The sequence below is a fragment of the Eucalyptus grandis genome, chromosome 2 (assembly GCF_016545825.1).
Source record: "Eucalyptus grandis isolate ANBG69807.140 chromosome 2, ASM1654582v1, whole genome shotgun sequence".
Taxonomy (NCBI): Eukaryota; Viridiplantae; Streptophyta; class Magnoliopsida; order Myrtales; family Myrtaceae; genus Eucalyptus; species Eucalyptus grandis.
The window spans coordinates 55,656,674-55,794,711 of NC_052613.1; the positions used below are offsets into that span (position 1 = coordinate 55,656,674).

Genomic DNA, 138,038 nt, shown 5'->3' on the forward strand with positions numbered 1-138,038 from the left:
TAATGATAGAAAAGAAAAAAATTACCTCCCTAGATTCTATTTTTGATGCGGATCACATTCCGTGAGTCAAACTTAATATTTGATATTGAAAATGAAGTCAAGAAAATTTAAGTCAATTTTAACTTGAACGATGAAAGTTGTCAATTTCGATTCGCAAGATTGACGGAACATGACAATTGTAACATAAGTTGCAAGAATGAGATAGTTACGGAAGAAAATTTTGAGATTTATATGAAAAATATTGAAATTATGAGTGATCAAATCACCTTTCAATTGATATGTGAATTACAGTTATTTAAATGAGTAGAAGATAGTGCAAACGAGTTTATACGATGGGTTACATGCATATGATTTGTCCGTGATTTTATAATCTATCTTTTGGTTTCTTTTCAAGGGCTGGATGATTGATGTAAAAAATATAAAGAAAAAGGCTTAGTTGAGATTTTCAGTTGTCTGGGAATTTGGAAAACAGGATGTATTGTGGTCCATTCTTCCATTGATTGTTTTAATTATATCACGCGATGTATCCCTAACAAAGAGAAACGTACGGCCTCGTAGTCAATCGGATTGGATTGGGGGATTTTCAACAAGTAACGCCCAAACTTTTGCTGGAGATGAAATTTTGCCCCAACTTTCAATTATAAATTTAGACCCATGCACAATTTCGACATAAATTTTCGTGCGTCACATAAAAAAAACAGGAAAACATTCTCATCGAAATTTCTATATATGGCGTATAAGGTGACAAACAAATGTTGACATGTCAAGGCGAGTGTCACATCAACACATATGACTTCTATAAATAATAAATCTCTCCATTTAATGAAAACTACATCATCTCCAATGATATCGATGATAATTTGGACCCGCATTATTCGAACTAAGCAAGAAGAATGATGTCATTCCTAAACCAATTAATGAGATTTCAAAAGTGTGCGTTGGCCTCTCTCTTAGCCTAATTTGAGATCCTAATATTTTGATTCATAAACAATATCGCTTTCATTACATGTGGATGATGACGCTACTTTAATTGTTTATGGTACCTATCGCATGCGCCGGCACCCATCATCTTCCATGTCAACATCCATTGACATTTCAAGTGTCATGTACTTTTGACTAAACATTATTTCAAAAAAGGATTGAAATGTTCTCATTTTTTTAAATAATTGCTCGAAGTGAAATTTACTTCAAATAAAAATCTATAGTAGTCATATTATTCTTAAAAAAGTATCAAACCTTGCTAGTTGAAGGTCACTTCAATCTTTTACTTTGTATATTTTTTTCCTTTTTTTTCCCTATTCCCTCCGTAGGCCACGACGAAGGTCACTAGACTTAAGCAAGGCAACCCTCGCCTAATGCCAAATCAAGCGAGAGTGATCACCTAGTCCAGGGGAGATAACCCTCCCCCGACGTTGGGAGAGGAAAGATGAAAAAATAAAACATGAAAAGAAAAGAAAATGAAACAAAAAAAAAAATTTAACCAAAATAGTCTTTCTCTAATGAACGAAATAGTCATTGGCTTGGTTGCCTATAAGTCCTAATATGGCCACTTTAGGCTTTTATTTGAAATAATACTAACTTTAAATTTTTATTTGAGAAAATAACGACATTTCATATCATTTTTTGAAATCTCCACAAATTATATATATGATAAAAGTTGGCTTTTCTCAGGCCAAGATCAAAAGTTGAGGCTAAAACTATATTTGGATTGAAATTTCGGGTCATCTCACACGTGACGCTTGAAAGTCTATACCAAAATTCATCCTCATAATGAATATCAGTACTTCTTTAGTGTTTTTTCCAGTCGAGAAACAAAAGTTGATGCCGAAATTATATTCCCATTGAAAGCGTGCGACTTTTCGCTCGACACTGGAAGCTTCGGGCCATAAATTATTCCTCAGACGAAGCGCGAGTGCTCGTAGTGCCCCCCTTCCTAATTTTCAAATCCATCGGATGGGCAACACTCAAGAAATGGAGAAGAGAGCCATCCATTCGAATGATGACCTCCTACACAAAAGCACCTGCTTTATCTGAGTGGTCGTGGTCCGACCTCACATCGAACATATTGTCATCCTTGATTTTGTTTGTCGACATCATGCGACTCGCGAGTGCAACCAGGCCCAAGTGGCGGCTGACCAGTGATGACGCCCGAGCAACGTGGCTTTGCCTTTTTCTTTTGCCTAGATACTAATTATTTAAGAAAAAAAGCCAAAGAAATCTAAAAGTTTACTCATAACGCACTTCATCTAAACTATTTTCTCACAACGCAAAAAATCTCAAATTTATACCCATATAATACAATTATTCCAAAAAAATTTCCATGACATAAAAAATCCAAAAATTTTACCCATCAAATATATTTATCTAAGTTTTTTTTTTTTTTTTGCGATACAAAAATTCCAAGCTTGTATATTGTTTAAAGTTTTGGGTAAATTCATTATACTATGTAGGCTTTTGGTAAATATGTCATATATACAAGTTTATGACTTTTGATATTGCAAAATTTGTTGGACAAATATATCGCAGTGAGAATAGTTTAAGGATTATTTTTGTGACTTCTACGATTTCGCCCTTCCTTTTTGAGGGCCGCGCTTGGGAAGTCACTTTGCTGAATTTAGTAGTATTTTCTTTTTTCTTTCCTCTTCTTTCCTTATTTTGGCCCTTTTCTAAATGGGCCAAAGCAGGAGCCACGTTCGAAGACGCTTGGAGGCACCGAAAGGAAGGTCACATTGGACTCGACCAAGCCTCGACCGATGGGGCCCATTAGGCATCGCGCAATGTCAACCCCCCAACAAACTTCGCACTTCGAAAACGACAACGTTAAATGAAAATTCGAAAAAGACCTTATGTTTTTCTCCCCCTCTCGTCGATTCTTTCAATCATTGCTCCAATTGATTTGATACTCGCACGATTTTTTCTTATATTACCTCTCCGGCCATTTTTCCTACCGAGTAGTTTGGTAAAAATATAAGACAGCTTTTGAGGTTATAAGCAAACAGAAGAAAAGGGAGCTTTTACCAAGTCGATTGTTGCTTTAGAGGTCTAACGTCTTGCGCGAACCATATATACGATCGCTCATACTCTTTCCTAATTGCTTCAACGCGCTCAGAGAAAATCTAATAAGATCGCGTCTTAGTATGAGAAAGGTGGATTCAAGAAAATGCTTTCATTGTTTGAGAGGTGCAATGTCAATTGCAAATCTAAAAAAAAGGAGAATATTATAGAAGACGCGATTCATACTCCCCCTCAATCAAAGGCATTGAGATCCGCTCCCAAGTGAGTGATTGGAGGTCCAGGGTCTTATAGTTTGAATCCATACTTTATTAGTATATCGACTTGGGTCTATGAATAGTCAATAGGTACGCATAATGTCTTTATTTTGTGATCAAGGGATGTGACAAAGACGTGGGAAATACTAATTATAGTGAAATTATTTACTGAATGTAACTATAAATTTAGGGATAAATCATGATAAAAATCTAGTGTCTTGATTTGTTTTTTCTCGATTTTATTTACTCGTGATTTTATGTTGAAATTTAACGGTTGCTACACATGTCGAAAAGTCATGGTATGGTCAAATGGGATTCACAGAGGCTAGTATGTTGAAGAAATTAATCAATAAAAAATAGTTTCATAATTAACAATAACTTGTGTTGAAACATTTTTATGAACAGTGTAATTGTTTTCCATTTATTCGTTTCTATGAGCGACATAATAAGTCATTTTTGCGAAAATATTTTTCAAGTTATTTATTATTTACAAATTAAACACATCTTAGTACAAGGTGTAATTTTGGCATCTAAGATGAAAAACTCGAGATGTAAAGTGGTAATTTGTAATAAAAAGGGTATAGACGATAGTGTGGGAGGTTAAGAATTTGTTTGACAATGCTTCTGTTTTTTTTTTTTTTTTTTTTGTTATCCGGAATAGGAAAAGAACACAAATTCATTCGATAATGTCAATTAAATTTTATATTTATTGGAATAGAAAAATGGTGGAGGAATATATTTTGAACAGAATTAAAAAGTAAAATGTAGTATATTGTTCCTAAGAACAATTTCTTTAAAAAAAAAGTCACTTTTTATTTTCTTTTTCTTTTCTTTTCTTCCTTCTCGCTTGTCGCCGCCACCCCCAACCGCTTGTGCTGTCACTTGTTGCCTGTCGCTGTCATCCGTTGCTGCTTGTGTCATGGACGATAGGCAACAGTGGACGGCGAAGAAAAGAAAAGAAAAAACTTTTAAAAAGTAATTAAAAATTGAAAAAATATTACGTTAAAAAAAATCATGGATCGCATCAAACACTAATCTATTTTTTCTATTTCGAGAATATAAATTTTTACTTAGAAATCATTTAAAAAAAAAAAAAAAAATTTATTTCTGTTGAAATAGGAATATTATCAAATAGACATAAGTCGCTCTCGGACCCAGCCGGATGCGGTTACGGTGGTGTGAAGTCACCAGAGCCGAATGCAAACCACACAATGGCAAGCAGACAGAGAAGCTAAGAAGGGCATGTGAAGCGAAACGACACGAAACAGCTGCCAACTCCGAACTCAGCGCCAGCCGGTCCATTACTGATCTCCCCAACCTTCAGCCGTCGACGTGTCAACTCCCAACTCCCATCAAGACAGAGATGGAGAGAGAGAGAGTAAAAGGCCTCGCTATGGACGATATTCTCGGGGGACCCACTCCCACCCCGCACCATGGACCCTCGCCACCTGTCTCGGCCCCACGCCACGTGGCACTGCGATGTTACATTTAGGTAAACCCGTTCACACCCATCTAATTCGGAGATTAGATTATTAATTCGAGAATGGCATTATAAGTTGAGATAAAATTTGAAGATCGTAATAAATAAATTGAGGATTTAAGGACGGTAGTAAATATAGAGCTAAAATTTAGCAATGTAATTTTTCCGAGATTAAACAGTCAATTGAGCTTGGGAAACAACCAATTCCTCACCCCACGATGATAAGTAATGAAAATCGACCCCCCGGACTCTTTCCTCCTCTGAATAATTACTTCTTATAACATGTTCTCTCTCGCGACGCGGCTGAGATGTCATTCCATTTCCCATGGAGTGCGGGCATCACTAGAATTTTAGGTTTCCATCTGAAAAGAATCTCCACGGCTCGAAAGCATTCGCACCCGGAAGGATAACGAGACGTAATATTCCGGACGAAACATCATTGGAAATGGAACGGCCCCCCTTTCTCGGTCTCATCGGCAACGGACGCACGCAACTCACAAATTTCCACACGGTTCCAACCGGGGATGTCTTGTACACGTGATCCTTTTTATCCACGACACGACGCGCGACGCGCTTTAAACCTTTGACGAAAGCGAGGGCGACCGGGAATCGCGCGTCGTTGCAAAATCGCCTGCGCTGACGCAAAATAAATTTCCGTGTTCATCAAAATCCACGGGCACCGTTAAAAGACAAAGGCAGAAGAGAGCACCGGGCACATTTACACGAGGACGCTGGCTTGAGCACCAGCTGGAGGTGGTAGTGGTTGAGCGCATTTATCGCTTTTCGGCTAAAATAAAAAATCGGGACTTTAATTCCGCCACCACCCTTTTCATCTCCCCACTCCACGCTTATAACTCCATTCCCACACCGATCCACCTACACACCTCCACTTCTCTCCGCAGACTCTCTCTACAACCCTCTCCAAACTCCGAACCCACATCGCGGGAATGGCCAAGACGCGCGCCGTTGCCGCCGTCCTGGCGGCCGTCCTCCTGGCGACGGTGTGCGGCGCGTCGGCGCAGATGCCGGCGGCGGCTCCCGGGCCGGCGGCGGACGAGTGCCTCAGCAACCTGCTGAACCTGACGGACTGCCTGAGTTACGTGACGTCAGGGAGCAAGCTGACGGCGCCGGAGAAGCCGTGCTGCGGGGAGCTGGCGGGCCTGCTGGACAGCCACCCCATCTGCCTGTGCGAGCTGCTTAGCAAGGCCAGCAGCTTCGGCATCAGTATCGACGTCAACCGGGCGATCAAGCTCCCCTCCGTCTGCAATGTGGCCACCCCGCCGCTCAGCACGTGCGCAGGTGCGTCGCCGCCTGAGCCGAGAGATCGGCTCCGGTTTCCCTTCTTTTGTCGTGTTGCATCTGGAAAACCTTGCAAAGTTCAAATCCTCCGTTGCGAACGAGAGACGGAACAAAACAAAGTGACAATCTTTACTTTAGCGACGCAAGTAATCGTTTTTGAAAAAGTTTTTTTTTTTTTTTTATGTGAAACAAATAAAGTCTAATTATTCGTCATGACATAATTTTTGTTTCCATTTTCTGCATGACTACCAAAGATAAAATGCTAAGTCCATCTAGGAAAAATAAAGTTTTAGAGACTTGCTCTGTTCTGGGAGATGAATTAAATCTATTTGGTAAATTTAGAAAGAGTTGACTCACGAAAGTTTCAAAAGTAAAAAGAAAACTTAAATTTAAGTTTGGAAAGTGCTAAAAAGAATTTCTCATGTTTTCGTGGTCGGTCCCGAGGAATCCGGAGACTTGTTTGCCCGGTTTCCTTAGGAAAATGAGAATCTCCCTTAATGCAATATTTTTTGCTGGCAAATTCCAGTGAGTTCTATCTTAATTTTTCTTTACAAAAAGGTAGGTCACAATGAAAACAAGAATAAAAATAGAAATGAAGAAAACAGTCGCAATTTAGATACTTAGAAGTATGAAACTATTTATTTGTTCCAATTAAGTGTCATGGATTAAATTGATTACTTTTTTCTAGTATCATTCTTCCGTTTGAACATGATGAGAAATCGCAAAACGAGCATGATCAAAAGCTATATTCAATTTTTGGTCCGTATAAAATTGATTTATTATGATATTACGATCAATAGCTACAAAAAGGGACAATACAAAAAAGAAAAAAGAAAAGGAATTCCTTCATTTGAAGAACATTAAAAACATGAAAGTGATTTATTGGGACAATATCTTTTATTTTCGCCTGAGAAAAATCTGGAGAGGTCGGCGCTCCTCCTTTTTTTTAGAAAGAACTTTTATTGTCGCTCATCTAAACGCACCATAAGAAGGTGGGTGAGGGTCCACAATCTACTATCTTGGCGGAACATAATTATTTTTCAGTGAACGATCATCAATGCTGGTAGCCCTTTCCACGTGAAATGGAATGTGTGGCTGCCCTCCCACCGTTGTCGAATTAAAACAAGCCGTACGGTCACGCTAGCGAGATCCGTCGAAAGCCAGGCTGCCTGATTTCACTTCGGCCCCGGCACACGACAGTGCCCTGCATTTATTTCCTCACCGGCCTTCGGCCCAACTAAACCACCCGCATCCGTCACGCCTGTCCATCCGTACGCATGTTTCGGCACATTTCGCTCTCCATGCTTTAGCTGTTTCCGAGAGTAATGACGGTTTCATCTGTTTCCGACCGAGCGGTTGGGAAGCACTGTTTTTATAGTGTAATTTGACTGCCGATTTGGTCGGATTGACCGGCGTGATTCATCTAAACGGCCGGTTCAAATTACGATCCAGAAACAGTTTTTTGACGCGGTCTTCGGCCGTCTTTGTGTTCTTGCAGCTGTGGGAGTTCCGGTTGGGGTTCCGGCGGGAGCTCCTGTTGGGGTTCCGGGTACTGCGCCAGGTACTTGCTCTTTTCTTTTGGGGTTCGCCTTTTCAAGTAAAGAGATCGTCATCAATTACGCGCGTGAATTGATTTCGAGGACTATGGAGACGATGATCTTAGGACTACTGATATCGAAACTCACCTCAAGTTAGATTTTGTGTGATTATATAGTTACTTAGACAGTCTACTAGACGACCTTCAAGTTTAATGTACAGGGCATTGCTGTCATGCCTTTCCGGTTTAAGTTTTCTGTCGCACTCTTTCTAATGAAAAAGCAAAATGCAGGTTCTCTTGCGCCTACTGCCGGCGCCTCTTCTCCAACACCCGGGAACACAGGCAACCGCGCTTCGCAGAATGCGCTGCTTTTAGCTGCTGGCGTAGGTGCCGCGATCCTCCAGGCATTCCTCTGATTCTAGTTGGAGGCTTTTCGTTACGATTCTTGTCATGATTTCATATGATTAAATCGGATACTTAGACATCTATCGACGTACTATTCACGGGAACTTGCTAATAATAGATTTCTGTAATATGAGTTTATTCAAGGCTCGACTGTGATGATTGAGTTGCATATCGCCTGCCAGTCCCTCCCTATTAATTCCAGTTTTGTGATTGAAGTGAAAAAAACTCAATATTTCGGTCGTATACGCATAAATTGTATACAAATGCAAATATTTTCTAATTATTGGCTAATTTTTCTAGAAGATATGAATAAATATTGTCTTAAAAACATATTTTTTAATTAGAAGGTAACGGATTATGGGTTTATGGGTGGGCCGCCCATGTTGGGCTAGCCCAGCCCAACACCCATCGTAAGTATAAGGTGATTAAGTTCCAAAACAACAGGCAAAAATCGTAATGTAATCGTGAAATTTTTAAGCGAAAATATAAGAAAATGATCCAACGAGGAACTCCCGAGTTTGCAATTGACAGTATTTAATATGTGAAAACAAGATATGTTTATATGATATACCTATTCCTATTTGATTAGCGTTGCAGAATTTCTCGAGCATGTTTCTCGATTGTTCTGAAGAGTTCTGGTATTTTGGAATCCATTTCCTTCATTTCCATTTTAAAGCAAAAATATAAGAAAATGATCCGACGAGGAACTCTCAATAAGTTTGCAATTGACGATATTTAATACGTGAAAACAAGACATATTCATTATGTGATATATGTAAAATTTCTTGAGCATGTTTCTCCATCGTTCGAGTTTTGGTATCTTGGAATCCATTTCTTTCATTTCCATTAGAAAGATATTAAATGTTGGATAATTTCAAGCACTCGAGATTAAAGTTCATCGGAAAGGGAGTACGACAAAAGGACAACGTGGTGAGGACCGCCTCGTTCAGACCGGACTAACAAAAACAGCATCTAAACCACAGCGCGCTGTCGTAACTGACTTTTACTCCTTAAACTAGATGATATTATTGCTCTCTAACCCCGTTATTTATAATTTTGCCCTCGCTTTTCTTCGCTAATCAGTCGTCGCTCGCTCCCTACTCTAAACCCTAAGCCAAACCCCCTCCCCTCCCCAATCATCAATGGCTTCCCAATCTCTCCACCACCACTTCGCCTCCCTCCGCCTCCGCACCCGGCAACCGCTCAAGCCTTCCCCGCGCCCCCTCACCGTCGCCGCCTCGAAGAACCCGCCCCTCCCAGGCCGCAAGCTCCGCGCCGCCGTCATCGGCGGCGGCCCGGCCGGGTCCTCCGCCGCCGAGTCCCTCGCCTCCGGCGGCGTCGAGACCTTCCTCTTCGAGCGCAGCCCCTCCTCCGCCAAGCCCTGCGGCGGCGCCATCCCGCTCTGCATGCTGGACGAGTTCGACCTCCCGCACAGCCTCGTCGACCGCCACGTCACCGAGATGAGGGTCATCTCGCCGTCGAACATCACCGTCGACTTCGGCAAGACCCTGAGGCCGCACGAGTTCATCGCCATGCTCCGCCGCGAGGTCCTCGACTCCTTCCTCCGCTCGCGCGCGGAGTCCCGCGGCGCAGAGCTCATCACCGGCCTGGTGACGGATCTGGAGCTCCCTCGCTCCTCCTCCTCGCCGTACGTCGTCCACTACACGAGCGGCGGCTCGAAGCGGAGCCTAGCCGTCGACGTCGTAGTCGGGGCCGACGGCGCCAACAGCCGCGTCGCGAAGTCCATCGGCGCCGGGGAGTACTCCTACGCCATCGCGTTCCAGGAGAGGATCAGGCTCCCGGACGAGAAGATGAAATACTACGAGAACCTGGCCGAGATGTATTTGGGGGACGACGTGTCGCCGGACTTCTACGCGTGGGTCTTCCCGAAGTGCGACCACGTGGCGGTGGGGACCGGCACGGTCCGGTCCAAGCGCGAGATCAAGGCCTACCAGAGGGGGATCAGGGAGCGAGCGAGGCCGAAGATCGAGGGCGGACAGGTCATCAAGGTGGAGGCCCACCCGATCCCGGAGCACCCGCGGCCGGTCCGGGTAAGGGGGCGGGTGGCGCTCGTCGGCGACGCGGCGGGCTACGTGACCAAGTGCTCCGGCGAGGGGATCTACTTCGCGGCGAAATCGGGGAGGATGTGCGGGGAAGGCATCGTGAAGGCGTCGGAAGGAGGGGCGAGGATGGTGGGCGAGGAGGACCTGAGGAGGGAGTACTTGCGACAGTGGGACGACAGGTACGTGAGTACATATCGGGTGCTGGATCTGCTGGAGAAGGTGTTCTACGGGAGCAACTGGGGGAGGGAGGCGATGGTGGAGCTGTGCGGCGGCGAGTACGTGCAGAGGGTGTCGCTGGAGAGCTACATGTACAAGAGGCTGGTGGAGGGGGACCGGTGGGAGGGCGTGAAGATGGCGGCGAGCACGGTGGCGACCCTGGTCAGGTGCAAGATCATGAGCGGCGAGATGGGCCGCCTGAAGGCCATCGCCTAGCCGGATTCGCATCCGCCGATTTGGTTGTCAAGGTGGTAGCTTTTTTCGGTCTGTGGAGTGTTTATCTCCTTTCTGTTTATTGGCTCCTGCAAACTTTTCCACGATCAGGACGCAAGCTTCCAACCTATCGTAAAGAAGCGTTGCACTTTAACAAAAGAAGTTCAGAACTAGTTTGGGCGGTGGAAATCAACGTTATTAAAATTTCATGCCCCCCGTGAACATGTTTATTTACGGTTTTATCCCTTTGGTTATCTCTTTGTTTTAATTTAGTAGGATCTGTCTCAGGAAGGAACTGAAAGGGATACCGAATGTACTTTTCTAATCATATATATAAATATTTTTTGGTAAAGGCAAGTCTGCGTACTTTTTTTTTTTTTTTCTAATCATATATTGGATACCTAGGAAGGTAATAAAAGTGAGATTAACTGTACTTTTCGAATTGCAGGTTAGAAAAGAGGCAAATCTGCGTGTTTTATTTTCTTATTTTTTACTTTTAAAAATAAGAAGAAGGAAATGGGCGTTCTGGCGGAAACGCTCACATATTACATATCCTATTTTTGGGAAAAGCTTCCAACAAGAGCACAACAGAAAAAGGAATCTTTGTCAGAATCGCAAATCCCATCCAACTCTGATTTCATTTGGAAAATGACAAATCATGGTCATGGGAAAGCGACACAAGTAATTAGAACTTTTTTTCTTTTTTTTAATCGTAACTTCATAGCTTCATTTAAAACCAAACCCATTTGCAGAATATCCAATCAGAGCAGATCCCAGAGGCCCCATGGAGGGCTTGTCAACCAGTTTTTGGGAGGGCTTTCTTCCTATGGCATTTTGCTACCCAGTCAACTACATCATTAGAGGTAGGTTCTATTATAATGGGCAATCAACTTTTAATTTATTTAATATGACTTCTAAACATTGATAAATATTTAATATAGTTCATGAACTTTTAATCATTTTCATATAGTTTATAGATTATATTGAATATTTATAAATAATTCATGGACCAAAATTGAACAAATTAAAACTATAGGGACGATATTGCACATCGAACCAAAGTTCAAAAATCATATTGTACAAATTAAAAGTTCATGGAACTAAAGTTCACAAATCACTTGCGGTATTATGCCCCTCGGGCCCTCGTCATGAGAAAACTGCATTACTGATTTTGAATGGGCCTGACGTATATAGGCCCTCCTATTTACTGGGGGGCACGACAGCAGGCCGGGCAAATCACCCAGCCCGTCTAATCTTCGGGCCTGCGGTTCAGATCCACAACCGCGACATGGCCCACCCGAAAATTTTCGGGCTTTTTCTGCGAACCGGCTCATCCAACCTCCACCTTCGCCAAATCTAGCGCCATTCCCGAAACTCGACTCGACTCCCTCATCTCTCTCTCTCTCTCTCTCTCTCTCTACTGTGGAGATTGCGCCTGCAAATTGCATCTCCATAGCCGATCTGCAATGTGAAGGATATCTCGCTGCTGGCACCGGCTCCATGGACTTCTCCAATCTGCAGTCCAGAGCCTCCTCCTCTTCTTCTTCTTCTTCTTCTTCTTCTTCATCATCCTCCTCTTCCTACATCCCTCCTCACCGCACGCAGCTCCACCCCCGCATGCACTCCTTCTCCCCTCCCCCCTTCCCTCCCCAGCCGCCGCAGCCTCAGAAATCCCGCCCCAAGCTCCTCGTCCTCGCGGCCGCCGCCCTCTTCTGCGTCGCCCCCTTCCTCTACTACATCTTCGCCACCGCCCTCAGCGTCCACGGCTCCTCCAAGTTCGCCGATCCGAGCCCCGGGTTCCACGGCCTCGTCATCAATGCCGCCCCCTCCGGCTCGAGCATCCACGTCTTCGAGTTCTACAGCGAGGGGGCGCTCCCGTCCGTGGCCGTCGACGGATCGGGGACCGAGTCCGAGAGGGTCCGGCCGGGTTTGGCGGCGTTCGCGGACGACCCGGGGGCCGCGGGCCGGTCGATCTCGGAGCTGATCAAGTTCGCCAAGCGGCGGGTAAGGAAGAAGGACAGGGCGAAGACGAAGGTTGTGTTGGCGGTGAGCGGCGGGTTGGAGGGGTTGAGTCCCATGGTGAGAGGGCGGATAGTGGAGTCGTGCAGGCGAGTCCTGAGGAAGTCTGGATTTATGTTTAGAGATGAGTGGGCGCGAGTGATCACAGGTTGGCGATTCAATTCCTTCAATGTTTTGGAACGTTTCGTCCGATATTCGCTGCTGGTAAATTGTGAATGTGTGAACTTTTGGTTCCTTGTTACGAAGTTCTTTTGCTGAAGTTTGGGAACCAAAGAGCAGTAGCGATTTCTATTCCAGCTCTCTTGTTTGTTACGCTTAATAGAATCCTAAACTCCGATTAGCTGAAGCAAGACTTGCTTGGAATTGCTTTGAGTTTCTCTCTCTCATTTTGTTATCATGAATTGCGAATGTCCTTAGAGTCGCGTTGATGTTAAGCCGAGCTAATCTTCTTGTGCTCATGTGATTTCCTTTTGTTCTAGTTCTCTTCTTCGTAGGGCATTGGTTTGCACGAATTGGGGCGGGACTCCCTTTCTGGTGAAATGCTAGGGAGCTCTTATACCTTATAACTTAACTTAGTTGCTATGCACGTTTGGGTATACTGTGTATGTATGCTCTCGCAACATAACTGATTATCTTGACCTCTTCACCCAGTCCTTTCTGTTATACTTTTTAGTGCACACACTGTCCAGAACAATATAGAATGGTGATTTACTAGGTTATCCTTTGACTTTTCTTCATCTAGATTGACAATTAGTATCAGTGCCTTTTTTCTTGGAATTTTAACATTGGTCATGGAAAATGATGTGAATGTAGGGGAAGATGAAGGGGTTTTTTCTTGGGTTGCCGTAAATTACATTCTTGGAACCTTGGGAAGTGAATCTGAAGATACCATCGGGACAGTCGAACTTGGTGGCCGTTCTATGGAGGTTGTGCCCATTAACTTATTCTGATTTTATTATCTCTTGGAGTGAAAGTTGGCATTTGCATTCCAATATGCAAGCTTGGTATTTGGAGATGCGCCTTATTGATTCTTGATAGCATATTTCTGGGGGCCTTTTTCATAGGAAGGTGCTGTGCAACATGGCAGAAATACTATGCTAGACCATGGGTAGTTTCTTGTAGGCAACAGCCAGAGTTGTTGAATCCTGTTGTTTACTCTCTTAAAAAACTCTGTTCATGGCTCAGATGGATAAGCAGCAAAGAAAAGCTGCCCCTTCTCGACTCAGCTGTATGCAGTGTAAAATTAGGATCCTGCAGTAACTCACAAACACAACTCAAATTGTACTTCAGAAACTCCTTTCAAACTCGCTTTTAAGTTTTTGAACTTCCAGCATGTTTTCCCAATTCATTGAACAAAGACGAGTCAATAAGGCAAGTCTTTTAACCAGGGAAAAATGAAAACATTTGAATCTCAGTGGAGCAATATTTCCTCTAGAATGGATTTTCTTTTGACCTGCATTGCCTGTTGCAATGTGCATTCTAAGAGGTTTCCCCCTTTGAAAGATTATTCGGCGGTTCATCTGAAATTGAACTGCCTTTTGAAATTGAGCAACCTATTCTTGCTAGTATGCCATCTGGAGATGTTTGCATTTAACCGAATATAATGAATCATGAACCATCCAGGGCTTCTTTGTGCCAATCTAGTGATTATTTGACCTTTGGCAATTATGAGCTATATAGTGATGGATGATAATTCTGGCAGAGAGCATGCGTACGTGTTGTCTGCTGGATATCTGTATATGTATGACTCTTGTTTTAAGTAGTTCACGGGTACTTACAGGTTACATTTGCTCCTAGAGAATCAACGCAACTGCAAACTTCCCGAGTTGTCAAATTGGGTGGAACTACCTACAATCTCTACACGCTAAGCTTGCAACAATTTGGTCAGGTGTTTCCATGTAACGTCCAATATTTTGCAATTCTTCGCATACATATCCTTTTGGATATTTGTCCTCATATCTCAATTCTGTGTATGCTATGCTTCGGGAATTAATGGTTCAGGACTACTCTTCTACACTGCACTCCTTGCTATTTCTAATTTTAAGCAACCAAAATCATGATTAGGTTATTCAAATAGTACTGACTGCAGAGATGCATTGGCATTACTAGTGATCTGAACCCATTTGATTCAGCTTTTACAATATACATAAAAGAATCCAGGTTAAACAGGGTGAAGAAAAGATTTAAATGTGAAGTTAGAGATGAGACAGACACTGCAGGAGCAGTGTTGTCATTGAATTGTTGATAGTTCATAATCATGTTTAACCTGACCTGCTATTACTTAGGAACCTTGAGGCGAACAATTTGCATTTGTGATAGTTTTGGCAGGATACTGATATGTCGAGGTGAAACCTTTTATAGTTTCCTGTCAATTATGAAAACTTTGGTTTAAAAGGTGATCCTCAGAGCTAAGTAAATTTGGTTTTCTGTTTCATCTTGTTGTGCTGAAGCTTCCTATTGATGTGGATGGAAGTGGACATTAGTGCTCTGTATGTGTGTGTGACTTTTAACTTGATTAGTTACTGCTGTAACGCATTCTTTGATCTGAAGGTGCAGTTGAAGTTGCCCGACTGCAAAACTCAAATGATTATTTTTATGCAGGATGATGCTTGGCGATCTGAACTTCACAATTCTGGGGAGCTGAGAACTGGTGAGTTGATGAAACATATATGTCTTGTGCAGAACACCCAGCATCATTCTGTTTTCAATTAATTTGGAAAATAAAGAATCCATTTAAAAATGGCTATACTGTATCTAGTGGTTGGTTAATGAGGATGCAGACTAGGATGAGATATTTCCCAATTTCTCATGAAATTTTCTTGTTTCTCAGAAAGATGACTGCTCATCAAAACAAATACCACTGCCTTATCGAAAATGGTTAATTTTTCTTGCATTAGTGTGCATCTTACAATTATTTTCTCTATTCCCGATTTAAAGAATAATTATAATGATACGTAAATAGTATGTTCTTGGCTTTTTGCGATGAGGATGATCGTCTATGTATATTCTTGGGATATCAATGCTTTTGTGTGACTTAGAATCTCACTGACTTGATAATGCCATTCTTTACTTTGCTGTTGCTTGATGTGCGTTAGTGATAATTAAGATGTTTTATTTGCTGTGCAGCTTCAAGTTCAAATGATAAACACGTCATGAACCCATGCTTTCCCAGAGGATATGGGCTGACATCAAAAGTGAGAGATGCAGAGTCTCTGACATCAAAAGTGAGAGATGCAGAGTCTCTGACATCATATCCTGCTGGAAACTATTCTGCCTGCAAAAATGATGCCTTGGCACTTTTGAGAACAAGAAAAGGTGCCCTGCCCTCTTATCTTTAACCTAAAATCTAAAATTGTGTTTTTTAATTTCTCTAGAAGGATGTCGTTGTTGTAGAATTATTTAATTATGCTATTTGAGATGACTCGAATAAAATGATAGAACAATCAATTGTATAGTTACACACATTCCATTGACTTGTTTTATTTTTGTGCTAGTATATTTTTCTTCCTCCAAATCATTATGTAAACAGTATGATCTTCAAGTATCCATTTCATTTTTCTGGATGCAGATAAATGCTCTCACCCACCCTGCAATATTCTCCTTTCTTCTATTGGGAATCTACAGGGCAGTGCAATTCCTCTTGAAAGATTCTATTATACATCTGAGGTATGTAAAAAATGTTGTGTTCAGCAAATGAGCTCGAATAATTCTGTCAACTTGAGTTTGTTCATTGCTAAATGTAACTCATAGGAAGCAAACAGAAAGCCGTAATACAAGTGTACGCGCTTGTGTATGTTTGAATGAAGAGGTGTATTCTTGTATGAGATTTCCTCGAAGCTTAGAGGTTTTTGGTATCACTTTTTGATGGTCAGAATGTGGAGCATTCTTGTATTCAACAAGACTTATTCTTTGACCTTTTGCTAGAATGGAGCAATTGCCCGAGTGGAACGAATTTGTTAGGGTAGAGCTGCCATACATGAAAGCAATGATGTTGACAATGCAGGAAAAGGTGACACCATGACTGTGCATTTGGCTGTCCCAATTGAGAGTAAAGTTTGTTGTTACCAAGTGATGGATGGTCAAACCTCTCAAGCTGTTCATAAATGCATTTTTAATGACAAGTTGAAGAAAGATTGTAGCCTCTTAAAACCTTGCATTTTGGTGCTAGCCATAGTTCAAGAATTTCATGCCAAAATTTATCAGAAACATATAGAAGGAAAAGCAAGAATTTTGCAAATCCTGTGCAAGAAATCTGAAATCATCCTTTTGAGGATGAAGTGAGCCACAAGGAAATTGTACAGCACTTCCTAAGTTTATCATTGTTGTCTGAACTCCAGTCTCAAGAAGTAATCCATTGCAAAGATACGATTGTTTTCTGCGGAATAGGGGAGTACAGATGCACAGTGCTAGTCCTCTGCCTGTTTTTTCAATGATTGGTATATAAAATTTTAGGTCTCACTTCCAATGCAAGTCTATTTTATTTTAAATTATGTTACATCTTTTTGTAAGCACACATAAGCAATTTAGGAAGAAATGGGATGATGTCACATTAGTATATTAACCTACTGAGTTCATTGAAAAGCGATCAAGTGATGGATCCAGTACCATGGTTACTCTCATGCTTTCTTACCTTTCGCTTGTGCACACCAGGAAAATAATATCTTAATACATATCTTGTGTTTGGCAACTTTCCTTAATAGTGTCATCTGTATTGTCATCTGTATTTAATTGATAGATTCTGCTTAATTATTTCTCGAGTTATAAGCTAGCCTTACATCCCAATATTGAACCTTCTACAGTTTTTTGGGATGTTCTCTAGGGAGGGTTTGTTTGACTTGAAGCTAGCTGGTGAACGTTATTGCGCTGATGATGATTGGGGCAAATTGAGAAACAAGCAAAATAGCATGGAAGACCTGGATTTGTCCAGATATTGTTTCTCTTCGGCTTATGTGGTGGCTCTACTGCATGACAGTCTCGGAATCCCTTTTGATGATAAAAGGTATGGATTCTTCTAAACTGGACTGCTGATGAATTGATATTTCTGTTCTACCATGAATGTAGAAAAACCTTTCATTTCAAAAGTGGAACTTAGATCTTGAGGGTCAACAACTAAGATGTTAAGTATATAGGATTTGCTATCTTTTAGTGCTTTGTTTGCAGATTGTGTGTTCGCCTGCACTCTCATTGTAGATCCAAGTTCAGCAAGTGTTTCCCACCTTTGTGATAGTTTCTCCTTGTTGGCCTTTACTTGGGATTTATGTTCCTTAACGTTCCTTGCCGAAGACCATATCTCTAATAAGATATTTTCTGTCAGTTCCTCTTTCTCCATAATATGCGGCATGGTTGGTGGAATTTCTCTCTTTTTACCTATATGGTCCTTTCTAGTGGAAGTTGGCCACAATAGAAGTTTGTATACAGCAGTACATGTGTATGTGTGCAATTTATGAGTTCCTCCTTTTAAGTGTTTGATATTCTAACTTGACTTGAGCAATCACAGGGTCCATTCTGCAAATAGAACTGGAAGCATTCCATTTGACTGGACTCTGGGAGCTTATGTTGTCCTGACGATGCAGGATGCTGTTGCACATGAATCCGATAACTTTGGGGAAATTGTTGGAAATGAGTCAGTCACCTACTTTTCATTATTTGCTGTACTTTTGATAGTTGTACTTGCTGCATTTCTCATTTCGCAATGGCAAAAACCACAGTTAAAGACAATTTATGATCTGGAGAAGGGGCACTATATAGTAACACGTGTGCCTAGGTAACTAGTTAGTCTTTTTTTATTTATTTCTTAAGCCTGTACATTCTTATGGAGGGATTGGTCAAGAGAGGACATAAGCAGAGCAGGGCGCAGCATTGAGCAATGCATGGGAAATTGCTTCCGGGGACAAAACAGAAAGCTCGTCCAAAGTCCGAACAAAGCAAAGAAATATCAGGATCTGCAGTTATTTATTGGTGTCAGCCAGATTTTGTGATTATGAATGAATACGTATAAAAGTTTTTGCTTGGTTCCTTGCTTGCACTCTCTCTCTCTCTCTCTCTCTCTCTCATCTTGGAGTTTTATCAGGTTTTGGTTCGTGTCATTCCTTGGCATCTTGGCTATGACCAGTGACTAAAGGTCGATCTATCAGTAGGACTGGGCTTTTTAAGTGGTGTTACTTTAGGGTTAATGTCACGGAAGACCCCATATTAGTATACATGTGATAAATTTATTTCAAATTAATTTTTTGATAAAAAAATCTTAAACTAGTACACATATGATAATTTATCTCAAATAAAAAAAATTAAATCAGTACATTTGTAATAAATTTACTCAAGACCGTCAAAAAATCAAACGGGTATATTTGTCATAAATATTTCCTCCGTTAAATTAGATTAATACGAAAAGAAAAAACGCAAAATTGGTAATACTATGATAAATGGAGAGTATAATTTTAAATTGATATATCAGTCGATAGTTACATGTCATATAGCTCAGTAATTTAATATTAAAATATATGGAAACTTAACATAGGTAAATTTGTTATAAATGTATTAATTTTGGATAAATTTATTGTTTGAGATTTTTGGTGATTAAAAAATTAATTTAGAATAAATTTATTACAGATGTATCGGTTTGAATCTTTTTGTAGTATTAATCTTCAATTTCATTGGTGGTAAATCTTTCGAAGCTGACTATGCTAACAAATAAAGATTGACCAAATCATTCTCTGTTATTAATTACCACTTCAAGAGCCATGGATTGCTGTATCTAATCGAACTCTATAGTTGGGAAATGCTAATGCAGATACTAGACCGTGTGGCTTCCTTTGTGCAAGCCCCATAAGCTGTTAAATATGATAACCTACCGATGGTTATGTCTCTCTTTTTTTCTTTTTTTTCTTTTTTTTCCGGAAAAGTAATCAACACCCATCATTGTCTCGATCACTGTCATGCCTGATGGAACATAGCAAGAAGTCACATTCAGGTTCATGTGTCTTTCTAAACTCGGGGGAGCCAGGGCAAGGTCGAGGAAGCAGTGTCCAGGGTTTCCTCCGCTTTGCATACAAGGTATGCTAAGTAGTTGGTAAAATATGCCCTTACAAGAACTGTAGGATAAGGATCTCTTTATTCCAGTTGTCCAAAATAGGCTTTCAGAGGATATCTCAAAAAGATAGTTACCATGGTTAAAGGTATACCAGGATTAATAAATTGAAAGTTGTCCGGCAAATCATTTGACGACTGCATCAACAAGACAAAAAATTTTAACTACTGAGCTGGACTTCAATAATGCTATCATCCAGTCCGTCAGCTAATTGATCCTCAATCTGAGATGAATCTTGTAACAGGCTTGCAGGCTACAAAGAAATGGAGAGGTGGAGTTCCATGTGCCTAAAACTTGAACTGCATCTCCGGAGTGTATCCAAGCTCGTTGAGGTGAGCAGCCATTGCTTTGTTCATTGGCGGTGGTCCGCACATCAATATCTAAACATTGCATTATCCGTTAATCTATTGATCAGAGATGAAGAAAGATAGAATGGGACACTATAGATAGTGCACATACCTGAATGTCACTGGCTGGCGCTGGGCAGTGAATTTGAACCATCTCTTTGGATACATAACCAACACCACCATCCCATATTTCTGGCGGCTGCAAACAGCACACACGATGTGAAGTGATTTCATGACTAAAGAAGTAATGCAAAAAGTGTGAGTGGTCTGATCAACAAAGTACAAGTCTGAATTTGCTTATTAAATTATTATAGTCCACCAGTACGATGCAGAAGAACCATAGTAGCAGAGTGAAAATACATCTTTTGTAAAATACTTTCTGCTACCAAATTGTCTGTCCTGAGTTTTTTTTTTTTTTTATTAATAGTTTCGGATATTAAGAAGACGACAGAAAATCTATCAAACATTATCTGGAAAGATAGTTCTGATTCATGTCAGATGGGACAAGGAATTAGAAGTTTAGGCACCAAGTTTTGTCATATTTATCAGAGAGAATGCACACTTATGCTAGAAGCATGTCAAGGAAGGACAAAAGGAAAACCAAAAGATTAAACAAATAAAAAGAGAGGCACCAGACCTGATTCAAGACATAATAGACATGGAACTGATCAGGAAAACTCCGGGCAAAATTATCCAGCTCTTCCTGCAAAAATGTGTTGCTAATATTATCGACCCACCTTCAGACAGTAGAATTTGATAATCTAATGTAACTTCAATATACAGTGAGGTACTCTTTACATACATATTCAATTGGCAGATCGTGCAAGCAAAAGAAAGATGAGCAAAGAAAAATTATTTCCTGGAATAGATAATGTGCTAGGCCCTTAATGACACGAGCCACTGGTAAACCCCATCTGCCTGGGGGCTCTCTGAGCACCTTGTTTGCACAAAAGGCTAGGTTCCATAACATCAATTCAAATCGAAAGCAAATTAAACAACAAAAGGGCTGCCCAAAGTAGTTTCTGGCATAATACAATCCTAGAAGAGCCATCAGTTAGGACCTAAGGTCTGTAAAATTTGAAAGAAGTGATTCCCAATAGGATACTTACAAGTAGAACTTCACTGCTGTATGAAGCAGAAACATGCATTCGAAAAGATAACTCCAACAGAAAATTTAAATACTTATCATGCTATGCACTACTATTCAACTTAGTGACCATTGCCTCGGATTATAATGGATGATACAATTAAAAATCATTCAATTCATCCGAAAGAACAAAAAAAGTTCAAGTTAATAGAATCATGGGGGAGGGAGAGGGAAGGGGAGAGAGAGAGAGAGAGGGGGGGGAAGGAGGGAGGGAGAGAGGGAGAGAGACTCCAACCTTCAAAAGGATGTCCTCATATGTGACATTGGCATAAATGAGGTGAATCTTGGTCTCGTCATGAGGATTCTCTAATATGGCTCTAGCGACCTAAAGTGCATCAAAGAAAACAGTGGCAATCACAAAAACCAGCACTTTGGCATGTGGTATCAAACCATCAGATAGGAAAACTATATGCATATCAAATTTGTCGTCATCTACATCCATACCTGGAACATTGGAGTAATGCCAGTACCCCCAGCGAGCATCCCAAAAGCCCTTACTTGGCCAGGTTGATACTTGAAGCGACCCTAAGAAAATAAGAAAAAGTACACTGAAATTTAATCCATTATAACTATCAGCAGCAGATAAGACTCGCATTACACTTCAATTTTCTAGCATCAGAATTTGGCAAAGAGATTCAGCAGTGGATTCATTATATGTTGCAGTGTGTAGAATCATCAAAATGAAAAACTTGTCTCAACATGTGGTGTGCATGCTAAAAACACAAGCTTTTAAGCATATCTGATCTGATAGGCCATGGGCATAGCTACAGCTGCATCTGCTAACGTAACACACACGACACCAATGTTTTCCATGTTAGCTCTGTAGAGAGCAGTGGACAATACTTCCAAACGCATATTTAATCCAATAAAGCATTGAAGAAATTCAAGAGGCTAGACAAAAAAATGCTTTCATGTAGGAGCAATCTAGTCCATCTAAGGAAGCCAAGCCATTAAGAAAACAATCCTGAGGCAAAAGATCATATGTGGTCTAAAATCTACAATCTCGCCTTTGGTGCTTTTGCCGTTTGCCCTAATATGTGCTTTGCCATGATATAAATTCTAAGTCTTAGTGAATAGTCTTCTGCCCAGGGCCATAGGCAGTTGAAAGAAACTCCTCTTAACTCCTACTGTGATATTCAAATTTTTGATGGCTACCAGGAAAATTATCTCTTGCTACCAAACCAGTACACCGATTCCCAACCTGCTTCACATTAGTGCATAGATAACTGAAAAACCTTAAGATGATTCATCACTTGCCTACAGCCTGAAACCATCAGCAACTGGAAACAAACTATATTCGGAAATAAATCCACTTGAAATCTACCTTAGGCCCCTTCACAGCCAAGTAATCGCCTTCACGCATTTCCCGGAAATGGTGGGACATCCTTCCTTGGGGATACATCTAATCACAAGGAAAAGAACGAAAAAAACAGACCACGTTGTGAATGGGTGGAAAAAACAGGGTTGAAAGGAATTATATCTGCCTCCGAGCTAATTAGTTCAGCCCAAACCTTGATAACCAGCTCGAAGTATCCAACATCGGAATCCAAAGTGGTCGGAGTGTAAGGTTTCGTAACTTCTTGCCCGACGCTATCCTTTCCTCTGTAACGAAAACACCCAGAAAATTTTCCACAATCAATGCCACACGGAAACCAAACACAAGCCACGCGTCACGAACTTATCACCACCAATCGAACCGAAAAAAGGTCAACGAGCTGAATACCTGCAGCTCATGTGCTGCCCAATCGGAAGCCCCAAGACTGAGGTCGGAGTCGGGAGAGCGAATCTAAACTTGGCGACGTTGTGGCTGAGCAGCGTCCTCTTGACGAGCAGGAACTCCTTGAAGTTGTCGGCATCGAGACAGCCTGACACATTCCCATCCCAACCAAAAAAAAAAAAAAAAAATTGCCTCAAGTCAATCGAATCGAAGGACCGCCGGAACGAATCTCAATCTCCGAAGAGGAGCACGGGGAACGGCTGGTGAAACCCGACGACCTTACCTTTAGGACCTTTAGGACCTTTAGGTTTCCTCTGGAGGTAGAAGTAGTAGGCGGTGCCGGCTCCGACGGCGACGAGGGCGACGGCGATGCTCAGCATTTCGACGCGGTGGGACTGCAGGGGCTCCATCTCCGGACCGCCGAGGAGGCTGCGACCGCCGGCGGCGACTTCCTCGAGGAAGACGAATCGCAGAGAGAGAGAGAGAGAGGCGAACTGGCGAAGCGGGAAGCGAGCTTTCTCTCTCTATCGGCCTTCGCTCCGGTCGCTTTCCGTTGGAGTCTGGTCTACTTTTGCGGCCATAGATGGTGGCGTCGGTACGGTAGGGCGGACATGACGCCGGTTGCAGGATGATCGAAAAGCGCTCGAGTTCAGGTGATTCCGATCTCCTCCCCCCCGTTAAAATCTTCTTTTTCTGTTTTTTTATAAAAGACTTTTTCTTTTCTTTTCTTTTCTTGTGACCAAAAATAAAAAAGGGAGCTTTTCCTTTTCTCCGTTCTTTCTTGAGAGATTAAAAAGAAAAGGGAGAATCGCGGTTGTAGAAAATTTGAAATGCGGCTTAGTTGAAACGTTGATCGGGAGATTCCTCCTTTGTCTTTTAACCCCTTTTGCCTATCTAAAAATTGTTGAAACGAGAAAGATACGCACGATCAAGCCCTCGACTAACTGGATATTTTTCCCAATCAACTCCCTCCACATTCAATTCAGACGAGTTTAAGCTTGAGTAGAGAAGCTTCCAAAAATCCATCATCTTATTCAATTGATATTAATTTAATTCTAATTCTTTTCGGGTGCCAATTTAGTGTCCATCCAACCATTTTAACCAAAAACTTGCTCATATGAATGCTGTTTAGCAAGGGGTCGTCGCCTAATGGGTAAGGGCCACGGAGCCTTCTACCAATGGTTGGCGAGGGTCGCTACCCTTACTCATAGCTAGGCAAGGGCTCACGCCCTTTGTCGATCATTGAGTAAGCACTCTGGGCCCTTGTTGGACTTGTGCAAGGGCAATGAGTCCTCACCCAACACTAGGCAAGGGCTTCACTGTCCTCAACTAGTGGCTGATAGAGGGCCAATGCTAAAAAAAAAAAGAAATTAGCGAAATTATTAAAATGTCAATGTTAACGTAGGTTGTGTGATGCTTGACATTTATTTAGGGATTTATAGAAAAAATTGTTTGGATAGATTTAATTGGTATAATTATAAAAGATTTAAGATTAAATTAGTTTAATTGAAAAGTTTATGATTGAATTTGTATAAATATGATAAGTGTGAGACTTGTTTTGTACTTTTCTCAACGCTCAAAGATGGTCCAAAGAACAAGGTCTGATTTTAAAATTATCAAAGCAAATGATAATAAGCTTATAAAAATTTTGCTCGATTATTGTTTTACCTTATAGTTTGGTTGGTGCAATTTAATTATTTGTAGTAGAATCAAATTTTGAAATTCTACCATTAGATAGCACCGGTTTGCTTGTTTGCTTATGTTTCCCGAGATTATAGATCATCTTGAATCATAGGCCATGATAGACACGGGATGGAGGGATGAGATTGAAATTAGTCGATTAACTGGGAGGCCTCCCTTGTAATATTTTTAAAATTCAAGATGCGGTCCGAAATTCTTCCCAAATTTCAAGTGATTCAGCAACGACACTTACGACATGTTTGGTAACCATTATATTCCCGAGAACAATTTATTACAGTTATGAGTAAGTATAATATTATAAGTAGAGTTCACACAACAAGAGCTAGCAAGAAAAAGGGTATCTTATAGATCTCTACATGGATCCTTCATACATGACATCATAATAATAAAGTAACGTAGTCCATTGTTCAACTTCATCATATTGACTTTGATAAGTTAGTGCTTAAAACCAATATTACAAAATTTGGAAACACAAAGTTATGAAATTTCAGGTATATTGTAATCTCTTGCCATTTTGTTTGCAATATTTTTCCTAAGCATGTTCATCCCAATTGTCTGCTCCTGCAATGTATCATCTACAACCTCCACATCTTTAGGTCCAAATGGGTACTCTGGATCTTCATATAAGGAGAAGTTTTTGTCCATCCTGTCTTGGTCACGAATATAATTATGGAGACCACAACATGCAATTACAATAAGTACTTGCTTTCGAATTGGAAATGGAGGCATATGTCTTAAAATGGTGAAGCGGTTCTTTAATGCCCCAAATGACCTCTCAATGACATTTCTTAATGAAGAGTGCTTGTGGTTGAACAATTCTTTTGCTGTTCTTGGCTGTCTTCCATTCCCTTTGTAATCGTTCAGATGATACCGTTCATCTTTAAAGGGAGTTAAAAATCCTGGAAGTGCTGTATAACCAGAATCTACCACATAATATTTCCCTATAACATGATATATATAAGTTTGTTATGATATGCAATCATAATATAATCATAAAGAAAGTTTTTCTTTATAGATAAAGTACATACCGATTGGTGGTCGAGGAAATTGCAATCGAGGAGTCTCGAGTGCTGCTGAAAGCACTCGACAATCGTTGGCAGATCCTTCCCACCCAGCATACACAAAAGTAAATTTCATATCAAACGAACAAACACATAGCACATTTTGGGTGGTAATCCCTTTCCTGTTTCTAAATCGGATCTGCTGAGACTCGGGGACGATAACTTTTATATGGGTGCCACCCATAGCACCTACGCAGTCCTGTGAATTTATTACCAATGTTATGTTATACAAGATTATCAATCACATGTATTTGATGGTGCAAAATTAATAAGAAAATCATACCTTAAAGTAATTTTTATGACTAGGATCCATAAGAATTTCCTGTGGGACGACATCAAAGGACGGTGGTCTGATAATCTCTTTGGAGAGTTTGAGAATTGCTTTCAATACTATATTGAAATACTTGCTGATCATTTTTCCCGAACGTTGGAATCTCTCGCATAAATCTCTATTGGAGTTATTGTGACTAACCAAAGATAAAAAGATTCCAACTTGTTCATCTATTCTAATATACTGATTATCTTTCAACCAACCTCTTGTCCTCATTAAATCACATAGGTTTAAAAAAACATGTCTCTCCATCCTGAATGCTTCATATATTCTATCTGAATGTCCATAAACAATCTCTCTTATCCATTCGGGTCCTGATAGTTTAGGTTCTTCCGTATGCATGGACATGTCCACCATAACAATGCACAACCATGCTATTAATATGTCAAGATCATCATCATCCAAGAATTGTTCGACTGGTTCAAGATCATTATCATCCAAGAATTGTTCAGTTGGTTCTACCTGCTCAATAGACACACTATTTGATGATCCCCCTTCCATGGTACCTATATCATCACACAAATATAAGAATATCAATATGGATTTTGAAAAAATATCAAATAAAAATCAATAACATAAGTTGGGTGATGGTATAACTATTGATGATCAATGAAATAGAATACCCAAAATGAAACAAAGAACACTATGAGAAACCTACCAGATTTTGGAGATGAGCAAAATTTTGAAAGCACCAACGTCAATGGATCTGCGCAATTAGCAAAATGAATAGATCAAGTGAACAAGTAGAAACCGGTCAAGTGAGAATGAAAAACGATCGCAATGACAAGAAGTAAGCAAAAACCAAACCGAGCTGAACTACACAAATAGAAAAAAATTGAATTCGTGACAGCCATAGCCCTAAGCCCCCTAGCCCTTATAGTTAAGCTTAGCTGGAGATTGGGAAGGGTTAGTCAAGTGGTGTGCAGTCTTGATAAACTCTCATTTTCAATAAGTTTTCACTGGTCTAAGGCCAACCTTGGACATGCACAAGCTCAACCCAACACGTCATACTACGACTTGGGCCTAGTCAACAAAACAAATAAGAAAACTAATGATCATGCTCTCACACCAGCAAACCAACAAAAGAGAAAACTAAGTGTGAACCTCATTGATGTTAACATGTCGACATTGCTCAGAGGAACGGTTAGGTCTACTGATCTGGATAGCATAAAAGCCAATTACCTAAGATCAACTTTGTGCATTTGACAATCAATCACCAATTAAGGGCATGTGTATTTGTTAATGCAGGAAATTGAGCACGAAGGCTTGAGCGAGCAGCGCTGGCTCGGGCTCGAGCGTGAGGGCTCAAGCAAGCCATCACCCAGATTGGCAAGCGCGGCCCTCGCGGATCTACATTGCATTGCCTACAAAGCTAATGTTCATTCCAAAATAGATCTAGACTAATCTTCAGACTACACTGCATAAATTTATTTGACAAACAAAACGGAGAGAGAAGAAGGGATTTTCTGATCTTTTGTTCCCCCTGAACTATCATTTGCAATAAAACCAGAAGATTAGCAAAACTCCACTTCACCGACGCCTGATGGAGTGACGCGAGTCTTCTTTAGTTTTTGGGTTGCAAGCCAAATTATCTAACTAAAAGCATTTAACTGAAGGCACTGGGGCAGAGACAAACTATCTCACGGAGTCAACTTGCTGTTTCAACGTTTCACCAACGGGTTGCTCGAGCGAGTGCAGCGAATGACGAGGGCTGCCCTCGCCGAAGCGAATCGTTGCCTCGCCACACTCGCTCGAGCGAGCAGCGCTGGGTCGGGGCTCGAGCAGAGGTAGCTCGCCTCGCCGCGCTCGCTCGAGCGATACTCGCCAAGATCGGCGACGGCTGCACTCACTCGACCAAACCCTCGCCAAAGGCATCCCTCCCATAGTGTGCAGAAGTCAGCGAGATGGGTATAACTTACCTCGAACGAGAAGCTTGAGTCGGTGAAGGAGCAGCACTTGTCGGCGCCGGAGGGAATGAGCAGTCGAGAGGCGCCGGATGACGGAGAGAATGGCAGAGACGATTGCAGTTGAGAGGCGCCGGAGAGAATGACCTCAGCAAAGAAGTGAGACAGAGAGCGGGACTCGCGACAGAGAGAGAGAGAACCGCCTAGAAAAAAGAAACAACTTTTTGTTCTTTTATTCTTATTTTTATTTACAAACGGGCCTTAAAAACAGCTCGAGAATGGAGCTGACAGCGACGGAGAGTGGCGAGCCCGTTCATCCCGCCGTTTATCGTACGCCGTGACGGTGGCCACTTCCTAACCTCTCGCGCTCGGTGCGTCCTCAGCCGGGTCGCCGGACCCGACCCGAATCTGCCCCGGACCCTCCGATTCCGCCCCTTTATCGCCGAAGCCTTCGCCTACCGTGGCGTCTCTGTTTCGAAAGCATAGCTTCCCCATAAGGCTCGTCGATCGAAGGGGAGAGGAAAAATGGTGTGGGCACTTTTCCCCGCGGATTCGCTCTCAGGTAAAGACGTCTCCAGTTCGTGCATGGAGGCTCTCGCGGCGCGCGAACCTCGGAGACGAGTCACTCTCTGTTAAAGTAGACAGTCGCCCTCGCTATTAGCGACGTGTTTTCGAGCTTCAGTTTGCATTTTGATGGCCGAATTGTTTCTGACGTGCGCTCTGTGTGTGTGTGTGTGTCTGATCGCGTGGCAGGTGAAGAGAAGTACTATATCTTCAGCAAGGGGACTTATAAAGTGGGCCGGAAAGGTATGTGCTGTGCATCTAATTCTTGAAAACGCCTCCGGGTTTGTTGGTTTGGTTTTGATCGATGTCGCGTGCAATCTGCATACCCGTGCCGGTTTCTTGAGGGGTACCGTTCGGTTTGTTGAGAAACACGAACTTACATTCAGCTAAGCTGCGTAACATTTGCAATCACACACACATATATATATAAGCATCGCTGTCTGAACGTTGGCGCTAAAAATGCTATCTTCGAATGGGCCGTAGCTCTGAATATGTCTGTTGGCTGTCTCTGAGTTATGGGGTCGCGATTTTTGCCCGTTGCTGTAATTACAGGTTGCGACATAATTATCAACAAAGACAAAGGAGTTTCGAGGATTCATGCAGAGATAGTTGTTGCCGCAATGACTAACGCGAGTCCCTTGGCAATCGAGTCTTCCACCTCTTCTGCCAAGGTCCTGATAAGAGATTGCTCGAAATATGGTACATTTGTCAACAAAAATCTTGGATCCCAAGAAAAGGTTCATGAGTTCCCTAACAAGGAAGCCACTTTAAAAGATGGCGATATGGTTTCTTTTGGAACTGGTAATGCAACCTACAGGTAACTTCACTCTTGTTTGCCTGTAAGAAAATTTGGTCCGTTAACATTTCTAATGAGTAGCCTTCACTTTTGCATAATCTTTTACATTAAGATTAAGGATTAGGGTTTGAAAGTTCAAGATTGGCGTTAGCATTGAAAGTCATGATTTCTTCATCAACATTTACCTGATTATGTCTTTTGAAATCTGGCAGGTTTTGTTTTGTCCCGCTTGTATTTTATGTCGTCTGCACGGACTCTCGCTCATCATTTCGTAGTCTTGAAGAAAAAGTATCATCAATTGGTCAGTTTTCTTTTTTCTTACTAAATCCCATAAGCTAGTTGGCTTGCTTTATGATGTAGGCTTGTGTGTCATATTGATTTGCTTTCTGAAAAAATGAATTTTATGATTTCTTTTGGATGCTTTTTATTAACTTCTTTTGAAGTGGCAAAAGGTTGTGTGATAAAAAGTATCCACTGTGCATTTAGAATTGTCGTCATTGCTTTTGTTTGGGGGCAAAACTCATGCATAATTTTAGCTGCAAGGGAATGTAATGCAGCAATCAAGTCGTGAATAATGAGACATCATTTGGTCAACTTGGTAACTTGTCAAAATGCTAGGTCTTTCTATCTCTTCTTTTCTGTTATAATTTTCTTGCGTGTGGTTGTACTTGGGATAGCTTCATGTTATGAGAAATAGTGGTGAATCCAGCATTCTTGGATGGTCCCTTGCTGTTAGTATGCTGTGTTTCTATTGGTGCATATCTGGACTGAACAAATAGCACTGAAGCTCCTGTAGTTACTGAAGTACCTAGCTGACTGGTGAATTCATAACCTGGGGAACTTATAAAAATTTTGTTTTGAATTTTGAAGATTTGAGAGTCTCACTGCCTTCTGATTCTGTGGTTTCACTTTTCATATATTCAGATTATTAAGTGAGAAAGTGGCCCTTTTCAGTTTATAATCATGTACAGGTCTCTAAGGTGCCTCTGCCTCATGGATCATTTACCGCCTTCGCTTCTCTTTTCGTAGATTCAATCATATCAATAAGAATGACACCTCTTTCATTCTGCATATGGTTTGGACTTTAGAGACTGCTTATATAAATGGTTTTTTGCCTTCTACTACGTTAATTTAAAATAGGAGGGTTTTTGGCTGCACTGAGATGTTTAATTGGTTACCATGGTATTTCATATAGATTTATGGCCTCATAATTAACTATTTTCTCGAGTAGGTGGTCTGGTAACTGAGAATTTTAGAGATTGCACACATGTCCTTGTTGATCAAAGCATGCAATTCGAGGAAAGCCTGCTTGATGCAGTTGTGGCCAAGAAACATTTCGTGCTTAGTAGCTGGCTTGAGGTAAAATTATGTTGACCATCTCCCAGGACTTCTTTCTGCTTGTCACTTGGCAATCTAGTTAGACATTATAATTGATGATTCTCCTTTTTCTTTATAAATTTAATTTGACAAACCTACTTGGCATTCAGATAAGGTCTTCTAAATAGTTTTACTAATTTTGATCAGTCTCATGTATGCATTCACATATTTCTCATGGTCTAAAGTTTTCCTATCATTGTCCATTATCGGTAAGATAAATTTAACTCTAGTTCTTCGGTTTACTTAGCTAGCTGTTTGGTGGCTAGCGTCTTAAAAGGTGGAAGGTTTTAGGTGTTGATTTAAGGTACAATAGTGTTCTGTGGGATTGGCGGAGCAGATTCCCCCTTTTTAAGGGAACTTCTCTTTTTCCAAAGTCAGTTTTTGTTCTGTTAATTATTATTAAAATTTCTTCTGTCCCTCTCCTTCTTTCTTTTATGTGCTTTCTGGCTTGATTTTTAAGGTCATTTGCATGGCTGTTACGGAACTGGTCGAGTTTCATAGAGTGATGTAATACGTGTTTCGGAGAAAAATGGGGCTTCACCTCGTCGGGATTATAGAAGCACGTATATCATGTCACTGAGTGCTGAGGGCTTTCGGATATCACTTTTCATCCTGACCCAGAACTGCTTTTCTTCTTCTTTCTCTTCTTTTATTTTCCAGTCCCACAGTCCTGTGAAATATGACTATAGTCATTAATTACATACGCTTTTTTTTGGGAAAACAAAGGCTTTAATCTTTTTCCGACCTTTCTTGCTTAAGTGCATTTTCCTGCTTTTGGCATTAGCATCACTGTATTTGAATAATGCAAAATCTTTTGTTGAGACATTGACAGTCAGATGTAATCCAGATTTGAAAACTGGTCTGCATTTATTCATACAAGTGCCAATGCCATACGATAGATAATGGGTTGGATAATCTTTATCAATGCTTGACATGTCTTAGATACATTGCCAGTGAAAATTGTTTCCACAAGTATCTGATTGATGCTTTATTCTAGTATCTTGCAGGAAAAAATGTCTTGAATGAGATACCTAGCTATACTTCGTAAGTTTATTCCATCCTAGCTTGATTGCACCTGGTTTTTCTCAACAAAATACTATATATATGCATCTCATTTGAATAACTGCAATGTTCATTTCCGATCAGCCACCTTCCAACAATAGTAGCTGAAGGAGTATCAGTCAAAATTGCTGAACCTAAAACTCGCGATACTTGTTTGGGGGGATATACTTTCTTATTGGAACCATTGCAGATGGTACTCTGCTATCCTTTAATCAGTTAAAAATACTTTCAAGTCTTGATCACAATTTATTTGTCTGTTCAACTGTCACTTGCTATTGCTCCATTGCAATATATGGTGCATAATTTCATTTGTGGTTTGGACTTAGAAAGAGGGATGGCACCTAACGTTATCAGTGGGGCACTTGCCACCACTGGCTTTTAATTTCTTTAAGGAGTTTATGTATTTTTACGAAAAGAAAAGGTTGGTTGCATGTGTTTTTTACCTTTGGCCCCATAAAAAATTATACTCATTAAGTTTTACCTATATATCTCTCATTATGTTTCACTTACGTGTCTTGTTTTTTAATTTTGCTTTAGAATTTGACATAGTTGTTATAGTTTTATGCTTTTTCAATATATGAAAGAAATAAATAAATTTACTGCAGTTAAGATTAGTTAACATCATTATATTGTTGCACCAACTGTCAAGACGGTCAAGTTCCATCTGTGCATATAAATGCTCACATAGTTCCATCAACTCATGCTTATAGGCATTGATAAATTCCAAGGCTTGAAATAGAGGAGGCAACTTTGACCTAGGAATACAACATGAAATTGACTTTAAATTAATGTTTCAGCTTCTTTGTCTATTGTGATTGTTCTGCTTTTAATATGATAGGCGAAGAAGGCAAGTCTTATATAATGCAATTTGTAAGCTGAGATGTTTGAGCCGCTATTTCATCTATTGATGCCATTCCATTGAAAATGCACCGTTTGAATATTCTAGCAATTGGATAATCTAATGTCCATTAATTGTTTTAACCTGGAAAGAGGAGTTATCTCTCTTGTGTTTCCTGTTTATACAAATGGGTCTAGAATTATGGTTGGAGTTCATATAGTTAGTTAACGCTTTTGTATCTGGTTGACGTATCTAGGCATTTGCCAACTCAGACTAGTAAAAAGAAAGACCGTGAATGTGTTAAGGGATGCAAACGACAGCTTTACCAGATGTATCTATTGAGAACCTTATCTGATCTTAATGTGATGTTGAAATTATCCTTTATTTCTTGACATGCAGTATAAATTTGGAGATAGACTGCAGATGCTGTTGGGCGTAGGTGGTGCAAAGATCCTCTCGGCCAATGAATTTCATTTTAATAGCCAAGTATGTATTTCATTCAGTAGGTAATGTCACCTTGTTTGTAAACCAAAAGCTTCTAATCATCTGCTTGAGGTTAGTGAATGAACTACATTGGTGGCATTCCATCTCTAATGCTATTCATTCTGTTTGTGCAATCATTACACTAAAACCGCTGTCATTATCTTAGTCACGGTATTGTTAAGTTGAATGGAACTTGTCTAGTCTTTTGCAAACAAATACATCTCATAGTAGTCATTACTTTTGGAAGTTCAAGCTTTCTGTGAATATATAGCTTCTGTACCTGCAGTAAACTTTTCCTTTGAAAGATCTACAAAGCGTTTAATTTTCAACTCAGCAAGGATGGAGCTAGGACATCCTGCCAGAGTATGCACTAAATTAATTAGCAGAAAATATTTTTGATGTGGATATTTTGTTATTTGTGTTTTGCACTAAAGATATTTTGAGGCTGCAAGATTACATATTTGAGATCATAAAAAAATCGGCAACATAATATGTATGCAAGTTTGAAAGCTTCTTATTGTTGCATTTTTGACTTTTCAAACTTTGTGATGCATGGAATCTTTGGATCAAATTAGGGGAAGTCATAGTTAAATAGTATCAAAGCCTACAGAGCAATAAATAATTAATTCCTTGCCACAAAAGCTAATGATATGCAATTAAGGGAGTTCAGCTTCAGTTGGGGCAGGAATAAGATATTGTCCGTTCTGTGATTGTTGTACTTGCTGTTTTTTGTACTATACATGCGTGAGTTCCTGCTGACATGTATCATGCACACCGTTTGCTTGTACTATAGGCATCGGAGTTTGAGAATAATCGAGTTGTGTATGTCATGCCTAGAAGAACTGTTGATAGTCACTCCAGCAAAGTCAGTTTATTGTTTCAAGTTAATGAACTGGATTTGGTATGCGCTGTTTTGTCTGCGCATCTGGACACTTCCTCACTTATATCTCCATCTGGTAAGGTCCTTGAATAGTAATATGACCATATGATGTCAATTCAGATGCACTATTACACACTCAAACTACTTTTTCTTCTATATTTTATATATGTTTGCATAGTTTATTCACATCAGCTGAGACCCTTACCAGCAAGCATTTCTTCGGTGTATATTCTTTTCCTGGAAAATTTTGGTGTAAGCCTAAACATAAGAAGGAGGCTGGTGGGCCAAATTTAATGTTGCCAATGGCTATAAATACCAATTGTGTGATTTTAATAACATAGATTTCAGCAGCCTGAATCTTGTGAGCTACTGGGCTCTTGATGAGAGATGAGAATAAAGAGAAAGCGATTGAACAGATTTTTAAAATTCTGTCTATATCCTTTGGTTGAATCTACTTGTTGATCTTCAGAGTTGAGCAAACTGCTAGAAAGTATCAAATTGATGTTTCCTATAAAATCCAGGGTTTCCTTGGCTGTCTGAACTACTATGTCAAGCCATCCCAAGCAGTTGAAAAGATTCCTGATAAGATGGGTCAACAATAACCTGAAAGAGTAAATCTGAGATATGGCTAGAAACTTAGGAGGAACCATCTGTTCCATGCGAAAGAAGTTAAGACATTTTCTATGCCATTTAGTGGATAAAGTTTTACTGCTGCTTGGAAAGGTCATTTGCAAATTTTGGAGAGCTTTCAACTTGAAAAGAATCCAATATTCTTCCTCTTTGAAGATGGTTAAGAAAAGATAAATATGCAATATCTATAATTGCGGGGAAGTTTTTCTACTTTTTTGTTGGTAAGCTACTTGAATGATAAAAGATCTTCTGCCGAACTCAATATGTTGGTGCATTCAATTTTATGCTTTCCACAGTACTTTGCAATTGCGATAATTAAGTCCATTCTGCTGTTTGCTGTGCCTACTAGTTAACGTTTCATCCGAACAATATTAAGAGGTACAGGACTTTTTTTCCATGAATATGACCCTGTTGTGTGAGATTTGAGATAGGAGACTGACAGCTATATTTGTATCCATGCAATTGTGCTTGGTCCTGCAGCAACATTATGTCTAAGGAGAGTTTGTATGCTACTACATGGAAGAACTAGTCAACACTTTTCTTTAGTGTGAGATTCTTTGCCAATTTTTAGTCAGAGTATGCATTAATAATCAATTCCATACTTTTTTCCAGTAATCGTTTCGTCTTCCTGCTCTACGGATGAGACAGTGGTAGCTGACTCAGAAGCAGAAGATGAAACTGCGACATCGATGCATGCAGATTCTCCTGTTCATCTAGAAAAACCCACCGTGCCTAACCATTCAGGAAAAGCTTCCCGAAATGGTGTTGTAGCTGACTCAGAAAATGACCTTGCCGTGAGCAACAAGTACAGCTGCGATGACATTGTGGTTAGAAGTGACAGAACTGCCACATCAAAGCGTGCAACTTCCCCTGTTCATCTAGAAAAGCTAACCATGACTGAAGATTCAAAAAAAGCTTCCACAGATTTTGTTGTAGTTCAATCAGAAAATAACTATGCTATGAGCAATAAGTACATCTGCAATGACATTTTGATCAAAAGTGACAGAACCGATGAGTCTGCTGAAGGATCTTCAGATATTATCTACAGCCAGAATTTAATAGCGAGGCGCCCTACTTTATCTGCAATGAGCTCTGCTGATAGCTCTGGAGTCAACTTTAAACGCTTTAAAAAGGTATTGGTTCTCTGATTCATTTATGCCTCCGCTACTTAATTTTCAAGTTAGGTATGGTTGCCAGTCCCAGAAAGCAGAGATCCTAAGTGGTGTATGTATTTCTTGCCATTTATGTCCATTGTGTTCTATTTGTTAGTGATCTTAATTACAATCTGATGGAATAAAAGTTTGTTGGCCTTCTCTCCTTATGAAAAGGACAATATCTGTAGTTGCTGGTAGTATTTTTTTCCTTCCTGCAGGAAGTTGCCAGTTAGGCATATATAATGGCATTTTGTGGCAGATTCGATTGGCTGAATTTTGGGTATACACGTGCCTAATTTTGTGTTGCAATTCAATTCTAGAAAAATACTCCATCAGGGAATAGCTTCACCAATCTTGTTCCATTTTCAAAATTTCCTTACAAGTAAGTTTGTTGTCCTTAATTCGTTTTAGCCTCTTCCCTTGATAAGGCTTTGGTTAGATTAATCTTCACATGATTAATACTTTGTGTAGGGAATCAGACTACAGAAATGAGCAACTGGAGGAATCAGTCAGGGAAGAAAAGAAGAGGAAACAAATGGAAGCCATGGCAGAAGACCTATTTAATACTGATAAGGTGATCTGTTTATGCTGAAGATGAATGAGGGAGATGGCTGAGATCTGACCATTTTCTAATTTTGCAGGGAAGAAAGCGTGGGGTTGCGGGTTCGCTTTGCGGGCTTCTTATGCGCAGTTGACCTGGGTAAGTATTACTTGTGCTAAGTTCAAGGACGCTGTGGACATTAAGGAAAAAACTTGAAAAAGACTTTAAGCACAAGGATCGCGTAGGTCATCATGGCTTATACTTTTGGGCCATGTTCGAGATGCCAATGTTTTACGCGTCTCAAACTCCCACATTGTCTTAGATCTGCATGTGCAGACACAAAAAATTAACTCGATGCGACTATGCACTTTCATGCAGGCAATATAAACAAACAATCGTGGCAGCTACAGTTCACATCCGGAGATTATGTTGAGCTGGGAAAACCGTCAGCTGCTCATGCAACATTTCTACTACTCGAATTCAGAGCTTCCTATTCTGCATAGGAGCAATTTTGGTGTACAATGGAAAAGTTGGCTGCCACACCATTTGGTTCTTCAAGCTTGGAACCACAACCTGTGAGGGAAACTATGGTGAACAGATGAACTGACCAACTCTTCAGTCTTGGAGGCTTGGAGAGATCCCCTTCGTCACTTGGGAGCTCTGTCACGTTGGCCATCTGTGTTCTCTTCCGAGTGGTGGTATGCATTTTCTTGGTGTAAAGACCTGTGAATATCTATCTATGCGGATCTGTTACCCAGGAACCTCGGTCGCATTAGCCACTCTTTTTCACCCTTGTAAATTGTCTTCGATGGCAAACGTCAAACATAGCTCTTTAGCGAAGTTGACTACCAGGATTCCCTTCCTTTCTTTTTGTTTCTGTAGAAAATATTTGTCTATGACCACTCACATGCCTCTAGTTTTGAAAATACCATATCCATAACCGAACTTTACTTTTAGGGATCGCATTGCACTTTCGTATCAATTATCCCGGTGCCTCTATATTTACAAAAACGTCATTTTTATTTTAATAGAATGTTCATTCCTAAATTCTAGCATCTGTGCAGAACACTTGAAATCAAGTGAAAACCAAATAGCCAAAAATCCTAAGTGCTAAAATGAGGGAAGATATAATCTTTTTAATATGGGGTTATGATTAGAGGTATGTAAATGGTATTTGCAAAGATAGGGGTACATGTTCACTGGTGAAAAAATGAGTTCTATGCCCTTTTTTTTTTTTTTTTTTTTTTTTTTTGGTGGTAATTTTCCCATCCTCCTTATCCCTTCTATTCTCTCTCTCTCTCTCTCTCTCTCTCTCTCTCTCTCTCTCTCTCTTAATATGGGAATATGTTTGGATGACTTGTGGCTTTTCGCTGGTCTCATGCGAACGCTCATGGAAATTTGAGACGGATGCCGATGATAGAACACCGATCCATGTAAAAACACAGCCCCATTCAGGCTTCTTGTTATGCCTTTCCTGGTAAATTTGTTTTTGCACTTTGTATCACTTGATATTCGGAATTGGAATAATGAGATAGCTTTTACTTCTGCATGCAAGAAGACGATGATTGGAATATAACTACATTTCGGATACGACGCAAGGTTTTTACTGCGAAAGAACGAGCACTTGAAGGCCGAAATTTTGTCGAACCTACGTATTCATGAAGATCTCATCGCTCGATGGGATCAAGAATGGATTTCGGTACTTTCCCCTTCCTTCGGGGCTCTAGCTTCGTCAGTATCAATCTCGCGGAGGTTTGACTTGCGAGTTCGCCTGTTTTTCTTCCCGAGCGTTTTGGATCTCCTCTTGCTTATGCCGGGAACTTCAATCTCGCAATCGGGTAGAATCTTTCCACAGTGCGAGCACTCCCTGCAACGATAATGCAACTCCCTCAGCGAGAAAAACAAGTCAAGGTTCTGTTTGAGTGATGCATCGATTGAAGATGGAGAGAAAATGGTGGGCTGATAATGCTCGATCGGGCTTCTAGCCATCATTAGATATCGGAGTTGATGTCTCCATCGACGTCGACAGAAAAACTAAAAAAAAAATCGCGATTTTGAGTGAAGGATTAGAAGATGTGGAGATCTTTGCCTTAAAAAATATGAATGTGAAGATTAGACTCACCGGAGGATATGCTTCATGCTCTTGGTTACAATATGATTCGGGTCAACGTAGCATGAGCAATGGCTGCACCATTCCATGACTTCGAAGTGTAGAACAAAGACAAGATTAACATATATAAATCATGTATCCATTTAAAGCTTTAATATATTTTCATATTACCAATTAGGTATTCACAGATTTTGCTCTAAGTTTCCACAATACGTATGGCCCTCGCTATTTTCACCTTTTATTGGCTCATGACATCTCCCATCACATTAAATTGATTACATCATTTCTTGTGGGTCTCATTGTTGACTTAAGTTGATTTCTTTCCTTGAATTAAGATTATTGTTGTTTTTTTTTCCTTTTCGTTCTCCATTTGAAACAAAATTGTTGTCCCTCTTTTCCAAAAAAATAGTTTATTTAGTAGATAACTAACTAATTATTATACTAAAAAGCTATTATTTAAAATATAACCCAAGCACAAGTAAAAGTACAAAGAATCATCTACTAGTTTTATTATGTGTTTTGTTTAATTATAATTTTAATATGCGTCATTAGATTGTAGTTTGCATACGTTAACTTCTTTTCTTCATTTTAAAAATGAATCTAATAGTCCAATTTTTAATTACTTTTCATGCCATCATTGAATGAAGTTAAAAATATAACAAAGATAAGTACATAAAAAATTCTAAACATAATGCTCCCTAAAACATTATTACATATAATACTGTCTTTGTCTTGATTACATAGTATAATTATTTATTGGCAATAAATTATGACAATTGTGATGACATTATAAGACAACCCAATTGCAAACACATTTTTTTTTGTCAATTCTAAATACATAAGAATTTTTATAGAATCCTCAATGAAAAAAAAAATTATCATCAAAATACAAATGTACTGCAATAATAACAAGTTGTACATACTAGTTAACAAAAAATATTGTCCGTTCAACTGGCTGGATGTATTCTCTCAAAAAAAAAAAAATCTACCCGAATCAATTTTTTTTTTTTTTTTATAAATTACATCAATAAGAGAGTCTTTATTCACTTAAAAAGTGCCAAGTTTTTACAAAGAAAGAACGAGTACTCGAAGGCCGAAATTTTGTTAAAATCAACATATTCACAAAAATCTCATCGCTCGATGGGATCAAGAATGGATTTTTCTTATTTTCCCCTTCCTCTGGGGCTAGGATCCCCTGTCAGCATTAATCTGGCGAAGGTTTGGCTTGCGAGTTCGCTTGTTTTTATCCCCGATCGTTCTGGATCTCCTCTTGTTTATGTTGGGAACTTCAATCTTGCAATCAGGTAGAATCTTTCCACAGTACGGACACTCCCTGAAACGGTGATGCAACTACCTTAGCAAAAAAAACAAGACACAAGGTCTGCTTGAATGCTGTATCGATCGAAGACAGAGAGAAAACTATGGGGTTGATAATGGCTGATCAGGCCTCTAGCCATTATTAGATATTGGGTGTCTCTATCAATGTTGACAGGAAAATATACAATCGCGATTCGAGTGAAGGATCATAAGGTGTAAAGATCTCCATGCATTAAAGATACGAACGTGAAGATTAGACTCACCGAAGTACATGCTTCATGCTCTTGGTGACGGTATAATTTGGGTCGACATAGCTTGAACAATGGCTGCACCATTCCATGACTTTAAAGCATAGAAGAATAGATTGGGGATTAACGCACATCGCTAAGTCATCCAACTTTCTAAAGCTTGAATATGCTTTTATATTAGCAATAAGGTTTCATAGATTCTGTACTAAGTTTCCACAAATATATATTTCCTATCTTGGGACCCAAGTATTTCAAATCTTGACCACTACTGTTTTGCTTGACATAGTAGTTATATGACGAAACTTTATACTTGCTCATCAAGTTTCCTTAGAAGAGAGTATAAACATCGTTTGTCGATGGGGCTATTTAGGTCCGGAAAATACAAGGAGAGGTCAACACATAAACATATCAAATATGTGGAATTATATTTCTAAAGATTAGAGGATGAAATGATTAACTGTAAGTCGTTCAAAGAATTAATGTTTAGAGGAGGAAATTATATATATATATATATATATTTAATAATAGAATGATTATTGGAGATGGGAGTGAAAATTACGAGAAATCTCTATCAAGATAATTTCACAATTTTCTCCAATTTTTTGGATGAATATGGAATGTTCCTATTTTTTTTATTCACATTTGTTATAATTTTTTGTTAAGGACATCTTTGGAAGTAAGTAAACGTAGCTCTCAATTTCACACGCCACGTGGAATTTTGGATTTTCCAGAATTACGAAAATCTCTTTCTTTCGTTTTGCTTTTTACTTTTTCCCTTTTACCCGGATTTCCCTTTGCTAATTCAATTTCTTATTTCCCGGCTCTAAAAAAAAAACTGCGAAGTTTCATCGCCATCAAAAACCTCACTTCCTTTTCAAAAAACTTTTGCCTCCATCTTCCTGAATTCCTTCGTCTCCATCGACCTCGATCTCCTTGCATTCCTCATCCGAATCCGAACACGAACTCGGAGAAGTAAGCGGCTCTCGCCGGTCGGAAGCATGCGCACGGCGTCCTCGCCGGCGAACCGGACGCCGATTGAGTGAAGAAATCCGATCCGCGGGCGTCGGAGCATCGCAGTCGGCGGCGAACTCTTTCGGAAATGGCCGTGGACGCGAGCTTGGCCTCGCTGTACGAGAAGCTCAGAGTAGAAGATCCGTGGCTTCCTCCGAGGACCTGGGAATCCATCCCTTCGCAGAGCGGGCGCAATCTTCACTCTCGCGCCGGCGATGGCTCCCCTCGCCGCAGCCTCTTCGATGTCAAAACCGTCTCCGTGAGTTCACCTGTCCCGATCTTTTCACCTCTTTTTTTTTTTTTTTAAATTGAAGTGCATTCTTCGGAACGTGTCGTTGAGACGCTTTTCGACAGGAGGCGAGTTTGGTGCGGCTGGCGATGAATGCGCTGCAAGGGGTGCAATCGGCGGTCGTCAGTATCGAGAAGCTATCGGCTTCCTTTTGTTCCGATCCAGCCGACCGGTCCTTCCACCGGATTACCAGTCTCTGGAGCCGGACTTCGAGCACTCATTCACTGGGGATGATTCTGAAATCGATCGGTCATTCGGGCTGTCTGGTTTTCCTCCTCAGGGAGTTCGTGGAGTATTTTGCGAATTTGCAACCGGATATTGAGCCGACAAGAATTAGGGGTGAAATTGAAGGAGAATTGGAGGGCCAAGATAAATGCCATATCGACGTTGAGAAGGTGGAGCATCTTCAGGGAAGTCTTGTAAATCAGGCATTCGCAGTGGCCTTAGGAAAAATCTTAGAGGGATACACGTGCTCTTTGGACACTTTATGTGCCTCAATACATTTGAGGCGGTCAACTGAGGATGCTCAGTTTCCTGCAGATGTATCTTCTGGAGTGGGATGTCTGACAAATGTGGTGCTGTCGGATATCTCACTGTTGGAGGTGCATTGTCACACAAAGGAACTGAGGACTAGAATAGAAGCTCTTGGAAATATATGTAAGCTGCACAATGTTGCTCTTTACTTCTCAGAATTGCCCCTTGAAGATCTACTGACTAAAACAACAGCAGAATTTCGCAAGTTCCCCAGAGGTGGTGAACTGCTTTCTTATTTGCACGAACAGTTGCAGGTATGGTCATGCCAATGTGTGGTGCTCTTGCATCATCTTCTCATACTACACATATTGAGGGTCTTTTGAATGACTCAAGCAATCTGCTTCAATAAGCAAGGATAAGCATTTTTAGCACTGTGAGGGTCCATAATAAAGCAGAAACCCAATATAGATAGAAGGATGCCAAAAAGAAAACATGTTTAATTCCTATTATTCCTGCCATTCCCCCTGAATATGCAGTTGTGGCACATATTGTTGTATTTCTCTCTAGCTCATAGTGACAGAATCTAACGTTGGCCACATTGTCCTTAGTCATGAACCTTATATCCTTGTTTTTACCTGTATCTGTTGTCCATTTCATTTTATCCAGTTTTGAAATTATTAAATGATTTTATGATCATCTCCTAATAGGAATGTAGTTGCTATTAGCTGATCCCTATTGGCTGTAAGCTCTCTCATCCTTGCCGGGAGTACCTGTTCTCTTACTGATGCTTTGTCAATCTTCTTAGATTTACTTTCTTTTGCTGCTTCACTTCCCTTAGTTTATCGATCACCAGGCAATGCAATCATATGGAATAAATTATATCGGAGGAGTACATGCTCCACTGTTCTCCAAAATATAGGATTTTTTGAATTTTCAGTCTCTCTTTGATATTGTACTTTTGCCTCTGTGAGTGAGCATATCTAAGAGATTAGTTCTTTATTGTAGGTTGCGGATCCTGCTCATTATATGTTACTTAAGTTTCTATTTGTACGTTCTTGTGCTCCGTACCTTGGGTTTGTCAGATCATGGATTTACCAAGCAGAAATTAATGACCCTTTCAAGGAGTTTGTTGTGGAATATGTATCTGATCCTGCATTACATCCACCATGTAAGGCTGGCGATACACATGTGGCTTGTATACAGGTAATCCCTCGGCATCTATAAGGCTTCAAATTCGAACATTGATTTGTATGCCTTTGTGGTTAGTGTGCTCTGGCTTTTGATAGTGATTTACAGCGGTGCTCTACAGGTGCAAGAAAAAGTTGCTGTTCCTTATTTTTTAAGGAAATCATTGGTTCCACTTGTTCGAGCTGGGCAGCAGCTTCAAGTTGTAATGAAACTATTTGAATTATGTAATTATGTTTCTCCTGGAAGCTACACCTTTGAGGAATTTTTGCCCAATTGGAAAGATTTTTCGAGCAGCCATTCATCCCATGCATCTGCTCTGACCTTCGACAAAGAAAACATAGAGGATCTTGTGAATGTGAGGAACAGTTATTACATCGGGATGCATGAAAAACTTGAGAAATTCTTGACAAAGTTACAAGTCAGTTATAAGCAGGTAAAGCTGTGTAACTGACTTATGTACGGTCTATTTGAGCATTTTTCTTATAATTGCTGTTTTCTAAGGATAGCTCAGTTAAGGTATGAGCAAAGTTACACCTATGTTCATGCTTGTATATTAACTTAGTGAAAAGAGGAACTATGAGACCTGAACTTTGAAACTTGTCTAGTATCCTTTTGCTTGTTGCGTGGTGTAGATATAGATATCGATGTTTGGGAACTTTGTTTCATTGTAGCGGTGTTATATCCATTTCTTTAAAAGTTTAAGACATTGGAAACGAGCCCAATGTTTCTTAAGCATGTTGGCTTGGTCTTTCCAGGTTGCTGCATTCAACACTGTACCTTTTGTCTCTTTAAGCAGTTGGGCAAATTCAAATGCTGCGGTTTCACTGTTGCTGAACAACAGCTCTGGAGCTCCTGCCATACCAGTCGAAGAGGGATTGGCTCTGTAATCTCTCTCTCTCTCTCTCTCTCTCTCTCTGTGCACATGTGATCTCTCTATGGGTGTTTCATGGCATATGCATGTGCTTCTGTGCCTTTCGTTGGAAGCAGGAGTAGGGAAGGCCAGTACACATATAAGCCTGTTAATTTCAGTTCTTTCCTCATTGCCCAACTTCTCACTTGTAAACTTGAAATTACTTCTTGAAGAGAAGGCTTTGGCTTATAAATATTGGTGGAGTATTCCACCATAATAATTCTTGAATCATGTATGTTGAAATTAGTATACAATTTGCTTTGTATTTTCTAGAGTGACAATTGGAGTTTAACTTCACAGAGGCTTTACCCGTTGACTTGAGCTCCAGCTTAGTAAAACTCAAATCTTTATGGAAACAAATAAGCTTCTTTTGATTTTAAGGTCTCTCAAGCAATGTGAGATTGTGTTTTAAGGGTGTGTCCATCTGAGATTGCATGGCATGTTGAGAACCATATTCGTCTCTGGAATTTCTGCCACTTATGATTTATTACATGGTTATCTCATAACATGTGTAAATGTTCTAGTGTCAAGAGAGAGGAAGAGAGAAAATACCCAAAAGCTACAATTTTACTCAATAGTTTAATGAGATAGTACATAAGATGACTCTGTATATAGAGCATGAGAGACACCAATTTCCTTATTTATGACCACCTACTAACTACTGACTGATGTCTATAATTATACTTTAAGAACACACTCCTTCTCATTTGGTGCAAAAGTAAATTCTAGAATCCACTCTTCCTTTTTTGGTTCATCAGCTTCTAGATATTTCTCCTATCCGTTTTCCATTCAAATGTTATATTTTCTTTGTTGTGTTTCGATTTCTTCTTGCAGAGTTAATCGCCACAACAATTCCGATGAGGAGGTATGTGAGTCACTTGATTGCTTATCTTCAGATAGCTCGGAAGAGATGTCTGAGAGTGAGGAGCTGATTGAACAGCCAAATAATGCATCTCATTCTGAACAAAAGTATTTATCTGCTCTAAGATTCTTGTCAAGTACTCTAACTGCTAGTTCACTGCGGGAAAACAAAGATCCTAATGATAAGAAGATTGATTTGGGAAGAGATTTTCAAGAAGCAGATCTGCCATTGGGTGTTGTCTCTTCAATTAGTAAATCATATCGTGTTGAGTTTGGGGACTGTGATCGGTCAAATTTATGTCCAGATCAGATCACATATTCTCCACCTGAGGGTGATTTTTCAGTTAGTGGCGTTTTAGAGCATCCTAGTGTCATTCATCAAGGATATCCGCAGGAAGATAGATTAAATGCACCAGGCTGTTTTGTAGGTTTAAGCAAAAGAAGGTTGGAATTTGCAGAAGTTTTCACAGGAAATGTTGCCATCAACACTGGTTTAACTGACAGAACCTTATGCACGGAAGAGAATGGCATTGGGACTCATTCTTCTTCCATACTATGCATGCTGCAGCCTTTAGACAGTATCAGTCATCGTAATTTTTTCAGCATGAATCCTGTGCTGACCCATACTCCCTCGAAAAATAAGTCTGGAATGAAGGACAGCATATATGGTGGACAATCATTGCCTTGCTTTGACTTCACTTCAGTAGAAGACCCTTTTAAAGTATGTCTTGAGAAGTTAGACACCATTTCTAGACATCAATGTGGTTCTGAGCCACCATTTTTCAGGAATTTTAGTGCTTCAACAATTGGTATTAAGAAGCATCACCATGGTGAAGAAGAGCATGGTCTTGATAGCTTAGCCATTACTAATAAGAAAGGGTCATCCATATCCTCACCTCTGGTTTCAAAGGGCCAATATCATCATGCGGTTTTGACGAATGTTTCGGGTGGAAGTAGTTGGGAGACTATGCTGGGCAGTTGCGGAAACAATGGCACTACTGGTGTCAGAGACCAAGGAGAACATTTGTCTGCCAATTTCAAAATACCACTTGAGATGGTCATTGAAAAATGCATATTGCAGGAAATCTTGCTCCAGTATCCTTTTTTCTATGCTTGCTAGGGGATATTGATTTCTCTTTGTTTTGAGTTTCCAACTATCTGGAGTTTTCATTCCACGGTAAAAGTGCTCCACTATTCACATTCTTTCTCACCCGTTGAGTATATCTTAATTTGTATGGTTGTGTCGTGTTTTAAGTTTCCTGGAATTTGATATGTTTTGTAAGAAACTTAAAATTTGCCCAGATGCATGAAATAAATTAATGATCTGTTTAACAAACAATAGATGCCTGATCCCTTGTTGGAACTCTGTGTGGCCAAATTTGCCGCACTGGAAGATGGAACAATAAATGACGTTAATGCTGACACCCTCCTGATTTAGTATTTTAGATCAATTTTATTAATGAATCCACCAAGCAACCAGAAATTATGTTTGACATGATCCTGTAGAAAGTAGTTGGAATCACCGGTTTGAAGAAATTTGAGGCAGTAGTCTGGAATATTTTCGCCACATTTTGATTTATACTTTGTAGTAACATATTACAACTCTTGTCAATCTTAATCGTGGGAACACAATATTTTTTCCTGGTACATGGAAGTGAATGCCTGTAAAGTTCCATATTTTCTCGATTGTTCTGGTTTGCATGTAGGTTCTGCTTTCCTCAATGACGTTAGATACAGGTATGTAAGCAGATTAACAATCAAGCTGCTTGAAGAAGGTTTTGACTTGCATGAACATTTGATTTCTTTACGGCGCTATCATTTCATGGAAAGAGCAGATTGGGCAGATCTTTTCATCATGTCACTTTGGCAACATGTACTTCTTTCCGAGAATTTAAATGATAATATTTTTTTTCTTTATTGCTGAAATTTTGTGATTGTCTTTTATTCAATTTCTTCGTTCTTTTTTTTTTTTTTTTTTTTTTTTTTGACTGCAGAAGCCGTTCTCTACTGGCATAGGTCAAAGCGTTTCAGATGTTCAAGAGCTTCTTGAGATGTCAATTCAGAGGTCTTCATGTGAAGGAGACAACAATAAAGATAGGTTATTCGTTTATAGTAAAGAAAATGACAGATTGCCTCAGTCAACTGCAATTGGTATCTTTTTGTTGTATCTAATAAGCAACTCATTCCTATTTCATCAACAGTGAACTTTTCTGTTCTTTCATCTGGATGCAGTAAAGTAACTTTGTGAAACTTGACTAACCTTGGGTTATCAACTATCACAGGAGTCCATTCTTTTGACTTTTTGGGATTAGGATATCGTGTGGATTGGCCCGTCAGCATCATTTTGACGCCTGCCGCATTGAATATATATGCTCAGATATTCAATTTTCTAATAAAAGTGAAGCTTGCTGCATTCTCATTAAGTAATGTGTGGTGCTTGTTGAAGGTATTTGTTATTGGCTTTGGCTTCTGTGTTTGAGTCTCTTTCCATGTGTAAAAGATTGTACTGAGTGCTTCTTCTGCTGTATTCATGGAAATGCAATTGACACTACAATAATTAATTCACAAACTGAACTGTTGATTGGTTGAGCTTTAGGCAGAATAAACTGTTCTAGGAGGATCATTTTTTTGGCTATGTAGTTCTAGGAGAATTGACCTGCCTCTCATACATTTCACTGATAGTATTCGTGTTTTGGCCCAGATTTTAGCCTTTTGCACTCTCTTCTTTTTCCTGTGCTTCCAATTGTAAAATTAGAATTTTTGAAATTGCTGGAACCTCATAAAAGTGCCTTATTGATCAACTCTATAATATGCAATATAGCTCTATGTTTTAGTGATATGCAGTTCATGTCTGCCTTTTACTTCTCCATATCTACCTTCTATTGTTTGTTCAAACTCATAAATTTTCTTCACTACTCCAAAATAAGAATGCAATGTTATTGAAAAAGGAGCTAACTATCTATTAGTTTTAATGGAGGCAACAGAAGCAGTTTGAGTTTTTGTGGTAGTCATTCTTGTTGCTAAAGTTGAGATATGATTGTTAAAGGGTCTAGGAATTAAAGATTTTGTGAAGATCACTCAATATGATTTGTTTTTGAAATTTTAATAGGGTGCAAAGCATATCAGTCAAAGTGGTAAATGTGAACTGCAAGCTGGGGAAGTTAATCGTCTTACTATCTTGATGAATATGAGGTAACCTACACTATTTTTTTATGCATCTTTCATTACAATCAGTTTGCCAAGTTGTTGTGTTTAGCGAGGTGAACAAAAGCATTTCCCTGTATGCCCTCTGGCATGTCCTCTATTTTCATTTTCTTTAAGATATAGAGCAAATGAAACACTTCGGCCTTTTGGAAGTTTCTTGTAAGAAAACTGATACACTAACTGGCTGTCACTGTTGATGAGTTTCTTTTATCTTATCAAAACCAATCGAGCTACTCACCTTCACTGATTTCATGCGATTCTTTCAGATGCACAGTCTTCTGTTAGTTTCAGATGCCCGAAAAGATAGTACACCATTAACTGTATTGTTTAATAGGCATGGGCCTTTTCAGGATATCAGGAAATTGATTGCGACAAGATTGATGTCGGATCTCCTACTTGAACAGGATTTTTAATAGGCACGAAAAATTTCTCTTTTTGTTCTCCTTTAACCCATCTGATAAGTTCAGTAGTCTTCCAATGACACCTATTTCTGAGGCCGAGAAAATTAAAATTTAAGTAATACCAGGGGTGGATTTAGTTAGTATGCCCAGCGAGATAGACGCTTTGAGGCCAATTCATTGAGTTTGCTTCCAAGGTCTCTTACCTCTGGGAATGATCTGATCTGGCATTCTGGTGCAAATTATGCACCATGGGTTTCTAATTCTGCATCCTCCTGTTATGTGGTTGATTAATGCTTAGAGATAGCTGCACCCACCTTGTATTTGGTGGAAAGATTTGATCACTGTTTATTTCTTTGTTTTACGTTGTCTGGAAAAACAAATGCTGTCTAACAGCATTTCTACCTGAGTATATACAAGACCTCATTTCTGATCTCTAGGTAATCATATTCAACCGTTACCATACTTCATTGAGATTGACAATTGAGGAAACATCTCATTATTGCAGATGATGCATGATGATATAGAAGTCGGTCACAACATATTCATGTTTTAAGAGGCTTCATAATTGCAATAATTACAATTTAGATCTCTCGCTTGTTAATTTTTGTTTGTAAGTCTATTAGTGGCGTCATTTTCTATTTGATAGAATGCCTCATGTTGTGGAAGTTCTCTGTTTGAAACTCATAAAGGGAGTTTTCTTCTCTCTGTGATAACAGGCACCAGTTAAATCATTTCCTATCCATGTTACAACAATATGTGCAGTCCCAGTTATCTCATGTTTCATGGTCTGGTTTTCTCCATTCCCTTCAACACAAGGTCCGCACTAATATTCCAAGAAGTGCATTTTTTGCTGCAAATTTTTGAGAAATAATTTTTAATTCATCATATCTCTGTCCAGCTGGTGGATGGGGATCCTATGCTGAAGTTTGCTTTGTGCGGCCCAACTGATATTTAAGATGTTATTCTTTGGCATGTTTCTGTCCAATCTTTTTCTGAATTTTTCCCGTACATGTTTAATGGATGGCTGAGTGGCGGAATCTAAGTTTTTCCTTTATAATAGATATCAAATAATGGAATCTAAGAGTACTGGGGAACCTCTTGATATGAAGCATGAGAAAGTGGTCTTGTATGTTGTAACCCTGTCTTTCTCCTCTTTGAGTGAGAAAGATTAGCAATGATGTTTTGTAGCCTGGACCTGCAGCTGATGTCTTATTTCATTGTACCTGTGTTTGTGTTTAGATTGCTTGGTGTATGTTAAGTTTGCAACTCTAATTTTTCACTTAGCTTTTGTGAGAGATTTGCAAAGGCATCTACCCTTTTAGTGAATGTGTTATCTTTTTTCCCTTATGCCATCAATCCTCTTGATTTTTTATGACCTGCAGAAACTGAGCTGTACATGGAAGAGTTGCTGAGCATGCATCTTTGTCATGTAGATTACGCATGTCAGCATCAATGAACATGCATATCTACTTTATCTGCCTCTTTCTCTCAAATTACTTCCTATCTGTGTTATTTTCGTTAGCTTGAAATTTCCCATGGTCGATGTAGGTCAAAGATATGATGGATCTTGAATCAGTGCATATGGAATATCTTGCCGAATCACTTGACATGTGAGTTTGCATTTCACTTTGGTTCGATGTTATTAGACTTTTACTTCTGAAAGATCGTCATAATTGGTCATTGTTGACCTCATTCCAATCATGCTAGTTGAGCCTTGCAGGGTTTAGGAAGGGAATGAAATACAAATACTACACTGATTTCTTTTTGCTTAGCTTACAAGCAGTAACCAGACTGCCTAACATTTGCGGTAATATCATTAGGTCCAAAGTGATGTTTGGTTGTTTCATCCACCTGGTATAGGCCACTGATGTCAAATCGAATAAAAATGAAATCGCTGAGTTGAATTAATAGTTGATGCCTAGCTATCATGGCAGTTGAAATGGCGAGATTGATACTCGTTCTACTGATTTACAACAGCACTCTTCCTTTTTAATCTTTCTCTCTCTCTCTCTTTTAATCTGTCCATATGCAAATATCTACTGCGGTGGCCATGGGAAGACGTGACTATTTTTTTAATTATAACAATGAATGTGATCTTTCTGCAGCTGTTTTCTATCTGAAGAGACACGGGATATTGGTGGCATAATACGAAATATTTTACAGTGTGCTGTGGACTTTCGGGGTACCATATACGGGGGTGCATGGAGTACGGGAGGACAAGGAGACCTATCAGTTAATGAACCTATCATTAATTTTTCCCAGGTAATGCTCCCTGTTAGATAAAAGGAGTTAATCTCCTATATTCCCTCTATAAGATCCTGCATGTGTGCTTTTGAATGAACTGCATCTGTATGAGTATAAGCATCCTTGTCTGTGATGATGAATTTTTAGATGATGATCTTGTTTGTTGATTTTCTTTTCACCTTTTATTGGGTGTTTGCTTTTACAGGTGCGTGCTACAAAGGAAACTTTTGAGAAAAACCTGAAGGAATTACACCTTATATATCTTAGGTCAGCCAAACACGGGAAGTTCGGGCTCTCTAAGCTATGGAGCTATCTTAATTACAATGACTATTTCACGAACTCCAGTACGCAACAAGCTTTCTTTTGGTAATCTCTGTGCCGAGCCAATCCCAATGGTGGGCAAATGAGCATCCTAAGATATGTCCATTGATATCGCAGAAAAAAATTGTGTTCACCCAAAATGCCTTGTGTAAAGCATGTGCCGTTTGTATCTTCCGATATTGTGAAGCATTTCATCTTCACGATACAATTGAAGATCGAAGATGTATCATTCACAAATTATACGAACTCTTCATCATCACTGCGAGTGCTCGCATGCAGAGGGGGTGCCGGGGGCGTGCATTTTGGCGTCTATGTACATTCTGTCTATGACCTGCAGTCACTTATAAGGATAGAATCATTCCTGACTTCACCAAAATAGCTTTCTTCAACCGTCAATTGATCACGCTTCGAGTGATTTACAAATTCTAACTATGGGAAAGGGTCACCTCCTTTCTACTTCTTGCGATATATTACCTAACTAGAATTTCTCTATCTATTTGGTAACTTTCCAAGTTTAACAATAATTTACACCTATTAGACATTAGAAACTTTTGAGCTATAGTTTTTATTTTATTTTTGGTAAAAACTTTTTAGCTATTGTTGATTGTTGGTAATTTTGCAAATGAGAAGTAAAAGGTTTAATGTTGGTTAATGACTTTATTCAAAATGTCAATTCTCTATCAATATGTAATTAGTTTTTTTTTTTCACTTGTTGTAGCACCCTATGTAACACTTACACGGACATGTGACATGACACAATACACCGACACGTTATTTCTAAAAAAAATAGAAAATTATGATACGTTCCGACATATTATGTATTAAATATATGTTTTTATATATATGCAAAAATAAATAAATAATAATAAAGAAAGCATATAATTAATTTATACTAAAAATATTAGTTCAACATTTGTTAATATCATTTATTATTTTAATTTGAGAAAGGTTAAATGAGAAATTCAAAAATTACAAACACAAAAGAGTAAATTTGAAGGAAACATGTCCTATTGTCTTACATTTGTCGGAAATTAATGAGATTTCTTATAGTCCCAGACTGAGTTCGGAGAGTTTGCTCCTCTACAAAACAAGGTTCAAGAAAAATGAAAATCTAGGATAAGAACTCTCAAAATACGACCAAAAGAAAAGGAAATAACTAAATTCGCCATGGAAAAGTGACCAAAAAGAAAACTCGCAAGCGACGCTTGCGGGGCAAATGGGCGACGTTGGCGAGAAGAGGGCGTTCCATGTCACTCACGGGAAGGTCCAAACTTATAAGTGAAAAGCTTGAGAGTGAAAATTTTCCTCTTTCCTCTTTATTTTTGCTATTTTCATTATTTTTTTTATATATTTATATTTTGACCCCTCAAGTATTAAATTTTTTAAAATTGACCCCGTGCGTGTCGGAGTCATGTGTCGAAATTTCAGACTCACATGTCAGGAAGAGTTGACCACATGTCGGATTTTCCAACACTCGTTGATGGCGTGTCAAAGCGTGTTGGAGTGTCGGACACGAAGACTTCCGGAGAATATCGGTGCTTCTTAGATAGCACTTTATTATAAAAACTAATTTTAAACCATTAAAAGTTAATAAACTTGAAACCGTATTGGTAATTTACATCCATTAGTAGTATCTTCATGGGCCTGGCAAGCTGGTGATGTCGAATCATTGAGGAAGAGTTCTCTCCTGGATAAAAATATCCTTAGGATAAATAATTAATAGGGCAAGAGGTCCGTGGGGCAGTCCAAATACTCCAGATGATTTTTGCCTTGACTCGACTCGACTCAAACCCATGATGACACCTACTAGAATGAAGTTCGATGTTGGCCTTGCCTTCTCACAATAATATAGTCGCAAGCGGGAAAACATGTCAGAAGGTATTGATGTTTTCTCTAGACTTTGAAAACGGTGCACTAAGATTATATTCCCACGGTGGAATTCCATTGTCAGAAAGATCAACCAACGTGACAAAGGGAGTGGATATACAAGGAAGTAATTTCAAGAACAGAACAATTTATCAGACTCCGTGATTTCCAGGGTGGAACTAAAGCAATGATTTTGCCTCCTGAATCAATGCCATGGCATTTCGAAGCTCCAATTGCATCTTCCCTGATAAACAGGAAGGCCCGTTAATCTCCCCTAGCAACTGCACGTTTCGCTGTGAACTCGTGGCTCTAATTTCCTTGAGTTCTTCTAGTCTTCTGAGACTCTCGTGCATTTCCTCTTGCAAAATCTCTACTTCTTTTTCCCTCAAATCTATTTCACATACATGTTGGTGGTAGGAAAGAATCAGACTCTGAGTTTCTTGCTGCGCATACTCTATAGTCTCTGACAAACTCTCTCTCTCCTTGATGACACCATGAAGTGCAATTTCCGTCTCCTCCACCGCCCTTGAAGCTTTGGTTATTTCCATTCGCACAGCTCGGATCTCGTCATCAACCTTCCCATGCTTCCCGCTCAATTCCACATATTCCTTCTTTATGTCCCCGAGTCTTTCTCGGCAGCAGTTAATCTCAGTTTGTAGCTTGGTTTTTTCTTCCTCGGAATGGAGTAAATCTGTGGCTTTACTACCCCAGTTCCTCTTTGCGAGATCAACTTTCTCAACGTTATCTATGGCAAGAAGAACCTTTTCGTTTTCTTGTTTTTGCTTCTCTTCTTCAAGTTTTGATTTTAAGCACGCCAGCTCTCTCCTTAGTTCTTCGTCGGATTGTTGATTCTTCCCCAGCAGTACCTCAAGGTCATCCTTGCAGGCTTGAAGACGGGCCATTTCTTTATTCTTTTGGTCTAGGTATGACGTTGAAGCATTAACCCTTGCCTTGGCCCGAGCTTCTCGTTGCTCAAAATACTTCATAGATGAAGAGAAACTTGATAGAGAATGCTTAAGAGCAGAGAACTTCTTATCAGTGAGCTCTACTCTTTCTTGCGCTTCAGATAAAAGGCATTTGCATGACTCAAGATTTTGCTGATCGACTTGTATGCTGGCTTCCATTTCTTCAATTTGTCTCGAGAGTTGACCGGCCTGAAAGATTGATTTCTCAACCAAGTGAAGGGTATCAGCAGTTCTAGAAGAAAAACTGAGCTTTTCCTCTGCACTTGCAAGATTCAATCTGACCAGATTTACTTTTTGTGGTTGTGGTATATGAACAGCAGAGAAAGTTGATGGATCAATTTCCATGCAGCAACGTGAATCTGCTTGATAGACCTCAGAGCATTGTTTAGATCCAAGCTCAGCTTTTGACACAGAGAAACCAGAATTTTCATTTAGTATATCAGATCCATCAAACACGAAAGGCATCATTAACTGAGTAGCATCTTCCATGGAGATGCTGACATTAGAATTACTTGGAGGTTCATCTGCCCCATGTCCACCATTTACTTTTTGATCCCCTGTTTCCTCAGAACTTTGTTTAGATCCGACCTCAGCATTAAACACACATAAACCAGAATTTTCATTTAGTATATCTGATCCATCAAACATGAAAGGCTTCATTAACTGAGTAGCTTCCTCCTTGGAGATACTGATATTGGCATTACTTGGAGGTTCATCTGCCCCAGGTCCACCATTCACTTTTTGATCGCCTGTTTCCTCCCTGAGAACTTCTGAATTATCATTGTTGGTGCAATAAATTGCCTTTGAATTTCTCCTTGCTTCCGGGGCAAACACTCCAGCAACATGGGTTTTCTCAGTAGACATGGTTACCTGACTTGATGGATGGTTATTGCCTGCATCAACTTCAACAAGTTTTTCCGGACAATCAAATTCTCCTTTAGTTCCAGATTTGACCTGCTCATTTGCATAAAGCATCCTTTTGAAGTCATCCCTCTCCTTCATTGCTTTTTCATACAAACCCATCAATTCTTCATTTTCTTCATGCATTTCCACAAGCTGATGCTCCAGATTCTCAACAGCCTTTTTCATCTCAATCAGTTTCCCTTCTTCTGGCTCGGGGATAGCATCATTTTTGCAGACTCCAGTTCTCTCTTTGTGAGTACAATCAAGAGAACACAAATGTGATTCATTCCTTTCAGCAGTTGCCTTCTCATACAATTCAATGAGCTTGTTGTTATCCTCAATCAACACCTTCAGCTTCATCCGAAGCTCGTCATTCTCTTTAGACAGGATCATTGCACTCTCATGAGCTTTTGCCTCCCTTTGACTTGCAACAGCGATAGCATCAACCATAGTTTTCAGCTCTATCTGATCATCAAAATTGACAATGTTGACACCAGTTGAGGAAGATGGAAGCTCAAGCGGCTGGTTTCCGCCAATAGCTCTCGAAGATCTATTCTCTTCAAGCTCTCTTAACAGATCATTTACATGCCTGGAACAATCAAGTGCAAAATATGAGGAAGGGCATTGACACCAGCATGCTGTTTGCTAAATAAAAGGTTAAAACCTCATAAGAGTGTGTGTTTGTTTAGTACCTCTCCAACTTTTCCTTCTCCTCAAGGCAGAAATTTAGTTTCTTGCGGAGTGCTTCCAATTCTGCCTGGTTTTGGATTGCCTGATATAAAACATAGTTTCCGCAAACATTATTTTTTCATTTCTGATCATGCAGTTTTTTATGACATGGAGAACCTTGAAACTAGAAGTGGCTACCTGCAAACGAAGGAACTCATTTTCATCATTAACGGATGCAAGCCATGGGGACCCTCCTTCCTGTACAAAAAGAATAAGTACGAGGAGAGAATGCTTAAATGTCAGGCAGCTACAACAATTTATTATTGAATGAAATTGCAATGAAAATTTATGGGGAGAATCTGAAACTTGAAGCGGAGACGAGAAAGTAAACAGCAGAAAGCGCACTGATTTGAAATCCGAACCTTCGTAGAAAGAAGTAGGGTTTCATCACCAAGTATGTCTGTTGCTGCATCTGAATTGGGCTTCTGTCTCCAAGTATATTATAGTTAGATCAACAGGACAACATTCCCAACATTGCAATTTGTTTAAATTTGAAGAAGAGATATTTAACCTGGACTGCAGAGGCATCTGACTCATGCATAAGTTTCCAGTCCAGTGCTTCTAGCAACTGCAGTAGGTGTAAACTATAAGCTTATAATCCCACAGATAACTAATAAACTGTCGCAAGCAACTGCCCACCTTATTTTGTAACATCCTGATTTGTTCGTTCATCATCTCTCGTTCTCCGCCCTCACAAAATGACTTCAACCTGTCCGATGGAGTACATGAAAGCCATGATAAGACAAAAATACAAAAACAATAGATATTTTACTGCACAGACCTTCTCAAACAATTCTTTTTGCAAAAAGCGAGTTTGTCTTGTCATTTTAGAATAGGCCATGGAAATTGAGAAGAGAGGCTAATAAAGTTTGGGATAGGTATATCACACTGGACCCAAATTAATCATACCTTCTGATTTCTTCTTTCAACTGTAGATTTTCCATGGCAAATCTGGTCACTTCTGGGTTCCTGTCAACCTGAGTTTTTAAAACTTCAATTTCCTTCAGATGTTCTTCCTTTTCTTTCAGCAAATGTGTCTCAGCTGAGATTTTTCCCGCAGCAACAGCCTCTAACCTCTTAAGACCGGCTTCACGAAATCTTAACCTCATTTTCAGGCCTTGAATTTCATCTTCTCTTTGCTTGGCCTGATCCACCAGAAATTAATAACCTTTATCAGTAAATCCTGAAATGTCATATTTGCTCCAGTATAAAGCCAAAAGAGACCCCAACATAAAAGTATATAAAATATTCGATGAACATTTATATAGAAAAATCAATTTTGCAAAAAGAAAAAGAAAAGAAAAGAAAAGGCCATTCTTTCTCTCTTTCATCTTAAATTGTTTTAGAAGTAACCAAATTTTTCAACATGTCACTTTTCATTCCTCAGATTGAAGAAAGATGACATAAAAGCAAGTTTAAAAGTTTGTAGAAGCATATCATATATGTTGTCCGTATATGTAGACAAAAGGTCAGATAAGGGTACAAAAATATTTTTCTGCTCTCATACCAGTTGCAAAGCTGCCTGACTCTCAGAAGCCAGTGCCTGTAATGCAATTTCTTTGTCGTTTTCTCTTCTAAATGCTCCAACAAGAGCCACTTCATAGTCCTTCTGAACAATCAAAGGATGAGAAATGATGAGGAAAAATATATCAAACAAAGAAAAAAGGCCAAAGAAAGACAGTTCTTACTATTGTTGTCCTTTTATTGGATGTGAGTGGAGTAGATGATCCATGAAACCCTTCCCACTTAAAAAATCCTGGAGACCCTGGAAAGGTTGTTGATAGACCATCACTTTCAAAGTTCTCGCCTCCTCCATTTTGCAGACTCCTTAGACGGGAAACCTCTTTCTAAAAAGATATAGAAGAGAATATATGAGAAATTGCAAAAGTTTGAAAGTACCCATGTTCTAGGAGATATGGGACTGTAAAGTATGCGAACTAGTGAAAGTTATATTGTGATTACAATAAGCAAGACCGTGTTTAGCAACAAGTCATCCAATTCCACTGTACCTTTAGATGTTGGATTTGCATACGCATAGCAATCACATCCCCAGATGCATCCTCGTTGATAATTGCCTGAAAAGCAACACCACTATGACTTTCTGGTAGCACCGGCAAAAATAATGAAGAACAAAAAAACTCAATGAACCTACTAAAAAATCTCATAGGTCAGATAAATCCCAAATATTGAACTGCCCACTTAAAATTTAAGCAATGATTGGGAAATATAAGGACTTGAACATTTTCAAAGAAACATGCCTTTGAAAAAAGGCATTTCAAAGGCATCGATAGCACTCTTTTCCTAGAGGCCATTCATTAAACACAAGCCTCAAGTAAAGAACACATACGTTATTTTTTATAAATTTAGCCCGTTGCGCAAACTTCAGAGTGCTCAGAGTCTCTAACGAACAGCTGCAGCAATCAAGAATTATAAAATTAGTCATCGATATGTACCATCTTGAGACAAAAATATGTGTGCACCAAATTCACTAACCAGTTGGATGGACTGATATTTGCAATTATAATTGTCTTTGAATTTCCTCCAAGTGAATCCTGAAATATTAAAAGCAAAATTCCTTTTGTGAAAATTCAATCATCAAGACTCATAAGGCAACAGAAAAAATCTGTCAAGGAGTACTTTCACAGGATGAAGCATAGTTTTTCCTCAACTTGCAAGGACTAAATAATAGTTTTAACTGCTGAAGTTTTTTTCTTGGTCACACCAAGTTTTAATTAACATCCTTTTAGATCAGTGCTAAATTTAATAAGCCTTGAACTCTAGCACATAAAGTAAATCTGCATGGACACAGTTGAATGCACAAAGATATGATGCATCATCCCAACAAAAAGTTCCATATAACAAAAATCTACAACTTGACTAAACGGAAGCACAAAAGTCTGGAACCTCAAACTCTCAAAGAGCTTTGTGCTGTAAACTGGACGATACAATATCCTAACAATGTGGTAAATTTCTCTCAAAGTCTACTACTTTAAGATAAGACATTTTATTGTGAGGGAAGCGTGTATCAGAACTTTATATTGTCATGTAACTAAATTAGTTTTGAAACATTGTCAAACCATAATGGGAAATCAACTCATAGATAAGTTCACAGCGATAGAGTTTCTCAGAAGTCAACTGGCCTGAAGCAAAAATGTGAGTTTTGAATCTCGGTAAGGGACGTGGAGTGACTTCCCATTGGATAGGCTCACAAGATTCATGATCACAAGTCTGCAGAACACAATTATCATAAAAAGTGAGATGCCATGTATGTTAAAATGGCCTGAATACATGATCAAGAAAATCTTAAGATGTATTTCATGAGGATATGGGACTACCCACCCCAAGGTTGAAAGAGATTTGTTGATATTTGTGGCTTCCTTAAGACGTTCCCCCTCAGCACCAGAACTTTTTTGCCTGTGAGAAAATTGTTACATAGCCTCACACTCACATAACTTTGTGAAAAAGTATCAACTCTTAATGGAAAAGTGTTAGCATTCTCAGGTACCTTTCTGACCCTGCTAGATCGACAAGATTGAGCCGAGCAAACCTGTGGTGAGTAACACCCTGGGACTCCCACTAAAATTGAAGGCTCAATTAGAACACTTGACTTAGTACATAACCAAGAGAATGGAATGGAACATCCGAAACACTGTCTTAAGTAGGAAACCGTTCAGTTGAGATTGGAGGCAAATAAAGAAAGAAAAGAAAACACTAACCTTGCTTTCAATGGCACATGTAAAGACACTATGAGAACGACTGCTTGCACGGTTCATGTTGGTCGCAGCAACCTTTCTATTGGCAGCTCCCTGCAAAAGGAGTTCAGATTAAAGTACATTAAACAACCTTCAATGCAGTGTTTAATACACTTGCCCCTCTGTCCAGTTGAAAAGAACGCCTAAAATCACCATGGGTAATCTCTAAAAACATAGAATTGCTTGGTAGCAGTTGAAACTTCCGAGAGCATTAATTTCTTCTAGTTCTTTTCTTGCAAAAGATGATCACCCATCATGATTAGCTCCAACTTCCCCAACATTAAAGCATGTTTCCCAGATAAATCAATTTAAAAGGCCTTAGTTTATCAGCATATTCCTAAATAACAACAATCAACTTAGTTGACCTTGAGCCACGCAAAAGATAAGTCCTTGAAAATGTTTTGAAGTACTGACTAGCAATAAAAGAACTAAGTAATAATATAGCGCAAAATTTCCTTTCACTAGGCAATGCAAACATTGAACTACATTAACAGCTCACGTACTTGAATCAGCTGAAGTATCACTTCTCGTGCACTCGTAACTTCTATCTCCTTTAGATTCTCGACATGAATCCCTTTCTTGATGTCCTCCCGTATCTGTAAATTGCAGGTATTGACATTTAGTTTCACAAAGCGCAAATAAAGTACCTCCAGTGATATTGGAATTCTTTAGTCGTTTTAGGGAAAAATTTGGCAACTCAAATGAAAAGCCTGAAACTAATCCATACCTGTAAATTACTACTAGAAGGATCCAGAAGATCTAGAATCTGTTCATTGTATATTTCCAAGAATGAACATTTACACGTAAATCGTAATTTTTCCTCTTTGCGAGCCTCTTTTTCCTGTCACAAGAGGGGGAAAACTTTCATCAGATATATGTAAAATGGCACGTGATGTTACTGCATAGGTTTATGAGAATAACCCTCTCAAACATAGAAAGAGAAGAAAGCAACCCCATTGACTACTCTGTGTTGATTCAATAAATTGCAAGAAAGATAGCGAGATCTTGGTCATAATACTACCAAGCAACAACTCCCAAACAAGTATTTTTCCTTGTTTTCTCCTCAGCCAAATAAAAGGTTTCCTTTTTCAAGATGAACATCATGCATTGTGTGATATCAGCGAAGGGCGCAAACCTTTTGAATCCGTGAAAATAAATATTCAAAGACTCGAGGTGTCATCCCACAGTTAACACTATGTCTACGAGTTCCTCCTTCGATGTCTCCAAGCATTGTGTGAGTCTTCCCACTTCCAGTCTACACACAGAAAAGCAAAGCTATTTAGTATCATAAACACAGCCAAACAAACTAGCGAAAAGATAGGCTAATCGAATCCCCACAATTGCAATGGTGGATGTTCAGTCTAAGAAAACCGTCAATAATTGAGAGACTCAAACGGATCATATTAAGGGTATTGTTGTCATATTATACTTACTTGACCATACGCGAACATGCAACTGTTGTATCCTCCCACGCAATTTTCCACCATAGGTACTCCAGCCACTTTGAATAACTTCTCCTGTAACGTTACTCGTTTAATTTAGCGCATCTCAGGATAGATTTACAAAAGATATGAAAAACGATACTGTTACCTGGCTAACGGTCTCGTCTGCGACCACATCAAAAGTAAAACGTGACTCGGGATGCCCCGTCCAGGTAAGAGTTTGGCCGCTCTCTTGCCTAATGCATTTGCCGTAGCCTTGCAGCGATATCTCACTGCTACTAAGCGGTCGAATTCTGATGATTACCTACAAAACCAGCGTGCATAAGTCGTCATTCCTTTCTCTTTTATAGTAGAGAGCATGCTGTTTGAAATAAGAGTTTCGATTTCAAATTTTTCAAGCCAGAGCTGCCGTGCCTAACCTAGCCTAGCTCGCGGCCCAAACGCAGAGCAAAACCATAGCTAAACAGATCGGCCAATCTAGGCTAGAAAAATCGATATCTGAAGAAACGCAAGTGACTCAAATTGACACGGACCTGCACATTGTGGTCTTTCCAGAACGAAGGATCCTCGCGGAGCTCGAAGCCCCGGGACGACGATCCCGAGCCGCCGCCGCCGACTCCGCCGTCGTCCTGATCCCGAGAGTGAGCGAGGTTTTCCGCGGACGCGGACTTCGCCGTGAGGTCGGAGAGCGCGGGATCCGAAGAGCGGTCGTGGAAGCCGAACCGGCCCTTGGTGGCGCTCGCGGTGTCCGAGATGATCACCATTTTCGGCCAACGGATCGCGACGGGGGGACGTGAGGAAGGAGGAGCGGGAGAGTCGCTCGTTTAGGGTTCGTCGGGAGGATTTTCAGTGGCGGAATTTAGTTGGGGAAGAGAGTTGCAGAGAAGTAGAAGGAGAGGAGCGAGGAGAAAGTTTAAAGCGTCGTTGGGAGAGGGAGAGGATGTGATGGGGAGATCGGACGGTGGAGAGCGATTGGCACGGACGGTGGGATGGAGTCGCGGAATTTGAATTCAACAGACCGTTTGGCCTTTTGGGTATTTTATTTTTGGAAAGAGAACCTGGATGGCATGGGGAGAATTTACCGTTACGTCCCTGAGGCAAAGCAGTGAAACGCACCGCATTTGTATTCCTAAAGGGCCGTGGTGCACTGCAGAGACGAGAGACGAACGCGTGTGCGTGTTAAGTATCGTTTACCCACGGCACGTGCAAATGGATTATTTTCGATTTTAAAATGTGAATAAAAAAATAATTTGTTGGCCGATCTAAGGGCCAGAGATCTGTGCTTGCGTGTCATTGTTATACTATGAATTCGTTATGAGATTTTGATTTGTGTCAACACGTCGAAGAATTCGATTGTTAATTTAAAATGAGTCTAATCGTACCGGCCTTTCATTTAAAATAAATTTACTGTTTGGATTTTAGGAAAAGATTTTTTGCCAGATCTCTGTTGAATTTAACATGATGTATTATTAACTTGCTTGTAATTTATCTACACTTTTATAAGAGTTGGTAAGTTTAAGGTGTAATTAAGAAAGGTAAATGAAAGTTAGTAATTGAAAACCAGTTAGAAACTTGATTATATAATAGTCGGTAAGCTACTTTAAATAAGATTGGTAATTTCTAAAATAATGTTAGTATTTCATGACGTTGCTAATAAATTAAAGAAATAAAGTTCGTAAATGATAAGATTAGTTGGAAAAATAAGAACGAATCCATAGATGTTAGTGAATTAATCAAATGAAAGTTGGTGAGTCACTTTAATTTAGGTTGGCAATCTTTTAAAAGAGTTCATAATCATAAGGGGTTGATACCAATACAAACAAAAATTAGTACTCAATTAAAAGGTTGGTGAATTAGGAAACAAAATAAAAAATTTATAAGGGGCTCAAATGGTAGTAAGCAATATAAAACTAGTTTAGTTTGTAGTTTAACCCGGAAAAAAGTTTGATAAATTACTCTTATTGATGTTGTTAATTTCATAAAATAATTAGTGTAAATTCGAAACCGGTAATTAGTACAACTAAAAAAGTCGGTACAAACTAATTTCCAAACTATCGAAAGAGTTAATAAATTCATAGAGGTGTCGGACCTGAAAGAAAACATATCAATGATTTTCTTTTAGCAACAATTTTTTTTACAATTATCAACATTTATTTGGGCATGATGCATTAGAGTTCCCCGGGACAGTACGACAACTAACAAAGAGAACTTCCACACGCCACAATACAACAGGAAGATAACAAAAAAACACCAAATCGCATATGTAAAGAACGGACTAGACGTCAAATTGGTGCATCAGGTGGAGTTGTCGGCGATGAAGCGCTTGATGATGAGCATCAGGCGTTTCGAATCCTGCGAGTTGGGATCGATGGTGAAGAATCCATGTTGCAGCCCTTGGAACTCCACGTATTCCACCTTCTTTCCCCAAGCCTTGAGCTTCGTCGCGTACTCCTCCGCCCTGTCTTTCAGAAGGTCGGCGCCGCCGACCACCACGAGGATGGGGTCCAGGTCGAGGGGTCGAAGGTCGAGGCTCGATGGCCCAAAGGGGTTCACCAACGGGTGGTCGGTCGTGTCTCCGGTCGGTACCGATAACCTCCAAAACCTGACCAAGCCAAAGATCACATAAACACTCGCATGGCGTGACAATGACTTAAGTCCAGCATTCAAATGTAAATGTGAATTTCAGTACGCTTCTCTATGAAAACAGCTATAATCACTTAGACCCAGAAAAGAAAAATACTGATGGAACGATTTATCGGTGTTCTTTTGTACCTGTCAATGAGTTCCAAATTGAGGAAAGCATCTTTAGGACCCTCGGCCTCCGACTTGGTCCACACAGTTCCCCCAAAGAACGGCGCCAAGAGCATATAACCCCTCATCACGACCGGAGCCAGCTCTGGAGCTCCGGCTCCCAGCCGAGCCGCCAAGTTATGAGCTATGTTCCCGCCGGCCGAGTCGCCCGATATGAACACCCTTCCGAAGTCGGCCACATCGGCCAGCCAAGCGTCGCTAGCCTCCAGGGCCTGAGCCTGGAGCCACTTCACGGCCGTGTAGCCGTCCTCGATGGCGGCCGGGAGCCGGTTCTCCGGGGCCAGCCGGTAGTCGGGGGATACGACCACGGCGTGGAGCTCGGAGGCGAGCTTGAAGCAGTAGTTCTGGCAGTTGGGCCAGGCGCGGGAGCCGATGCAGAAGCCGCCGCCGTGGATGTAGTAGAAGATGGGGAGCTTGGCGGACGAAGCCGAGGCGGAGGCTGGCTTGTAGAGGCGGAGGCGGAGGTCGTGGGCCGGGTCGAAGAGGACGTCCTTCCAGAGAACGGAGCCGTCATCGTGGACGGGGACATCGAAGCTCGGCTTGGAGGAGCGAACGATGGAGCCGTCGCTGTAGACTCGAAGGACGCCACGACATTCGTCAACCTCGTAGGTAGCGGCAGTACTCGAACCGGTGGTTTCCGCCATCTCTCTCTCTCTCTCTCTCTCGTGTTTGGGTGCGTGCGTGTGTGTTGAGTGTGCGGAGGTTATGAAGGAAAGGAGAGAGAGAGAGAGACAGGAAAGAGAACAAGGGAAAAGTCGGGCGTTAGGTTGAAGTTGGAAGTATGTGATGGTGGCATTTAGCTTCTTGTCATCTTGTTTTTGGACGAGCCCATTCGTAAGGAAATTGAAGTGACGTGGAATAGAGTTCTCGCTTTCCAGTTTGGCACTGCCTTTGTTTAAGTGCCGTTTTCCTGTCCATGGCTCGGCCGTCCTATTTCTTTTTTCTAAGATGACGTGTCATGAGATCTCATTTGATTCGAGAACTTAAGTGATCAAGCCGGACGTTTCTTCTCTGATCTTGATGTACTGCAGGCTCCAAAAAAGTGATTGAAAAGGCCTTTGAGACCCTTTGAATTTAGATAACATCAAGTGCCAGTAGCATCTGAATAAATTCCCCGCAAGAGTTATCTAATCTATAAAGATGACGCGACGGGTCGTCAAGGACCGAGTGATCTAAACCGTTGAATCCAAGATTCACGAGAAGACCGCATATCTAACGGCTCAAATCACATGAATCACAACGGACTGAATCTAGGCAAGAATTCGCCGCTATTCACCACCATAAAGAAGCCTTGCCCAAATCATCAACGAAGCAGGCGACACAAAGGTGTAGAGATTCTAATGGGCCGGGAAGAAGCCCCTTGGGCCGTGAGGAACATAGTCAGTGAAGGAAAAAGAATTCTAGCCCATTTCGGACAAGCAAAATTGATGCATTGCCTTCGAGACGGGAATCGCGCCGCCGATTGGATAGCAAAAGCCCATCGAACCAAAAAACTCCCTCTCAATTGGACATCTTCCCATCCCCAGCCTCTTAGGGATATCTTGTGTTCGGAAGTTTGTTTCCCTTTGTCTTGTAATTATCATAAGAATGAATAAAAGAAAGCACCCGTTTTCGACCAAAAAAAAAAAAAAAAAACGAGGGGCCTTTCTTGCGAAAATCCAAAATGATTCCTCCGCGCCGAAAATAGGCCTTTGGAGACTAAAAATTAAGAGTCCAATGTAAATACAGCATCTTTCAAATTTCCTTTACAAATCAAGAAAGATGCAAAGAGTACCTAAAAGCCACTACAGAATCCCCATCTTTTCTAGACATAACTCAAGTAAACAAAAATCGAAGAAGCAGATGAAGCAAAAGAGACTAAGGCAACCTACTATACCATGTATACAATAACCAGTCCAAAATCTTTCGTTTATATACCGTTAAAATACACTACCAGTGACGGCCCACCGGAGATCGCCCAAGACTCCATCTCAAGAAATGGAAGCAGTATGTGCGGTCAGAATATGTAATTTGCTTCAGGCTAAACTTCTCCATCCACACTAGGAACAAACGAGCCAACAAAAACATCAGATCAACTGAAATCACCTTGACCATAACCACCTTGCTGATTTTCCACAAACAAATGGTGCCATCTTGTATCGAGCTCAACAATACAGTTAAAGAAAATCCATCAGTTGGATTTTAATTATATATTTTCACTGGCTTCTCAAATGTGTGGCGATTCTGCAATACGCAAAACAGCGTCAGAATTAGATATACCCACTTATACTTAAGAGGATGTCAGTGATTAGACACAAGTGGCAGGTGGCCATTATAGAAATAAATATTTGGCTAGTATAAACAGACTATGGGCAGACATGATACAAGAGAACCCCATTCACCTGATTAGCTGCATAAGCTCTTTTAGGAGCAGTGTCAGAGTGCTCCAATCCAAGATATTGCTCCCAAGCACCATAAACATCTCGTCTCTAGAGCAGACCATGAAAGTCAGTACACATTATCCAGAACATTGCTTTTTAATGAAAACATGCAATAACAGAGACATTAACTACTTAAGTTCAGACCTGAAAACGATTTGACACTATATCATGATCCTGAAGGTACTCTGGACGACCTAATGAGAGGAACGCAAACCTCCACTGCAGAAATCGAGACAGTAAAATCAGATGTAAGGACATGTAATTGATACATTATATTATAGACGGTTAACACACACAATTAGCACGCATATGACATCTAATAGCAAGGAGTATTTCTGAAATAGAAAATCTCTTAAATAGAACTCAACAAACCTTAGCAAACTCCTCATCTGGCACTTGCAATTTCTTCTGTACTCGTACCTTTATTTCAGCCAATGTCTCACCTTCATGAATTACTAAGAAAAAGGGTTCTCCAAAATTCTGAACTTGCTGTTTAAAGTAAGAAAAGAAAACAAGAAACGCCAAAATTAAAACCTTTAGAAAACCAGAATTTCTAAATGAAATATCATCTACCAATGCCCAGGCACCAATTGACTATGTAATCAAGTAATTACCACCTGGTTCTGAGCAGTGTCTTTTGTGAAATGGTATACATGGATTAGACGATCAGTTTGACCAAGATTTTTCTCTTCTTCCGGAATCTACAAAATTAGAACAGGAAAAGAAATTAATATACATAAATCAATCTGAAAAATGAAACCAAACCAAAGAGTCAATGCTGTCTTATGGCACTCGATTCTAAAATCCATGTTCAAAACAAAAGAAGCAAAGCCTTACAGCTAATCATCAAAACGAAATAAATATTTTAAACCTAAAGGCTATACCAATCACGCTCAATGAAGCATAATCAAAAGGATATTAGAAACTACACACAAAGATACTGCTTGCCACAATGCATCAAATCAGACAATAGCCTAGAACCGCATGCAAAATACCCATACTGTAGCTTCATTTCATTTTAAGATTTCTAAAAATGCTTTTCCATGGCAGCTTCTAGGACTCATAAGGCATACATGTTAATATTTACCATATAGAGAAATGCAGTTTAGGACTTCAAAAAGTACAGTAATTTCACAATTATAAGACACTAAAATTACCTATTTACAGTTGCAATATAGCTTTTTAAAATTTCCTGAAGAGCACTAATTAACCTTTTCCATAAAGGAAAGCAACAATTAACTGCTTACCAGATCTCAGAGATCCCCCTAGAAAGGTTATATCTTTAGATTTACATTTACAATACAAGGTCATATACGATGCACACAATTGCAAGCCAGGGAGTCACCCACCTCTTCTGCACGCAATGTCCAATACTGATCATTTATGTTCTCAATTTTCTCGTTGAGGGGAAAGATCTGCATATATGAGACAGAAATTTAGTGAGACCCCTTAGTTATTTCAAATACAAGAGACTAAAGAGAGGGGAAATAATATTCACATGATAGTATAACAGAAGAGTTAAGACTTTCTATGGGATTGATAACACTCAAGCATTAAGGCCCCAACTACCAGCCAAATTATGCCAAAGTCAATGTTACAACATCTGGAAAAATTCATGACATCAGGTGCAACTGCAAAAATTAGAAATTGCATATTTTCGCACAAACCCTAACTTCCACACATAATAGCACACATAGAAAGACGTATTAGTGTTGAAATCGTCATTAACAGCATCTAATCAAGATATTCCTGCAGAAAACAAGCAAACCTTGTAGATCTTGTGGTAGAAAACTTCAAGCAACCTAAGTTCTGCATTAGGATCGGATAACTCAACCTGGCGTAGATTGCAACAGACGGTGTAAGAGAAAAACAAAAGAAAAGATAAAAAGGCACACAAGCCAGTAGATATTTTCTAAACAAAAAAATTAGTACACTTACCTACCATTTACCACAAGTATAGGTGCTATTGAAGCTAAGGTAAGAAAGGCAAGAAATAGCACCAAGACAGCCAAAATTACCTTTGTCTTGAGATCACTAAGCACATCCCCAACGGTACTCTGCTTTGGAAGTCTGATCGTATGGATGACCACCTACAAGATACAGAAGCAGAAACAACAAAAATCAGCAGCAAACCTACACGCAGTGACAAGCATCAATCAAATACTTACTTCATCCTTAGTAGCATGATGAAATGCTACTTTTAAAGTTTTTAAACCTTGCAGTTCTGGAAGAGGTATATCTAGCACTTCATAGTACAATATATCCGAACTCTGCATGAATGTGGAAGTGGAAGAAGACATTTCAGCTCCTTAAATTTCAATCTATTAGAAGTCTCCAATGGATAAGATTACTCTACCTGGTTATAGTGAACCAACATATCAGACAAATGATCCACTCCACGATACTTTATAGGATGGGGCTTGGGTTGCTGAGAGTAACAGTTGTGAGATGTGAGCCTGATCTTTGATGGATCATCCAAACCAAGCTGCTGAGCAACTCTTTCCACAACATCATCATAGGTATACAGCTTAGACCTTAAATACAAAATTGCAAATATCAATAATTTTGATTTTAAGAGCAACATATGCGCAAGGAATGCAGAAAGGCTAACTAAGAACTGTGTCCATACTCACATCTCCAAAGAGAAATCATCCTCCTTAGGTTTTTCAAGAGAACGGAAGTGGACAATCTACAATACATGAAGTTGCAGGGGTATTAATCCATGCCTTTGGAGAGAGCAATATCATGAACCCCATAAAAGAACAACCCCAGGATACATACTTGACGATTGTGCACATACTCCAGAAAGGAAGGGACATCTGGATAGGAAAATTGTTCACCATTTTCAGTTGGAAAAGATTTCTGGAAGCACAGGATATCTCCATCTTCAAGCTGCAGCCAATTCAACAATTAATTTGGAGACTTACTCAGGCAACCCTGCATTAGAAGGCAATCTACTGTACCTGGCTAGCTCGAAATGTCACTTTCTTGTCAACAGGTTCACACATGACATTAGGCTCGAACTTTATTTCCTGAACAAGAAAGCACAAAAAAGATACTGCAATCATATCGCACATCCATAAACAAAATAGAGCTTGTCAACAAAATAGAGTCCCCATCAAACATGTCAACATAAAGAGGATGTCAAGTGTCAACACAGGCCTTAAAATTAATAGAACCCCTGGGTTTTCTCAATATGACTAGCTGAATAGGTATGAATTACATAAATGATGTAAATCCATCGATGAAAATAAACCTCGTAAAGCTCGATTTCTTGGTCAGGAGAATAGCCGGCCATTTCATTTAACTTGGTCAAGATTTCTGCAGGTTTACCAGTACCCTTCACGAAAAGCCTTCCAACATATCTGTATCAGAACGAAGTGACAAGTGATTTAAGTTTCAGATTTATGTGCAACAATAGAATGTTCACAGAGGCAATAAGTTACCGCAGCTCTCCCTTCTCGGGATCATAAAGCTTAAAGAACAATAATATATCTTCCTTTGACTTGTCAGGTGGGGCAATGGGGTGCATATCCTGAAAAAATACAGTTCAACCAAATGAGTGATGCCACCTAGCATATGAAAGCATTCTATTGACCAAGATGCAACGAGAAAATTTACCAGCCCGAGTTCTACTTCCAAGAACAACTTCAATTCGGCATTCGGAACTTTATTTGACACTTCTCTCAACTGTCCTACCTACAGTACATCGAAAAGAAAAAAAAAATACAGTGGGAAAGAAAGCAAAGACCCAAACCAAAAGCATTGAAACAATGGATAGAGAATGATGCAATGAACATAAGCATTATGGAAAATTTTAAAAGAAAACGAAAGAACGAAATGCAAAAATAGAAAAAAGGAAGCATCTCTGCCAATAAAATGCAGAATCAAACGATATCCTTCCAATGCAGGTAAGTGAAAACATCACTCTAAAGAACAATTAACTCCGGCATGAATAAGCTGAACAAGCATCTTCCCCGTTATTTTCCACCCATACACAAAAATAATCAACCAAGTGATAACAAAAACTCAAGTACCAGATAATAGAAAGTAAATAGTGCAGCACATTAACACAACATTACGTAGACTAAAAAGGCTAAACGATTCCCCAACTGAAGCTAAACAGAAATTAAACCAACAACAAAAAAAAGTGCGTGAGAAACAGTTATGAGAAATTGTACTCACAGATTGCATTTCCTCTGCCGGAGTCAATGGCCGATTAGGACGATAAGTGTGGTTCTGGCGTTTTGCCCATAGCCAGAACCGCTGAAATTGCACCGGAACGCCAAATTCTTTAGCAACCTCCTCCTGCATGCACCATTTAGGCCGGCTCATTAAAAGATCTTGATGACAGAAGCCAGAGAAACTTTATAAGACAACCGAGAACAAGTTGGGCACGGAAAAGGGTGAATGAAGTTTCAGATAAGTTTTTGTTTTTGGTCGAAAAAAGTTTCAGATAATTATTCGGTATAGAATGGCATTAAAAACAGAAGGCAGCACCGCATTCCCATTTCCCAAAGCATTCTGAATTTTTTTAGCATCGCTTGTGCACAATAGTTGGATCTACAGAGAAGCTAATATATAGGACAGTAAACAAATTCTACCACGGCAAATATACTGACGGTCTGATGAAGTTTTCTTTCTTGGCCTTCAAAGCCCTGCCACTAATTCTATTTAATTCTGAAAGCTTAAGCCAAAAGAACCTTAATGCTGATTCTCCCTTTATTGACCCTGGTGTCGTGAAAGAGATGCTCTCATTCATCTCTTAAGCTAAAGCACTGGATCTCCATTCTTTTGCTCAAAGTGGCTAGTGGAGTTCTTAATGTGATTCGTCAGGGAAAATTAAAGCAACCAGAATCTGAAATTGCACCTTGAAGATGTTAAAAGGCATCTGCTTTTGAATGCGGAAACTTTTAACTTTGTCATGATCCACCAGATCAAAATAAATATCCTTGCCAATCTGTTCAGCAAGGTCTTCATCCCGTGCAACCTGTAAGCACCATGACGTTTATAAGCTGCCAAGCTCAAAAAGGCATCCCAGATAACCAAAATCAAAGCAGATGCCTCAAGGCTTGAGAAATGCTCACCTTAATGATTGTGTACAAGTGTGCCTCGGCCTTCTCTTTCTTCTTATGTTCCTTTTCTTCTTGTTCTTTTTTCAATCTCTCCTAAGACATATAAGGAGTATCCTCGTTTGTAATCTTGCATTAGAAAACTTCAGTAGACAATAAATCTAGAGAAAACTACACTCTGAGTGAGACAAGGCAAGAGACCTTGACTTTACATCAATCCCAACTCTGCAAGGGCTCAATCTATTCTACATGAAGAGGAAATGAGACAAGCGCAACGATAAGGTAGGCCAATAGATTTCTTTTAACAACCTCGAGCAATATAATACTCAATCCAAAAAGATCACAACATCTTGATGTTAGCTAATTATATGGGACCTATATGAGATACTTTGTCCATCAAGCATCTTATCACCTAGTTACTTAATACTTGTGATCTACAAGGTATCTGAACTTCCAATTATCGTAAAAGCAGCATCTTACCCTCAGATGTTCGGCAATGTCCTTCTCATCCACATCACAGATGATCTTGTCCTTGTCACTCTCACGTATATACACCAGCATGTATGCATTTGAGTATTTAGTAAACTTAAATGGAGTGTTGTTAAATCCAGGATTTGTTGGCGGCAGCTGTCAAGTCAAATGAGGTTAAAAGGTGAAAAGGAGGCAAAACTAAACATCTACTCATGGAAGCAAAGGGAATATACGGCTGCAAGCAATGCTCCCTCTAATTACCTCTTCCTCTCCACCATATTGCTCCTCTAGTGCTCTCTTTACATCTTCTTTTGTTACTCTCTCATCATCGAATTTATACCTGATCAGAAGTCCAAACGAAGAAGATGAACAATAGAAGACTCCTTGGAAATGAGATATTACACATCCATCCATCCAGTAAGACAGAAATAACATATGGCCCATAAAATCCTCATGAACATTTTAATCACCAAATTAGATACCGAGAAACAACCAAAAAACCCAATCCTATGTAGTCCCATCATTCTAAAAATTTACAATGCATCATTTTTTTTTTTTAAATCTTCGTAAGGACACTGACAAATAAATCTAGAATACTTAAATAAGTGTAAGGATACTTGAGTGATGAGTGATGACCAACCAGTTGAAGTGGTAATGATAGTGGTGATGTTGATAGACATGAGACATGACAACTCAACCAGCTAGTTGGGATATAACAAGTAGTAGGGAGGATAGGCAGAGACCACTGATCAACACATCAACATAGATCATAATAGAATAGGTTGTTTGAGAAAACAACTAATACTCTGAAGAAAGTGCACTAGTTTTCATTTGATTAGTTGTGGAAAGACTCTCATAGTCAATCCTCATTGGCAGCATCAACACAGTAAAATGAGAAAAGCTTCCCTAGTTTCTAACAATTGTTTATTTTGAAGCAAATAGAGCCTAAATGGGAGAAACCCTCAGAGAGCATGGAAATCTCCAGACCCCTGCAAACATTTATTATTCACTCAAACACTTCAATCTATAATAAAAATAAATTGAGTATTCTGCTAACTTAAAGTATCCTAAAATGTTTAGAAAGGAGAAGTTGAAAATAGTGGCCAAATTTACAGGTTCAAAATTTTCAAGTGGAGAAAAATCACATCACTCTGTTGACAAGTGCAAAGGATCCCAGGAGATGTGTGACCAATTATCCAAACTCCATAGAATAAAGGAAGTGAGCCAAACAAGTGTTCAAAAGCACAGCACCTCCAAACCACACACCATATTTTAATGCAACAACTGCAACTCTGACACATACAACTCGAGCTCAGCAATATCCGACAAAGAATATAAACCATAACAAAGGAAAACAGAAGAAATGAAATAGCAGATTCAAATTGAAAGCACAAGAGATGAGTTGCAGTATGATAGTTTTTCATGATACAAAGACAGTCAGTTTTCAGTTATCAAGTGAACAAATGAAAAGAAGGAGAAATAGCATACCATTGGTCAGAAAGAGTAGGTCTGATAAATGCATAATAATGTCCACCATGCACCCCACCGCTGTGAACCAGAACACTGAAAAAAAAAAAAAAAAAATTGGAGTAATCAATAGTAGCACAGTGACAACAGCTAAATAGCAGCACAAACTCTCCAAAAATGACTTCTTCATTTTGAGATTATCGTTCATTATTGAGGTAAGATAACACAATAAATCTGGCAATACTGTCAGTCTTGAAAGGTTTGTTTTCAAATGTCCTCCAGGTCAAAAGCAGCAGGCTGATCTATTGTGGAACACTAAGAGAGAACAATCCAGGAAAAAGAGGGATAGAAGACCAATGAAGAAAGGTCAGGACAAAGCTGCTTCCTGTAGCCTGACTATAACAGTATCTAGTAACAAAGTGTCACAAAAAGACTCTGCAAATCATTACAGAACTCGCAACAATCATTGAAACTGTGCTTATCATGACTAAAGGCAGCAGCTTAGATAAGCAAAGCTTGCAGCATATCCAAGAAAAAATCACTTGTCACTTCAGCCACCTAAAGGCATCTCAAGATCCAGATGGACGACCAACAGACTTCAGACTACATATCACAAGGCACCAATCAGAAACCTAAATACACCACAAGTTGCAAGACACCCCTTGATTTGTGGAAAGATCACCCTTCCAAGGCTCAATATGGTGATATGACCGAAGGTCAAGTCATCAATTGATATAAATACAACATAGTGGCAAATGAACAATACTTGTACCTGTGGAGTGTGTAGAGATTGCGGACGCTCCTATCAGCATCAGGAGACAAATATTTACCATCCTCGCGGTCAAGATCAAGTTGCAGAGGAAACTCATAGCGATCATTGATCTAAAAAGTGAAAGCATGAAGATCCTCAATTACAACGATAAAACAATATCGACCTAAACTGGACTGGTACTGCTAACACATAAAAATAAAAATTTGGAATCAAGCAAAAACCTGTAACACTATTTTGCCTAAAATAAATCCAGACAATGCTTGAGCACATCAAAAACTAGCCAGTGCTTCTGCCTGTAACTTAGGAGTCAGCTGATATAGGTGTACACCTCACAGTTTTGCAGAAGTTGAACATCTTGTAGCAGTAGGCAACCAGTGCCACAAATCATGGCCACGTACAAAATGAAGTACAATGCAAACCAGAAAAATAAAAGAACCCAAAACTCCTACATAAGTTGAGAGCAGCCACAGCAATCATGAAGGCAGCACATAATTTCAAGAGGTATCAACCCCCCCACAATACCAACCAAATAAAAGAGTTATTCAGTGTTTAACTAAACGGCTGACCTTCACCATAGTGTCCCGCATAAAATCATATTCAAATCGTTTCAATTGGAGTTGAAGAACGGGGGGGAAGTCAATGAACAGAACCCCCTTTTTTGCATCCTGAAATGAAACAAAAATCAAAACAGGCATTATCAAGTAAAAGCCAGAAGAATGTAATATTTGAACTAACAATTCAAAAAATTGAGGAAGCGTTGATAATATTAGCATGCCTAGAATTGATAAACCAGTTCAGTTCTGGATTTTCTGATCAAATTTCCTCCTAATCATGCAATAAAAATGCCATACTGTAGCCTATGAGCATAACCTAGAGTCAATCCTGTTAATGCTTCTGTCATTCTTTGGTGACTGCCTTTGTGGCAGTTAGACTCTGCACTACACACGTCTGAACAAACAAATAGTATCATTTTCTATAATTAAATAACTCCACATACCAAGTCACCTGAATTCTGCAGGCAGTCATACTTGTGAGAACTTAAATTTAGGTCACAACTCCAAAAGTGAACTAATTCAACATCCAACCACCCATCAGACAATTATTTAGGCAGATACCCAGAATGTGTCGCACATACATAATCTAGTGGTCCTTGGTTTAAGAAACTAAAAAGCAAGAGCGGAAACAGCTAGAACTACATAAGACAACCATCTTGAGCCTTTCAGCCTTCATAAAAAAGCAAGAATGGAAACAGCAAGGAAGCCACATCACAAGACAGGACACCATGGAAATTCTAATTTCAGGTCTGATAAGAGAAATCAAAGAAAACTGCGACTCGGAACAGGACAAAGTATATTATGTAATAACTGAGTAAAAGGTCTCATTACAGAAGAAGGAGAAGGGTGATCAGCTAATACTGGCTTTAGAAGCCATTGACTTGTTTACAAGAGAGATTACAGACCTAACATTCTGTTTATATGAAATATCTACCTCTAAAGCAAATTACTGTAAAACAATTGCAGTGGAAAATCGAAGGCATAACTCTCAGCTAAACTCCAAGAATTCCATCTAGAATTAATGGTTCTCAAGGTTTGTTGCGAATTAATATTTTCATGATTACACATTTTGACCCAAAGCTGGCAATGAACACATTAAGGTTTGACAGGTGAATAAACAAGGCAAGATTCAGAATTTCAGTCTCAAAAACCAGAACACCTTACAAGAGATGTAACTGATCAGAGTTAAACGAGTATGATCACCTAATGATTGATCTAAAAAACGTAAACCTTGATGAGCGTCTCCAGAAAAATTGACATAAATAAAAGACCGTCAATGTATGCCTTCCAGTGATTGCTTGCATGCATAATACTTAACGCAGAAGCAAGTGAAGAAGAATGAGTGTTTGTGTCTGCTCAAGCACGTTCACAAAGTGAACCATCAGTAATTACCGAGATTTCCTGCAATAGAATGACTAACCTGCAAGCCATATTGCTCAGCATGGTACTTATTATCACCCTCGAGGCGTTCAACTTCGACATACTTATCAAAAGAAGCGTAAACATCTCGACAGCCCTTGACATCAAGCTGAAGGTCTTCATAATCATATGTGAACATATTAGCATAAGCAAAATAAAAGCCCTAAATAATTGCTATGGCCAAATGTGAAAATGGTACCATAAAATGACTCCTTTCTCGTAGATTTGTAGTCCACATTAATGCATTCAATATAATTCATATGATGTCCTTCAAATAATTTCTGTATAGTCCCCTCGACGACAGTACCCTGTAGACAATGGTTCCCATGAATTAGTACATATCAGGAGAAGTTCCATACTTCTAAGAAGTTCACTTTTTTCACCTTCATTTTGTCTTCAAGCTTTTCGCATAGAACCCTATTTAGTTCTTGCACATCATGCTGCATGAAAGAATCGTACGTGTCCCATCCAAATGACTTGGTCAACTCTTTCGTCGCTACACTGCTGTCGCTGTACTGGAGCTTATAAAATAAACTCTGGAGAGCCAGAGGGATGCTTGCAGATGGCATGTCATTCTCAGTAGTAGGCATATGGTACACAGCCTGTAACAGATGGTCCAACCATTCAAATCAATACAAAGTGCCACAGCTTCATGTTTGAATGCAAGCCAGAGTAAGCAATCAGCACAGCTTTACCTTCCTGAAGTAAGGAATATGGTATAGTGTCTGGAGGAGAGAGTTCATATAACATGTCGCTCCTTGGTTCTTGAGACCAACATAACCAGTCTCTTTTTTGGAGTCATATGTCCAGTAATCTACAACTCTACGAACAATAACCTCAGCTTCCACTATAAGAGTATCATGCATTAGATAACCTCTAGCAGGATCATAAAGTTCACTAAGAGGCATAAAGGATGTGAAACCCCAATCACTTTCCCGGGCATTGAACTGGTGTTGCGTATCTGGCAAAGAAAACATGGAAAATATCCCGTGAGTTGAAAGTAAAATTTAGGCACAAGTTCCCAACATTTTTTGGTTATACAAGGATCCATTGCCCGTCAAACTGCGAACCATAAGGTGCATTATGTTCATGGCAAAGATTGATGGCTGCTCAAATATTTCCTCACTTCTTTTAAACGACAAGCAACATAGCGAAGCTAGCAAAGTCACCGAGTAAAATGTAATGTCTTAAAATGAAGGGCAAGATTAAGCATGTATCTTTTGAATGGAGTATTCAACCATGAGAAAAGGGATTTCCTAAGAATAATAAGAAATCCTCCATAGCTGGTCCTCATCCAGTAACATATGCATAGCCCACAAGATATAATTAGACATGTAGCTGAACTCATAATATTTTTAAAAATTTTCTTCCATGAAAGTTCTCTAAAGCACATGAAGAGGAGCATTCATGGGTCACATTCCATATTAGAATATGCTAGCACCAAAGTTGCAATATTAAAGAAATGATAAAAACTAGAATTTACACTTGTAAAACTTTCAAATAGAAATTAATTGTCACATTGCAAAGGAAAAAATCACACCAGTGAGAGGTCAATACAATCTAACAGCCAGGAAAATCTATGAGCATATAAACAAAACGCTCAAGCCTATTTCATTTTACCAAGTTTAAATTATATGATCATTTGTGCCTCGAGAGACACATAAAAAGGTAATGAAGTTTCATGTGTAACTTGCTCTTATCATACAAGATTGAAGTGGGCATCCTTTCGGTGAGAAGATGAAGTGTAGGGGAACAGAGGACGAGGAGGACGAGGAGAAAAAGGCATACTTAGGAAACAAAGAAAGAACTGTATACATAATTGAGTGTAAGCATACTGAAAATATAGCATCTTTCACGGTGAAATCCAGAAGGAAAAGTGTGCTCTCCATTTAAAACGGTATGCTCTTTTTTAAACAGTGTGCTCTCTATTCATAAGAGCATCTGCCACAGACAGCACAAGTTGGTCAGTGAAAGAAGCAAAGATTATGTGCTTTAATAGACCAAAAATTACATAAGCTTCCTATTTTCATTTTCGATGAAAACAATTCATCTTGGGGGTGCCACCGTGTAAGATGAGTCATGCATAAGCCATCGGACCCAAAAGATCCACATGCTAACAGTCCCTTGTATAATCAACCATAAACGATATTTCAATAGCACACACTGTCTATCTGCGAGAATTTCCTTGCCTGATGTCTCCTATTTTTTTACATAAAAGACTACAAAAGCGGCTAACTAGCTATACCCTTGTTGTCACCCAGATTATCTAGTTGCCAAGAAGCTTATCGAAATGAATAATTTCTGTATCTATCATCATTGGATAAAATAATAGTGCGTTGTCTCATCAAACATACAAGTTTCCTCATTTACAGCCAATACCTTGCAGACAAATACGGAGTGGACCTTCATAATTGAAATTATCATGTCCGCTGTTTTTATGATAAATATCTCGATGACTTCCAGATGTCAGTTCATCAGCAAGCACATTTAGAAACTACGAAAGATAACGACATATATAAATTCAACCATGCGTTAACAAATGTACCTTTTCTGACAGTATATTTGTTATGTATTTGATTTAAAACCCCTAAACTGAACTGCGCATATCTACTCCATCCATATGGCAAGCTTGCCGAATCAGCCACATCCAAATACATAGACAAGTACTCCACGTTATTTCCTTTTGGGAAAACAAGTACCCGCCTGAAATAAGCAAGGCAAGCAAAGAAATGTTCAATCCAAATTTAAACCACTCGTAAATCGAGACATTGGAATGTTGCATTATAGAAAAATACCATTTATAACCACCAACTACGAATATTTCAGAGTAAAGCTTCTTGGTGTTCAGCCTAGAGAAGTTGTCAATTCGCCATGTGAATCTTGATGGTGGAGGATCATCCACTGGCTGATTGTCTGCTGGGTTAGGGGCTTCAGCGGGCGCTGCCACTAGTAATTGTCGCAAAGAGAGATGGAACAATTAGAACCCAAACTGACATTAGAATGAGGTAAGGCATCCACCCGACAGCAACCTAGACTAAAACTTCATGAAACTGCTATCACAGAAAACTATAAGAGAAAAATTCTCAATCTCGCATGCTCCCAACAGGCAAATTCTGTTCCCCCAATAATCAAAGTTCATTTGCGATGAAATACCAGGATGATTGCAATATTACCGTGTTAAGGGCACAAAATTAGCAACGCAAAGACACATTTGGGCGCACAATAACAAAGGTCAATGGCCCGAGGGAACCACTGAATCAACAGTACTCGATTACGGATCCAAAGGGCTCACCTTCCATGGGCTGGTGATTGTTCTCGGCCAAATCCGAGTGGGGAACGAGCATCTCCTCATCCTCCTGTTGCTGCGACCACAAAGCAAAGACGAAGTGATCATCCCCGCGGATCCACCAAACGCATTAAAAACCCTACGGATTCCTCCTCAAAACCCTACAAATCGACAAACCAGCGAGCAAATGGCATCGGGATTAACCCGGCCCGCCGCATACAGAATCGACGCGCGGAAGCCCTAGACCGGGACCAGCGGCGCGGGGCCAATCCCTCGCCATCGCCCCCGCGGTCGCCGCCGCCGCCGCGGCGGCCGAATGTCGGGGGCGACGCGGGCATTACCGACGCGCGGAGGCCGCGGATTGCACGGGAGCACGCGGAGAGAAACGAATTGCGGGAGGAAAGAGCGAACGATTCGAGAGGACGTACATCGATGGGGGCAGGAGTCATGACGGTCATGAGTGGAGGATACCGAGAATCGGGGGGCGTCGCGGGCGCTTCCTCTTTATCTCTCGCTCTCGCTGGGGTTCCCTGGACACGGAGGCGATTGAGAAACCAGCACACAGCTATATTTAACTGCGCGATATGCACACGGGGACGCACGCGCAGTCGTGCAGAAGAGAGAGAAAGGGGAAGGGGAAGGGGGAAGGGGAAGGGAGGGGGAGTGCAGAGGAGGAGATCACCAGAAGCTGGTCGCGGTCGAACTTCGGAGGAGAGAGAGGGGAGGCTCGTGGTCTTTATGTCGAGGGATGGGCATTTCGGGGATTTCGCCTTATGCCTTTTACTTGCTTACAGGCAGGAGAGAAATCCATATTTCTTCTTTTCTTTTCTTTTTTATCTCCGTGTATTTTGAAAACCCAATAGAAAAACGTTAATAATGTGCAGAAACTCTTTTTTTTTTAATAAAGTAACGATGGGCAAAAGCTTATTTACAGTTCTATTTAGCTACCAATATATATATATATATATATGTATCTCGAATTTTGATTTATCATGCAAAACAAGAGAAAGAAACAGAGGGAATTATAGCTGCCCTTAGTTAAACAATTATATTTTTATCATGTATATGCGATGTTTTCTAACTTTTTTATTTTATAACATGTCATGGGTTCTCTTGTCCACTCTCTTAGACTAAAAATTTCTTTATCACCATGATCCATAAAAAAAAAGGTATTTATTAATCGATTCTAATCAAGTAAGTAATGAACTATATAGAAATAAATCCAAATACTCGTTCATGGATTTTTACTTTTTAGAAAATGTTCTATATTTTTTTTTTAACGTGGTCAATATCAAGAAAGATCAATATATAAAAAAGATATCATATTATAATTAATTAGGGCACTTTATCTTGTCTTTATGCATTTCTTATAAAAAAATTAATAAATTGTTAGATATGGCGGATTGTAAATTTTATCTAAATTGGGATTTGGGAATAGAGTTATGTATGTTCATGTCATTAAACTTCGATTTTATTTTAGTTGCTGGACATTTTTGTTATCGTAGCTGACTTGCATTTTGAATGAGTATTGGATAAATGAATCAATCACAATCCTTTTTTTCCCAAAATACCCCAACTTAGTTCATTTTTAGATATTTTATCACTAAATGAAATCTAAATTAGAATTCTACATAGTTCCTCACCTATTTAAATTTTATAATACGAGTCTTTTCTACTTCACAAATAACCTTACATATAAGTGTACAATCCCTTCGTATCATGTCAGTAAATTATTGCCATAAATAAACAATGCGAACATTTAGTGATAACGCGATTTTGCATAATGAGGAAAAAAATAAAGAAATCGAGATTTGACTCGTTCGTGAACCAATCTATTTATAAATAATAGAGAAAGAAGGACTTCTAAACGTCAAAAAGCACAAATTTTAAGGGAAGGGGTCTTTTCCTTTTTCAAATGATATTAAGTTTGCCAAGAAAGCGAAAACTACAGAAAAATAGACTTTTTGACATTAAATGCACTAAATTTTACCAAAGTAATATAGAAAGGTAAAAAAATTAAAAGTTTTGCTAAGAAAGTGAAAACTAAAGGAGAATCTTTTAAAATATCAATCTACATACAGATACTAATTATATTGTAATTCCATATATGCAGTAGAATTAGCTATGAACAGTATTTTTTAAAGTAGAGAGAAATACTTTACAACTCCATTCGTTTTATAGAAAATTAACATTTTGGAAAATATTTTCTTAATCACTTTTATTATTTGAAATAATTAGTTAATGAAAAATATTTTCATTATTGATAGTAATTAATATTTAAACACTTTTATAGATGATGAAAAAATAATCTTTTATTTATTTTTGTAAACCATGATACAAGTAACCATGGGACGATGTTTTCCAAATCATCAATTTTTCATAAAACAAACCAAATTTACACGTTTAACTATATTTGATTCATATACACATCAGATGCTAGTACATTGATAGCTTAAATGCATGGGTTGTTCACCTCTACTTGCGCAACTCGCTATCTTGCCATCAATCACTTAGGCATATTTGTTAACACTCTAAACAATGCTTAATTCTATTATATTATTCTCTAGGAAAAAAATAGAAATCTGTTTGGTAAATTCTTTGCTAGGAATAGATTTAGCACGGAACCAAGAAAAAGAAAAAGTTTCTTCTTATTCTCAAGAACAACTCCAAAACCAAGGCAACTCATTTTATTTTATTTTTCCTCTTTTCTTTTGTCTTTTCCTTTTCTTTCATTGTCCCTTCTTCTTCCTCATTGCCAATTGTCGGCCATCATTGTGGCCGGCGATCAAAGAAAGGGAAGGAAAATGAAAACAAACAAAAATAAAAATATAATAAATGTATTAAAAAATTAAAAGAAATTATAAGTCACAAAAAAGTTATAATTCCATATATGTAGTAGAATTAGCTCTGAACAGTAGTTATTAAAGAAGAGAGAAATACTTTACAACTCCGTTTGTTTTACAGAAAATTAATGTTTTGAAAAATATTTTCTTAAAAATAACCACTTTTATTACTTGAAATAATTGGTTAATGCAAAAAAATTTAATTATCGATAGTAATTAATATTTAAACACTTTTATAGACGATGTAAAAATAATTTATTTTTATTTATTTTTGTAAACCATGATACAAGTAATCGTGGGAATCATCAATTTTTCGTGAAACAAACCAAACTCACATGTTTAATTATATTCGATTCATATACACATCAGATGCTAGCACAAAGGCATGGGTTGTTCACCTCTGCTCGCGCAACTCGCCATCTTGCCATCAGTTGCTCAGAGCCTATTTGTTAACAATGTTTGATTATGTTATATTATTCTCTAGAACAAAAAGAAAAAAATAGAAATCTATTTGGTATATTCTTTGTTATGAATAGATTTAGCATGAAAGTTTCATCTTATTCTCAAGAACAACTCCAAAATCAAGGCAACTCATTTTATTTTTCTTCCTCTTTTCTTTTGTCTTTTCCTTTTATTTCACTTTCCCTTATTCTTCCTCATTGCGATCAACTAGAGAAGAAAGGGAAGGAAAACGAAAACAAAAAATGAGAAAAATATAATAAAGTATTAAAAAATTAAAAGAAATTATAAGTCACAAAAAAATTTAAAGTTCATACCAAATGCGTTTATATTTCAGAAATATAAATTTTAGGCAATTAACAAACAGCGCGAAATACTTAAAAACTTATCCGAGGAATAGAATAAAAAAAAGTTATTTCAAAGTAAAAATTATTTTCAGAAATAAAATGGTTATCAAACACATTCTTAAAGATCAAATGGCCGTACGTATCAGTTCGAGAGTGGTTGTGGACGACATCCCTTTTCCTCTATCTGCAAATCTAGACAGCGCCGGATGCAGCGGACAAAGCGACGTCCAGAGAGGTCCTGATTGTTGCTCGAGGAGAAAAAGCAACTTGCAACTGCGGTGCATGTTCCAAGGTCCACAAACACATCTCCTGCGGTAGGCTTACCCACTCCGTGCTCAGCCAAGCGCCTCTCCAGTCTCCGCAACATTGGCGAAACGTTTTCGAGATCGACAGAGCCTCGGAGGTGCGGGTCAATGATCCTGCCGAGCAGCCCCCTTCTCTTCCGCTGCATTGCCCATTCCGCCAGGTTCACTTGCCCTCACCAGAGCTCGCGGGGTTAAGAGCTGGCCTCGCACATAGTACCTCAAGTAAAACCACCCGACCGAGGGAACATCGGACTAGCCTGTCAATTGCTGCCTTATAATATACTCGGTGTCCAGATGTCCAAAGCCCCCCTTTACCGCTGTGCTCACGTGACTCGCCCATCGGCGCATCCTTTGATAGGCCAACATTTGCAACCTTGGCAATGAAGCTGTCGACTAGCAAATTGTCGGTTTTCTTCGCGTCACTGCAGGTAATACCTTGAGCCACGCCAGTATGGAGATAGGGAAGCCCGTGTGCAGCTCTTATACGAATCTCTAGCCTACGTTTCTATTACGAAGGTAGCAAGTTTTTGGCACATAAATGGACTCTCAGACGAGCATTGGACATGTACTCCTATATCAACATCATCTCATCGTTCTCGTCCACTAACTGATTAGAGATACCAAATGTCTGTGCCTAAGCTTGGACAGCATCTGAATTTCCCGTCTGGGATTCCGTAATGCCTTGTTCTGATCGCAGGGTTTCCTCTCTTTAACAGCCACTTTAGTCCCATCATTGATTCTTACCGAATAAACATTGGCGAAAACCCCGATGCCAATCCCTGCATCGGAGTCGAAGTTCTTGGTTGCTTCTTGTAACTCCATGAAGGAGAAGTGAGGACCTATCGAGGTCTCGCTGTACGCGAAGCTCGTGTCACTAGCGTGGGTCAGAAGCAACCAAGGCCAGAAGCTGTTCCTATTCTGTCGGTCTCGAGGCCTCTTATGCCTTTTGATCACCAATGCGCCCAGGCCTCCAAAGGCTTTGTACGTCATGGCCAATCCAACTGTGGCAAGCGTGTTGTGAGCAGCTGGAGTAGCTTTCTTCCCATCAACCCCGAATTCACCATCCAGAGTATTCACAGGGTTGCTTATTATCAAGATTCCACACCATTCAAGATGGCACTCGCCAGCCGATGTCCCGAACTCATCAGACCGGCTTGAGGTTTTAGCCCGTTGGTCATCCAGGTAGAATTCACCACGATATCTTTACAGAAAGGCACCGCCGGGCTGTTAGTCAACCTCAAAAAGTCCAAACTGGATATCGCCATCTTGAACGACTTGCTTGCCGTATAGCAGAAGTCTAGCCTGGCCACGAAGTTAAAAGTTCGCGTCGTTATCGAAGCTTCCCGTCACGTTGAAGTTCGGTCTTTGAACTCTTGCATCGACCATCTTGAGTGGCGTATGCGCATACACAATGGCCGGCCCAGTCAACTCGTGCATTTCCTTTGAATATTTAATGACTTCGGAAGGGATAGAAGCGCTTTTAGCCAAGAATTCGCCCTTGACAATGCTTGACATCGTTCGCCCAACACCTCCCCAACGGGTTCTTCCCGCAAAAAGGACGACGGATATAGGGTTGGGCAAAATGGACCAACCGAACTAGAAATTACCCGATCTGGTGCAATCCCCCAGAGAGATCTGCCCATATTTATCCTATAAACACATTAGTAATCGAAAGCATCAAGACCGTCGGAATCTGTGATGGGAAAGAGCATTGTGCCCTTGCGTTGGCAGTCAAGAAATGTGGAACCGAAACCATCTCTATAGAGTCAAATGTGAAGGAGGCCTTCACAAGACTTAAATTTGGCAGTAAAATGAGGATTACTCGTGTTTAATAGATACTTCTTCTTGATCATATATTAGGTGCTGCTGTAAGAAATTATTACGTGATGGTCTTTAATCCACTATTAAAATAATAGTCTATTCTAGACAAATAAAATAAAATAATAAATTATTATAAATTATTATAAGATTTACTCCTTTTAAAATTTGCTGCTGTTAACCAAATATCTAAATGGAAGCACCACATCTCTCGTCTTTACTGCGAACATTGCGGTTTGGTGGTCAAACTGGGTATTGGCCTATTGGAAAGGCGATCCATTTTCGTAGAAATTGCTGCAAGCATCTAGTCTCGTAGTGGGAAGTTGAGTTTAACGGTGTTCGAGTCTTTTAAGGAGTGGTTAGACTTTATGGTAGAGAGAAGCTCACATCGGCGTGTGTAGAAAGATCCAACAAAAATCTCTGCAACTATAAATAGAGCTTTATCCTCATTCACGAAGAAGTGTCACATCCATAGCTTCATCAATACTCCTTCATCCAATATGCGCAAAACTAGTTTGTTCAACTAACCAAACTATATTTTCCTTTTATCCCATAACCTATAACTTCAAAATTATCCTATCTTATTCCATTGTCCATCCTTCACCAAATATATCCTGCACACATATACATTTGCACATCACACGAATTATCATTAATATCAAAACCATTCTTCCGCATATTCAAATTTTCAAGGTTATTATTAGAAAGAAATGCTGTTGAACCCGATGCCACCCCACACTAGACAATCGAAGGGATACGTGGCGTTCGGCACCAAAGATCCTAGCCGTCACATAAATAGGTGTGGGAACGTGTGCGGATGCGATCAAAATGTGAGTACGTTGTCCTTGGCTTACAAGTACCAGCAGAATTAACGTTGGTCTTGAATATACTTGTACCTAGGAAGGCTACTAAAGAATTAGCTCGCAGTCGAAGATGATGTCGTCCTTCGGCGAAAACGGGACCCATCGGTGTAATGCAGACGTTGGGTTAAGTTCAGAAGAGCTGAGAAAAAGACAAAGCAGGTAGTCATCATTGATTGCGATGGTGATGGTTGAGGAGACTCGGAAAGGGTTTGAGTCGTGGCTTCGTGGGTTTTTCATTCTATCTCCATCTCCTCCTGGAGAAGCAGGAGAAGAGAACTTCGACCAACGAGGATTTTCCCAGAAATTGCAAGAAAAATATTGCCTTTAGGTGTTTCGACGTTCCTATACGCTGGTTACATTTTGTTAAGACTTAAGAGCACAGGTAGAGGCAGGAAGGTGACGGTGGAATCGAACTTCATCCGCTAAATCTTTTTGTGGCTTTTTATTGTGGGGAATCTTTGATAGAGACCGACCTCGACTGTCATATAGCTTTTGTAATGAGATCCACTTTGGACAAACGCTAACCCATAGATTAGCGACGAGCCAAGTGATCGAAGCAGTCGGACAACGTTCTCGCCCCTTTCATCTCTCCAATGTCGGTTGTCTACTTCGACTCTTCTGCAACGTGAATGGCAGCTCTTTTCGGCGATGCCAGTCTTAAGCTTCCTGCAAACGCAACCAATGAGCAGCCCTTCATTTTACCATGGTGTCAAGCATAGCCAACAAGGCTTCGGCTGATAAAATGCGATTCTTCTCTGTTTATCGAATGCAAACATCACGCGTTGGTAAAAGGAAAACGACAAGTTACAGAAAATGCCGAGTCGGACCATAATTTCGGTCCTTTCTGGTAATCATTGGGAATGTTTGCAATGCTGATACTTGCGGCCCGCCTGCACATGCGAGTTGAAACTCCACGTCATAGAGCTGACACTTCCTTTTCCTTCTTCCGTCTCCGGTCAAATCAAGATCTTCTCCTTGCTCTGCTTTGCCTGTCACGAGCGTTGAACCTCGAGATTCACAACATGTGACGGGCACAGCAGGCGCAACACCATTTGCTGTGTAGCAACAGTGATTACACCAAGATCCACCTCGTTGTCGTCTAGCGATAAATATTCCGAAAGTGCCAATGCGTATTCTCTGTCTTTGCCGGTAGGCGTAATGACATCAATTATGTCTCGAAATTACTCGCACTGGTAATCTAAGAACTTCGATTTTTAGTAGCGCTGGTTATTAATAACAGAAAGAATTATATAGTAATCACATCAAAAATGACTGCTTAGTATATGATTATGATTAACAATTGATGGAGTAATTTGATATTATTTTAGTTACACTATTTTGAAAATATTATTGTCATAATGATTTGTCGCTCGTTTGAATATTATTGAGGACTACATGCGAAAGGTGGTATTTAATTCATTTAGCAATTCATTTAGCAATGCAATCATTAGATAGTGATTTAGTAATTCATGATATTGCGTATAACAATATAAAAGTCGATGACTTGCGACATAATAATAAAATTAAAAGAAGAAGAATAAAGATTCTACCCTGTCATGGGTACTATGATAAAAGAGTATGACATGACAGCCAATGTCACTCTACTCCGTAAAAATCTAAGCACCCACCACAGGACCGTAAAATCAACGCGGTTAATATAGTTCAAATCGTCAATTTAAAAAGCCCCGATTATAGAAAAGACCTCTCAATGCCGGGCTATATTTTTAGAAAGTGGATGTTAATCGATATTACAACGGAATCGATCTGAGTTGTCGCTCCATGAGATTAGTCGGGTACTCTGATAGATGCCTGTGCCCTATGTCATAAGGGGAAAATGCGGAGAAAAGAGACTGATCGATTCATGCAGCGAAGCCTATCCCTCGTGACTCTGTTAAAGGCCTGAATCTGCATCGTGGGCCGCGGCATGGTGCAATATGTATTTCGTCAGGCCCATTAAAAAGTATTGAAATTTCTCATGGGCCCACCTTTACCTTTCCAAGCCCGAACATTGTCTTTTTTCTTTCCTTTAAAAAAAAAAAAAAGGAAACCCACCTTAGACATATAATTCATGGGCTGAATCTACGCAAAGGCCTGGTGCAAGATGGATTGGGTCAGGCCTATGATAAGTATCGAAATTTTTGTGGGCCCACCTTCGCCTTTCCAAGCCCAAACATTGTCTCTCCTTTTTTTAAGAGGAAGCCCGCCTCAGACGTATAATTCACGGGCCCATCAAATACTCCACTAACTTTGGAAACTGCCTTCTCAAAGCCCCTTGGGCATGTAAAGGCCTTTGGGCCATATATTTGGTGTTTGGCAAAAAAAATTTTGACTTGCCTTTGCCAAATGCAAGCCTTCAAAAGGCTAAAAGCCCAAAGCAAATCAGGGGTTACCTTAGGCTTTCTCAGCATGCTGGCTTTTAGGCTAGTGCAATTTTTCTCCTAAAATTTTCCTCGGTAATTTTTTGTTTTTTTGATTTTACCCTGATAACTGTTCATCATCTTCATCTTCTTCCCTTCTCTCTATTAAACACCATTAGCATCTATGCATGGTCACCAGCAAAGGGCAGGCGGTGCAGCAAAGGGCAGGTGGTGCAACGAAGGGCAAGTGGTCTAGCTTGGGTCCTGCGGCCCTTTGACGAGGGTCGCCGTGCGGAGGACGCATCACGGCGAGGGTCACGATGACCCAGATCGCATGTAGATTTGGTCACACGATTTGGGTTGTGGCAATCGGCCCCGGCCACCTTCGCGCGAAGGATGTGGCACGGTGGGTAGCGTGACCATTCAACGAAGGTCACAACGACCCTTGCCACGCCGCCTCCTCTGCATGCCGACCCTAGTAGGACGCTTGCCCTTCACCATATCGCCTGCCCCTCCTTCGAACTACCTACCCTTTGCCGATAGTAACCGGCAAAGCTCTTGGCCAACCAACTCTCGTTTTTTTAATAATAAATATATTTTGCAAATTTAATTTGTCAAAACACTATTTTGCTTAAAGATACTTCATAATAGACTTTCACATATACGATTTACCAAACACAATTTGCATTTTGAAAAACTCATTTTAACTTAAAGACCTTTACATTTTCTTAAGAACTTTCCCCAAAAGCCTTCCCAAATGCACCATTTATGAATTGGTTCCCAATTGGCATGGGGATCAAATTGCGTCATGCGCTCAATTCACACACAGGCCAGATCCTAAGCCACCAAAACCAATCCAAGGGGTTAATAAGAGAAACGCATGCCATCGGATATGCTAAGCATACTATCGTCGTCATCTGACAATTTTTTAACTCTTGATTTGGATGCAGTGATGAGGAAGGAAAATAAGGGATTCAGAAAGATATGAGGGAACAGAAAAGAAGTGATTTGAAGGGATTGAGATGAAAAGTTGTTTGGAGGTTGGCGAGCAAAAAGAAATAAAAAAGAATGTATCATGACATGAATATCATCTAATGTACTGATAAATAGATATGAAATAAGAGCATAGGTGAAAAAAAAAAAATTGACCTGACAAATCCACCCTATTCTCTTTTAATCTTGCCCTTTTTAATTATTTTCCTTCATCCAGAAGCAATTGTATATTTAGATCCCCTTCCTTCACTCTTTTTTTTTTTTTGGGCGAACTTTCCATTACTTCACAGTTCCCCTTAACCAGCATAGGGTAAGTTCTTATCATAAGTGACCGCATAGTGAAGCTGAATGGGATTTAGAGACAGAGAATTTTTGAATTTAGATTTATTTTGTTTCGCAAAAATGAATGATTTTACAAATATATTTTCTAAATATGATAATTTATATTGTTTACAAAAATAAATGAAGAAAAATATTTTCATCACATTAAATAATGTTTAAATATAATTTATTGTCGATAATATGAATAGTTTTTATCGATTAATTATTTCATGTGATATAAATAATTATTTGGAAAAAATAATTTTCAAATTGTTTATTTTTACGAAACAACAGAATCTCGATTTTCGACGCTTCGCTTCTAGCTCTCTTTATTTCCTTCGTTTTTTTGTCGGTGGATTCTTGCTCGCCAGGCCTTCTTTATCCAGCGCATGCATCCACAGCCCAACTTGCTTAAAAAGTAGGCCCATTAGAATTTGTGTGGGGCCATTGTCTTGAATGATCATGCCATTTTAAAAGGATAATCAGTTGATTAGTTGCGGTCATGAACAGACAATTAGACCCGTACTAGATAGAAAGGAAGAAATAAAAGTGCTACATTTTCATCTATGTACTTTCACCAATTTTTTAATCAACTCCACACGCTACTCATTAAGAAAAAGTAATCACATCTTTAATTCGATTCCATCAATCGCATCGCCCCCCTAATCGAATTCATGGCTTTGTAATTGCCAATAAGAAATGCAAAACTATTCCTTTATAATGCATATATTTATGTACTTTCACTTATTCTCCAATCAATTATTTCAAATGCTCGCAATAAGAAAAAATAATTATATCTTTAAGTCGGGAGTGTTGTTCATCACGCGTTCTTGAATCAAATTGATGAATGCGTCATTACTGACTCGAAAGAGAATGCAAAACTATTCCCTTTTTGACATATACATTATGTGTGTGTGCATGTATCCAATCCGGAGTTTATACCCGTTGAATACCGAAACCACAACATCTCTGCGTTGACCCCACCGCAAAGGCTGCTTTCGCAAAATGGAGGAATTCTCCAACGTGAAGCGCAACGTGCACCGAGACGTCGACAGGTGATATAAAAAAAAAAAGAAAAAAACGAGAAATGAAAAAACAGGAGAGAGAAAATGGGGTGCCACCGACAATCCCGCGGGGCCCATTCGGGAGTGGTCCGAAAGCCCGCAAGAAGACACCCCCCACCCCACCCTTGTTTGCAACGCAGCTGCAAAATCATGCGAATCCAATTCACCTAAACCTGCCCTCCCGTTTTTAATAATATTGGCTGCCCGAGGCTTCTTTCGTATGATTTTGCTTCGGCGAAGACAAAATCACGATTCGATGCGTTCGATTCCCCCCCCCGTCCGACGCCCATAATTGCACGCGTCACCTAACCCCGGGAGCGCATCCGCCGGTCGGGATGGAGCCCCGGAAGAAGAAGAAAATAAACGGGCGTGAGAACGACCCGCGGCCCTCCAGCAGGAGAGACGTCCCCGTCGGGAAAAGTCCCTGTTTCGGACCCCCCCTTTCTCTTCTAATATGTTCCCATGACACTCTCTCGCACGACACAATATCCTATTTCCAATTCTCCTAATGATGATATCTGCCCGAATAGCGTCGCTCCATGACACTCGCTCGTGACCCAACCACGACAATGATCCGAGCAAGTAAAATCGGTCCACCTTCTTAGGTTAAACGAGTCAAATGGTCAATCGACACAATCCTATTGAAATGTTTAAATAGTAAGTTACACATCTTATATCTTAAATTTTTAGGATAATTGACAGTAATTTTTTAAATTTTCACACTCCATCACAATTAGGAGGTTTTAAGTTCAAATATTCCGATCTCTTATTTGACTCTCCAATTGTATATATTCATATTTTAAGTTAAGGCAAAAGTTCAATTTGCACGTGAAGGACAGTGTTATAAAATGTTTTACGTGATGAATAAGATTGTGTCGAATGTCTGTCTTGATTTATTCTCTGAGGCAAATATTGTAACGATTCTTCCGATTTATTTGGGTGTTAATTTCTCCTCTCTCGTTATTATTTGATAATATTGAATTCGACCACATTTTGTTCCTAACTAGCGAATGCCCCATCCCTCTTCGTGGCACGAAATATCTTTATTCAGACGACGACGTCGGATGAATCAGAAACGCTTCGACAGGGGATATTCCCCCTTGAACGTACTGCGGAAATAATCCCCCAAAAAAATACGAATAAAATCGAATAAAATGATATCTGTGGGGGGATGGGGGGACAACGACAGCTCAGCTTCTGCTCGGAAAATAAAGGCAGCGGCACCCGCCCATCTGTTGGGTTAAATTTGCCGACGCCCCTTTTCAATGGCCTCTCCTCCGTGCATCGTCTTCGCCATTGCCAGCTCCTCAACGTTAATCGTCCGCATTTTCAACTCCCGCATGCCCATTCTTAAAAATAAATAAATAAGTGGACAACAAATAAACAGCATAAATAAAATGGAAAGAGGAAAAATAATATGAATAATTTCTTGGTCTCTAGCGTCCATATGGTGACGCCCGAAATAATTGGCCGAGGCCCCCACCTAGGAGTATAGTGTCGGTCGGGCATGATTCGGTCAACAGAAGGGAGCTACAAAAAAAGGAAAAGAGCATAGGATGCTTACAGTAGATTCCTATCAGCAGCTTCTTGGGAAAATGTCTTCTAAACTACCGAGCGGTGTGTTGACAACTTGACATGGACTCCCCACAAACGTGATTGAATGAGTTTAGATCGGCCAAAATAGATCATAACTCATAAGTCTATTTCTTAACTCAGATTTAATGGACTAAATTGTTATATATATTAGTCATACTCGCTAAATGAATCGTAAGTGAATTTAGGATGATAAAGTCTAATATAATATAATTGTTAAATAAGTTTACAGCTTCCTTTAGACTCAATTCACTTCTATATCTTTATTGGCCTCGCCCTTGCCTTCATTTAGACATGGGTTTTCCTAAATTTAGTTAAATATGAAGGTGTTTTGGCAATATCGATTATGTATGGATTAAGTCAAGTATGGTTAACTAGATTTGAATTGCATGGAAACGAGTCAAATTTGGTTACATGATTGAATTAGGTTGGATCATTTTTTTGACTGGACCTTCACTGATTGATAGGTGTAAATGTGATTAATGATCATTATAGGTTTGATCTACTTCAAATAGGGGATAAGAAGGGAGGAGACCAAATAAAATATTCATGCACAAAGGTTTTTTTTTTAAAGGAAATATACAATCAAATAGAAAAATTGCCATTTCGATGCATAGAATCAATGTTTTGAAAATTAATTATTTGATTAACATAAATGGGCTGGTCATTGATAAGATCATAATGTTAAACTATAAAATTGTGACACATTGAATGAGATAATATGATTGGTTGATTTTTAAGTAAAATGGTAACAATTTCAAACTCCTAGGGTCAATGTTAGAAAATCATGTCATGTATAACGGTTAGTTACATCGTGTGGCATCGAAGGTAAGACGAGACTTGCGATACGGTGACACGGCCATCGTCGGCTGGTCATTTTTTAACAAAAGTCGCTCGACCATGGAGTCCTTTGCTTAATATTTAAAAAAAAAAGCACAAAAGGCACGAGGAAGAAAAAAAAAGGGAGAGATATATAAAAACCACGTGAACCGGAAAAGCCTGGATTGAAGCCCAAGGCTCGAACCACCAAAATTAAAAAAAAGAAGCCCAAGAGAGGGAATGAATGGACGTGCTTAGAAGCCAAGGCAGGGTGAGGTTCTTTTCGCCGGCCAGTAGGGGGGTCCCATTCCCCAGCCAATTTAACCTTCTCAGCCGGTAGCCTGTCCGAGCGACTCGTCCTTGACAGGGAAGTCATCAGCACATTCACATCAACAAGACCATACCACATTAACGACCAATAATTAATCCCAGTCGTCATGTATTAATCTCAAGCGTTTATCGTGGCCACAACCATACGTACGCAATGATTCACTTTGACATCATTTCGTTTTTTTTAATTATTTATGATCATTTATTTAATATAACCACATCCATAATAATTTTTTTAAAACTAATTTTTAGGTTATCAAAATTTCGGGACAAATTGATCAATAACTTAAAATTTTAAAATTGATACATCCATAACATTTTACTATTTTATTAAATTCTACAATGAAATTTTTGTGTTAGATGTAATAAGTTCATGTGGGAATTTTTATTAGTTTAAGATAAATTTAGTATAAGTACATTGATTCGAAGGTTTTGATAACATAAAAATTGGTTCGGAATAAATATAAAATTAATGTATTAATTTATAGTTGTTCGTAATATTATTATTAACCTTTTAATGTATTTGTTTTTGGTCGGAAACCCTTCAATGTACTCAGAAATTCGAAAAATGAACAGAAAAAGAGAAGCATCACGCGGTAACTTTTTCGCGGTAAAACCCCGGCATCGAAGTTAGCGAAAGCCGTGAGGACCCGAAAACGACACGCCTTAAAACAGCAAACGGCATAAACAAACGGACCAAAGCGCCAAAAAAAAAAAAAAAAAAAAAGAAAAAGCCCACATGAACTATCCCTTTAGACAGCACAACACATCCCCAACTGTAACCCCTACACCAACCACGAAGCCACAACGAAAGTAAAAAAAGCGCTGAAAAGAACACGAAGAAGACCCAGACACAGACACAACTCTCTCTCTCTCGAGAGATCAGACACCCCTTGACTTTCTCTCTCTACTGCGGTCCCTTCTTCCCTCCTCCCTCCGCCCTGAATCTGCATTCCGCCCTCCGCCATGGATGTTCCCATCTATGGCGTCCCCGCCCTGCCCGCCTTCTTCCTCGCCTCCCTCCTCTTCCTCGCCGGCACGTGCCCCGCATTGCCCGACCACCCCCGCCCCCACGCCCGCCCGGCGTCCCCCGCCGGCGGCGGCGGCTCCGGGCCCGGCCAGATAAACTCCAACTCCATCCTCGTGGCATTGCTCGATTCGCATTACACCGAGCTGGCCGAGCTGGTGGAGAAGGCGCTGCTCCTCCAGACCCTCGAGGAGACTGTCGGCAGGCACAACATCACCATCTTCGCGCCCAAGAACGAGGCCCTGGAGCGAGATCTCGACCCGGAGTTCAAGAGCTTCCTGCTCGAGCCCCGGAACCTCAAGTCCCTCCAGACGCTGCTCATGTTCCACATTGTGCCGTCCCGGATCGACTCCGCCGACTGGCCCGAGCCGGCCCCGTCGGCCGCGGGGCACCGCGAGGAGCTCTCCCTGTCCAGCCACCGGCTGCGCCTCGCGAAGCGGGAGTCCGGGGAGAGGGAAGTGGATCGGGCGCGTGTGATCCACGCCGACGCCGTGGCCCGGCCCGACGGCGTGATCCACGGCATCGAGCGGCTGTTGATCCCGCAGTCTGTACAGGACGACTTCAACCGACGCAGGAGCCTGCGCTCCATCACCGCCGTGAAGCCGGAGGGAGCTCCGGAGGTCGACCCGAGGACTCACCGGCTCAAGAAGCCAGCGCCGCCGGCGAAGGCTGGCTCGGCGCCGGCGCTCCCGATATACGACGCGATGGCGCCGGGGCCCTCCCTCGCGCCGGCGCCGGCCCCTGGACCGGGAGGGCCGCACCACCACTTCGACGGCGAGGCGCAGGTGAAGGACTTCATCCACACCCTGCTTCACTACGGGGGTTACAACGAAATGGCGGACATTCTGGTCAACTTGACTTCTCTAGCTTCGGAGATGGGGAGATTAGTGTCGGAAGGGTATGTGTTGACCGTCCTGGCTCCGAACGACGAAGCCATGGCCAAGCTCACGACGGACCAGCTCAGCGAGCCCGGCGCGCCGGAGCAGATCATGTACTATCACTTGATACCGGAGTACCAGACCGAGGAGAGCATGTATAACGCGGTGCGGAGGTTCGGGAAGGTGAAGTACGATACCTTGAGGTTGCCTCACAAGATGGTGGCTCAGGAGGCGGACGGTTCGGTCAAGTTCGGGCAGGGCGAGGGTTCGGCCTACTTGTTCGACCCGGATATCTACACGGACGGGCGGATTTCCGTGCAGGGGATCGATGGGGTTTTGTTTCCACCGGAGGAGGAGACGGAGGTTAAGGTCGAGAAGAAAACGCCTACCAAGGTTGCGGCCAAGCCCCGGAGAGGTATGTTGCTTTCACCTTGTACGGTGCGAACTGGTTGTTGATGGTCGTTTAAGGATCTCGTCTCATATAGAATGTGATTTTACCGCCGAAGTTCATGCCGATTTATGCTAGAGATTGTCTATAGGGATGACGTTGTTCTGTTTCCGTGCTGACTTCCAATAAGGAAAATGGAGCAGTGTCGGTGGAGTTATTGGTTTGAGGTTGCGGCTGGATACAGTGACTGGGATGTTGATATTGTGAACTGTGTGGCCTGGAGGTTCTGAGTATTACTAATATTAGAGGAAAGTTGGAACTTAATCATTGTTATGTGTGTTAAATCATGATAAAATTGGGCTTCGGTTCTTTTTGTACAAGAGAGGTGTCGGAAAATTATGGAGCGGGGTTTCAACGGTCATTCCTTATATCAACTATCCTATTAGCCCATTACAGTGGAATTTTCGAAAACCCCAATTAGTAAAGAAGTAGTCCTTCACTGTTTGATCATTCGCACCACATTGTGCCGAGGAAGATTTTACGTTTATATGGACAGAGATTATCCTGTCACAGATTTGCAACAATTCACAGTTTCACAATGATGTGTAGCTAGATTCTGTAGAATTTCTTATCCCTCTTTAGGTTACCAAAAGGTTTCTTGGGCTATGTGTTCATTTTGTTGGAAAAAAGGGTTAAAAGAGGCATAGGCATAACATGATTAACATAAAAATTAGAGTTTCTAATTTTGTTATTACCATGAAAGTTTAAGCTGTTGAAGGTAAAGTTGCTGTAGGTCAAAAGGAAATGAGGAATAGGACTTGGGTAGTTTCTGAAGTCTTCACGATTTCCTAGAGAAATCGGACTGTCAGTATGAAATGCTAGTAGCCTGCTAGCTGATAATAAGCCTTCTCCTTTACCTTGATTAATTCTTATGCACGAGCAAAGAGGTTGTCAAGGGAAAGACAATATTGTGCCAGAACTGATGGACCAGGTCATTATCTTATGACCTTCTTAATTACTAAAGGAGATGCAGATTACCTACGGAGCTATATGATGTCTATTCACTCTATAGGAGTTTATTGTTTCCAATGCCACTGCCATTATTTTTTGGTAGCCTGGTTTAGAAAGCTTTTGGTAAATTTCTTGCTAAGATAAGACTTTTTTCTGCTTCATCTGTGGTAATATGCTTCATTGCATTTAAGATCAACTAGGACGTGTCTTCTGCATATTCTTCAGATGATTTCCATAGACACAATTCTTTTTTGGCTAAATTTTAATAAATGTGATTTGGCAGGAAAATTGCTGGAATTAACATGCCAAATGTTAACTGCCTTCGGACAGCATTCTCGATTCAACAGTTGCCGATGAAAGTCAACCCCTGGTTTTGCACACAGGCTTCACAACAAGCAATTAAGGTTTACTTTTTGAGTTGCTCGACTTATTCTAGCTCTTCTTTAAATCCCATTTCTTTCAGCCCCCATAGTCAATAAACAAATTGAAAACTCAGACCTAGTCAGATACAATTTTTGAAACTAAACTAGCTCAATACTTCTGCTTGATCTCTTATGTAACAAATGGTCCTGAAAAAAGGTGCTCAAGATATTATATGCAGCTGAGGTCCTGTGGTTTTGCTTTTACTCTTCATTTTAATGGATGGTGGTTCTTAAGTAAATTTTAATGCTGCTTTAAACTCGTGTTACAACAATGAATACAACAGAAGGATTGAGTTCTCATGCAACAGAAGGATCAAATTCTCACATCTCAAAAGTCGTTTAAGATGTAAGAGAGCAAGATCCAGTAGCTAGGGTATCCCTTTACACACCAAAAATGGAACTATAAATGGTTCATTTACCATCAACTATAACAGTCGTTCGTTATGCAAAAAATACTTGGCATCATTTATCAAAATTTAGCATATGATAAGTATCTTACATCTACTCGTGGTCTAGTGGGTTAGATAGATGGTAAGAACTATCACCTAAACTTTGGCAGCCTCGAAGCTGCTGCTGCTCGCATGACCTGCTCTGATGAGTTCTAAATGGTTTTCTCTTGATGCAGATGCGATGTGAATGACTGGCTAAGGATGTAAAGAAAAAACACTTCTGGAACAGGTGGCTGCATGTCTGAGTCAAATCCATTTCTTTATTTTCATTTCGGTTTCGTCTTCTTTCTTTTGTCCTTTTTTTTTTTTGGGTGGTTGGCTCTCGAGAGAGGGAAGGACTCCTAGCATATATACTACTTAGTACATAGTGCTTCTTTTTAGGTGGTTGTGAAGGTGGGTGTTTTTTGGAAATGTGTGTATTCAAGAACGAACAGGGCATCGCCTTGCACGATGTGATCTGCTCTTCTCAATAAAACGTTTACAGAAATTTGTGGAACTCAATAAAATGATTCTTTTCTGTAATAACATACCCAGTAGAGAATCTTTTTCCCTTCATTATTTTTTTTCCAGTCCTTAGATGAAATGATTTTGTACTGTGCATTCCCGTGGATGCTAGACTTGGCAATGTCTGACCTTTTGAAGAAGATGCAATCGGCCTTGATCGGATTTTAATAATGCACCTTTGAGAGAGTCTTACCTTATAAGCAGCTATTTTAACGACTACATCATGTTCTTTCTGGTGTCTTCCAAACTGGCAAGTGTTCAGAAATCTAGCAGAGCAGAAGTTATTAAATTACTCAAGAATGATCTGCTTCTTTGTTTTTAACACGATCGTGGGTTTGACATGAAAGAGAATCTTCATATTTTAAAAGAGGCAAGGAGTATACTGGCGCAAGAATTAACACTGCTTAACTGGTGAGAGAAACGTGGGGAATAAAAATAGGGAAGCAGAGTTAGGGAGGCATTAACTCAATTTAACTCCCGAGTCCGGAGAGTTGACCAACTGCTGCAGTTGAATTCGTCTTCTGCTAACTGAAGCTGTTCAGAGAGGTCCAAAGAAAGCTGTTCATGCTTTGACAGAGATGGGACGACAGTTTCTTTAACCACCAGAAGCAAATCTATTTTTCTTTTGCTCAGTTCAGGAAAGGCATGAAGACAAGAAAAAGAGTTTTGGGCATATATGTTCGTTTTATCACCCAATATAAGTCTCGAAAGCTCAGGTGGGAGGATCCCTACGACCGCAATTCGTGCATTGTTTCTGTAAAACGCACCATGGTTTTCTAGCTAATCTGTGCGTACACCAGTGTGAATTCTGGAGAAGGAGAATCTACTTTCGAGATCGATTCAACACCATGCAATGCTCGATGCCAGCCTCATTCCAAAGCATCACTGCTCATAATTCAACTGCCACTTCTGAGTAACTTGCCCAAGAAACAAGAGAAACCTCCCAGACAACCCCAATAGAAGTTCCCAACAAATTCTAGCTATTTAAGTTATTTTGTAGCGATCTCAAGAATTCGAGAATGAAGGCGTTATCATTCGGCTTCAGAGAATAAAAGATGAATCTAACTGCATAAATGTTTTGGGAGTTGATACCTGAAAACCGAACTTCAGTCTATAATCAAATTGTCATTTATCCCAATTTCAGTGTCGGGCTAGTGGCTATATATTTTCCTGATAGTAATGCTGCGTCTCACCGGGCATTGCATGAGGCATCAAGGGGAAACTCGAAAAGAATTCATACACGAAAATGTCCTGAATTATGAGTCAAGTTTAAACACCCTTCTATGTCAAACAAACTCAATCGATTGTAAGTTGATCTGAGTAAAGGAACAGAACAGAAAGAAAGCATCAAGTATGAGCTGTTATGCCTTTAGGAGTGAGCCTATAATGGTTTATTTTGGTCATAAGAGTAAGAGCTAAACAGTGCCTCAAGCTAAACTGTAAACAGCAACAAAAGGCATGAGAACACTGCCCATCCACAGCTTCCCATCCTTCTCTTCCACTTCACTAACTGATCTGACGGTCTTCCCTTCGCTGTCCTCCAGAATTTGCACGAGCTTACCCTCCGGGCTGTACTTCACGACCACAGCATGGGGTCGGCCACCAATTTGGAGTTGGAACTGCGTTTTCACTGAGATGGGGAGCTTGAGCCAAAGTTTTCTGAATTTTGGGTAGAGACCAGAGTAATAAGAGTACATGCTTCGACGACAGTGGATCGCCACCCAAAAGTCGCCATCCTTGTTAGTTCTGACATTGTCAGGAAACCCGGGTAGAACGGCAAATACTTCAGAAGTCCCTGCCTTCTCGCCTTTCAACCAGAACTTCCTTAATCTACAACAGTTGATAGAGAATGAGTCCTTGCAAAATATAAAGGATAAAAATTTCAGGAAATCCCATGCTAATAGTCCTTTTCTTTTTTTCACCGTTCTTTGGATTGGATACCCATCACATCCTAACATCGTGACTGGTTCCAAAATTTCAGACACTGGAAGTCCCACAGTTTTGTAGAATTTCTTCCCAATTTTTAAGTGGGATAAGTGTCTCAAAGTTGAAAAACAACTCATTCTTGGATGCACATTGACAATTGGCAAATGAGAAAAAGGAGGAAGTGTGGCATCAAACAGATGCACTCTTCGGAAGATATGGATTTTGACTGACCTGCCAGTGGCGCCTTCAGAAAACACCAAGAAGGATCCATCCTTGCTTAATGAAACGCCATTTGGAAACTGGAGGTTTCTAATTAGAATCGTGGTCTCCTTCGTGGTTGGATTGTACTTCAGAAGCCTTCCACTATCTTCTGCCGAAAAAACCAACTGTGGGAAGTTCCTGATGAATAAGTTACTAGGTCAGACCGCCAAGTTCAATACCATCTTACTAACAATGCAAACAGAGAAAATAACGGATAACTCAGTTTCTGGCCAGAATTAATGTGTCGCTCCTCTGGGAGTTCACTGGTTCACATGATCTGATCCTCCTCATCAGATCAAACCCAACTGAATAGTGGCCTAATTACTTCACCTGCGTTTAATATCTTTGCTACGATAAGATAAGAATAGAGCCCAGGACATATCAACGAAAAGGTCCCAAGAAAACAGATGACATTGGTGGTCCCCAAACTTTTTTCAATGTTCAGTGTGGTGCCTGAACCATTTTTTCAATTGAGTCCTTCAACTCTTAAAATTAATGTAATCCGTTAAATATTTTGACACCATTAGCCGATGTGACCATAATTTCTATTACTTGACATTAGATTTGCCATGTAGGCATCCGCGTTACGTTATATCTTTCTGCCTCTATTTTGCCCAAAATAAACGAAAATGAGGATTTGATGACTCAGGAAGACAATGTAGCACTCCACATCATTATTTGGCCCATTGAACACCAATGTGGCGGTCCACGTCAAAAAAAATGTACATGACGTGGCGATAAACTTCATGGAGGGACTACATTGAGTGGATTTTTTCGACAGTTTAGGGATTTGATTGAACAAAAAAAAATAAATTCAGGGACCACGTTGAATATTGAAGAAAAGTTTAGGCACCACCAAAGTCATTACCCCAAATTAGAACTATCACGACACCTTCTCAACAATCTACAGGAATTTGAGAAGTCATTTAAGATGTTTGCTTGAGCATTTTCTTCTCTAGCCGATACAGTTTAGAATGGAGTCAATGAAACATTGAGCTTAAGGTCATCAGGGATCTGAGAAAAGAGAAACCTGATTATGAAACAGAGAAATCATTTGCAAACCAGGTAGGTGGTCAAAATAATAAGAGCTGACCTAAGACCATACACCAAAGTGGAATTAGTGAATAGCTGATTATCAAGTCACATCCACCGTTCCTCTCTTACAATCTGAATTTTAGCACCAATACTTAATCCAGGTTCTCCAAACTCAACAAATAGGCATGCCAATCAGATTATGTTGAGTTCTTCAGAAAATAAGGAATCATCCACCTTCACAGGTGGCAGTTTCCATCAACTCATGTAAAACAGATAAGAAGCAATGGGGAGGTGTAATCCAAGATTGGGAAAGGTCGAGGGATGGCCATTCTTACCTCCTTTGGTACTTGGTACTGCTATCTGTGAAGTAGACATTCCCTTCTTCATCAATGTCAAGATCGTTTGTGAACCTCAGAGGAACTCCTTCGGCTTCAGTTGCGAGTGAGGTTGCCAATCCACCTTCAGGACCTACTTTCATCAACCCAAAGTATGCATCTGCAATGTATAAATCGCCAGTTCTCTTGTCGAATCTGAGACCCAAGGGCCTTCCACAAATGTGCTCATTTTTCAAGTAACTCAAAGGAGATGGCTTTGGATCACACAGGCCTGACCTGAAAATAAAGGCAGATTTGTTAGAAGATAGAATGTATCCGGAGACAGGTCTATGATAACCACAATACATGAATGTAGTGTATTTAGTCAAACAACCGTGCCCAATTTATGCCAGTAGTCATGTGCTTCAGGCATGAGCCTAAACTAAACCCGGAACATTTCTGACTGATCATGACCTACTAATACTTAATTCCAAAAGGTAGCATCTTGAAGAAAGATCAAAATCATGTCGACACGTTAAAACTAAAATGGTTTCAACTAGAATGAGTAGCTCATGAAACTTCATTAGACATTCTGATATGTGCCAGCAGCTATCAAATAGACAAATAACAACAGTCTGGTTCAGATTCATATTCACAAATACAGGACTCGGCATTCCTTAGTAAATATAGGAACTATCAAGCAATGGCTTCAGAGACCAAGGGACTGACGATTGCCAGTTACTTGTGAAGTGATCAGAATATTGTGCGCAATAAGCATGTTGATATGTTCATCCAGATTCAGTTCAAACTAATGAGTTCAATCATTCTGGCTTCAACATATGATCATGGCGAGAAATTGCATCCTACAGAATATTGCAGTCATACCACATGGAATGTTCCTTGGGTGACATCATCATCGCTCAATCCACAGTTTTTATACATGTCACACTCGTCCGCTTGCTAGGAATAATTTCGAGTAACCATACTTATGACTAAGTGCACAAGTAACCAACTTGTTCAAGTAAAAGTAGATATGGAGTCAGATGACCCAAACTATGTTCAATGACAAATGGTGAAATGGGGGCAGAACATAGTCACGACCCCTAACTTCTATAGAACAACAACTGCCATAGATAATGGTTGAGCCCGCTTTGGGCGGCCATAGCCTTTTGGTTTTTACTTTTAGCTCCTCAAGCTCTTGGCGTCTGTAGCTTTTATAACTTTTTCAATGATTGTCTGATCTGAAAGCATTATGCATATAGTAAACACGAGGACTAAGACAGTATCCCTCCAAGTCCATGTATCATCTTCGAAGGATAAACTTAACCTTCATAGTTTAGCTCTGTGTGAAGTAGACGCTTCACTGGAAAGGAAAAAAATTTGAACTTTGATCCCTCTTTCCCTCTCTTTCTCGTCAAAGATAAAAAATTGCATAGTTCATGGTTCATGGTACAAGCAATGGCATCGACACGCCCTCAAGCGCCTCAATTTGCCAAATGCTCAAAAAGAACCGAGAGAGACCGACCTGTTCCCCGAAGTGTAGGCGAAGTCCTTCCAAGACTCGCCGTCCCAGAACAGGACACGGCCGTCGGCGACGCCGGCGTAGGGCCCGCGACCCGCCGGGTCGAAGGCGATGCTCTCGGGCCCTTGTATTTGGTTCAGAAACTTAATCTCCGACCTCTGCAACAGGTTCTCGGCGTCCCTCTCGGTGGGCACGTCCGACCAAGGAGGCATGTCGACCTTGTACGCCTCGAAGTCCGGGAAGTTCGCTACCGCGCTCCGCCCGAGCGGGTCGAGCCCGCAGTACAGGGCCGCGAGGAGGCATATCCCGGCGAGTATTCCGGCCGGCGACATTGGAAGGCGTATGGGTAGAGAGAGAGAGAGAGTGAGAGAGGAGGTGTGGTCTGGTCTTGTCAGCAGACGAAAAGGTTTGTTTTTGGAGAGGAGTTCAAGGTTTTGATGGGAGTTGGGCAAGGTGGGTTGGTAGGTGAGAGCGTGGGGGCTAAGTGGTAGATGGACAGAGAAGAGTTTGGTAAGTGGGAGAGGCTACAGCACACTGCCATGGATGAGTTTGAGTTCCGAGATCATCTGGACACCATCGCCATGGAAGCACAAATTCTCAGGAGAAGAAGAAGAGAGGAGGAGGTTCAAATTACAGTGGAGGGAATTTGGAGATCCGGAGGGGATGATGATGGGTTGGTAGTTGGTGGAGCACCGTCCATGACGAGGGACAGTTATTGCTGATTTTGACGAGGATATGAAGTGTGCCTCTTTGCAGATTCCACGTTCTCTTTCCGGCAAAATTGAGCACATCACTGAATCTGTACATAGCGGGTGAATAATGTTGGAGATAGAAAAGTGATTTTGCAACTTTGTTGTTCGATCGTGTGCTAGTAACTCGTCAGTAGATTTTCGTGAGTAGCACGTTCCGAGAGGTGCGAGAGGTATGAAATATTCATTGAAAATCACCGTTCTTAACTTATTTGAAATATTGAAGTTCATCAAGTAAAGATATTTGATTTTAATCACTCACCAACTTTTTTACTTCTCTTTATTTCGGAATGTGTCAACATTTTTTTATGCTTCAAATATTACCGACTATTTTAATAACTTAATGTGTGAATGTTTTAGATTCGTCTAAATTGATACAATTGCCAAGGTGTTGGTAAGTTGTAAAACTGAATATCATTATATTATTAAAATAGTCTGTAGTTTTCTATGTATACATAAATATCAGCACATGTCAATATTTATTGTTTGCCAGCTACCAACGCCAAACCGGGTTCCACTTTTTAGTGCACGGAACGCCAGCAACGTCTACTTAACCAGGAAAAAGCAAATTTACTCTCAAGAGGCAGGTTCTCCAAAATTTCTCGAGAAAAATCGATTTTGATAAGACTCAAATCATCACAGCTCCATACTTCAATCGAAGAAACACACAAGGCAAACACGCAATCTGGTGAAAGACCTTACATCGTTGGAATAAAGCAATAATCGATCACCAACTCTCGGCCCCAATCATCCCATAGTCCGAATGCATGAACGACCCATGTACCGATTCATGATCATTGTAGTGCTACGCGGATACGAAAGAACTGAAATCTCACGCCAGAAGAAGATCGATGATGGCCACGATTTCATCTGCAAGGGATTTAGGTTATTAACAAGGATAGCGAGATGTAAAGTTCCTCTGAATCTAGAGCAGATTAAATTGTCCAAGAATCATGTGTCTCGATTCTAGGATACAATACAAAAAATTAACCCAAAAAATTAAAAAGCACCATAAAGAACTTCAACTATTGTGACGACCATGCTACGGCCACAGGACATCATCGTTGCCACCGTGCTATGGGATGACAATGCTTTAAGATCCAGTGTCAAGATCCGACTTAATGAAGTTCGGAGGATGATGTTAACAAAGAAATTAGTTTAGTTCTAAGACTAGCAAAATCTCTATAGATAACTTCACGACCTAAGCCTCATATTAAATATCCCTGGAGGTCAGAGTGATAATCTGGAAAGCTTTTTCCATCTCAACTCGCCTTATTTCCGTCGACACTGACTTCTTCTGGATGAAGGTCCTTGACAGCCTTGTTAGCAGCATCAGGAAGTCCATCTTTCGGACATTCTGGAGTCTCGCTTTCCTTTTGTACAGATGGTGCTTCAGATTCTGCTGGCTTGTCCTCGGGTCCTTCCTTTTTATCCTCAGAACCTAAACATATGGGCGCTTCACTCCCCACGTGCTCTTCCTTTGCATCAGAAGTGGTCTTACCTTCAAACTCAGGCTCTGCCAAGTTCTCTTCAGGATTGTCCTTGGTTGACTCTACTTTGGGTGCTTGTGACTCATGGTCAAGCTGTTCTTTCTCAGCTTCACCAGCAGCTCCCGGTTTCTCTATCTTCTCACTGTTCGCCTCATGCACTCTTTCCTCAGATTCTTTATCAGGAACATCTCCTTTGCTCTTTGCCAGATCATCCTCAACTGCATCTTTCATTTCCACTTGCTCGCTTGCTTTAGTTTCTTCCCCAGCTGCAGCATCTTCTTTCTCTTCAGCATCCTCATGCCCTTCTTCAGCATCTTGTTTTTTAGCTTTTGCCCCCTTCTTTCCGCTGGACCGCTTCGGAGGGGGCTCATTTTCAGGGGTCTCTGTTGCTTTCACTTTCTCGCTAATCCTCGTAGAACGCCTTGGAGTTTCACCTGATTCCCACAGCATTGAAAATGCATGAAAAATACAAACACAACACATATCCACCCTCTGTGTGTGTGTGTGTGAGAGAGAGAGAGAGAGAGAACCTGTGCTCCATTCGAATTCAGAAGCTGATGGCCCTCCAGGATGGGATTTGAGATACTGATCCAACTGCCTCTTACTCTTGATCTCCTCACCAGTAGGTGAAATGAAAACTATCTCATTCCTCCGAGGCGTCCCACTTTTCTTTGGAGTGAGCTGCTGGTACAAGGAAAAAAAAGAGTAGATGAAAAGGATTGCTAGCTATGGTTGGTAAGATTCATCATGTTGCAACAAAGTATAGGGTAACACAACCCGCTTTTCTTTTCGAAAAATCCAGAAAAGAGGACATAACACGAGAACAATAGACAAGACACATATTCCTCTTCTTACTTATGTAATTGCAGAGGAGAGACAAGACATTTATATGAAACCAGTGAAAAGATGGACCTTTCACATTAGGTAATAGAGAAGGATGAACTCAACCGTCATCAGAAAACACGCGTACTACACTAAAGGCAAAATCTCTTTGTTTTGTGCTTACTTTCTATTACTCTTACTTATTCAACCTCGAGGGGGCTCTCGAATATTCGTGCCTGATCAACCCTAGAGACCTCAAGTCTACAACATAAGAAGTCTGTCCTGAAAATTTAGGGGGGCTTTCAGCAGAGCAAAGAGAGCAAAGAGAACCGTTCACAATCAAAGCAGTATCATGACAATGTTCATAGAAAACTTAGCTGTTTGGCTTCAACCTTACCTCACTTCGGGTTCTACCAGCTTGAATTTTTCTTCACATCTAAAGGCATGTCATTTATCTCGAGAAGGTGCCAGTATCACTTCTCACACATGTATCAGGCCTTTAGAAAAGCAGGGCAGTTCAATTTAAAATGGGAGACTACTTCTAAGTTCTTTGCATGCAGACCATTAAGGACATTCCCTTCCATGAAATTCAGACAATATCCTTCTATTCCTTGTACAAATAAAACAGTGTGAATAGTCAATAATTGAATAATACCACTACCCAATATAATATCTTCAAAAGCATAATCAATCAAAATCATCAAATTTAAACAAACAAAAAGTCGATCATGTTTTTTGATCACAAATTTTGGTTTACTAGGAATATGATGCTAAAGATAGTCCAACTTTCAGACTTAATGTGGTTTTGATTTAATCCTACAGCTAAGACTCCATGAATTATTTTTCAGTACTTTTCTGCACTGTCAAGAAAAATACCTAAAACATAGTAGGTTAACAAGTACATTTTTCAGGTTGCGATCAGCTATTGCATGTTTGTTCCACTCTTGCATGACTACGAAATAGACCCACAAAAGAGGCACGAGAAAAATATACAGGGTCGGTGGAAGAAAAGAACGTACAATTGTTTCCAATATTGTGATATGGAATTTGAGGCAGCTTAACTGTTTAATCATTTGAGATTTAAGAAATTTGTGCCATCTCGAAAATGATGAAGTCAAGCAGTACATAAAGGTATTTACATTACAAGAATTACAAATCCTTATGGGCACCCTAATATTCTTGCAGAATTTATAGCCGGACAATTAAAGAATAGAGCTTCATTTTGCAAAGCAATAAAAAAGGCTATTGAATTAACCAAACAAGCAGATACATAAGGAATTCGAGTACAAATTGCAGGTTGCCTTGATGGAAAAGAAATTGCACGTGTCGAATGGACATGAGAACGTAGGGTTCCTCCACAAACCAATCAAGCCAAAATTGATTATTGTTGTATATGTTTACATATGTGCATCATTTCGTACTCTTCCCTCAAGTAGACTATTCATATGCAGCCCACGATGCATAATCCACAGTTACATTCAGTGAAAGCAATGTAGCATGAGAAATACACAACATTGATGGTGCAAAAGATGGTACCCATTTCCATTCCTTCTAGATTAACATTCCATATAGACAACCATCTTCATGGTGAAAATGATCACATGGAAAGAGCAGGATGCAAGCACGTGCTGTGACGCGTTGGAAATAAGGAACATGTACAGGAAAAAGAACATTGAAGTCCCTTAAAAAAAAAAAAAAACACATCATCTATCTTTAAGTAAGTTACTAAAAGTAAACCAGCCACTGAACAATGTACCAAGTTATAGTGCTCCAGACCAGCAGTGAACAGAAAAAAGATACCAAATTAGCCAAGACAAGATTGAAATGATGACTTAAAATTATTCTTTTTATTTGCTTTTAGGAGAAAAGAAAAAGAGCAGTTCTTCATGATGGACAAATCCAAAATCCTCACCACCCCCCCTCTCGATTCAATACAAGGCAATTGAATATGGGTACGACCGACCCCACACAGCCCACCAAAAATCCGGGGAAAAAAAAAAGATAAGACAAAGAAGGAAAAAGATCAAGCAAAAGAAACAACAGCAGCTGCATTACTGATTGCGCAGCTACAGTAGCTACAGAGCTAATCAAAAGGAAACTTTCTTTAATTTCCTAGAATTCCACAGATATCTCAGAAATTGAGCTTGACAGAGAATGCAAAAATAGAATTGCGTAACTTCATCAACTGACAGACGCCCAACCTCATCTCATCCGCACACGAAGAACAGCAAGGTAACCGACCACGCTCGCCCTCTCGATTTTGCAAAGAGGAAATCGCTAATCACTAGCACAGTCACCCGCATTTTCAAGGAAACCATCAAAAACCAGCTTCCTCATAAACGAAAACCTAACACGAGGAAAATCCAGAAAAAAAGCCAGCACTCGCGGCGGAACAAAATTAGGGCTCCGACCGAACGAAATCGAAAAAAAGGGGCAAAAGGGGGGGCAGAAAAGCAAGAGGCTGCACCTTCTTCTTCCAGCCCGACGGAGCCGGGAACTCGACACCGCCCTCCTCGTGCCGCTCCGCCGCATTCAGCTCGCCGCTCGCCATTTCCGCCGGAGCTCCACTCTCTCTCTCTCTCTCTCTCTCTCTCTTCGTTCCCGCTCCGCGAAATCTGCACAAAGAACCCCGCAAAAAACAAAAAAAAAAGAAAGGACAGAAAAAAGGTAAAAAACCCGAAATCCAACGAACGAAAAATCGAGAAATTGCAAGACGCGACGACCGAGAGCGCGCGACTGCTGCTGTTATGTTATCCTGATGAACTTCGGGGGCCACGGTCGATTTCTCGCGTCCGTTTGATTTCGGAGCTGCGAGGGAGGGTGGGGTGGGCAGGGCGGCGTACACGTGGCGGTTTCGGTTTTGTCTGGACGTCAAGCGAGCCTACCAACTGTTTTGGAAACTCGGAGCTCGCGTCCGGTGAGTTTTCAACGGTTTCTCGGGGCCCGCGTCGAGGTTAACGAGGCGCGATCCCGGCCGTCCAATTTCTTGATTCCCCCGCGGGGGTTCCATCCGGTTCCATCCGGTTCCCCGCTGTCCCCGCCACCGACCGTCAGCTAACGCTCCACCGGGCGCTCGCTACCCCGGGGGGTTGGTGTCGGTGTCGGGATTGTGAATTTACGACCGTGCCCGCTATGATAATGTCACCTGGATTTTTGTTTTCCTGTATTTTTGCGTAATATATTATCGCCGGTGTTTTTTTTTTTTTTTTTTTGGGGGGGAGACCACGTGTGCCATGACTAACTTCCGATGATTTTAAAGTCGCGATCTCGAAAATTACTGAGCAGTGACACGTGGCAGAATTAAGGGAACTTATGGAGCTGGTCTCATTCTTCGGCTTCCTAAATTGGCCCTCTATTTTCTGACAAAATAAAATAAAATTGGCCCTTTATAAATGGAAAGCATCAATGATAAATGAGGATAAATTGCAAATTTGAAGGAGGTGTGTTCTTGCAGGCCATGTTTTCTTGTGATTACAATCGAGGAACTACAGTCGATCTTTAGTTGCCATTTCGATTTTGAGGATTCTAGAAAGAAAAATGTCATTTTCTTTACGTCTAGTTTACTCTATTTCTCCATTCATTTTCAAACTTTTACTCTACTTTTGTTTTTACAACGTGTGAGAATCAAACTCTACATTTATAACTAATTGTTCTCACTTTGGCCAGCAAGGAATCGAAATCTAAAAGTTGATTAGAAAAGAGAATGATGAGGTGAATTAGTACTTTCCTCAAAATCTAAAATGTCATTTTTGTCCTTTTGTTTTAACATAATTTGATTATGATTTCCCTTTCTTACATAGATTTTTCATTTCTTATCTCAAAATCTAAAAATCGAACAATTTGAGGTCTACTAGATTATTTGAGTTTTTTTCTACAAATGCGTATATAATCTATATAGAAGAAAAAGGCGCCTTATATTTGTTTACCTGTTGCTATTGTCTAATAATAATAGGATAAAGAAACCATCAATATAGCGTTAATTTGTCACTGACAAGCCATTTTCATGGCCCAAAAAGGAAAAATAAGGTACCAAGTTCTATTACGCACAAAAAGTTAGGAATGTGCATTCCAATAATTAGTATTTCTCACTGCGAATTTCATGCACATTAAATTAAATCCGAGACTTCTTATATGTCCGTGATGTTTGTTTCTTAACTTTAAAAAATGGTTAATGTCACGGAAATCTAAAATTAATACATTTGAGATAAATTTACCTTCGTTAGTCTCCATTAAATTGAATTAATACCAAGAAAAATCACAAATTGATATACCTATGATAAATGAAGGGTAATTGCCAAACTGGTACAATTGACAACTACCATGTGTCAACATTCAACTCAGCAATTAGAAGATAAAATATACCGAAAACTAATATGGGATAAATTTGTTATAAATGTACAGTGTATCGGTTTGAGATTTTTCATAGCAGTCACCCTAAAAGAAAATTCTAGCAAAAAAAAACACCTTAAAGAAATGAACATTCCGGTAATATTGCAAGTTGGCGGGAAAAGGGGCCTGAAGTAATTGAGGAGGTGGCGAAGAAAGGGCTCTGGAACAAAAGCCCTAGGCGTTTACAGGAAATCTGAGTAGAAAGTCACTGCACTATCAGTTTGGTTCTGGCATGACCCTGTGAGATTTGAAACTGCTGAGATATGCCGAGATGCGTCATGAGAATCCACACGTGAGTGAGTAGCTCTCCTCCCCTCCTAAGTTGCTGAGCATGATGATTCCACCGGCAATGACACGCGGCGTAACACAACATCTCTATCCACACCTCGAACATCACTTTCCACTCGTTTTGGTTTCCCGTCTTCAGTGATCGCAGCGATGTCGCCAGCCTGCACGCATCGAATAGCACAGACTTGCTCCGATCCCCTTTTACGTGGATCGGCGAAATCCGAGTATCCACCGTGAGCAGTTTCTTGCAGGCGAGGCTCTTGTTCCGTATGTCTTTCCTTTCTTGGATGAAAACCTCAGCCTCAGCGCGGGTGTCTTGGAGCCTGATTTGCCCAATTCCATCGGGCAACATGAAAGGACGCTTCATTAATACGAACGACATGTAATTCGATATTACTCTGATTGCTTCACGTCTCGCGGTGTCTGGATCCTGGTTACCACCACCATCACCGTTGAGACAGAGATCAGTTGCAATGTGCCAGAGGATGATGCTCTGATCAAACTCCACCTCGATGCTCCATCCGAGCTTCTCAATGCACATAAATTTTTTTAGCACCCCTTCGCCTCTATAAGAGCATAACTCCTTGCAAAGTCTGAAATCCACAGTGTTCTCCAACCTAGCTTTATTAGACTTCTCCAAGAGCTGTTCGAAGATTGACTTCTTTAAATATTCAGAAACTGGCTCCATCTGATCGTCTTGGTAGTCTTCTAGCTGTTTGTGTATCCAATTTAGGAGTCCACAGCACCTGACCCTCCGATCCTCCAAGCAAGAGGATAACATGTTGAATTGCGCGACACAGTTGGACCACCTTTTGTTGATAGACAAAGAATGAAGGCGTGAAATCAACCCCCTCATTTCTGCTCGTAAATTGTCATGCCTGCTCATCCAGAGCATTGTCCAGTCGGATGAAAGGAGCCCAGAAATCGCATATAGCTCAAGACCAATAGCTCCGCCCAGCAAGATTAGACTGATTATCACAGTCGCAGAAGGGTAGCCAGACAAATCAATCAGGCAGAAGGCTATTAAGGCAGCAGCAGTAGATGAAAAGCTGATTGATCGGAGAACGCCACCCCAGAAATGATGTACAATCGTGGCTTTGGTGAAGAGCACATCATACATGAATCCGAGTTCCATTTCAATCACTTTGAAAGCATCTTCCCAGTTGCTTCCCAGGAAGAATGGTTGGGTCTTCTGGAGATCCTGGAAGCTAAGGATGAGATCGGCGAAGAGGCGCTTGGAGATCAAGAAAAAGTCATAAGCAATGATCAATGCATCGCCCTCTTGCATTAAGCGGCTATGTAGCATGACCTCGTGGTCAAGAGGAGCAACTCTAGGAGGTGGTATATCATTCAGAGACAGCTCGTACCCCTCGATTTCTTTCAATGTGTATTCCTCCATGAATTTTGAATAATTAGGGCCAGGGTCAGGATGTGGAAGGAGCGATCTTCGGAGTTGCTGACTGCTGGCCGATCTGAGAACCCAAGTCCTTTCACCATACTTGATCAACCCTGCAACGAATATTGGAATGGCTAAGAAATTTAGCTGAGTAGGCTTCATGGACCTGACAAAGATGTACAATACCACCGCAACCTCAACAATTAGCCCGAGCGAGTGCCGAAGCCATAATTCATTATCTTCCAATGAGTATGCAGTAATTGTATCAGGGCCACCGAGGTGAAGGAGCAAAAATGGAGCCCAGAAGGCCATTATTACGTACTCAAGATCTACGAAAGCATCGCTGCATTTGCCTTGGCTGCGTGAGAGGATGCCAAGAGAAATGATTGCTATCGAGTCTGCACATAAATAGGCGAGCCATAAGACGAATGCAATTTTGTTCCCAGCCGAGTACTTTCTTCTGTTGCCTAAACCAACGAGGATAATCTGTAAAATGAGACTCATCAAAACGAGCAACCGCAACTCCCATTCCTCCCAGAATAAGATCAAGCTTTCAAAGAAGCTATCAGACGCCATTCCCTCTGTGAAGATCAAAACCTTGACAGTTGAAGATTTCAGATCAGATACACGAAAAATCTTATGGATATTATGGTTAACCATACAAATCAAACCACAGATAAGGTCCTCACTCAACCTAGACATTATATTTTTAGAAGTCAGAGATGTTATCAACTGAGGATTTCATGTGCCAAACTTTTGATGAGAACATAATTTCTGATATATGTATTAAAAAACTGACCTTGGGTAAATAATTTCTTGATTCGCTGGGTCACTGGCATTCGATAACCCTTTGCAATTTTATGGTTATGCCACTAAAGCGTCACCAAGCCGAAACAAGGAAGCTTATGGAGCTTTACATCTTCCGACTTGGAAGCAATAACTGGATAAATTCCCCTTCGTAGCTCATTCTTGTGGCTCAAAGCTTCATCACTTCTCAATTGCAGAAACTTTCAGAAAACCAACGGTAACAGTACCCCTGCCCCTCTCTTTAACGCATGTGCAGAACTCATCTTCAACAGTTGGCGCTTAGACTGATAGCTGCAACGAGCTCTGTGAGAATGGCAGCTGCAAAGGAAAGTTCAACTCTCGTGTTTTGACTTAAAGTCAATGCAGACGGTATAGCCACTCAATTTTATCTAAAGTCTCCTGTATATTTTGATAAAATCCAGAGCCAAGTCTTTGGATTCTTATCTTCATCGTTCTTGAGACTTGGCAGCTGCAAGGAGAATAATTATTATGTTTGACTTGAAGTCAACAGATGGCATAACAACTCAAATTATCTAAAGCCCACCGTATATTATGATAAAATACAAAGTGAGGTTTTTGGTTTCTTATCTTCATCATTCTTTGCTCATCATCTTCATTTCTGGGTGGAAAATCTTTCGCTTCATACACTGTCACCATAATTGTTCTTTTTTCTCATACTTGGTTTTTGAAACTTCTTCAAACATCTTTTGGTGATCGCAAATGAGCAATCTGCAGAGAAAGAGGAAAAACGTAACCACCAGAACAAGTGCAGCCATGGAGCCCCTGATGCCCAAAAGAGGCGCAATTATGCGTCTTATCTTCAGAGAAACGCTCGGAGTTATCCCAGACCTTATCCTCCTCAGAGAAAAGGTCGCAAATATCACAGACCTTATAGTCCGTGAATCGGCTCTGCTTAGAGGATCCGAAGATCAGTTAATAGAAACAGAAAAAGATCTGAGGGAATTGGATTTGATGCTGACAGTTGCAGAAGGCATGGGAGAATCAGATGCAGAAGGCATGAGAGAATCAGATGCAGAAGACATGGGAGAATCAGATGCAGAAGACATGGGAGAATCAGATGCAGAAGACGTGGAATCGCATTTGATGCCGACAGTTGCAGAAGGCACGGGAGGATCAGATCAAGTGCCGCTGACTCTAGTGGAAGACATACGGCAGCTTCTTGTCCATGCTGAAGACGTTGTTAGTGCTTTTGTCAATGAAAGGAGAAGACATACCAATTGGGGTTGCTTCAAGAGGACAATTTTCTTCTTCAGAGATATGATTGCCAGGCATAGATTTCAAGATGAAATAGAGAAGATCCGGCTTAAGAAGAATAGAATCAAGTTACAAGGAACCTCAATTGGCATTGGACAAATTGACGCCAGTGAAGACACCCAGTCAGCAGCTCTGTGGGGACCTTCTGGGAGTCACGTCGAAGAGAGTAATGATATTATGGGTCTAGAGCTCCATTACAAGGTCATAAAATCAAGGCTGATGTACACGGCCGGCTCTGGCGAAAAGCAAAGTGTGATCTCAATAGTGGGCAAGAGCGGAGCAGGCAAGACAGCTCTCGCTCACAAGATATACAATGACAGTGAGATTAAAAAACATTTCACTTGTCGTGCTTGGATCACTTTATCTCCGAAATTTGTACCTGAGACCTTGTTGAGGGATATAAGCACTCAAGTTCAGGCAAGCCTTCAGGTGACAGATCAACGGACTCGTAATTTTCATGAGTTAACTAAGATTCTATCTGATTTCTTAAGCTCTAAGAGGTATCTTGTAGTCCTGGATGATGTGTGGATGACTGAAGATTGGGACAAGTTGCGCATGGCTTTTCCAAAGACTGAGGAAGGGAGTGGGATAATAGTCACTACTCGCGTGAGAAAAGTGGCTTTACACACCAATCCAAAGAGCCCTCCCTATGAACTGCAGTTGAGCGATGAAGACGGCTGGATGCTACTCAATTCCAAGATTGACGTACCCGCTGAGCTAGAGGAAGTTGGACGAAAGATTGTGAGAAGATGCATGGGCTCTCCTCTGATGATTTCCACTGTAGGAACTCGTTTGTCGAAGACAAAAGCAACTAAGGAGCAATGGACGTCGATGCTGAAAGACCTCAAAAGTGATTGCACATCTGAATATGAAATCTTAAGAGACGCCACCAAACTTTTGTCATCAAACCTTATACAATGCCTATACTATTTCGGGCTTTTTCCAGAAGACTATGACATCCCTGCGAGGAGGTTGATTATTTTGTGAGTGGCAGAGGGATTGGCCCGGAAAGACGAGGGTTCTGATGAATCTCCTGAAGTCGTTGCTGAGAAGTACTTGTCCCAGTTGATAGAACGGAAATTGATCCAAGTAGTGAAGAGGAAGCCCGACGGGAGGGTCAAAACGTGTAGGATGCATGACGTTTTGAGGGATGAGTGGGTAGCAAAAGCAAAAGCAGCCAATTTCCTGCCACCACAAAATAGAGCCCAGGTTAGCTCTTCTTCTGGTGTGGTTATGATAAGTCGACTTGCAGACCATCTCGATCGAAGGGATGATTGCTACAGTCACATTCACGGAGATAACAGCTCCAATAGTTCGATCTTCCGTTCTCATTACAAAAATGTCCGCACTTTACTGTCCTTTGATTCGAGGGAAGGAACTGCCCCTGGAAAAGAAATAGGAGACTTTCTTCAAAGAGGCATTATAAACAGGTGCTTCCAAGGAATGCGTGTGCTCGATCTGGAAGGGTATTTCGACCAAAATTGCCAGAATCGCTGGGTAAACTGATCTACTTGAGATATCTAGGGTTAAGGTGGACTTACCTGGAGAACCTCCCGTCATCCATAGACAAGCTGTTCAATTTGCAAATTCTCGATCTGAAGCACACTTACGTAAGTACACTTCCTAGATCCTTTTGGAAGATGCAGCAACTGAGGCACCTGTACCTGAGTGAGAGTTACCGAACGAGATTCGTGCCTCCCCGGGGCACGGGCTCTTTGACTGACTTACAAACACTATGGGGCGCATTTGTAGACGAGGAGAGTACATTGGACAATAGCCTCTACAGGTTGACCAAGCTTAGGAAGCTGGCGCTTACATGTCGGCTAACCCGTGATCAACAAAAGGCAACAGCTAGCTGGATTTCAAGTCTTGAACGACTCGAGTGGTTGAGATTGATCTCGATTGACATCTCGGTGAAACCTTCCGATCTATATCTGGAGCTTTTATCAGGACTGAAGAATCTCTCTAGCATATATTTGGTGGGAAGATTGACCAAACCGGTCGTCGTAGACAAATTTCCTGAAGAGCTCATCGAGCTGACCTTGTCATCGTCTGGACTAACGGAAGATCCCATGCCCAAGTTGGAGAAACTTCCAAATCTGAAGATCCTTCAGTTATTAGGCGACGCGTTCGAGGGGAAATTCATGGTCTGCTCCCCAGGTGGATTCCCACTGCTTCAGGTGCTGAAGCTCTGGAAGCTAAAGCGACTAGAGAGATTGGAGGTCGGGAAGGGCTCGCTGCCGATCCTCAAGGAATTAGAAATCAGAGCGTGCACGGCTCTTCAAACGATCCCAGAAGGATTGCAGCACCTAGAATTTCTCCACAAATTTAAACTCAAAGATATGCCTGAGGAATTCACAAGAAGGGTCAGAAAAGGCCAGGGAGAGGACTGGGGCATAATTGCGCATGTACGTGTCGTAAAAATCACACCTTCCTTGGACCAGCAATCTCAAACGAGCGCCAACATTTAGTATGCAAGACCGTCGATCTTCCCTGCTCCTTTTCGCTCCTGTAGTGTCTAGAAGTACCTCATGTTTTGTTTGTTCTGAGGATTTAGGAATGCTCTTAATATTTGTTTGAGATTATATTCAGGGAATTCTGCATAATTTCCTTAATTGGTTCCGATTGATTATATTAAGTTCTCTTTTTCGTCACAATTCCCTACTCGACCTTTTTGTTACGCCTATCTGAGTCTGCTCGTAATAACGCCACCCACATTGGCCAAGGTTCTCTGCCAATCCACAGCCTCTCGAAGCTGTCTGACATTCTTCCGTTGCTCTTTTTAGAAAGCGAAGACCACCACCGAACTTGCTGTCCTCAGAAGAACTGGATCCTGAAATTTTATTGCGAATGGCCGTCGGAAGCCCGCCTCATGCACCGCCGCATCTCGAATCCACCAAGCTTGCTGCTGATGAGGGCTATTCCGACGCCCTGAGGTGCTTGTTTTGGAAAATAAACACCACCATCAGCACTACCGTCCATAGGTGAGACGGTCCCCGTCCACCGAGTACCGAGTCATCGTCCGCTATTCCACGCACCCCCGCGCGTAAGATCAATGCGCCCTGATTGGGCACGCACCAGCTGCTCCTCCGTTGCAGACGTGACGTCGTCTGCACGTGTTAGCCACGTGCCACAAGACACCGTTTAAGCTGTCATCAGCTCGCCACTTCAGCCTGCCAGGTCACCTCTACCACGTCCGCATATCACCACATCACAGTCCACGTCAGTATATAACCGTTGACCAGCGTTGACTTTGTTTTACATATTATAATTTTTACATTTTTCATATTCTTGTTATTTCTTTTTCAGTCCTTCCTCTTCCAGATTACCAATGCCTCTCTAAGCTCTTCATCTTCTTTTGAACCTTCGTTCGCTGTTCACCGTGTGTATCCCTTAATTCAACCGGTGAAAACTTCAGGCTACCTAGAGAATTAACTCCGACAAATCCAGCTTTCTTTCTCAGTGATTACCCCCGTCGTGATCTTCTTAGAGGTGAACCACTAAGGGGAAACTGATAAATTACCAAGTTTGCTCTCTCAAGCCTTGTCGACACCTAATTTTTTTTTATACCTAAAATAGTTAAATGTTAGGAATTAATCACAAAAGAAATAGGAAAGTATAGATAGTCTTTGTAAAAACATACTCTCAGATCGAGAGCCATAAGTTGGCATCCTTCTTGTTTCTCTGAGTGGTCCAGTCGTAAGTCCCCGAGTGGCTGTTAGACCGTTGGTTTAGCTCTGTAACGGTTCTGAAGAAGGAATAGTTCCGATCTTAAGTATGAGTTTACATAGAAGATCTACATCTTCCTCTAGTTCTTTATCACAAATGGACTCGAGATCCAAGTCCTATACATAGAGAAGAAGTAAGGATAGAAGATTTCAACAAATCTATAGAAAATTGGGAAATTCCTAAAATACAGCTTAAGGAAATATACAAACAATCAAAATTGAAATTTTTCAAAAAATCTAATTATGTCATATCCACCGAAGAAAGAGATATTCCTCTTTCTAATTCATATGAAAAAATACATCTTTTAAACAAAGAGTCCATTCAAAAGCATAAACAAAAATACAATTACATTCATATAGGATTAGTACAAGTAGGAGTCAAACCTCTCACAAAAGAAGGTCTTAATACTTCCATTCTCTTAGTTTTAAGAGATTCACGTCTCTTAAATTATGATGAGTCAATTCTAGGTCTTTGTAGAGACAAGTCTCGCAAAGGACTTATACATTTGACTGTTATCCCAATTTCTCCGTTTCCCTCAAAGATATGAACATTCTTAGAGCTCTAACACTCCAAATCAAAACCCATAATTATAAAGTAGCAGATGGATCTATTCCTTTAGCCCTTGTCTATAGAATTCATTATAAAGCCATGTCCTCCGCTTTTGGAGAAAATGCTTTCAAACATAGTCCTCGAGGAGAAACACTTCTCCTTCAAACTGATATTTCTAGAACAAATACAACAATTCCTAGATCTATTAATTGGAACCAAGTTACTTTACCAGAACAATGGGAATTAGAAAACCAAATTCCCCAACAAGTTGTTCAAAATACAGATCCTACTAATGTCATTCAACATCCAGAAGGAAGAGTAACCATTAGATTTCCTAGAAGATCATTCGATTCAAGATCTAGTCCTTCTTTTCACAATTCTTATACAAGGTCTGTAGATCTTAATCCCAATCTTCCTCCTATAATCACCATCCCTCCGAGTACTCATAGAAACACTCCTCCTCTTAGTGTGCATAGAAACACCCCCACACATGATACAACACCTTTACCTCCTTCCACCAGTAGAAGTAATAATGAGTTACCTCTTGAACCTGAAATTAGTGGATTAGATAATAGATCGGGGATTTCCGGGCCGGTTTATCAACAAAACCAGCCCGAACTAGTCCTAGAAAATACAGATTCTCCTCATCATTCTCCTACTTATTCACAAATGATAGATGCTGAGCTTAATGTTTTAGAAAAACATTTTGAGCCAAACAAAACTTTTCTTAATAAAGAATTTAATTCCGAAAATAACAAACAAATCGAGAGAATGGTTCTTCAAAACCTTTTTGATAAAGCAAAAGACATCAAACAAAAATATTACGACTACATATATGAATATGAAGTCCATATATTTTTCTTTGATTGGTTAGAAGAACAATTCCTCGAACCAAAAGAAATATTTGTTTTAGATCATCATTACAAATGGAAACTTGATAATGGTGAAACCATAGAATCCAATCATCCACCCCTTAGAAGAATAAAAATTCAGCATGGAGATAGCGAGGTTACAGCCACTCCCTTTAGGCTTCCAGACAAAGGAGACTCTCTATACACCCACAAAGTTATTGAACAAAACAATTTTACTAATCAACATTTAGTAACCCTAGGAAAACAGTTGAATAGGATAGAATCCACCATACAGAATCCCACTCAGCTTATTTCACCTCAAGTTGACACACTCAAAAAACCCATTTTTAAAGCCTTCGAATTTCCAAAAAATCTTAGCCTAGAGTTTGCCAAAGCTATAGAACAAAAGAAAAAACTCTTAGGAAAATCAAAGTTAGAACCTGATCCTATACTAGACACTCATAAATTGCAGAATCTTATCATTAAAGACACTCCAGACCAACCCACTATTAGTACCACGACCAAACACTCGGCAATTCCGATAATGAGTCCGTCAATGAGATTAATGAGACTCAATTGGAGACAACCTCGAAGCTTTATTATAGTAGAGCTACCCCACCAGACATTGCCCAAGAAGAATCATCGCAAAAAATACAGAATAAATACTCTCATGACACCATCTATGAATGGAACATTGATGGTGTTGCGTAAAACCAATATTATGAACATTCTTAACAACATGGTGATGCTTGTTAATGCTTACAAAACACAGCAAGATGTTTCGACCATGCTGTTGCTAATCTTTTAGTAGCCGGATTTCTTGGACAACTAAAAGGTTGGTGGGATAACTACCTTTGACAGATGAACAAAAGACACAAATTTTAACCGCTTATAAGGTAGATGATTTTGGTCAACGCATGGATGATGATCAAGGACATCTCATCCAAGATGTAGTCAATACCCTTATCTATTCTATTTCACAACACTTTGTAGGAGATCCTTCACACATTAGGGATAGAAACCAAGATCTTCTTTCCAATATGCGTTGCAAATCCTTAGGAAGATTTAGAGAATACAAAGAGCTTTTCTTTCAAAGGGTTCTTATTAGACCCGACTGCAATCAACCCTTTTGGAAAGAAAAATTCTTAGCCGGTTTACCTCAGATTATAGGTGACCAAGTTAGAAATAAAATTAGAGAAGATTATAGCGGTCAAATTCCTTAGGATCTCATTTCTTATGGAGAAATAGTCTCTTATGTTTATAAACAAGGAACCCAAATGTGTAATACAATCAAATTACAAAGACAACTCAAGGAAGAACAATCCCTCACCAATAGAAGTCTAGGAGATTTTTGTGCTCAATACGACCCCTCTTATAATGAAAAAACAAAATCAAAATGTAAGGGAACTTGTCCTCCTGAAAAAGAAACAAAGAAACATCACAAAAAACCTCCATTTCGTAGAAACAAACAAAGACAAGAGAATAACCAAAATAGACCTCAATCGATAGAAAATTTTTAAAGACATTAAATGCTATTCTTGTGGTAGAAAAGGTCATATTTCAAAATATTGTAGGATTAATAAAAAATTGAATGAACTTTTTTAGATGACAATACTCTTAATCAATTAAATAACATCTTCATAGAAAATGATGATACTTCTTCTGATGAACTTCTTGAGGAAGAAGGTCTTCAGATTAATGAGATAGAATCCTCTTGATTCGAATACGAAGATGCTTCACCAGGAAAACCCATTCACGAAGTAAACGTCTTAACAAAGAAGAAGAATTCCTTCTCGACCTTTGCTTGACAAAATACTTGACCCCGAAGCCAAAAAAAGAATACCTAGATAGACTACACTCTTCTATGAATATTACTTCCAAGCCTAATACTTCTTACAATCTTAGAGACATTCTAAATAGAAACAAAAAACCCCAATCTAGACCCATAAATATTAATGACCTTCAAAACGAAATAAAACAACAAAAATTAGAAATACAAGCCTTAAAAGAAACCCAATCAGAAATGAAACAAGAAATTTCTAATATAAAGTCTCTAGTCATAAAAGGAAAAACAAATATTGATGACCAAAATGAAATCACTAGTACCCCAAATACTTCGATCCAGCCTTTCTTATGTTGTTAACGAAATCACATCTAGGAAATGGATAATAAATATTAAAATAAAAATCAATAATGAGTATATTATTGAAACAACGGCACTCTTTGATACGGGGGCTGACCTCAATTGTATCAAGGAAGGCCTTGTTCCAACAAGATACTTTGATAAAACATCTGAATCCTTAAAATCAGCCTCGGAGACAAACTGAATATACAATACAAGTTACCCGAAACTCTAATAATAAAAGACCAAATGTCTTATAAAACCTCTTTTCTTTTAGTTAAAAATATGAGGCAACAAGTAATTCTTGGAACTCCTTTCATACAACTAATACAACATTTTTCAGTTACTAATGAAGGTATTGAAACCCATGCTCTAAACAGAAAAATCACCTTCAACTTCATAACAAAACCACAAAGAGAAGCTTAAATATTTTACAAGAACATTCTATTTCAGAAATAAATTGCCTTATAAAAGACAAAGAAAATCAACTCGAATTCTTAAAAGAAGATTTAGAATTCAAAAGAATAGAAGAAAATCTTATAAAACCAAACATCATAGAGAAAATAGCTTCCCTACAAAAACACATAGAAAAAACTATATGTTCTACTCTACCTAATGCTTTTTGGGAAAGAAAAAGCATATCGTTGATTTACCTTATGAACATGACTTTTCGAAAACAAAATACCTACCAAAGCTCGCCCAACACAAATGAATCAAGAAGTTTTGAAATTCTGTCAAGCGAAATACAAGATCTCTTAGATAAAAACTCATAAGAAAAAGCCAATCACCTTGGAGTTGTTCGCTTTTTATGTCAATAAAAATGCTGAACTTGAAAGAGGAGTTCCCAGTTAGTCATTAATTATAAGCCTCTTAATACAGCCCTTAGGTGGATAAGATATCCTATACCCAATAAAAAGATTTGTTAAACAGACTTTGTAGATCAAAAATATTTTCAAAATTCGACATGAAGTCGGGATTCTGGCAAATATAAGTCGTGATAAGGATAAATACAAGACAGCCTTTAAAGTCCCTTTTGGCCAATATGAATGGAATGTTATGCCATTCGGCCTAAAAAATGCCCATTCAGAATTCCAAAGAATTATGAATGAAATTTTCAATCCTTATTCAGAATACATCATAGTTTATATAGATGATGTTCTAGTATTTTCTTCCAATATAGAACAACATTTCAAACATTTATCTACTTTCATAAAAATAATAATACAAAATGGTCTTGTAGTTTCTCCCACTAAAATTGCACTCTTCAAAACCAAGATTTGATTCTTAGGTCATTACATTCATTTAAATACTATAACCCCCATTGAAAGATCAATATCTTTTACCGATAAATTCCCTGATGAGATCAAAGACAAAACTCAATTACAAAGGTTTTGGGTAGTCTCAATTATATTTTTAGATTTCTTTCCAAATATAAATATCCTTTGTAAACCTTTACACCAAAGGTTACGAAAGGATCCTCCACCACTGGACCTCTGTCCATACGGACATTGTCAAACAAATCAAAATGCATGTAAAAGATATACCATGCTTACACCTTGTCGACCCTTCCACTTTCAAAATAGTTGAAACAGATGCCTCGGAATTAGGATATGGTGGTATTCTCAAACAAGTTAATAACAACAAAGAACAAGTTGTTCAGTTCATTTCAAAACATTGGAATTCCACTCAACAAAATTATTCGACAATAAAAAAAAGAAATACTTGCTATAGTTTTATCTATATCAAAATTCCAAGGAGATTTACTAAATCAAAAATTCCTCTTGAGGATTGATTGCAAATCAGCCAAAGACATTTTACAAAAAGCGTTTTAAACATTGCATCAAAACAAATTTTTGCCCGATGGCAAGCCATACTTTCAGTATTCGATTTTGACATTGAATTTATAAATGGTTCTTCAAATTCATTGCCTGATTTTCTCACAAGAGAATTTTTACGGGGATACAATCATGCCAAGATCCAAAAAGACAAAGATAAAGGCAAAGGCAAAGCCCTTTGCCGAACCCTCCAATACACCACCAAAGCCAAAAGGCTTAACATCCGTCAAAACATGGCTCCAAATGGCGAAAACAACCAGACATTCTTACAACAAACACCTTTGACAACAGAACCCATATCATCTGAACCCATACTAGCCTTTAATCAGTTAGCCAACATACTACCAAAAGAAACAATATTGCTACTTGCCCAGTCTTTACAAAACGTAAAGAAAGAGCCATCCAGTGCCATAGAGGTAAGTAAAAATCCTTCTTCGCTTGCTACACAAAAACAAGCGGAATACAAAAGAATTTCGAGTGAGGTGGTTATTAGGCCTCAGGCAACCCCTCCTTCTCAAAGATCAAAATTTTTCCCCAAAACATCTTTCCAAAAAATATTATTTGTGGAAGACGGATTCTTCGATGAAGATCCAATAAAATTTGCAAAAAACATATTTCCAAAAATTGGCTTTTCAAACCCCACAATACAAACAAAACCCTTGCTTATTATGAGCAAATTTTAGTGGAAACGAGAATCGGCAAGGTTCACTCACTTTGCTGATAAAAACAATTCAGAAAACATCCTTTATTCCACTATATCCATCGGTAAAGTCATACACCCCTCACACACCGGGGAGCCTCACCCCATACACCCAGAAAATTCCAAACCAGACTTACCCAAAGCCTGCCATACTCCTCCTCATATACATCTTTGGGACTACCAACAAGCTTGGTGGAACGTCTTTTCAGACAGAATACAAATTTCCAACACTCCTGGTTATTATTCTTCAAAGACAACTTCCCAAGACAAAGCCTACCAAAGCTGGTTTGACTCCCGGTGGGATCTCTTTGGTCCTTTAGACATAATATTACACCCCACAATCAAACAAGGATACAAGGTTTTCGGTGAACACTTCATACCAACACCTCATGATATAAGGTTCCCATGCCTTTGCATTTCTTCATAATATTAGAATCTCTTGGGTATGACATGGGAATTTGAATACAATACATCCAATAAACGGTGTACCAAGTACTTGTCTGAAAATACAAAACAAAATGGTGGGATGGATTCAGATTTTTGATCAAGGATCCGAAGCTGCGGTTAAAACATGGCTAAATAGCCGAAAACCCAAATAATCGCATCCCCATCAAATACATCGTTCTTAAGGGAAAAATCCATGGCAAGTGCGGCACTTGCAGCAGTCCAAAACAGAGAGGAATGCGCAACATCCTCGGGACAATGCTCTCGGAAGCGGAAGAATCACAATGTGGATCTTCCAAATCTCAAGATAGTCAAGACGGATCCTCCCGAGTCACATCACGGTGGAAACACTAATGAAGACGCGCTACGGGATCAATGCGGGACGAGAGATTAAACTCAAAGACATCATATGCCAACACTATTACGAGCGGCGCAAAGGCTATACACCGTACCGTAATAGACATACACTTTGTTCATACACATTTGTTCACTATTCACTATTCACTTTACACTTTGTTCACTCGATCTTGTTCACTTTACCTTTGTTCGGGCAATTTCACCTTTGTAGCACCCACTATAAATACACCCTCTCAACATAGAAGAAGGGGCTCGAAATTTTCCAGATTTCTCTCTTCTTCTTCTCCCTCTCTCACTTGTAACCCATCACCCCTTCCATCTCCATCCTCATCTCTTTCATCTCCAAGCTCTCTTACCTTGTATCCTCACGGTTTCAAAGTAAGTTAGTTTTCACATACATAGTTTTATACAGGGTTACCAACTTACATGATAGTTGGTTAACCATTTCTTGTAATACACATCAATACTCCCTAGAGTGCGGATTACCGCCCTAGTGGATGACTTGATGCTTTAAGTTTCTGCATCTTTCAATACATGTAATTTCAGCTTTTCAGCTTTATTTAATACAAGTTCGGACCACCTTCATGGTTGGTTTTGTTTATGCATACTCGACTTTATATCTTATATATTGCTTTCGGTCTTTACATTATTTTTAATTCTCGCGATTTTATTTAAGTCATTTACTTTCCTGTTCTTATACATCATTCTCCTTTTAGATACATCTCTCTACTTTCTTATAGATCTGTTAGTCTTTGATACTTATTTGTTCTCTCATATAGTACTTCGTATATATATATTATTTAATTAAAATTTTCTTTTGTGATTAATTCCTAACATTTAACTATTTTAGGTAAAAAAAAAAATTTAGGTGTCAGTTGCCCCTCTTTGAATATAGCCTCGAAGAGGTTGCATTCAAAGACGAAGACACACCTAAATTATTCCGGCTGTAGAGAGACCCTAGGCGTATATGCACGTATCAGGTCGGTGGAAAGGACTCATAATTATGAAAGCTCGTCTTGTCAATAAGAGGAAGAAAAACTCCGGGCTACAAAGCCCACCGGGTCATAAGAATGGGGTTGGAAGACTCCGGGCTACGAAGCGCACCGGGTCATAGGAAGGGGATTGAAGGACTCGGGCTACGGAAAGCGCACCGGGTCATAAGAAGGGGCCCGAAGGACTCGGGCTACGGAAAGCCCACCGGGTCATAAGAAGGGGGTTCAAGGACTCCGGGCTACGGAAAGCCCACCGGGTCATAAGAAGGGGATTGAAGGACTGCGGGCTACGGAAAGCCCACTGGGTCTTAAGAAGGGGGTTGAAGGACTCCGGGCTACGGAAAGCCCACCGGGTCATAACAAGGGGATTGAAGGACTCCGGGCTACGGAAAGCTCACTAGGTCATAAGAAGGGGTTGAAGGACTCCGGGCTACGGAAAACCCACCGGGTCATAAGAAGGGGATTGAAGGACTCCGGGCTACGAAAAGCCCACCGGGTCATAAGAATGGGGTTGAAGGACTCCGGGCTACGGAAAGCCCACCGGGTCATAAGAAGGGGGTTGAAGGACTCCGGGCTACGGAAAGCCCACCGGGTCATAAGAAGGGGATTGAAGGACTCCGAGCTACGGAAAGCCCACCGGGTCATAAGAAGATGACATGGTTTAAGGTTGACCATGAACCTTTGGAGATGACATGGTTTAAGTTTGACCATGAACCTTTGGAGATGGCATGGTTTATGGCTGACCATGAACCCTTGATTTTTAGGGAGGCAACCTGCTAACCCCTTTAAAAACTGCATGGCTTCACTGAGGAATCCTGTCAAACTCAACTTGAGTGAACGTCATTAGAGATGTCATCAAGAGACATATTAGCAATATTGTAGCATTAATTGAACAAGCTAACCAAGCTAAGTCCGATTGTTTTGGAGGAAACATTTGATTTCAATGCATCATGTGGCGCAAAATTGTCATATTGCTTGTGAATATATCATTAATCATCAAATTCTCTAGGAGTCAAGTTCTTATCAAGGCGATCACGACTTGTGAACAAGGTTCATTAAGCATGCCAAACTAGAGCTTCTTAGTCAGAAAGGGCTTCTCACGCGCCTTCGATAAAATGGCTGCTTGATCCCATCCATTCATGTGGGAGATAAGCGGTTCTTTGAGGGTATCTCACATAACCCAGATCAAAGGCTTTCAGAAACATTCGCGATGAGCACAGTATGATCGATCAAAAAGGTCTTTTGAAAAAGCCGCAATATAGGCTCGTTTAGGGCTTACATGAAGGAATTATTGCCTTGAGGCCAATAGGGGAACACTTGTTGCTATCTTCGTCGGGTTTACAAGTCGAGAACTTGAAAGATAAGACAAGATAGAATTACTTCCACTTCTTCAAGCAATAGTTTCTTTGTGGCATTCTCATTTTCACTCGAACCATCCCAATCAGAAAAGACTTCGGAAGAGGGTTGTAATGTTGGCTCGGGAAAGGCTTGAAAGGCTTAACATTTTCAAAGGGCTTTTTAAGAGTCAGTGATCATCATAGCATCATGACCGTGTCATTCGATCTCTCGAAGTCACTTGCCTTTTGAAACAGAGCGCATCTCGAAAGTCCCTTGATTAACCATTTATGTATAGAGGTCTGCTCTTCTCTAATTTCCTTTGCACTTGCGATGATTTTTTACTCGAGACACTTGGACTTTGATAATTTTTTCACATAAGATGCAGCCTTACGGCTTTCTCTCTCTCTCTTTTTTTTTTTTTTTTTACGGGCATTGACCTTGCTTTTACCAGGTACCTTTGCTTTTTCATGCCCCCTAATTTGTCGAACTTTTTGAACTTTTATAGCTCTTATGACTTTCGAGATATTTTTCACATTTTATTGTGACTGTCAATTGTGTTTGGTCAATTCTCATGCCTTGCCCCAGTGAAGGGATATGATCACCGCTCGAGGTTCAGAAATGAATAATCAGGCCCAAATTGGTTAAAACAATGGATATCAGTGTTTGGGTAGAGAATGAAATGCTCTTCTTCACTTTGGGATGAGTCAAGCTCTAATGAGAATTCCTTTGAAGCTATCACCAGAAGATTAATGCAAGTGAAAGTAATAGAATCTTTCTCAATCTTTCGTTCTACAACATGATCATAATTTCCTATCTTTGCCCCAATGTAGGGTTGTTCTTGACAATGGTACTTTGAAGTATCATCTCTCCTTTTTTTTTTTTTTTTTTTTCCGGCCCAAAGTGATAATAGGAGATTAGTGCAATGCTTGGGATTGATGAAGGGAACACCTTTATCATTTCGATCTTTGTGCTCAATGCGAATGAATCATTCGTCCTAAGAGAAGGTCAATTTTCACTCAACACTCAAAAGTGTCTGGAGGATGTGTCTGGTAATGGGCTTGCCTTTCTTCATCCTAAGTACTTCTTGTTTGGCATGGTTAACCTTTCACTCTTTTGCCCAAATAAAGTCATTTTTACGAGCCATTTACTTGAGGGCCGCAGACGTGAAGCGTGCATAGTGACACCAAAGAATAGGTCATGCGAATCATGTCATGCATTTTTGTTTTTGTCCTTATTCTTTTGTTTGTTTGTTTTGCCCCCATTTTTATCGTCTCAACTTACCTCTCAAAGAGACATTCAACCTGTTGTGCGAAGACTTGATGGATTCTTGAGTTGGTTCTTTCCCCTGTCATTTCCTCGTTCGACGGTAGGATGTCTGGAACACAAATAGATATGCGTGTATGCAACATATGCATGATATCTACAATGCTATGCATGATGCTATGCGACTTGAATTGTGATGTTATGCGACTTGAATTGTGCATGAAGTGGCCCCTCGGCCTTTATTTCATTCATGGAAAATACTTCTTAACTGCATCAGCGTTTACAGGTCTAGGCAATTCACTGCCATCCATTTCAAGTAAAATCATGGCACCGCTAGGAAGAATCTTCTTAATGACATACGGTCCTTCGTAATTCGGGGTGAATTTGCCACGAGGATCTGGTATGATCGGAAGCACCTTCCTCAACACCAGGTTGTTGACTTCGAAGTGTCTAGGACGCACCTTTCGGTTGAAGGCTTTTGCGACTCGTCTCTGATAGCACTGACCATGACACATAAGCTTGCAATCTCTTCTCATCGATCATGTTTAACTGCTCATGCCTCTGCTGCATCCACTCAGTCTCATCAAGCGTAGATTGGGAAAGGACTCTTAAAGAAGGGACTTCAACTTCAACAGGCAAGACTGCCTCCATCTCGTACACGAGTGAGAAAGGAGTTGCCCCTGTGGAGGTTCGGATAGAAGTTCGGTATGCCATTAGCGCGTAAGGGAGCCTATCGTGCCAATCATGATAATTTTCAGCGGTCTTTGATAAGATTTTCTTTATATTCTTGTTCGCCGCCTCCTTTGCTCCATTCATTTGAGGACGGTACGGTGACGAGTTCAAATGCTTAATTCGAAACTCACTGAACAAACCATCCACGACTTTGTTATTCAAATTAGTGCCGTTGTCGGTAATGATTGCCTCCAGCACCCCGTAACGAGCGATAATGTCACGACGAATGAACTTCGCCACGTTCTTGGCAGTAACATTAACATACGAGCTGGCCTCAATCCACTTGGTAAAATAGTCTATCGCCACCAAGATAAATCGATGCCCATTTGAAGCTTTAGGGTTAATGGGCCCGATCACGTCAATTCCCCACATTGAAAAGGGCCAGGGTTGAGACATTTGGTAAAGTTCAATCGGAGGGGCATTTATCTTGTCTCCATAAATCTGGCATTGGTGACACCGTCGTACATGCTGAATGCAGTCAAACTCCATGGTCAGCCAATAATAACCGAGTCGCATGATCTTTCTCACCAAGAAGTGTCCATTCATATGGGGGCACACTCCCCTTCATGTATTTCTTTCATCAACCGATCAGCTTCTTTAGCATCGACACACCTTAGCAATGTCGAGTCGAAGGACCTTTGTAGAGGACGTCTCCCTTGGTGAAGAATTTTGATGCTAGCTTTATCAAATGCTTTTCGTCATTTGCTTCACTTCCTTCGGGAATTCACCCTTCGTAGATACTTCAAGATGTCGTACTACCAAGGTTGTCCATCTAGTTCCTCTTCAACCGCCATACAATAAGCTGGGCGCCTAAGGATTTCAATTCTCAATGGTTCAATGTCCAAGCCTCCAACTACTTGCAACATCGAGGACAAGGTAACTAGGGCATCGGCGGCGATTTTGAGACCTTGGTAAGTATTCGAACAATACTTCTTGGAATTCTTCGGTCAACCTTCCCAGGAACTCATGATACGGAATCAATTTAGAATCATGTGTTCGCCATTTGCCTTCAGTCTGTAAGATGATAAGGGCTGAATCACCATAAACTTGTAGCTTTCGAATTTTCATATCAACAGCGGCTTGGAGGCTGAGAATGCATGCTTCGTATTCAGCAATGTTATTCGTGCAAGGGAATGTCAATTTAGCAGCGACGGGGTAATGTTGTCCATCCGGGGAGATAAGAGCGCTTGATACCCGACCAGACTAAGTTAACCGCACCATCGAAGTACATTGTCCATTTATCGTTTGATACAAGTAAAATTCGCTCTTCTACATCACTATCCTCATCAGATGCTCTATACTTCTCGGAATCTTCGCAACATGTCTACTATGGCTCGACCTTTAACAGACTTTTGTCCCAAGCTTTGAACATCAAACTCGAAATTAAGATTTGCCATCGGCCAACTTCCCAACCAAAGCCGGCTTCTCTAGGAGATACCTGATAGGATTGTTTTCAGTCACCAACAAGATTCGGTGATGAAGTGTATACTGCCGTAGCCTGTGCAAGACCCAAATTAAAGCCACACAAGTTCTCTCAACTTCCGTATAGTTCATCTCGGAAACAGTGAACTTCTTGCTCAAGTAGTATATTGCGCATTCTCTCCCATCATTTGGTCTCTTCTGAGCTAACATAGCTCCCAATGACTCATCATGTATGGTTAAGTACAAAATCAGGGGAATTTTAGGGAGTGGGGGCACTAAGACTGGTGCATGAGTGAGATAATGTTTTATCTTCTCAAAGGCACCCCGGCACTCGGCATTCCACTCGATCTTTGCATTCTTTTTCATGAGCTTGAAGAATGGCCGCCGTTTCGGACAACCGACAAATGAATCTCGCCACATAATTAAGTCGTCCCATCAGGCTGCGGACTTCTTTGATGGTAGTCGGGGGTCGTAAGTCGCAAATGGCTTTAACTTTCGACGGATCAATCTCTATGCCCCTATTACTAACCATGAATCCTAATAGTTTCCCAGATTTCGCTCCAAAAACGCATTTTGCGGGATTGAGGCGCAACTTGAACTTCCGAAGACGTTCAAACAACCTTCGCAAGACTTTAACATGATCTTCACCATGTCTTGATTTCGCAATCGTGTCGTCGACGTATACTTCGATTTCCTTGTGCATCATGTCATGGAATAATGTGACCATGGCCCTCTGATACGTTGCCCCAGCATTCTTTAGACCGAAAGGCATCACTTTGTAGCAGAAAGTTCCGCAAGGAGTTATGAATGATGTTTTGCTTCTGTCTTCCTCCTTCATACGAATTTGGTTATATCCGGAAAAGCCATCCATGAAGGAGAATAACTCAAATCCCGCATTTGTACTATCAACTAAAACATCGATATGTGGGAGCGGAAAGTCGTCCTTGGGACTTGCTCGATTCAAGTCACGATAGTCAACACACACCCTGATTCACCCATCTTTCTTCATTACAGGCACGATATTTGCTACCCAATCAGGGTAACGAGTCACTTCAATAAAGTCTACTTTTAGTAGTTTCATCACTTCTTCTTCAATCTTCTTGGACAACTCGGTTTAGTTCTCCCGAGTCTTTGCTTCTTAGGTGGCATATTGGGGTCGTTGGTAAAGCATGTTCCACAATTTCGGGATCCAATCCCGGCATATCGGCATATGTCCAAGCGAACACATCTTGATACTCTTTGGAAGATTAGTCATCCTTTCGCCTTTGATTCTTAGAGACATGCCCCGATCTTTACCTCTTTGACATTCTCGGCATCACCCAGATTTATGATGATTGTTTGCTCTTCAGTCAACGGCTTTGCTTCTTGGGTGGCATATTGGGGTCTGTTGGTAAAGCATGTTCCACAATTTCAGGATCCAATCCCGGCATATCGGCATATGTCCAAGCGAACACATCTTGATACTCTTTCAGAAGATTAGTCATCCTTTATGCCTTTGATTCTTAGAGACATGCCCTGATCTTTACCTCTTTGACATTCTCGGCATCACCCAAATTTATGATGATTGTTTGCTCTTCAGTCAACGGCTTTGATTCTTCGTGTCGATTCCATTCGCGCTCAATCCTCTTCTGATCGTCATCGTCGGTGTCATCGGAACCTGAGGGATTTTCTTCATGCACATCTGAGTCACATGCGTCCTTATCATGATTATGCATAATGTAATGCCTGAGATGCGATGAGATGAGTTAAAGTAATGTCAACAACAAAGATGATGCATGTCATTTTCAAAAGGCTTTCGAAGTATTTTTTGTAAAAATTTCAAGAACTCGTCCTCATATCCTCGGATTTCCTCGTTCTTGCAAAACAGTCAAATAAGGGAGCATGTGGAGGCCTAGGCCTCAGCGACCATCATAGGGCTAGTTTGATGTGCTTCCATATGTCCTTAATAAAACATGTGTCTATTTTATTGAATGAAGAAAGATAAGGCCATATTTTAACACACACAACGCTCGATCAACGGCTCAAGATCGGGGTTGACCAAAGTTCACGTTACAAATGACAAACACAGGAAATAAAGAAAGGAAAACTACGAGATCCCGCGCAGGGGATAAGATATAAAACGAAAGATTAGGCTAAACAAGAGCTGCCCTACTCTGGAGGGACAGCCATGACTTCAGAGGACTCGGCTTCCTCGCACGTCAGGATGGTGCATATGACATTCTCCTCGAATAGCTCGGTCACACCATAGATATTCTCCTCTTCCTGGAACAACATCTTTGGGGGTCCTGGAAACGTATCCTCCAACAACGGGGAAAACGGGCTTTGATGGCCCTTGTCCTCTTCAGTTTGGGCAACGCGTTCACTCTGGTCTCTGTACCCGCCTTGGCCTCCTTGGCCACCTCGGCTACCTTGGCCTCCTTGGCCACCTCGGCTACCTCGGCCTCTATGCCTTCCACGGCCTCCTCGGTTGTTATGGCCTCCCCGCTTCTCGATATATCCCAAGCCTCTTCTTTTGAAGTTTTTATGAGCTTCAATGGGTTTTCGCACACCCTGGCCATGCAATCCAAGACCCTTCTCAGGATTATAACCACTTGCCAGCATGATTTTTCCCGCAGCTATAGCTGGCCTAGACAATTCGGGAGTCCTTGTGAAAGAGCCCGTAGGCACGTGAATCACAAACACCGGCTCTAATGTTTGAAAGCTGGATTCCTCAGTACATTTGGGCTCCACATAAGGGATGGCTGTCTCGTGGTAGATCTTGAAGTCAGACTCTCCATGGACTGTGACAAGCCTGTTGTCCACCACAAATCGTACTTTTTGATGAATGCTGGAGGCAACAGCACCTGCCGTGTGGATCCATGGCCTCCCTAATAGAAAATTAAAAGCGCTTGGTATATCTAGCACTTGGAACGGGATTTGGAAAAGTACAGGGCCAATCAGCAGCTCAAGTTCAATTTCCCCTATCACCTCCTTCTTCATCCCGTCAAAAGCCCGCACAGTTGACTTGCCAGTATGAATTCTTCCAAGATCAATGCCGAGACGGTGGAGTGTAGCCAACGGGCATATATTAAGTGCTGAACCATTATCGATTAACACTCTGCAAACAAGAGTGCTCTCATGCTTCACCGAAATGTGTAGCGCTTTGGTATGATTAGGGCCCTCAGGGGGGAGATCTTCATCAGTAAAGGAGATTTGGTCTCTTAGTAGAACGGTGCCAACAAACTCTTCCAATTGGACTTCATCGATTGATTCTGGAACATGCACCTCATTAAGGACTTTAAGCAAAATGTCCATATGTTTCTCGGAAGATTTGAATAATTCTAGGAGGGAGATTTGAGCCGGTAGCTTGCGCAGTTGATCCACCACATTGAACTCGCTAGACTTTATTACGGCCAAGAATTGCTTTGCCTCCTCCTCGGTCACGGCCTTCTTTTCTATTCCTTTATCGGGCGTAACGGCGGCCGATCACGTGACTTGATGTCCACCTCGGTTGTTCCGTAGTCCCAAGGTACGGCTTTGGGATCGAATTTGGGAGGATTCTCCAACACTATCACTCCATCTTTCTCCCAAGGTGGCAATTCTATCGTGCGGCGTTGCGTTCCCTCTCGTGACTTCAATTGCCGACATCTCCTTGGCCATAAGGTCGATCACCGTGGGTTCAGTGGTTTCCATCTTAATATCATCAACGGGCTCCTCATCAGGTAGTTCAATCACTATTGGGGTTATCATAGCTATCACCCCTTCCTCATACAAAGCTGGGGTTTTCGAAATTCTAGGCATAACCTTCTTTGCTCGAGATATACAAGCAAACTTACAGAAAGAAGAGCGGAATGATGATGGCATTATCATGGACACGACCCCCTCCTCCTCTTCTCCGTCTCGGATTACCCCCATGGCTACCATCTTGCGTACGCGGTTCAACTTCTCTTCTGGAGTCACATCATCCTGTCCTTCATAATATCCCGCCAGCACTAAGGAGTTGTACAACCTGGAAGCATTCACCACTAGAGGCTGTTGACTCGCCCGCATCTCCTCGGAAATTGAGTTTACTCCCCCTGCATGATTTGGTAGAGGGTTCTGTTGCACATTAGGTTGGGCCTCCTTGAAAGTCAAGATCTTCTTGTCTAGAAGTTGTTGAACTTTATATCTTAGCACGTTGCAATCATCTACATCATGCCCCCTCTCTCCCATGTGGTATTCGCAAGTCTTGTTCATATCGAACCCGCGAACCTCGGGGATTGTCCCTTGGTACTTCCTTCGCGACCATCCTCTTTTCGAGGAGCATGGGCAACAGCTTTGATAGCGGGCGCGGCAGTGGAGAAAAATCCTTTCGAAAAGGCCTCTTGACGTTATCATATGCTCGTGACGAACTACCTTGGACCACTATGGGCTTATGCGCAGGTGTTGAGGACGGTCGAGGGAAAGACGGCTCCTGCACAAGCGCTACTTCAACTGCGGCCTCCTTATCTTTTCTTGCTAGGAATTTCTTCGTGCCTCCGGTTGAAATCTTTCCCTCAACCATTGCCCATTCGACTCCTTCACCTACCTCAACTAGCTGCGAAAATGTCTGGCCGCCTGAGAACACTAACCCTTGGAAGTATTCAGGGGGCAATGTCTTAAGGAACAGTTGTTTCATCTCCCTCTCATTCAAGGCCGGCTTCACTTGTGAGGCCATGGTTCTCCACCTTTGCGCAAAGGCCTTGAATGACTCGTTCCTCTTCTTCTCAATACGGGTCAATTCCTCCCTCGTGGGGGCGAGCTCGGTATTAAACCGGTATTGCTGCAAGAACTCGTTGGTTAAATCCTCCCAGCTACTGAGTTCTTCAATGTCCAGCGCAATGAACCACGTTAGAGCAATGCCTTCCAAGCTATCTTGAAATGTGTGTATGAGAAATGGCACGTTGTCAGCATAGCGAGCCATTTTCCTCATGTAATATCTGAGGTGGGTCTTGGGACATCCCGTTCCGTCATATTTTCTTGTGAACTTAGGCTCCCGGAAGTTCTCAGGGAAGTTCGTCTTGGTGTATGGAGACAGCCTATCAGCTCTTTTTAGCTCGTAACCTTGCAAGGCACACAGTCGTTCTTCCATCTTTGCTAAGCGTTTTTCACTCTCTTCACTTAGACGGGGCGTTGGGTTTTCCTTCGGAGGGGGATCCAAATTGACAATGATTGGCGTGACAGAAGGAGCCTCCCCAGCAGTTTCTTTACCAGGGGGATCAGCAACGTGTATGCCTTCCGTCGACACCGGAGTGGATGTTCCAGTGACAGCCACAATGGGAGGCTCCTTGAGCTTTTGGCTTATTTCAAGCATCATTGCGGTGAGTTGGGCCAACTGGTTCTCCATCTTGGCCATGCGTACATTGGTGTCCTCGTTCTCCATTCTGACTTTCGCGCGCGTGCGAATTGGGGATCTTCGCTTGGCCGTGTCGACGATTGGTAAAAGATAATCAATCGGCTAGTACCTGAATAAGGATAGATAAGCATGTGTAAGCATGGAGTAATGATTAGGCGGTCGGTCCATGACAAAGATCTAATCGCCTCAGTTTACTCGATTTATTGAAAACAAGGTTGTTACATAACACAGGAAAAGACATGAGGAAGAGCCCCTAAACAACGAAGCTAATCATGACTCTTATCTCCCGATAACGCGACTCGAGACAAATTCTTTAACATTGTAACATATGTGAACATTGACCCATTACATATCACACTTGACTCAATCTAACTAATGAGGACAGCTCCCGCTTGTGACTGCTCCACTAACTCGAGTCGACTTCGAGGCACGCTCCTCGGCTTCTTCGAGCTTCCTTTTGAGGTGCTTGATCTCGGCTCGATGGGTGGTCTTTAACGGCACGTCAGGAATCTTCGGGCGTAGGCTCTCTGGGATTTTATGCTTAAGGATGTATTCCATCGAGGCATAATAGGTCTTCTCTTGCCCTTCCAACTCCTCTTCAGGCCATATCAGCTTCCGGGGATGGCACATATCCCACATCGACTTGACAAACGCAACGGAGTCTTGGTGATCTTGGCATCCATCGGGAAGTCTATCTGAGCGGGTCTTCTTGAATCATCGGTGGAAGTTGTTGAACCTCTTGGAGCGGCAGGCCACCCTAGTGGGGTAATACTCGGTGACTCGGTAATTCCCAACAAAGGAACGAGGTCCGGTAAGCCCACACACGAACCGCGCTTCTCGAACTCGGAGCCATTTGGCATGCCATTAGAAATCTTCAGGTCCAGGGTTGGTCATGAAAGCTAACCACTCGGAATAATGATAATCGGGGGTGAACATCTTCCTATCTTTAAACTTCAGGATAGGGTGGCTAGAGTCAGAGATGTTGTTCACAGTCATTAAACTACCAAACCCTTTAATGTGAGAGAAGAACCAAATTTGCAAGAGTTCAGGAGGAGCATGAAAAGTTTTGTTTTTGTTTTCTTTGAAACGAGTAAGGGAAAGAAAAGTTTCGGTCAGAACGGCGTTAACAAAGCCCTTTCCCATACATACCTCACGAACTACCCATGCCACGGAAGGGTTGATAGCGTTCTTACAATGTGGGAATAACACGAACCCGAAGAAAGCTAACAGGAAGATTCTATTCTTTTGAAAAAATTGGGCATTTTGAAAAAGCTCATTTATGAATGAAAATGGGCAAGTCTTGCGATTAGCTTTCAAAACTTTCCTCACGTCATTCTCCTTAACTCTAAGGAAATCGAGATAAGGTCGATGCATGCTCAGTCCCTACAGGTGGGCCAATTAACTCCGACACCAAAGGCTTTCCCATGGCAACACTGTATTCTTCTAGGGTTGGAGTAAGTTCGTGATCACCGAGTACGAACGTGCAAGTTTCGGGGCACCAAACATGCGCTAACGCTTGTACTACACTAGAATGAGTTTCTATCTCTAATAGGGGAAGCAAACGTCCAACATAGGATCGCACCCAATCATGGCCGGTTGGGTCTAGTTTATCCCACCACACACAAAGCTCGGCTTTTGGGACGGAGATGATGCGAAGGTCGGAGTACCCCCATCGTATGATCAACCTAATTTGTCATGGACCAACCAAAAGAAAGTGAATAAGTAAATTGCGAAGAAAAGAATTCAAGAAAAACTTACCCTACTCGTTGAGCATTGATGTAAAGGTCATAGACATGTGCATGGACAGTGGTTCGATTCCTACTCTAGATGGCCCAAAATGAAGCCATGGGATCACAGGACTGAACCAACAAGCTCGTGGCTAGGTCATGTTACCCATGACTCCGGCTTTGTCAAAGGACCGACCCGTGTCGCATGCTCGCGGACCAGGGTGGGGACCTCTGACATTAAGAAAGAAATTTCAGGGTTAAGGTGGGCGACTCGTACTACGTGCTTGTAGTCGGAGTGGTATCCACCTCAACACCATCCTAAATGATCCTATGCGGCCTAGGTCCGGCGGCAGGTAGTGTGTGATATAGTGTAGTGCAATGCAGGGGACTCATGCACGACAATTTAAAAACAATCAGCACTTCAAACATAAATAAACCATACATTCCTACACCTCCCTACAAAACAAAGGTTAAAAAAAAAAACACCACCCCTTATAACTCCCATAAACAATCAACATTCGACATGTTATGGATGCACATAATATCTTCGTTGCCAAACAAAAATATTTTTGAACAAGATTAATTTTGGCCTAAGTCCTCTAAGGTTTAAAACCAGTCCCCAGCAGAGTCGCCAAGCTGTCGCGACCTACCCTCGGGGGGAGGGAACAGGTTTAAGGGTATTGCCCTAAGGACATGCCTAAGGCCCATGGTCAGGCGTGGGCCCTCCCAAGCCCATACCCCGCGTGACATTGAGATATTTTTAAGAATTTTGCAATAAGGAGTCGCCACTAGCCTATTGGGGTCGGCTAGAAACCAAGTGAGGCATGAGAGCGTGCCTCACTTCCTACGCAACCAGAGAATCTAGGTTCGGGGACTTGATTACACTAATTAACCAATTAGTGCCCTTTCGGTACCTAATCTTGTTCATTTT

The 138,038-nt window shown here is 40.5% G+C and overlaps 15 protein-coding genes and 1 pseudogene across 24 annotated transcripts; 7 read left to right on the forward strand and 9 right to left on the reverse strand.

Moving 5' to 3' along the window:
- Nucleotides 1–5,448: 5,448 nt before the first annotated feature.
- On the forward strand, nt 5,449–8,163 carry LOC104433928 (non-specific lipid transfer protein GPI-anchored 2). The gene is made up of 3 exons (XM_010046842.3): nt 5,449–6,048; nt 7,547–7,609; nt 7,877–8,163. Exons 1-3 carry the CDS (start codon nt 5,697–5,699, stop codon nt 7,999–8,001), a joined length of 540 nt encoding a protein of 179 aa, XP_010045144.1. The 5' UTR covers nt 5,449–5,696; the 3' UTR covers nt 8,002–8,163.
- A 702-nt stretch (nt 8,164–8,865) lies between these two features.
- On the forward strand, nt 8,866–10,834 carry LOC104433929 (geranylgeranyl diphosphate reductase, chloroplastic). Its single transcript, XM_010046843.3, has one exon. It carries the CDS (start codon nt 9,133–9,135, stop codon nt 10,483–10,485), a length of 1,353 nt encoding a protein of 450 aa, XP_010045145.2. The 5' UTR covers nt 8,866–9,132; the 3' UTR covers nt 10,486–10,834.
- Nucleotides 10,835–11,850: 1,016 nt separating this feature from the next.
- Nucleotides 11,851–18,521, forward strand: LOC104433930 (probable apyrase 6). 4 transcript variants are annotated; one of them, XM_039307671.1, is made up of 9 exons: nt 11,855–12,649; nt 13,315–13,427; nt 14,282–14,389; nt 15,103–15,151; nt 15,628–15,688; nt 15,719–15,816; nt 16,070–16,167; nt 17,301–17,500; nt 17,999–18,521. In XM_039307671.1, the coding sequence occupies exons 1-9, from the start codon at nt 11,983–11,985 to the stop codon at nt 18,267–18,269; spliced, it is 1,665 nt and encodes a 554-aa protein (XP_039163605.1). In that variant the 5' UTR covers nt 11,855–11,982; the 3' UTR covers nt 18,270–18,521. The 4 variants fall into 4 exon arrangements, with proteins under 4 accessions (XP_010045149.2, XP_010045148.2, XP_039163605.1 ...); XM_010046844.3 differs by having other exon boundaries at nt 15,628–15,816; XM_010046847.3 differs by lacking the exon at nt 17,999–18,521 and having other exon boundaries at nt 11,851–12,649; nt 15,628–15,816; nt 17,321–17,485.
- A 1,067-nt stretch (nt 18,522–19,588) lies between these two features.
- Nucleotides 19,589–23,453, reverse strand: LOC104433932 (NADH--cytochrome b5 reductase 1). Of its 2 annotated transcripts, none has more exons than XM_010046848.3 (9): nt 23,083–23,451; nt 22,806–22,947; nt 22,594–22,684; nt 22,407–22,484; nt 21,527–21,607; nt 21,318–21,407; nt 20,573–20,638; nt 20,048–20,134; nt 19,589–19,968 (listed from the first exon to the last, which is right to left on the reverse strand). In XM_010046848.3, exons 1-9 carry the CDS (start codon nt 23,207–23,209, stop codon nt 19,876–19,878), a joined length of 855 nt encoding a protein of 284 aa, XP_010045150.1. In that variant the 5' UTR covers nt 23,210–23,451; the 3' UTR covers nt 19,589–19,875. The 2 variants fall into 2 exon arrangements, with proteins under 2 accessions (XP_010045150.1, XP_010045151.1); XM_010046849.3 differs by having other exon boundaries at nt 19,648–19,968; nt 23,092–23,453.
- Nucleotides 23,454–24,823: 1,370 nt separating this feature from the next.
- LOC104435710 (putative nuclease HARBI1) lies at nt 24,824–27,993 on the reverse strand. Of its 2 annotated transcripts, none has more exons than XM_018869227.2 (5): nt 27,812–27,993; nt 26,551–26,598; nt 25,845–26,398; nt 25,529–25,760; nt 24,824–25,441 (listed from the first exon to the last, which is right to left on the reverse strand). In XM_018869227.2, the coding sequence occupies exons 3-5, from the start codon at nt 26,391–26,393 to the stop codon at nt 24,978–24,980; spliced, it is 1,245 nt and encodes a 414-aa protein (XP_018724772.2). In that variant the 5' UTR covers nt 26,394–26,398; nt 26,551–26,598; nt 27,812–27,993; the 3' UTR covers nt 24,824–24,977. The 2 variants fall into 2 exon arrangements, with proteins under 2 accessions (XP_018724772.2, XP_039162381.1); XM_039306447.1 differs by having other exon boundaries at nt 26,355–26,398; nt 27,812–27,992.
- Nucleotides 27,994–28,097: 104 nt separating this feature from the next.
- LOC104433933 (nijmegen breakage syndrome 1 protein) lies at nt 28,098–37,078 on the forward strand. Its single transcript, XM_039306446.1, has 14 exons — nt 28,098–28,358; nt 28,550–28,603; nt 28,913–29,177; nt 29,369–29,457; nt 30,388–30,515; nt 31,531–31,577; nt 31,680–31,788; nt 32,833–32,919; nt 33,710–33,872; nt 35,039–35,559; nt 35,901–35,962; nt 36,052–36,154; nt 36,222–36,280; nt 36,500–37,078. Exons 1-13 carry the CDS (start codon nt 28,322–28,324, stop codon nt 36,273–36,275), a joined length of 1,719 nt encoding a protein of 572 aa, XP_039162380.1. The 5' UTR covers nt 28,098–28,321; the 3' UTR covers nt 36,276–36,280; nt 36,500–37,078.
- Nucleotides 37,079–40,618: 3,540 nt separating this feature from the next.
- On the forward strand, nt 40,619–51,191 carry LOC104433934. 2 transcript variants are annotated; one of them, XM_010046852.3, is made up of 14 exons: nt 40,619–41,066; nt 41,162–41,884; nt 42,576–42,773; nt 42,880–43,191; nt 43,514–43,641; nt 44,503–45,624; nt 46,261–46,402; nt 46,524–46,680; nt 46,812–46,975; nt 47,639–47,721; nt 48,851–48,950; nt 49,683–49,744; nt 50,240–50,396; nt 50,584–51,191. In XM_010046852.3, the coding sequence occupies exons 1-14, from the start codon at nt 40,896–40,898 to the stop codon at nt 50,746–50,748; spliced, it is 3,684 nt and encodes a 1,227-aa protein (XP_010045154.2). In that variant the 5' UTR covers nt 40,619–40,895; the 3' UTR covers nt 50,749–51,191. The 2 variants fall into 2 exon arrangements, with proteins under 2 accessions (XP_010045154.2, XP_039162619.1); XM_039306685.1 differs by lacking the exons at nt 49,683–49,744; nt 50,240–50,396; nt 50,584–51,191 and adding an exon at nt 49,517–49,666.
- A 1,402-nt stretch (nt 51,192–52,593) lies between these two features.
- Nucleotides 52,594–61,241, reverse strand: LOC104433935 (kinesin-like protein KIN-12E). Its single transcript, XM_010046854.3, has 22 exons — nt 60,890–61,241; nt 60,505–60,660; nt 60,348–60,431; nt 60,050–60,169; nt 59,642–59,755; nt 59,418–59,510; nt 58,879–58,968; nt 58,668–58,738; nt 58,502–58,576; nt 58,303–58,390; nt 57,656–57,714; nt 57,510–57,573; nt 57,172–57,237; nt 56,851–57,009; nt 56,670–56,771; nt 56,072–56,307; nt 55,802–55,871; nt 55,674–55,730; nt 55,525–55,587; nt 55,301–55,360; nt 55,126–55,205; nt 52,594–55,022 (listed from the first exon to the last, which is right to left on the reverse strand). The coding sequence occupies exons 1-22, from the start codon at nt 61,118–61,120 to the stop codon at nt 52,745–52,747; spliced, it is 4,416 nt and encodes a 1,471-aa protein (XP_010045156.2). The 5' UTR covers nt 61,121–61,241; the 3' UTR covers nt 52,594–52,744.
- Nucleotides 61,242–62,446: 1,205 nt separating this feature from the next.
- LOC104433936 (probable carboxylesterase 15) lies at nt 62,447–63,972 on the reverse strand. Its single transcript, XM_010046855.3, has 2 exons — nt 63,129–63,972; nt 62,447–62,958 (listed from the first exon to the last, which is right to left on the reverse strand). Exons 1-2 carry the CDS (start codon nt 63,809–63,811, stop codon nt 62,652–62,654), a joined length of 990 nt encoding a protein of 329 aa, XP_010045157.2. The 5' UTR covers nt 63,812–63,972; the 3' UTR covers nt 62,447–62,651.
- Nucleotides 63,973–64,815: 843 nt separating this feature from the next.
- On the reverse strand, nt 64,816–79,357 carry LOC104433937 (ubiquitin carboxyl-terminal hydrolase 12). 2 transcript variants are annotated; one of them, XM_010046857.3, is made up of 33 exons: nt 79,311–79,357; nt 79,057–79,158; nt 78,635–78,704; nt 78,138–78,288; nt 77,888–78,045; nt 76,038–76,303; nt 75,726–75,944; nt 75,542–75,650; nt 75,344–75,459; nt 73,936–74,034; nt 73,370–73,479; nt 72,619–72,693; nt 71,392–71,470; nt 71,140–71,286; nt 70,675–70,755; nt 70,458–70,577; nt 69,773–69,895; nt 69,209–69,286; nt 69,034–69,122; nt 68,844–68,952; nt 68,551–68,619; nt 68,369–68,479; nt 68,221–68,276; nt 67,944–68,121; nt 67,756–67,857; nt 67,606–67,677; nt 67,356–67,421; nt 66,937–67,002; nt 66,205–66,288; nt 65,960–66,076; nt 65,732–65,806; nt 65,549–65,635; nt 64,816–65,390 (listed from the first exon to the last, which is right to left on the reverse strand). In XM_010046857.3, the coding sequence occupies exons 2-33, from the start codon at nt 79,084–79,086 to the stop codon at nt 65,349–65,351; spliced, it is 3,354 nt and encodes a 1,117-aa protein (XP_010045159.1). In that variant the 5' UTR covers nt 79,087–79,158; nt 79,311–79,357; the 3' UTR covers nt 64,816–65,348. The 2 variants fall into 2 exon arrangements, with proteins under 2 accessions (XP_010045159.1, XP_010045158.1); XM_010046856.3 differs by having other exon boundaries at nt 66,202–66,288.
- A 3,112-nt stretch (nt 79,358–82,469) lies between these two features.
- LOC104435711 lies at nt 82,470–83,847 on the reverse strand (annotated as a pseudogene).
- A 9,690-nt stretch (nt 83,848–93,537) lies between these two features.
- On the forward strand, nt 93,538–97,440 carry LOC104433939 (fasciclin-like arabinogalactan protein 17). The gene is made up of 3 exons (XM_010046858.3): nt 93,538–95,060; nt 96,328–96,448; nt 97,092–97,440. Exons 1-2 carry the CDS (start codon nt 93,707–93,709, stop codon nt 96,399–96,401), a joined length of 1,428 nt encoding a protein of 475 aa, XP_010045160.2. The 5' UTR covers nt 93,538–93,706; the 3' UTR covers nt 96,402–96,448; nt 97,092–97,440.
- A 1,212-nt stretch (nt 97,441–98,652) lies between these two features.
- On the reverse strand, nt 98,653–103,203 carry LOC104433940 (protein STRICTOSIDINE SYNTHASE-LIKE 3). Its single transcript, XM_010046859.3, has 4 exons — nt 102,481–103,203; nt 100,977–101,252; nt 99,577–99,744; nt 98,653–99,249 (listed from the first exon to the last, which is right to left on the reverse strand). Exons 1-4 carry the CDS (start codon nt 102,807–102,809, stop codon nt 98,847–98,849), a joined length of 1,176 nt encoding a protein of 391 aa, XP_010045161.2. The 5' UTR covers nt 102,810–103,203; the 3' UTR covers nt 98,653–98,846.
- Nucleotides 103,204–104,125: 922 nt separating this feature from the next.
- Nucleotides 104,126–108,329, reverse strand: LOC104435712 (methyl-CpG-binding domain-containing protein 11). Of its 2 annotated transcripts, none has more exons than XM_039307381.1 (3): nt 108,006–108,329; nt 105,247–105,397; nt 104,126–105,150 (listed from the first exon to the last, which is right to left on the reverse strand). In XM_039307381.1, exons 1-3 carry the CDS (start codon nt 108,087–108,089, stop codon nt 104,489–104,491), a joined length of 897 nt encoding a protein of 298 aa, XP_039163315.1. In that variant the 5' UTR covers nt 108,090–108,329; the 3' UTR covers nt 104,126–104,488. The 2 variants fall into 2 exon arrangements, with proteins under 2 accessions (XP_039163315.1, XP_039163314.1); XM_039307380.1 differs by having other exon boundaries at nt 105,247–105,400.
- Nucleotides 108,330–109,897: 1,568 nt separating this feature from the next.
- LOC104433941 lies at nt 109,898–112,860 on the reverse strand. Of its 2 annotated transcripts, none has more exons than XM_010046862.3 (2): nt 112,411–112,860; nt 109,898–112,097 (listed from the first exon to the last, which is right to left on the reverse strand). In XM_010046862.3, exon 2 carries the CDS (start codon nt 111,921–111,923, stop codon nt 110,133–110,135), a length of 1,791 nt encoding a protein of 596 aa, XP_010045164.2. In that variant the 5' UTR covers nt 111,924–112,097; nt 112,411–112,860; the 3' UTR covers nt 109,898–110,132. The 2 variants fall into 2 exon arrangements, with proteins under 2 accessions (XP_010045164.2, XP_010045162.2); XM_010046860.3 differs by having other exon boundaries at nt 109,898–112,208.
- Nucleotides 112,861–113,192: 332 nt separating this feature from the next.
- Nucleotides 113,193–116,530, forward strand: LOC104433942 (disease resistance protein RPH8A). Its single transcript, XM_039307235.1, has 4 exons — nt 113,193–114,543; nt 114,688–114,902; nt 115,124–116,101; nt 116,480–116,530. Exons 1-4 carry the CDS (start codon nt 113,193–113,195, stop codon nt 116,528–116,530), a joined length of 2,595 nt encoding a protein of 864 aa, XP_039163169.1.
- The last annotated feature ends 21,508 nt before the right edge of the window (nt 116,531–138,038 follow it).

Excerpts from the sequence above, each read along its gene's own strand:
- LOC104433928 (XM_010046842.3), top strand. The coding sequence starts at position 5,697 with ATGGCCAAGACGCGCGCCGTTGCCGCCGTCCTGGCGGCCGTCCTCCTG. Across the intron at positions 6,049-7,546 it reads GCCGCTCAGCACGTGCGCAG|CTGTGGGAGTTCCGGTTGGG; the intron begins GTGCGTCGCCGC and ends GTGTTCTTGCAG. Across the intron at positions 7,610-7,876 it reads GGTTCCGGGTACTGCGCCAG|GTTCTCTTGCGCCTACTGCC; the intron begins GTACTTGCTCTT and ends AGCAAAATGCAG.
- LOC104433929 (XM_010046843.3), top strand. The coding sequence starts at position 9,133 with ATGGCTTCCCAATCTCTCCACCACCACTTCGCCTCCCTCCGCCTCCGC.
- LOC104433930 (XM_010046844.3), top strand. The coding sequence starts at position 11,983 with ATGGACTTCTCCAATCTGCAGTCCAGAGCCTCCTCCTCTTCTTCTTCT. Across the intron at positions 14,390-15,102 it reads GCTTGCAACAATTTGGTCAG|GATGATGCTTGGCGATCTGA; the intron begins GTGTTTCCATGT and ends ATTTTTATGCAG. Across the intron at positions 16,168-17,300 it reads GATTCTATTATACATCTGAG|TTTTTTGGGATGTTCTCTAG; the intron begins GTATGTAAAAAA and ends AACCTTCTACAG.
- LOC104433932 (XM_010046848.3), bottom strand. The coding sequence starts at position 23,209 with ATGGAGCCCCTGCAGTCCCACCGCGTCGAAATGCTGAGCATCGCCGTC. Across the intron at positions 20,639-21,317 it reads ATGAGGACATCCTTTTGAAG|GAAGAGCTGGATAATTTTGC; the intron begins GTTGGAGTCTCT and ends ACATTTTTGCAG. Across the intron at positions 20,135-20,572 it reads TCTATTATGTCTTGAATCAG|CCGCCAGAAATATGGGATGG; the intron begins GTCTGGTGCCTC and ends TGCTGTTTGCAG.
- LOC104435710 (XM_018869227.2), bottom strand. The coding sequence starts at position 26,393 with ATGGAAGGGGGATCATCAAATAGTGTGTCTATTGAGCAGGTAGAACCA. Across the intron at positions 25,761-25,844 it reads GTCATAAAAATTACTTTAAG|GACTGCGTAGGTGCTATGGG; the intron begins GTATGATTTTCT and ends ATAAATTCACAG. Across the intron at positions 25,442-25,528 it reads ATTTCCTCGACCACCAATCG|GGAAATATTATGTGGTAGAT; the intron begins GTATGTACTTTA and ends ATCATGTTATAG.
- LOC104433933 (XM_039306446.1), top strand. The coding sequence starts at position 28,322 with ATGGTGTGGGCACTTTTCCCCGCGGATTCGCTCTCAG. Across the intron at positions 29,458-30,387 it reads AGAAAAAGTATCATCAATTG|GTGGTCTGGTAACTGAGAAT; the intron begins GTCAGTTTTCTT and ends TTTCTCGAGTAG. Across the intron at positions 36,155-36,221 it reads ACCTATTTAATACTGATAAG|GGAAGAAAGCGTGGGGTTGC; the intron begins GTGATCTGTTTA and ends CTAATTTTGCAG.
- LOC104433934 (XM_010046852.3), top strand. The coding sequence starts at position 40,896 with ATGGCCGTGGACGCGAGCTTGGCCTCGCTGTACGAGAAGCTCAGAGTA. Across the intron at positions 42,774-42,879 it reads CACATGTGGCTTGTATACAG|GTGCAAGAAAAAGTTGCTGT; the intron begins GTAATCCCTCGG and ends GGTGCTCTACAG. Across the intron at positions 50,397-50,583 it reads CTATCATTAATTTTTCCCAG|GTGCGTGCTACAAAGGAAAC; the intron begins GTAATGCTCCCT and ends TTGCTTTTACAG.
- LOC104433935 (XM_010046854.3), bottom strand. The coding sequence starts at position 61,120 with ATGGTGATCATCTCGGACACCGCGAGCGCCACCAAGGGCCGGTTCGGC. Across the intron at positions 58,969-59,417 it reads TGATACTTCAGCTGATTCAA|GGAGCTGCCAATAGAAAGGT; the intron begins GTACGTGAGCTG and ends CTCCTTTTGCAG. Across the intron at positions 55,361-55,524 it reads CCCTACTTCTTTCTACGAAG|GAAGGAGGGTCCCCATGGCT; the intron begins GTTCGGATTTCA and ends CTTTTTGTACAG.
- LOC104433936 (XM_010046855.3), bottom strand. The coding sequence starts at position 63,811 with ATGGCGGAAACCACCGGTTCGAGTACTGCCGCTACCTACGAGGTTGAC. Across the intron at positions 62,959-63,128 it reads AATTTGGAACTCATTGACAG|GTTTTGGAGGTTATCGGTAC; the intron begins GTACAAAAGAAC and ends TGGCTTGGTCAG.
- LOC104433937 (XM_010046856.3), bottom strand. The coding sequence starts at position 79,086 with ATGACCGTCATGACTCCTGCCCCCATCGAT. Across the intron at positions 75,651-75,725 it reads AGCTTGAAGACAAAATGAAG|GGTACTGTCGTCGAGGGGAC; the intron begins GTGAAAAAAGTG and ends CATTGTCTACAG. Across the intron at positions 67,003-67,355 it reads TCTACCACAAGATCTACAAG|ATCTTTCCCCTCAACGAGAA; the intron begins GTTTGCTTGTTT and ends TCATATATGCAG.
- LOC104433939 (XM_010046858.3), top strand. The coding sequence starts at position 93,707 with ATGGATGTTCCCATCTATGGCGTCCCCGCCCTGCCCGCCTTCTTCCTC. Across the intron at positions 95,061-96,327 it reads TGCGGCCAAGCCCCGGAGAG|GAAAATTGCTGGAATTAACA; the intron begins GTATGTTGCTTT and ends GTGATTTGGCAG.
- LOC104433940 (XM_010046859.3), bottom strand. The coding sequence starts at position 102,809 with ATGTCGCCGGCCGGAATACTCGCCGGGATATGCCTCCTCGCGGCCCTG. Across the intron at positions 101,253-102,480 it reads GCCTACACTTCGGGGAACAG|GTCAGGCCTGTGTGATCCAA; the intron begins GTCGGTCTCTCT and ends CTTTATTTTCAG. Across the intron at positions 99,250-99,576 it reads TCTGAAGGCGCCACTGGCAG|ATTAAGGAAGTTCTGGTTGA; the intron begins GTCAGTCAAAAT and ends CAACTGTTGTAG.
- LOC104435712 (XM_039307380.1), bottom strand. The coding sequence starts at position 108,089 with ATGGCGAGCGGCGAGCTGAATGCGGCGGAGCGGCACGAGGAGGGCGGT. Across the intron at positions 105,401-108,005 it reads CGTCGGGCTGGAAGAAGAAG|CAGCTCACTCCAAAGAAAAG; the intron begins GTGCAGCCTCTT and ends TCCTTGTACCAG. Across the intron at positions 105,151-105,246 it reads TGAATTCGAATGGAGCACAG|GTGAAACTCCAAGGCGTTCT; the intron begins GTTCTCTCTCTC and ends TGTGGGAATCAG.
- LOC104433941 (XM_010046860.3), bottom strand. The coding sequence starts at position 112,187 with ATGGCGTCTGATAGCTTCTTTGAAAGCTTGATCTTATTCTGGGAGGAA.
- LOC104433942 (XM_039307235.1), top strand. The coding sequence starts at position 113,193 with ATGGAGCCCCTGATGCCCAAAAGAGGCGCAATTATGCGTCTTATCTTC. Across the intron at positions 114,903-115,123 it reads CACCACAAAATAGAGCCCAG|GTGCTTCCAAGGAATGCGTG; the intron begins GTTAGCTCTTCT and ends CATTATAAACAG. Across the intron at positions 116,102-116,479 it reads ACTGGGGCATAATTGCGCAT|AAAGCGAAGACCACCACCGA; the intron begins GTACGTGTCGTA and ends TGCTCTTTTTAG.